This window comes from Perna viridis, chromosome 7 (assembly GCF_037379345.1).
Source record: "Perna viridis isolate PV_CMFRI_1.1 ecotype Kerala chromosome 7, ASM3737934v1, whole genome shotgun sequence".
Taxonomy (NCBI): domain Eukaryota; kingdom Metazoa; phylum Mollusca; class Bivalvia; order Mytilida; family Mytilidae; genus Perna; species Perna viridis.
The window spans coordinates 37989409-38112582 of NC_142451.1; the positions used below are offsets into that span (position 1 = coordinate 37989409).

General features: G+C 32.3%; 8 protein-coding genes and 3 long non-coding RNA genes across 17 annotated transcripts in view; 6 read left to right on the forward strand and 5 right to left on the reverse strand.

The window, feature by feature from the left end:
* LOC148612584 (uncharacterized) overlaps window positions 1-518 on the forward strand; it is a 5870-nt gene extending 5352 nt beyond the window's left edge. The window contains exon 6 of the mRNA XM_088594169.1: window positions 1-518. This exon is cut by the window's left edge and continues 106 nt beyond it. Coding sequence (XP_088450295.1) covers window positions 1-29 — 29 coding nt within the window. The 3' untranslated portion in view covers window positions 30-518.
* An 11827-nt stretch (window positions 519-12345) lies between these two features.
* LOC148612585 (uncharacterized) lies at window positions 12346-15955 on the forward strand. Its single transcript, XR_015924428.1, has 5 exons — window positions 12346-12381; window positions 12986-13225; window positions 13762-13844; window positions 15142-15235; window positions 15831-15955. It is a non-coding gene; the product is annotated as an uncharacterized LOC148612585 (long non-coding RNA).
* Window positions 15956-17564: 1609 nt separating this feature from the next.
* LOC148612586 (parafibromin-like) lies at window positions 17565-34537 on the forward strand. The gene is made up of 14 exons (XM_088594150.1): window positions 17565-17723; window positions 18429-18534; window positions 19450-19582; window positions 20305-20360; window positions 22154-22239; window positions 23460-23685; window positions 24764-24865; window positions 26031-26103; window positions 26656-26859; window positions 28540-28627; window positions 29393-29530; window positions 30318-30409; window positions 30676-30817; window positions 32274-34537. The coding sequence occupies exons 1-14, from the start codon at window positions 17593-17595 to the stop codon at window positions 32308-32310; spliced, it is 1614 nt and encodes a 537-aa protein (XP_088450276.1). The 5' UTR covers window positions 17565-17592; the 3' UTR covers window positions 32311-34537.
* Window positions 34538-34895: 358 nt separating this feature from the next.
* LOC148612587 (delta-aminolevulinic acid dehydratase-like) lies at window positions 34896-46019 on the reverse strand. Of its 2 annotated transcripts, none has more exons than XM_088594161.1 (8): window positions 45888-46019; window positions 43573-43720; window positions 43049-43184; window positions 42198-42281; window positions 41608-41752; window positions 40580-40667; window positions 39902-39988; window positions 34896-38957 (listed from the first exon to the last, which is right to left on the reverse strand). In XM_088594161.1, the coding sequence occupies exons 2-8, from the start codon at window positions 43684-43686 to the stop codon at window positions 38763-38765; spliced, it is 849 nt and encodes a 282-aa protein (XP_088450287.1). In that variant the 5' UTR covers window positions 43687-43720; window positions 45888-46019; the 3' UTR covers window positions 34896-38762. The 2 variants fall into 2 exon arrangements, with proteins under 2 accessions (XP_088450287.1, XP_088450286.1); XM_088594160.1 differs by lacking the exon at window positions 45888-46019 and adding an exon at window positions 45583-45758.
* A 15-nt stretch (window positions 46020-46034) lies between these two features.
* On the forward strand, window positions 46035-84382 carry LOC148612588 (ubiquitin carboxyl-terminal hydrolase 20-like). 3 transcript variants are annotated; one of them, XM_088594140.1, is made up of 22 exons: window positions 46035-46150; window positions 49310-49405; window positions 50694-50816; window positions 52471-52571; window positions 52979-53124; window positions 54125-54194; window positions 54578-54691; window positions 55513-55591; window positions 56098-56626; window positions 56898-56989; window positions 57695-57855; window positions 58245-58349; window positions 59341-59386; window positions 59848-59959; window positions 60680-60745; window positions 61688-61814; window positions 63157-63220; window positions 64131-64236; window positions 64402-64483; window positions 77033-77141; window positions 78162-78264; window positions 79654-84382. In XM_088594140.1, the coding sequence occupies exons 2-22, from the start codon at window positions 49325-49327 to the stop codon at window positions 79998-80000; spliced, it is 2763 nt and encodes a 920-aa protein (XP_088450266.1). In that variant the 5' UTR covers window positions 46035-46150; window positions 49310-49324; the 3' UTR covers window positions 80001-84382. The 3 variants fall into 3 exon arrangements, with proteins under 3 accessions (XP_088450266.1, XP_088450267.1, XP_088450265.1); XM_088594139.1 differs by having other exon boundaries at window positions 46041-46119; XM_088594141.1 differs by lacking the exons at window positions 77033-77141; window positions 78162-78264; window positions 79654-84382 and adding an exon at window positions 68294-74997 and having other exon boundaries at window positions 46037-46150.
* Window positions 58343-64137, reverse strand: LOC148612589 (uncharacterized). Its single transcript, XR_015924431.1, has 3 exons — window positions 62892-64137; window positions 62241-62299; window positions 58343-58514 (listed from the first exon to the last, which is right to left on the reverse strand). It is a non-coding gene; the product is annotated as an uncharacterized LOC148612589 (long non-coding RNA).
* On the reverse strand, window positions 72326-74055 carry LOC148612590 (uncharacterized). The gene has a single exon (XM_088594158.1). It carries the CDS (start codon window positions 74043-74045, stop codon window positions 72807-72809), a length of 1239 nt encoding a protein of 412 aa, XP_088450284.1. The 5' UTR covers window positions 74046-74055; the 3' UTR covers window positions 72326-72806.
* A 2317-nt stretch (window positions 84383-86699) lies between the features above and the next one.
* LOC148612591 (uncharacterized) lies at window positions 86700-92853 on the reverse strand. The gene is made up of 2 exons (XR_015924429.1): window positions 92584-92853; window positions 86700-88081 (listed from the first exon to the last, which is right to left on the reverse strand). It is a non-coding gene; the product is annotated as an uncharacterized LOC148612591 (long non-coding RNA).
* Window positions 92854-92855: 2 nt separating this feature from the next.
* Window positions 92856-96433, forward strand: LOC148612592 (uncharacterized). Of its 2 annotated transcripts, none has more exons than XM_088594149.1 (2): window positions 92856-92987; window positions 93749-96433. In XM_088594149.1, exon 2 carries the CDS (start codon window positions 93758-93760, stop codon window positions 95975-95977), a length of 2220 nt encoding a protein of 739 aa, XP_088450275.1. In that variant the 5' UTR covers window positions 92856-92987; window positions 93749-93757; the 3' UTR covers window positions 95978-96433. The 2 variants fall into 2 exon arrangements, with proteins under 2 accessions (XP_088450275.1, XP_088450274.1); XM_088594148.1 differs by having other exon boundaries at window positions 92868-92917.
* Window positions 96434-99950: 3517 nt separating this feature from the next.
* LOC148612593 (uncharacterized) lies at window positions 99951-110213 on the forward strand. Of its 3 annotated transcripts, none has more exons than XM_088594163.1 (10): window positions 99951-100280; window positions 101559-101577; window positions 102951-103029; window positions 104076-104157; window positions 104969-105079; window positions 105683-105774; window positions 106742-106832; window positions 107386-107515; window positions 107946-108097; window positions 108777-110213. In XM_088594163.1, the coding sequence occupies exons 2-10, from the start codon at window positions 101565-101567 to the stop codon at window positions 108891-108893; spliced, it is 867 nt and encodes a 288-aa protein (XP_088450289.1). In that variant the 5' UTR covers window positions 99951-100280; window positions 101559-101564; the 3' UTR covers window positions 108894-110213. The 3 variants fall into 3 exon arrangements, with proteins under 3 accessions (XP_088450289.1, XP_088450290.1, XP_088450291.1); XM_088594164.1 differs by having other exon boundaries at window positions 99957-100280; window positions 101559-101622; XM_088594165.1 differs by lacking the exon at window positions 101559-101577 and having other exon boundaries at window positions 99957-100280.
* A 3458-nt stretch (window positions 110214-113671) lies between these two features.
* LOC148612594 (uncharacterized) lies at window positions 113672-120905 on the reverse strand. Its single transcript, XM_088594162.1, has 10 exons — window positions 120748-120905; window positions 120325-120424; window positions 120039-120120; window positions 119377-119458; window positions 118708-118818; window positions 117521-117612; window positions 116589-116679; window positions 116043-116172; window positions 114631-114782; window positions 113672-113875 (listed from the first exon to the last, which is right to left on the reverse strand). The coding sequence occupies exons 2-10, from the start codon at window positions 120335-120337 to the stop codon at window positions 113762-113764; spliced, it is 867 nt and encodes a 288-aa protein (XP_088450288.1). The 5' UTR covers window positions 120338-120424; window positions 120748-120905; the 3' UTR covers window positions 113672-113761.
* Between the last annotated feature and the right edge of the window lie 2269 nt (window positions 120906-123174).

Consider the following 123174-nt stretch of genomic DNA (forward strand, 5'->3'; position numbering starts at 1 on the left):
CATACGACCCACCTTCATACAAACTATAGGACACTTCTTACAGAACTGCATTGTTTATGCTTCTTGTAGCAATTTATGCCATCGCAACAGCTATTGATACGTTTCTAGAAAAAAAGAACAGTTCTCTGATAAATTAAGTAAAACAAATTGTCCGGGTTGAATAATTTGGTGGGGTCAAAGTATTTTGAAGTTCGCTTGTCAATTTTATTTTGAGATACATGTATATGTCAGCGAAATGTAAAACATTTTAGCAATTACAAAACCGGCTATTTGAAATAATATGCATGTTAATTTTAGTAACCGAACAACAAAATTCCGGCTTGGAAAGCAAATAGAGATATTCGTTGAAGTTTGTTTTGTAGTCGATGACATTGAAAAATATTGGTCTTATAGTCTTCTGTCACTTATTTTAATTGTTTTCTTTTTTGCCATATTCATAGAGCTTCTCTGTAGTGAAGTAATATGAGCTTTTGAGCTTTGCCTCGTTCTCATTTTATGATAATAAATATACACGCTTATTTCATTTCAAAATATGTCATTATCAATCGCTGTAAATATTCTACTCTTAAGATATAATCAGTTGAGAGATCATACAACTGAAATAATTAGAATAATAGACTGAATTTAACGTTCAATTCCACATTATGGTTCGATCAACGGAGATATGGAGGACCCTTACTCAATCAGTTGTCTATACTAACAGCGTTTCGAAACATCCGATGACATGACTATATAGTATTATATATCGTTTTCCTCATGTGTACACATGCTAAATTCTGAGTCTGTGTCAATTAGTTGTCACGTTTTTACCATTGCGTAAATTCAAAGAACCCGCATAAAAAATCCTCCATAAAGAGTGAGCACTGCATATAGACAATTAGACCTCTTTCAACTTTTTTTCTCATACTAATGAGATGGAGTCAAAGGTTGATTTTAATAATAAATTGCGTAAAAATTAAAATCCTGAGTAATTTAAATGATACTTCCGTTCAAAAAGGCGGAGATTTGTTACGTAACTTAAATCAGAAAAATGGGTTAATGCTAAAAAAAAAGAAAATGAGCATCTATCCATAAATACAAAAATCTTAAAAATAACTCAAAACGTTTATGTTTTTAATCAAATTATTGAATCGCAAACAGCGTTGTAACGACATAATTAAAAAAAAAACCGGCGTACATAGGGAAAATGTGCACCATATGTTTGAAAATGATATGAAAATATAGAATATGTGCATATAAAAACACACAAATACATGCTATGTTCACAGCCATACGAACACTATTCTCTTTTCGTAAAAGAAATAAAAATACCAAATCACGTCCATAAATTACTTCGATGGTCCTAAGCATACGGGTTTTGTTCATATGTTTTAATGTTGGTCTAAAACATATAAACAATATTTGAAAATTGTATGATTTTGACATTTGAAAAACATATGTTGCAGTTTTCCCAAAGTATAATAATATAACAAAGAACAGATGCACCATCGTATTACCTTATAAAAGATAGTAAATACTTACAGGGATCTCCAAAGGTTTTTTTCAACAAGTGTAAACATACCTTTAAGTAAGCTAATTCAAAAACTAAGAAAAACATTTTTGGGGGTACTTTTTCTGAAATTCCACTCCATTATTTTATTTTTAGCTATTGGCCTTGCCTCTAGATTGCAACATATAAAAGAAGACGGGAGACTATACACAAGAGATCACTATGTATCATCGAGTTGTAATCATGGGAACCAAGGTTATAGCGGTAATCAAAAGAATGTAATCCAGGGACAAAGACCATACATGGAAAACAGACATACACAACAAAGACCATAAAGTAACTAAAATCACACATACAAAGTAACAAAAGCAAATGAGCAACTCGGACTCCACTAAAAACTGGGACCATGTACCAGGTGCACCGGTAGGGAAAGCGTCCTCTGCTTTTCTAGAAACAACCACCGAGTTGCTCATAGTCCGGGGTAGACAAACGAGGAAAGAGAAACTATAAAAGACATAGTTAAAGAACACCAATTACTTAGTGGCAAACTTGTGTATCATGAATATTTTTTTATAAATAGGAGCACGCCTATAAACCACATCCTACATGCACGGCATCACAAATGTTTTACGTGTGGTTCTTTTCATAAAAAGAGCGTTTGTGTACCGCCCATTATTGTATCTTTACATGGGGTTTAATTAAAAGTTTCTTTCAAATATGCAATTCTATCATATCGGAACATGGTTATGTTGCTACAAGATTAAATTCATCAATACAGAAGTTTTAGGGTCGTCATCAGGAACCCGTAGATCGTTACGGTGTATTCATCTGCACCATGAAAACTGATTTGTTCAATGTGTCATTGTTTTCCTTCCTTCTGTCGTCTACCCCGGGCTTGACTTTTTTATGAGCAACCCGGCGGTGTTTTTAGAAAAGTAGAAGACGCTTACCCTTGCTCCCAGATTTTAGTGGAGTCCGAGTTGCTAATTTACTTTTGTTACTTTGTATGTATTATTTCGGTTACTTTATTTTCTTTGTTGAGTTTGTCTTTTTTCCATGTCTAGTATTTGTCCCTGGATTACATTCTTTCGATTTCTGCTAGAATCTTTGTTCCCTTGATTACCCTTTAAACATTTGCTTACTGTTGAGCACAGTTTAAAATATGAAGTTCATTATTTAGTTGCTATACGATTAAGATGAGAAATTCAACCAAAAAAATGTAAAAGCTTCATAAAGCATAGCCCTATCTTTATTTTCAAATGTTGTTAATTTATGCTCCTATTTGTCACGCTTAAGAAATGTGTTTCCTTAATATAACCATATTAAGATAACCTTAATATAATAGTAGCGTAACTAAATTGGGCTATAAATTTATGAATATAGTAATTGCATGAATAATATTTCACACTTTCCTTCATATAAATGTATAAAAGCGATACGGCTGGCATTTAGTATTATGTATGATAATGATTGCTACTCTATTAAATGCATATTATCATTTTATCTTATTGCTGCATGATTAGACATGGTTAGAAAATTTCCTTTTTTAATTATTTACAAAATAAATTAAAAGGAAACTAACACGACGGAAAAACTTCCAAAAGAAGGATTGTAAACTACTTTGATCATTGACCGAATATATTTTATTCCAGTGCATGCTTTATTTAGAAACAAATAAGTACATAAAAATTGATGCATGAGTACCACAGACTTACCGATCGGACGATATAGAGTCAAAGTTCTCCTGTTTCATAAAAGGTTGAAACTGACCTCTTTAACTCTTCAACTGCTAGTTGCATTTTTTCCAACAGATAATTCATTTTGTGCATTTGAATTATTGAAATTCGTCATTATGAGCATGCATGTTATTTTGTTTAGCTTTCACCTGATTTTGTAAAACAATCAAGAATTCAAACAAATACTAGTTCATAAGGTGTTTGCAAGCTTTATTTAATCAACTAATATATAAAATACATATATATACATTATATATATACATTTTATGTATCTATACATTTTTCAAATCATAATGATTTAAAGATCTTTTTATAGAAATTTTACTGTCTATGTTTATTGCTACTAAAATCATTGATTTTGTTTACAAGTCAACATAAACTTAAACAAATCAATTAGATAATAAACTTATCTCTTTTTAAGTATACAAATGTGGATTTTCGGGAACATCGCTTACATATTTTGTCTCGTGAATTAACTAGAACCATTCAAAATATGTGTGTTTAAAAATAATATCAAGAATCGCTGAGATATCATCGGGTCACATTGGCAGAGACCTTCAAAAATAACAAAATTATCATTTACATTAAAAATTGTTTATATACTTCTATAAAACTGAAAAATAATGGAATAGGGAACATTAAAAACCAAATTTTTTTTATTTTTTTTTTGGGGGGAGGGGGCATTTTTTCAATGTAGGTATATATGGGTAAACAAATTTGTTTCAACTCTTTTAGTATGTTATAGACAATCCCATATTTAAATTTATGTTAGCAGACAAAACGTAAATGATTCTAAACTAACAGTAAAATATAAAAAATATCAATTATAGAAATATTACAAAGGAGAAGGTCTGGTAAGGACCTTCTTTGGCCTAATAATTTGATCATTATTTTTAGATTATTTTCAATCTTATTTTAGCTTTTAGTAGTAAAGTGTTTACAAAAACTAAACATCAGCTATGTCCCATTTCAGCCACGTTTTAGGCGCTTTTAGGATCATATATCTTCAAATTATTACCAAAAACCAGTCGAATCGCCTGAAATATACGTTAAGTAATTTAAGCAACATCATACAATTTTTTTGAGGTACAATTTGATGTTTGGAGAAATTTTTGCCCTAACCGTACCTACACCTTTCGGTATTTCATACATATTTCAAGGACTGATCAATTTCTAAAAGAGGTTTTCCAACTGAATGATTCCTTTGTTGTATATATTTGCTTTTTTAATCAAATAATTTGAAAGATAATTTTGATGTAGCAGATTTCAGTAATATCAATAGTCTTTTTAAAATATAAAGCATTCATTGAAACCAAAATTAAAAAGGTCATGCAGGAGCTTTTTTTTTTCTATATCTCTCAATGATATTTCTTTTATACCTCACTAAATACAGAATTCGAAATAGAAGAATATACCTTTTAATTGAGTCAAGTTTTGAAATCAAATTACTTATAACCAATTTATGGTAAGTGACTGTTCACTGGCATTTAAACTGACCGTTATAAGAATGTCCTAAAAGGAAATAGAATATGCACTTAAGAATCAGACATATGGTAATCGTTAATTGTACTTGTAATCAGCTGTAATCAATAACACTTTTGTATGTAATTAGATGTAATCAGTAAGTATTAGAAACACGATTACTTGTAATTTAATTTAATCAACTAAAGGACCAAAATGGACAGTAATCATGATTATTTTCTGAAAACTTTTGATTACTTTTTTATTACATTTTGAATACTTTTGGGGGGAAATGGATTATTGTAGCACATGATCTAGTATTTCTTTATTTATTCTATCAATCAAAAGGGTGGCATATGGACCTTTTCCTTTTTTAATATAATTTAGTCAAGTCCCGCGATGAAGTCAATTCTAAATATGTTAATTCTTTAATGCAGCTTTTTTTTGGTAATGTTTTCTGGCTGCATATAAAATTGCATGTATAATAAAAATGTCATTTCTGAATCATTTACTTTTTGAAATTTCATACATACACATTCAATCAAGTATAGAAAATTGGAGTGAAATTACACCCTTTCAGTTACATGTACTAAACAAACAAATGCTGGTTAAGATTATATCTTAGACTGGACGATCATTCTCTTGTAGCTTGGTGATCATTTAATCATCTAATTTATTTACGATTCCAAACATGCAAATACAATTATATTATAATGTAAATAAGACAAGTGTGTTGGATTCATTTTATTGACAGAATTACGAAAAAAGTATTTGATCGAAAAAACAATTGTAGGGAGGTACTTTCATTTAATTTATCAATTACATAGTATCATTTTTCTCAACTAGCACTTGTATTAAATTTTATTTTGTCATATCCAATTCCAGTTATAAATATGCTTGAAAATGTAACCTTAAAGAATAAAAAAAATTGCAATAATTTGATGAACATTTCAACTCTATTTCATGTCATTTAATTCATTTTTAACAACACAATATGCAATATACCCTTCCAATATGTTCAGTCTCTGTGCTTTAAAGATAAATCGACAAATGCGTACTCCCTACATTTTGAACACAATCCGATACAACAAAAATCTGTGGTCAATATTTTAAACACTCGTTTTATACAATAAAAAGCCTCCAAATAAAATAAAATTTACTTAGGTTTAACGAAAACTCATTGCAGGAATTAAATCTGTATTTGTTTGTTTGAATTATCATAGTTTTAAAGCGGAATGCTATAAGAATTTAAAAAAAAACTGTTCGTCTGCACATTTTAATAACTTACTTGTGCGCCACCAATCTGTGCATTTGCCTCCTACCACCAGTGCCCACTGTCCAGCTTCCTAGGTAGTGTGTATTATTAAATGTTTTACCTGTTAATAAATTCGAAATTATTCAAGTTGAAAGTGAGTGAGGTCTTATTAAAAAAAGATCTTATCATTTTATTTGTCGTTCTGTCACCACATCACTTAGTTTTCTTTAAATTCCAGTTGGTCTAGTCACAGAAAAATGCAAAATATGCATGTCAGTCAAATCACAAACCGCAAAAACCACATCTAAACATAAATCATTGCAAACATTGTTTTATTGTTCATTTACATATGTTTTGAAAACATGCTGACTTTATTATCTATTTCAAAAGTGCTTATATTTCTATAGAATGTTTCATTTATCATATACCAATCAAGTTCAAATTTGTGAAATTTGTGATAATTTGTTACTATTTTTCCGAAAAAAGTTATAAAGTAATCAAACGTAATCATGATTACGTTGTGAAAGAAATTGTAATTTAATTAATTACATTTCAAAAAATGAGTAATTTAAATAATTTCATTGCAAAAATTGAGTAATGTAATTGTAATTGTAATAAATAAAATGTTAAAGTAATTGTAATTTAACCAATTACGTTTCAATTTAATCAACCACATGTTTGTTAAGAATGTCCCAAGAGGAAATAGATTGTACAATTTAAGGAGGTAGACCTAGGGTAAGGGACACAACTATTACAAATCATTGGAACGTTTGTATACACCATTTTACATCAAATTTCATGTAAGCATCAAAGTAACTCTGACTGATTTCATTCTGTTTCAAAAGAAAGCTTGAAAGGCTTTGGTAAAATCGAATATGATACAAACATATCACTGACTTCAAGAGATATGACCCTTACCCTAGATCTACCTCCTTAAGGAACACTTCACGACATTTGTCATTCGGCTGGTGAATGGTTATAAACAAAATCATCGTTCTTGATTTTGTTGATTTCAAAGTGACATGAGTACATAGTTTTCTTCAAATACAGGTCTCTATACACAAATGACAACTGTCACATAAAAATATAGCGTATGAAAATTAAAAAAAAACAACTTTGTCAACCCTACCATCAAAATTGTCTGAATTTTATATGAATTATTTCTTAAATGTTCGCTATATCAATTGTGTTAACCTTTTTTGGAGTGCTATGCTGCTATAGAATTGTATTTTCTGTTTGAATGATTAAATGCATTTCACGTTAGAAGCTGCACGTACAGGTATATACCTTTTCATTTCAAGAATTTTTAACGTGAAAAAAACAAACATGCGTCATATGGTAATAGTTCAATTCCATTGGCTAAAAATTAGATTCTTTGAAATGTATAAGTCTGATATTTACCTGCAAGTAAAAACCCATTACTATCAAAACATCCATTGGAAAAATGTTGATATTCGTTGTTAACACTTAAACGGGTCATAGTTTTCCTTACCTCGTTTGTCTACCCCGGACTTGACTTTTTATGAGCAACTCAGCGGAGGTTTCTAGAAAAGCAGAGGACGCTTACCTTACCGGTGCACCTGGTCCATGCTCCCATTATTTAGTGGAGGCAGAGTTGCTCATTTGCTTTTGTTACTTTGTATGATTTTAGTTACTTTATGTTCTTCGTTGTGTATGTCTGTTTTCCATGGCTGGTCTTTGTCCCTGGATTACATTCTTTTGATTACCGCTATAACTTTGGTTCCCTTGATTACTCTTATAAATCTGCGAACGACAATTATATATTGACACAAATTTCTTTATAAAATATTAAATTAGATAAAATAATTGCAGCCAAATGGATTGTTAACGTGTATCACACCTAATTAGTCTATACTAATGAAAAAATGCATCGGTCTTATAGATTTTTATCTTATTTTATTTCTTTATCTTTTTTTTATTTTTCTTTATTTTGTCATTATCTTCTTTTTAAAGAAAATTCATATATATGATACTGCAGATGAGAGGTTACCCCTTGAAACACGCGTACAGCATATCGAAATTTGTTATGTACATGACTGTTATTTTTGTATTTAAAAAATACCTTTTTGGTATAGGGTTGTGGTTAAACCATGGATGACAGGGGATTTAAATTTGATTTAAATCAAATATCAACTGTTTTAATATCAGAAAATATTTTTAATATTAGAAATTCATTTTGTAATATTACATATTCCTGATTTAGTAATATAATAAAATATTACACATTTAGTAATGTTACAAATTTATTTTGTATTATTAAAAAATGAATTTGTAATATTAAAAAATCGCTTTGCAATATTGCAAAATCAATTACATTTTTTAATGTTACAAAATGATTTTCTAATATTAAAAAAATCGTAATTGAATACAACAAATCCATTTTCTGATATTAGAAAATCAATTTCTAATATTAAAAAATCATTTTTTATTTTTTTTGAAATTCATATAAAAAAACGATTTTTTAATATTAAAAAAGGGTTTTGTGATATTAGAAATCAAACTTGTAATATTAAAAAATGTATTTGTAATATTTAATAATTAAATAATTTGGCTTGCCATACAATCAGATTATAGTTCATTAAATGTTGTTCGTTTTAATGTATCCTTCTTAACGTACACTCCGCGATTTTTTCAATCGAACATTGTCATATCGACAATCAATCGGAACTACTTATCCGCTACACAAGGGTAAATACCTCCATATACCGTCATTACTTTATTAATGCAAGACTTTAAGATGACTACCTTTTTTTCATAAAATTTCATTATGTGTTTGTTTATAGAATTTTCATGATATGATTTTTTTTAATCTGTATGTCATTAGCAGAAAAATGGGGGACAATAGCCTAACCCATCAGCTGCTTATTTTGTTTAAAACAACAGTGTTACTACGAATTTGTTTAAATATTTTGTTAGGAAAATGAAAGTAACTAAAAAATATCGGATTAGAGCTTGACAGTTGTTTAAATTTGATTTTTTAACTAGAATTAAGTTTAATGAATTTTTTGTGAAAATTGAAAGTTGTGAATAGTCATTTATATCTGTATAATGAACTCCCTCAAATCGTGTATCCCCGAAAAAAATAACGCATTGTGTTATACTGCATGCAAGACAACAACAACAAATTAGTTGTTCTAGAATAAATACCCTCTCCGAAATAACAACGTATTTAAACTGCATGGTGATTTCATAATCTGAACATGTCATTACTATAAACGATTACACTAAAATGTATTTAATGTAAAACCTGTAACTAAGATTTTGTAAGGGTTTTTGAACAAACTTAGTCTGTTTTTACTAGTAAATGTGTAGGTGTTGTTAAAAATATTCATAACATTCATCATAATATTTCAATAGCAAACTTTAGCAATATCGTGTTAAATGTTTAAATGGTATCAGATATTTATTTCATTAGACCTTTTCAAATTAAATGGAGGCTAAATGAAATCTAGTGGAAGAAAAAAAGGGCAGGATTGATGTTACCTCATTTTGGAGATTTGAAATTCAAACCCACGCTCTTTTTTGGGGGGTGGGGCGGAATAACCGAGTTTTCGGTGAATGTTTTATGCAAATTAATATCATAAACAAATCATAAATGTGCGTCATAAAATCTAAAAATGTTAACAAACCATTTTCATATCATCGTCCTCATAAATATGCATAAATGCTTGAAAATGGAACGCCTAAACTGTCTGATGAGATACACATTTGTTTACGTGTTGTCAATTTTATATTACTTGCTGTGGTTTTATAATTATATGTGGTCATTTTGTATTTACGTTATATAGGAACATCTTTACATTATGTCGTTTCATCTTTACGTTCTGCCATTTCGTCTTTACGTTCTGTCGTTTTATGATTACGTTATGTCAACATATATTTACGTTATGTGGATTTATCTTTACGTGCAGTGGTTTTCTTATAACGTGAGGTCGTTTCATCTTTACTTTATGTCGATCTCTAAATACTTTATGTGCGTTTTCTTTTCTTTACGTGCAGTGATTTCTTCTTTACGTGATGTAGTTTCTTCTTTACGTGATGTGGACAAAAATTTCATGATGACGTGTGACTCCGGAACTTTTCGATCCGGTGTAAACTTCAAATCAGTCCGTAAAAGGCAAAATAGACGTCACAACGCCGACTAGAAAAATGCTGAACGAAATATACCTGGGTAGTCTATCCAGTCACCCAAGAGTGTTTATTCTATAGTAAAAATAGCTTATTTATTATTTACGTTCAATATTGTTACAATTGATACACGTCGGACTCTGTTGATGACTTGTGGCGATTTTAAGAATATATTTTTTGAATTCCAAAAACATGGGAATTTCGACCCCCGCGATAATTTGCATAAATTCGAATCTACAAGTTATTGCGTGACTAAATTTATTTTTTACATTAATAAACCACCAAAACTAATTTTCAAGAAAAAAAATTTTCCAAATTTTTTTTTTTTAAATATTACCCCTACCCCTAGAAAACTGGTCTCATTATCAAACATAATTTTCATTCACAGCATACCGATACTGTGGAACTCATATTTTAGGCATTCATAATTAAGATAATGATTTACTCAACATATCTGATCAATTCAGGCGTTTGAATTTCTTTATGAATTTTCCCTTTTTATGAAAAAAAAAACACACATTGTCGCCTACGTTCTTGAAATTAGCAAATATGTTGGATGCATCAATAATGAAAGCAATCGCCCGCAACATGCCCAGTATACGCCGTTTCTATGTTAAAAATTAACATTTTGATTTATGTTGAGGCTTTTTCCATGGGTAGGGGTGGTAATTTTTGCACCAACTTTACTTATTTTATTAATTACCTGGCCGATTTGAAAACTTAGACACTATACAAATCTACTATATCACACAAAAGCTTGTTTAAACTACGGTATTCTGAAAAAAGATAATAACGGGCGATATAGAAGAAATTCTGAAATTCTGTAAATTATACTTTTTGCGATTTTATAGTAATTGTAACCCTATAAAAAAAAAATCACACGCCTGAATTGTTCAGATATTTTGGGCAAATAATTATCTTTTAAATTATGAATGCCTAAAATATGAGTTTCACAGCGTCGGTATGCTGTGAATGAGAATTATGCTTGATACTGGGACCAGTTGTCTAGGGGTAGGGGTAATATTTTTTGAAAATCCTTTCTTGAAAATTAGTTTTGGTGGTTTATTAATGTAGAAAATTAAATTCAATCACGCAATAACTTGTAAGAGTCGAATTTATGCAAATTCTCGCGGGAGTCGAAATTCCCATGAGTCCCAGGTGTAACAATTTTGATAATATTAAACGTAAATAACAAATAAGCTATTTTTACGATAGAATAAACACTCTAGGGTGACTTGGTAGACTACCCTAGTGTATTTCGTTCAACACTGTTACATGACCACATGTAATTATAAAACCACAGCGAGTAATATAAAATTGACAACACGTAAACAAATGTGTATCTCATCAGACAGTTTAGGCGTTCCATACTTGAACATGATCTGTGTCCACAAAATTAGTCGTTTCGAGCCTGTGTCCGTTCGCTACGATTATCGTTTGCTTTCTCTAATTCATGCATAGATGAGATTAATGTAATCATCAACTGAATTCCGCATCAAAAAATGCAATTAACAAAATATTCTGGTCCATGTTGTTGGAGGTTTGTGTGCATCACTTTGTTATTGTCAATGGTCGATCTATATGGACTTAAGTTTTTCACGAGTTCAACATCGAACTCGCCATTTTAGTGTGTCAGAAAACAGTATCTTCTCATATTTCTTCTAAAGCTAAGGTAACTTATGGTTAGCCAGTAAACAAATTTTGCGTGATTTGTTGCAAATCAACTAACCACAAATTGACAGCTATTTTAAATTTTAACTCCTTGCTATAGCTCGTAATGAAATTGTAATCAAATTTTACACTGAAAAAGAAGAAAAATGACGCTGTTCTTAATGGCGTCAAAATACATTTGCATTTGCTTATGACGTCGCTTCATTCCGTCTTTTGTTGTTGTTGTTGTTTTTACTTCATTGTTTTCTACTGTCGTATATTTTCTGAAGCATGGATAGTTCGCAGGTCGTATACGTTCTGGACGTTCAGAGGCTGCGGTCAACTTTCTTCAAGGATTTGTAAGTTTTGTTACTGTGTCAAGTTGAAACCACATGATTTTCAAATGCATTTCAAGCAAACGCATCTCTTCGTGTAGTCTCTATACCCGTTCGAAAAATGTCCGAATTTGTAAACATGTTCGGATTTCGGAAATGCTGGGAAAGAAGAAAGGTTTTAAAATAAATTGATAAATTTATTTCTTGTAGGTTTGACAGACAGACTTATAACGAGTTTGCTTCGAGAGCACTAGAGATAATTCAGAAAATCAGAAACTTATTAGCAAGATCCACAAACAACAAGATGTAGGTTTTATCATCATTTTTATTTAAATGTATCTATAGTGAAATAAGTAGTTAGATGGACATAAAACTGAGACATCTGCATTCGATAATCTGGTACTTACTTACGTACTGTTTATACTTCCGGTTTATCCGAATGAACCTTAAATTCATGATGAAAAAAATCTGTTTTAAATTTTATTTTTTTTTATTATTATTATTTACATGGACATGGGTTTCTTGTGATATTTTATGTTTCAGTTTTTGATGAAAGTAATTTTATCTAATTGTTGAAATGTTCATATGGAATGGCAAAATGTGTATGAAGTGTGCACATTAAGATTTCAGTGATTTTATTGCATTATCCAAGTATTTATATACTTCAAGACCTTCAGAAATGACAAAAGTGTTTGTAAAGTTTATCTTTTTATGATATTGATAAGGTTGCACGATACAAATGGAATTGAGGTGCACTGTTCCGTATACAAAACTGACCCGTTTTTTGTTTTAATTTGTACTGTTTTGTTTCTGTTCTTGTTTTTTTTTTTTGTGTGTTTTTTTAAATAAATAAAACCAAAATATTTTTTGGGTATTTTTTATTTTTTTTAATATATGGATTTTCTTTCAGCTTTATTCCCGAGCAGACAACGCGTTGAATGCGTCAAAATTTCGCTTAAACTTGGCAAAAAGTGACTTCGATCATCTACAAGATATAAGCATAATAAAGAGTCAGGCAGATGATTTGTTGACAAAGATTAGCAATAAACAAAAGAAGGTTGCTAAAAACTCGCATATGTCAGCGAAAGAACTCAGCAAAGTCCAGAAACTGATCACACAAGAAATTGTACTAAGGACTGGAATAAAAATGGTATTTTTAAGAATATAAAAATGCGCTGTTGAGGAAAAGCTCATTGAATAACATTAGCCTGGTAAAGCAAATATAACAAAATTGCAACAGATAACCATACTGTCACTGGTGAATTTCTTTAAAGCAACATGTATCTCCCTGGAAATTGATCAAATCCAGTTGGTAGCGTGCGATAATCAAGATATGAATTATGATGTTAATTGATCTATCCCATACAATTTATCAAAATCCGACCACTTATCTGAACTACAATTGCAAATGACGGGCGGATGCACGGACAGAAGCAGACCATAACTAAGCCCCTAAGTCGCTTTACGCCGAGGGGCGAACAGTTGAATGCAAAGATAGGCATTCTCTCTATCACTGATAACAGAAGTAAATCAGTGTTAAGTATTGCTCTAACCTTAAAATTTCACTATTCGAAAATATTCTTGTAAATACGAAAAGTGCCCCTTTCCATGGAAAAGGTCTGTGTTGGCAAATATAGATGTATTCAATGATTATATGTACTCGGGTAATATATGTTGAAATTCCAGATTGAGCATGACCTGATGATAGACATTCAACGTCACTTCCTCCAGAGAAGAGCGGCCGGGGTCTCCACGGCTGATTTTGAAAGGTTCGTGTTAAAAAAGTGGCAACAAGAGCCTAAAAGCCACTGGAGCAGGCACAGACATGGCACATATGTAATAGAATAACCGTCACTGTGTTTTGAAAATTGACACAATTTGTTTAGATATTCATTCGACCCATACAGACATGACTAGTTAAGTACCAGTCCACATAAAATTCAGACTCTACCAATGGTAAAGTGATTCATTGTCAAGAAAAACCCACCAAACAAACGATGCCTTTTAAGTCTACATATGCTATACTTTCACATAACAACAACCTTTTCTGCATTCATATTTGCACTTTTTAGAAAATCATACATTTATCTCCCACTAAAAGCAACCAAATGAAACCAAATCAAGAACGATAACTCTTGCAAAGTGCAAATCTCATGCACAATCTATGTAATTTTTATCGCAACAGCGCAACAACCAAATGAAAAACAAAGACTGGTTACGTAATCAGTTACTGTTTATGGACAAGAAATAAAACTGAATTTGGTGGGTTTGTGACATGCATGAATCACCTTCGTCTGATTTTTTAGAAAGACTGATACTTAACTGCTACTACAGCCAAGAATCAGGCAAAATTTCATTCACGGTTGGAAAGCCTACATATTTTTGTTTGATATTTTGTTTAAAATGTTATACTAAACAGAAATTAACATGTGGTATTTCTTAAAAACCCTGTTCAAAGAAGATATAAATTGTAAATAATGTACGAGCAGACAAATTGGAATGAATGGTAACATATTCATCATATTGACCCACAAAACAACTTAATAACAAAAATAAAAATGTGTAGCCTTTTTTGGTGTATCATATATTACAGAATTTGCATGATTCTTACAAAGACTGATATTTAAAGGTTTAATTGACCACGATTCCATTTGAACGTTGGAAAACACTACACATATAAGTACCTCTGTCATGGTGTATGAAAATATGAAAGACAGCATTCTGTTGAATTTCTACGTTTCTATTTTTTCAAACAATCAATTGCTTAAAATTTTTCCAGCATTATCTAAGCCTAGTCTTCACACACGATGAATACTTTTGCACGTCTATTGAATATGATACTTCTATCGTTAATACTATTTGCAGATCATACAAACCCAGGCTTTCAAAAAATTGCGTTGCACTCCACTCCCACTCTCATTCAAATAAAAAGATCCAAAGCAAGTTTCACCAGTTATTTGTTAAGGCGATTTAAAAGCAGTTAGGTTGGATTTTTTTTCCGTTAAAATGAAATGAATATTTTTAGATATTGAAACTAATAGTATGATTGTTTTACAATATTTCAAGGTTTCAAACTGAACATCACAATCAGAATGAAGGGTTATCTTTTGATGAAATCATTGAAAAAGTGTGTAATAAGATAGAACTACGCGTACCCAAGGTAAGAATTGTTTAAATTATTTTGCGTTGGTGTGTATCGTTTACTTTCATTGTTGTGTTGTGTTGAAGGTACTATGTTCTGCTATAAAACTTTTACAGCGAATGTAACATAAATCACATTCAAAACATTCAGGTAAAGTAATAAAGATCAATTTTCAATCAGGTTGGCGTTAAAGCAAATTAGGTCCCCTACTTTCCCGTTAAAATGCATATACATGTACCCAAAAACATTTTAAAATCGAAAGCTAGAAGAATTAAATGTCATAACAGCAAGTTATATATTCTCCCTAAAACTATTTAAAAAAATCAAATTAAAGCTTCGTTGAATTAGTATTACGCATAGAACATATGTAAGATGACTGTCGATGCTTATGATTTATTTTTAGTAGCTAATCTTTTTTTCTATGATATGATAATCAGATGCTTAGTCGATCTTGATTTGATTTTTATGTAATCTATAAAACATAGACCGCATGGTTCATTTAAGCGCAACTCATATCTTCTAGATTATATAACTAATATTAAAATATTTCTCTTGCTAGCAACAAGTCTAAATGCAATATTAGGAAAATTATACAAATGAAACTTTTTTTCAGATGATGGAAGGCTTGACGACAGACTGAAATTGCATACACTGTAGTTCAACAAGAAAAGTGGCAGGTGTTATGGAGACGCTTATTCTAATTTCACATACTTAAAATGAAATAAAAATTTACAAATCGGTTTTTTTTTTTTTTTTCGTTTTGTTTTGTTTTCTTTTGTTTTTGTTTTTGTTTTTGTTTTTTTGTTTTGTTTTTGTTTTGTTTGTTTGTTTGTTTGTTTTGTCATTCTTCTAACGATCATTTATTTCCTTCCAATTTTCAAAACCAGGAAAGAATATCATTTGATTTTTAAACGACAACTATTAAAGTATCAACCATTTGATTTTCTAAAGGCTATGAATTTTTTTCTGAGACAATCTTTTTTTTTTGGCTTTTGCGAAAAAAAATGTTTTCGTGACAAGCTGGAAAGCATTTTTTTTTCTTCATGTGTATATTTAAAGGTAGCAAACGCTCAGAGTAAAACAAACAATTTTAATTTCAGATTGCTGAAGATGTTTTTTTTTCAAATTTTGAAACACTTTTTTTATCATAGCTTCTCCAGTAAATTACATGGTTGCTTCGCGACTTGTTACATCTGTCTCATTTGGAGCGCAGGTCAGAAAAATATGGAATACAAATAATGTAGTACTAGTAAGCATTGAGAAAAAATAAATGGCAGAAGACATACGGAGGCAGACAGACAACGAGTCATCATATACAAATATATATAGACTAACAACTATACACGAAGTCTGTTCTCAATTTAACTAGTAAAATGGGTTATTTATCATATATAGTGATGGTGTGTGGATGTAATTCTTATACAAGTATCCTTTAAAGAATGAAAACTTCGTAACTGCTCTGACAATAGCTGGTGCTCTGCTAGATAACTGAAATACTAACTCCTCAATCACGGGTAAAGCGTGACTTAATGGGACATTTTACAACTTTTCCACGTGAAAAGCGGAAGACACTATGTATAATAGTACAATATTAATCAAGGGAACCAAGATTCTAGCGGAAATCAAACGAACGTAATCTAGGGACAAAAACCAGACATGGAAAACAGACAAACACAACAAAGAACATAAAGTAACTAAAATAATACATACAAAGTAACAAAAGTAAATGAGCAACTCGGACTCCACTAAAAACTGAGAGCATGGACCAGGAGCACCGGTAGGGTAAGCGTTCTCCGCTTTTCTAGAAACACCCACCAAGTTGCTCATAAAAAGCCAAGTCCGGGGTAGACGAAAGAGGAAAGGAAAACTATGACCCGTTGAACAAATCAGTTTTCATGGTGCAGATGGATACACCGTAACGATCCACGAGTTCATGATGACGACCAGGATTGTAGTGATGACGCCAATCTTGTAGCAATATAATCCTATTCCAATCAAGGCGTCAGTTGAATATATATAATTCCTTGGTACGATGTACCTCTGTCAAGCACTGACATCGTCTCAATTAACAGCAACAACAGCTCAATAAATTATATAACGACAATATTATTTGCAGCGCAATGTGCTAAAAGATCCGAGTTTAATCAAATTTCGGGGCGATATGGTGCGTTTTTAAAAAAGTTAGATTTGGTTATTACTTAAATCTAGTCTCTAAAAATCTTCCCCCAAAGTGTATTTATAAGCATGAAAATACAGATTTTTTTCAAAATAAATTTACTGAATATAAATGTTTTATTCAACGAAATCATTTATAAATTGATATAAAGCTGTACATCGGTGTTTCGGTTTGAGATTATTTCATTTCTGAAGGTGCAATGGCGGATGTTTTGAGCATTTTGCGTCAGTACAACATCAACAAGAAGGAGATTGTAGAGAATGACGATCAAGTTATCTTTAATGATTTAGCATGGCCGAAGAGTGTTAAAACCAACTATGTCATTTGGGGGTTAGTAACTGGTTACATAATCAAATGGGTAGCTTAAATGCGGTGTTGGTTTTCGCACTGCACATTCTATTTCGCTTTAAGTCTTCCAATATCTCGACATTTTTCATTGATTTAACACCGAAAACTTACCAGACGATGGGTTGAAAGAAGAAAACAGTTTACTGTTCAAGTTTTAGTTAAAGAAAGAGTTTTTGTCACAAAGGAACAATAGTTCAGGTGGACTACATAATTTATCGTTGGGAGGCTGATTTTTATTTTACTCAGTTGTCTCCCTGTGTTTATAAGGTATGAACATTAAACTTACAAAATTCCCAGCAATTTTTCTTGAAAATTAACACACCCACACATGGAGGCATACTAAAACCTTGTCATGATAGTTTGTCATCTATTCTAAGTTGAAATTGGGTAGTTGGGATGTCATAACATATGTCTTCCATGTTAAGGAAATGCATTATAAAAACAACAGGAACTCAATCTTTATATTGTATCTACATGTATAAATTTTTTGTCACATAATTGTTTTTTTTCCAATAATGTCTTCTTTTTGTGTATGGCAGAGTGATGTTCCGAATTTGAAAACGTGACATTTTGACTGGGCAAATTCTGGGAGTGAAAAAAAAGTTATATAAACTGTTGAAAATTTTTGCATTGGTTACTGTTTTTTAATTCACTGTATATGAATGAAATGTTTTGTTCATTTTTCAGTACTGGTAAAGATGGCATTTCAAAAGAATACTACACATTAGATTGTATTTTATTCCTATTGAGGAATGTCCAACTTCAGCATCCACTTTATGTCAGAGAGGCTGCAGTAAGTTTGGAAAACTACACTTCCATTAGAAATAAAATTAATTTCTCCTGGGTATTTGCATCATTGGTGTAGGGGTAGTCTTTACTGTTTACCCATTCTTATATTTTCCAGCTCAAAATATTTTAGGTTTTTGGCGGCCTTTCGTTTAAATTCATTCGGCATGATGACGTTCTGTTGGTCTGTTCAGTTAAATTTTATGTGTTTTTTTACTGTATGTGGCTAAGTGTTTAATTTGGAATATACTATGTATTATGTGTTATAATAAATTACACATCACAGTGGCATTGTCATTCAGCTATCTCTAGCAGCGGCCTTGTCTTGCAGCTATCCACTTTTTTCATGACTTCACATTTATTCCCTTTACAGATGGTGGGTTAATCAGTGTTTAGTTTAAAGCATTATTTTGTGTCCATTGTTTGTGTAATACACAAAGGTGAGGGTTTGATACCAGGAGAATTTTATTTCTTGTATGTTTGCAAAAAAACAAAACTAATGACATATTTTCAAATGGGGGCTCAAATTTACACCTACAGCTTAGAAATTAAATTTTGTTTTGATGGAATTGTATATTGTTTGTATTTTTCTTATTTCTCTCCTAGTGTACATGTGCTAACAGTTAATTCTTTGAAATTTTAATCAATGATTGACTATCTTAAACCTGTTTCAAGAATTATGATCCATTTCTTTGTACAAAACTTCATGTCAGCAGTAATAACAACTTTAAATCAACCCATTAAAAGTCTTTCTGCTTAATTTATATTTGCTATTATTTTAGACATATAAATTATAGAGTAAAACATGTAAATAGATATTTTATATAAAACCATATTTTTTCCAATCACATAGTTATAGTAAGCAACCATCTGCAACAGAGGAGACTTATTGATTTGATCTGATTTCTTTTTAATTTCACAGGCAGCTGATGTGCCTGTGGTACGTCGTCCTGACAGAAAAGATTTGTTGGCCTACCTGAATGGAGAGACAGCCAGTTCGGCTAACATTGATAAAAGTGCACCTTTAGAGATTCCACTTCAGAGACCGGCTCAAGGTTGCTATGGGTTATTTTTATTGTGAAGAAGAATATTTGTTCTTATTACATAGTATAATAAAAACATGCTAATAAATTCACCAAGGAAATATAAATATACTCACTTGAATACATGTCAGTGTTAGAATCAGGCTCCAGCGCCACAAAAGTGAAAAAAATACTTAAGTCTGAGGATATTTTTATCTTCCATGGTAACTTCAATCAACCTATAATACAAACCAATGATGTCAAAAACAGTTCGAGAGTTTTCTCAGAGTTAAGTATTTTTTCAAGTTTAGTAGCACTATTCAGTGCATCTCAGAAACAACCCCTCCTCACATTATAGCAAAGGTCGATGGTAAAGACATTTAAATATTTAACAACTAGTCTCAGTTCAGTGCAAAGTTTTCCTGTCATTTCCATTTCTTAAGTAACCAGTTTAAACTTTTCCTCTTCACCACATAACCTGCAGGGGACATTAAATTACAATTATTTTTTTATCAATTAAAATATGACTTCTTTTAGGGCAAATGAATGTTTTGAGAATAATTTTTTTGCATATGTTTGTGGTCACTGTGGTAATTACATGTACATATGATAAATGAGTCAACAGTTTTATATATAGTTTTATGTATTTCTTTTAATCATTTGTAGATGATAAGAAACAAAATATTGTTTCCTTAGTATTTGTAACTTAAGTTTTCCCATTTTAATTCTACAACATTACATTTTATTCTTAACAGTTAAAAGAGGAGCAGAGGATGCAGGAGAGGCAGAGAAAAAGAAACCAAGACTTGAGGTTTGTTCCTATGAGATAATAGGTTATTATACCCCCACTCACGGGGGTGTATATAGGGAAATAACTGTACCTCCTTCCTTCTGTTACTCAGAGGCATATCCATCTCTTAATTTTACTCCTACTACACCACTGAATTGAATTTAATGACACTTTCACAGAATCTTTGTTACATATTCCCATTGTGAGCCTTTAATTTTAGAATTTGATCCAAGTCAATTTAGAGGTCAACAGTTCCATGCTTTCAAATGGGGAAGTGGGGTATCATGTTTGTGAGCATTGCTCACGGTTTCTCTAGTCTTTATGACCACTCTTGATTCTTTTTGGGGGGTTTCAGGATATCGATTAAGTTTTGCTACCAGTAATTTTTTCTACTTACATTCTATTTAGCCTGTTTCCGAAAGTATTGAAGATGAATGTTTGCATCATTTTTTAGCTCACCTGGCTGAAGGCCATGTGAGCTACTGCCATCACTTGGTGTCCGTCATTGTCGTCATCTTTAACTATTTTTCAAAACTCTTCTCTTCTAATACTACTTGACCAATTGGAACCAAACATGGTATGAATGTTCCTAGGGGTATCCTGCATAGAATTGATGTGGGGATTTTTGAACTGTTGAAAAACATGGCTGTCATTACTATAGATAGAACATAGTGTCAGACAGTAGTTTTTCGCATATATCTCCAAAACTGTTAGGTTTAGCCAAATTCTTTTAATAGTGGATATGATCCTTATTATTAGGACTACAAAAGTCAAAAGTCTTAAGGCATAAAAGTTGTCAGACGACTCCTTGTAAGAGTTATTGCCCTTGAAAGGGGAAAAATGACAGGTTTTTTTAACAGTTTTCGGCCAATATCTTGAAAACTATGATAGATAGAAAGAAACTTTCAATTGCTGAAATGATCCTTATGATAGGTCCTACCAAAGTCTTTCTTGAGTCAAAATTGTTGGACAAGTTCTTGTTAAATTTATTGCCCTTGAAAGACAAAATTAAACCAGGTGAGCAATTCAGGCTTCTGGGGTTTCTTGTTTGCGAAATAAGTAAAATAAAATATCTCTTAATGATAAATTGTCTTATACCCATGTAGCATTTTTGGAGTTTAACCTACAGCATGTTTTGTAGATTGTAACCTAAATTTTCTGATTCCTTAGAACTTAACAATATTTCTTTTCATTGGATAGTGCTGGGTATAATTTCACAACCTGAAAACTTTCCTTTCCTAGTTTGTCTACCCCAGACTTGACTTTTTATGAGCAACTCGGCGGGTGTTTCTAGAAAAGCAGAGGATGCTTACCCTACCGGTGCACCTGGTCCATGTTCCTAATTTTTAGTGGAGTCCCTGAGTTGCTCATTTGCTTTTGTTACTTTGTATATATGATTTTAGTTACTTTATGTTCCTTTTTGTGTATGTCTGTGTCTGGTCTTTGTCACTGGATTACATTCTTTTTATTACCGCTATAACCTTGGTTCCCTTGATTATTTTTTGTACAGGGATAAAAATTAGCAGTCGCCCAGTAGCCCATTGCTACTAGATTTTGAGCTGGGTAAAATTTAGTTGAACATATAGAAAATATTAAATAAAAATGTGGTCTGGACTAGCAGCGTGTATTTCCTACTTCTAACCCCTGTTGTATTTTTATTTTTTGTGAAGCACGCCATCAGCTAATGATGACTAGTATCTTAACAGTCTTTGTGCATGTATATAATATGAAAATGTTAAAAGCAAGTTTAACAGGACTAGTCGATGAAATTTTCCAAAATGTTTCATTCATAATGCGCTGTTGACTAATTGCAGGAAGAAAAGGTTCAACAGGATAAATTGAACTGGGCCAGAAGAATGGATGCTCCAAGAGATACAGCAGTCAAACCATCACAGTTAGCGTAAGTAGTTTTACAGAAAATCAAAGTCATGTTTAATGTTTATGGACTAAATAGTTTCCTCTGGCTCGTAAATATAAGGAGAGCTAGTGTGGTTTGTTGTCCCCTGCTTCAACGCAGAAGTGGACATAGAAATACCGTTATCCGTTCATCATACTATGTGGATGCAATTTTTCCGAAATTGCATGATCGTTTCCACTTGGTGGGATTGTTAGTCACAATTTATATTTGATCATATTGTGCACCTTTTTGATTCAGCAAAGTTTACAGGAGTTTACATACTACACTATAGGAACACTTCGTGGATGTGATTCCTCAGAAACCACGCATCAGATTTTGTTCAAATTTAGTATGATTGTTAGTGACCATATGTAGTTAATCACATTGTGTAGCCATTTTGATTTGACAAAGTTTACAGGAGTTATGGGACTTCGTTGAATTTGTACATACTGCACTATAGGAACACTTCGTGGATGTGAGTTTCAGAAACCATGCATCAGATTTTGTTCAAATTTAGTATGATTGTTAGTGACCATATGTAGTTAATCACATTGTGTAGCCATTTTGATTTGACAAAGTTTACAGTAGTTATGGGACTTCGTTGAATTTGTACATACTACACTATAGAGACACTTTGTGGATGCAACTCCTTGGAAACTGCTCAAGGGATTTTGTAGGATTGTTAGTCACCAGTTTGTACTTTTACAGGTGTTATTGGGCTTTTGCATTTCAAATTTTTTTTCAGAATTAGAAATTTCATCCATCTCTTTCAGATCTTCCTCACTACCAGAAGCCATGCCATTAGAAAGATTTGCTGCCATCACAGTAGATCGAAATGTAGAAATTTGATCTATCTCTTTCAGATCCTCCTCGCTACCAGAAGCCATGCCATTAGAAAGAATTGCTGACATGGCAGTAGATAGAAATGTAGAAATTTGATCTATCTCTTTCAGATCTTTCTAGCTACCAGAAGCCATGCCATTAGAAAGAATTGCTGCCATCACAGTAGATAGAAATGTAGAAATTTGATCTATTTCTTTCAGATCCTCCTCGCTACCAGAAGCCATGCCATTAGAAAGAATTGCTGACATGGCAGTAGATAGAAATGTAGAAATTTGATCTATCTCTTTCAGATCTTTCTCGCTACCAGAAGCCATGCCATTAGAAAGAATTGCTGCCATCACAGTAGATAGAAATGTAGAAATTTGATCTATTTCTTTCAGATCCTCCTCGCTACCAGAAGCCATGCCATTAGAAAGAATTGCTGCCATCAAAGCCAAGAGATGGGCCAAAAAAAGATCTATGATAAAGGTTGATGATGCTGATATACAGCCTGGTCCTTTAGAACACAGTAGCTTTGTTGATGCTGAAGTGGATGTCACAAGAGATATCGTCAGTCGAGAAAGACTTTGGCGTACTCGTACAACTATATTACAGAGCAATGCCAAAGTTTGTATTTATATATGCTGTTGAGTTTATATTGTCTATCAAATTTATTGATAATTTGAATTGGGTCATTCTTTTCAGACCTTAAAAATCATGTAAACAGAACCCTTTACTTTGTTTGACTATATAATACATTAAAAAAACATGTTAATTAAGATTTTGAAACAGAGTTCTACCAGCTCCAAGCAGTGGCTAAAGTTGGTTTTCTCTTTTACACACTGCTGCTGACAGGCTTTTATAAATTCTCAGACATAATTTAAATCATACATCTTTATACATTCAGAAAACTTTACATTAAATCATTCACTTTTGCCTGACTTGACACGATCCTTTTATTTGATTTTCTTTGAATCACTAATGCATGCGGAAACAGCTCATTTGATTTTCTTTGAATCACTAATGCATGCGGAAACAGCTCATTTGATTTTCTTTGAATCACTAATGCATGCGGAAACAGCACAATATTGCATTTTATTATTTTTATTTTTTCATTAAATTTTTGCAATTGACAAGTCATATGTTGGTAAGAAATTGAAAAAAATTAAATGTTAATTTAAAATTACACAATTAAAAAGTATATCTATATTTGAATTATTGAAGAAAATTCCACTACACACTTATTGAGAAACCTCATCTTTGAGGTCAATCTCCAGAATCCTGATTTTATCATCAAAAATATGCATGAAGCCGCACCCCTGTTCATTCTATATATATGTGTGACCTTGCTTTAGAATCGTGTATGTGTAGGTCAGAACAGTGGGATGTAGTTGAGAATTGCAGGAAATTTTAACATCAACATTTGTACCATCAACATGTTTATTTAAGACATTGTCAATATTGTAACATTACATTTGAGATACGAATAGAATGTCAAACTACAAAGATGTAATTTCTTTAGGTTAATAATATACCCCTTAACACTATGCAAAGTACACAGGTCAAACTTTTACAGATGTAGTTAGTTACTGTTTGTAGAGAAATCCTGATTGTTTTAATCATTTTCATGGAACAATGTCATTTGACCTTAACCATGTCTGCCTTTCACCATTGTTAATTTGAAGCAAATTTTGTTTTCTTACAGAGCTTTGCAAAGAACATATTTGGTATTCTACAGTCAATAAAAGCTAGAGAGGAAGGATCTCAGAAACACAAACCTAGTCATCATTCACATACACCATCAGTGGTAAGTCAAGATTTCTAATGAGGATCCATGTGTGTTAATGCTATGAAACGATACAGTTACTTCAAGATACGATACATATCATTTAACTTCCAAGGGATACTATTTAGTATTACTTTCCATGCGATACATTTTTACATTTTGTGATTTTAACTATACTTATAGATTTTCATTGTATTTTTTAATCCTCTGTAATCAATTTGAATCCATAGTACTTTCAAAGGTGTAATGGGAAGGTAGCGGGGTATCTTTTATTTTTATTTGATCAGAATTGATCAACCCCGGCTAGATCCTGCCATCCGAGGTTGCTATTTTGTTCATGAACTTAGTTCTAACCTCCGCGTTGAAGATTTTTCATGGAGAAAAAAAATGACTCCCAGTTTCTAGCATGCACTGAATCAGAGATGCATCAAGTTATGCCGTGTACTGAAAATGGGGGGGGGGAGTTTTTCGGTACCTCAGAGTATCTTTTCACCCCTTGATTCTGTAATTAAGATTTTTTTTTAATGTCAGGATATATACAACATGTGTAACAGTACAGTCATGAACTCAATAGAGCTTTTTGCTGACATAGCAACTTATTATCATTTTCAAGAACAATGAGTAGTAAGTTGTACTGGCCATTCACACAAATGTAGTCCCATCCGAAGTCTTGTAAAATTCCTTGGTGTGCCTGAATGTGTGGAGTTTATCCCTTAACTAAGCATAAAGGAAACTTTAAAATTGGTGATCATTGCCAAGCACACAGTGTATGGAAAGTGAAAGACAACTGGCTCAAGGGCCAGAATAATGTGTTAGAATGTGATGATATGTGGGTTAGCTCAATAAAAATCCAGCTGAATGTGTTTGACAAATACAAAACAAAGTCTGGTTTATAGATCAAACATTCTCATCCTGAACTACATGAAATATCTGCCATCAGATGTTATTTAAAGGCTGTCAGCTGTGACTCCTAATTCTCTATTTAACTAAAACTGTAGTGTTGTAACTATTCTATAGTATATACTAAATCTAGTATAAAATCTTTTAAATCCTTTCCTGTTCCCAAAAGAGCACCTAATCTCTTATTATACTTGAAATACCTAATCAATCAATTGTTCGTTTATGAGGACCAGGTCCAGACCCAATATTTTTTATTCCTACTCCTTGATTCTGTACATATTTTCAGTCACAACCTAGACCAGTTCCACAGGTTGCTGCCTACAGCAGATATGACCAGGAAAGATTTAAAGGGAAAGAAGGTTAGTATTATTGTCGTATGATGAAAGGAATTACTTTGTTTTCTTTATTTTTACTTTTTACGACTTCACAGTAAGGTGAGGACTGTTTATCACAGGTTTTAGAAATGTCAAGATGGGTTGCTTGAAAAGAACTTCTGTAATGATGGAATGCCCTCAAAATATGTTGAAATTTTTAAATTTGTAGCCATGCTACTCTGCCAAGCCCACAATGTTTCAAGGGTACCTGCAGGCTTTACTTTCTTTAAGCTAGCACGATAGATTTTGCTCAGCATGTTGGACTAATACAAAACATGGTCCATTTGATTGGTCAATCCTTCTCATCCCGAAGTGCATTTGATATCTGCTATAGGATATTAAAACATAATCAATCAATCAGTCAATTAAAATATATTCATTACTACACCTTCACAAATTTCCTAGGGAAACACTAGTTACAGACAATTAAGTTTTATTTTTTTCTTAATATCCATGTTATATCTATTTCAGGAAACTAAATTGAATTTTTATGAGCCATAAGCAAAAAAAACCCAAGAATTTATTGATTTCTTTCAGAAACTGAGGGTTTCAAAATCAACACCATGCAGACCTTTCACGGTATGGCATTAAAGCATGTGACAGAAGAATCTGCCAAGGTTCCAGAGAAAGTTGAAAAACCCAAAGAAGCTACTTTACCATCTCAGACACCTCCCTCACAAACACCACAACCATCATCCAGACCGATATCCCAGGCTAGACCTCCACCAAGTCAGAAAAAAGGTATTGTCCCTAAATTAGCCTTGTAACCTACATATATAAATAAAGAATCAGGAAGAAAACAAAAACAGGGTCGATGACAATATTAAGAAAAGTAAGCACAAATGAATTTTCATCGGTCAGCTTTATCATGGTACTTGTACAGTGATTTTTCTAGCGCTCGTCATTTTCGTCAATGACGAAAGACTTTTCAGAATGACGAAAATAATTGAGTCTCATTTCGTCACCTGAAATCTTTGAAAGTACAAAATACATTAAGAGCTGTAAGCCCAACATTGGTTCAAGTGGCGAAAGAGACAATTTAATTACCCCAACCTAATTACAACTCTCAACAGGTATAAAAAATTTGCGTAAGCAATCTCAACAGGTATAAAAAATTTGTGTAAACAATCACCTAAGTTGCCAATTACACTAATCAGACACCACACATGGAGTAAATGTCGATCTCTGACCACACAAGTGTGAAAGTTCAAATGTGGGTAACAATTGCTGCTTTGAAAATTCCTTTACTTCTCATTAACTTTGTCTCAAAATGACATAAAAAGTAATTTATCATTTATTTTTGTAAATCAAACTTGAGTGTAAACCAAATGTGGGTAATTTTGCCACTACCCCGGTGTCACTACAATTTGTAGTTGAATGTCAGCAATATTAACAATGAATTCCTCAGGGACCAATACTAAATATAACTGAAAAATAATGACATAAATTTGTCATTAACTCAGTCTGGTTCCCAAAGGCACAGTTGAAAATTGTGCTAAAAATAGAATCTCATGAGGCAACAATAAGGAAATACCTATTTGAAAATATTTATATCTGTCCAATGTAGCACTGGTGCATGTTAAGGCAGTTCTATATCTACACTGTGCTAGATGTATTTTTGTGTTTCTACAAAGGGTGGCAATGCAGAAAACAGCATTTTTTATATGAAATACATGTACATTTAAAACTATGCCAGGGATGTACACTTGTATTTCCCTGATTAATTTATAAGAATGTAAAGGGATTTCTATTTTTGATGACTCTTAAATGCTGGGGAGTTTCTTTTTTAATTAAATCTCAGGCATGCTTTTTGGATTCCCTGGAAAACATGCTTGCATGACTGTGGAAAAAAACTGTGTGCTTTATTCATATGCAATGTACATGTACATTTAAGTTTTATTTAATGTCTTTACAAAGTGCTGTAAATAACAGATGATTCTGAAATATCTTTTGTCAGATACAAATATTACCATACTTTAAAAAAAATATACCATTAAAAAGGTCCTCATTTTCTCACACGAAAGTGGCTAAAGCTTTCAAAATCCTGGAAAAAACCCTGCTTGTACTAGGGATTTTCTTTTCCTTAGAGATAAATTTATGAAGCATCCTCACATAGTTATCATTAATGGGTTTCTGGTCAGTGTTGTCTCCCTTTCTGGGGTATTGATTTTTTTTTTCACAAAATGTATAACAGTATTGTCATAAATGTTAGGATTTACACATATATTATGATGTTTGAAAAAAAAAGGGAGTGATTGACATCACACACATAAAGTGTTATCCATGTATAAACAACTAAGTATGTTGTATTTTTCTATAGAACAAAAAAGTCTGAATAGTTTGAATTTATTAAGACAGAAAGTTGGGTAGATATGTGTACATGTATATTTCACTATGGATGTAATTTGATTTTATTTTCAGGGTCTCGGACACCTATTATCATTATTCCAGCAGCACTTACATCATTAATCACCATGTACAATGCGAAAGATATTTTACAAGAATTTAGGTAAATATAAAATTTAGTTATACAGCTGTGAAGTATTGGTTGATAGAAACATTCATCTGACACATGATATAACTTTACTCACATTCAATTGTTGGATTGATCTACCATTAATCTGAAACATATAAAAGAAAAAGTTTGAAAAATTATTTTTTTTAAACTAATGTTCAGTTTACAAAATAAAAACTTTAAATCTCACAAGGCATGTTTGATTTATTTTTGAAAAGACAGATAGACGGGCAGAAAGAATGATGGACAGCAATTTATCATTATATTTCAAACAAATGATGAGCCATTGCTTAATATGCTACTTTATTGACTAATGTTCAAATATTGACCTAAATATGATAGAAACTGCCAATACAATACAAAATACAAAAGTGTGACAATGCAGGATATAGCCTTCCAATACAGGATTTAGCTGTCCAATACGGGCTTTACCCATCCAGTAAGTCATATTGGACTGGTTAAAATCCATATTGACATAGGGTATCGGACTAGTTAGTCCATTAAGGTATATTTGCGTATGGTTTTCCATATTGGCTGAGTTATTGGTCCTCAGCTAGAAATATTGGAATTCAGCTACGCCTCGCTCCAATATGGCTAGCCTGGGATCAATAACTAAGACAATATAGAAAACCTTCCACAATAATACAATAGTTTGGACAACTGCACCTTGGTAAAATGCTAGAGTATTCTTATTTACATCTTATTCACAATTTGTGATGGCAACATTATAATCCTTGAATATGTTCGTTTTTCATTCAGATTTGTCTCAACGGATGATAAAAAAGCACAAGGTGCCAAACGAGATAATGAGGTTTTGATACAAAGGCGGAAAACTGGAGGATTGACTGTGCCGTACAGAATTATAGATAGTGCTGCGAAACTTACCACAGATGACTGGTGAGAGAGCATGATGTCTTAACTGTGCAATAGAAGTTTTTATTCAGAGATATCTTTTGTACTATTGGTCCATCCGGATCATCTGTTTTAGGTGCATCTTGCAATATTCTGTCTGGCCTCATTGATTTAAACTGAAGACAATAAATAAAATTAAGCTCAGAGATATACTTAATAACTTTATATACAGTCAGATAGCGTTTAAACATTCAATCAGAATAGTCATGTTGAATAAAGTGATTGTATTTGAAATTTATGTATTAAGTATGGCATATTGTGTATGTGCTGTTAAAAAATCTGAAAGAGAAAGTGTCTCATACTTTCTCATTGATAAGTAAAGAGCAAAGAATTTCTAAATGAAGTCATGTTGGACAGTGTTTTTTTGTAGATTCAGTGCACTTTAAACTTGAAAATTTAACTAATTCCTGGCCATAATGTGGTGAATAATCTTAAATTTTCCTCTGAAAATCCTCCATCAATTTATATTTCATCCAATGAAATCACTTTTAATGAAAGTTTAAGGAAGATTTTCAGGTTTCTTATGGAACTGAGGCTTGGTTATCAAAAAGTTCTGTGCTTATTTATAAAATTACTGAGAAGTTGTGTTATTGTTGTACACAAATTTGGTAGAGAGATGACCTGACCAATTCTAAAATTTTAACCATTTCCCAACTAAATATATTTGAAACATGTTTGGAAGGTCCTATGAAATTCCTATTTACCATAATGTCATTATGAGCTGTATATTTACTGTAATATCCTTATCCTTTTTTGTATTTAATTACTTTAGGGACAGAGTTGTAGCTGTGTATGTACAGGGTCCTGCCTGGCAGTTTAAAGGATGGCCATGGAATGGTAATCCTGTTGAAATTTTTTCTAAAAGTAAGTACTCTTTTCTTTTTGAGAGCCCAGTATGTGGTTGTTCAATAGTTTTCACCTTGTCTTTCAATTTTTCTGTCAACAAATTCTGACGAAAATCTGCATACATGATTTTAATACTTTAATACATATATTACTTAGATATGCAAATTATTTGGAATTTCTTAATTCATGGAGCAAGTTGAAGCTGTCACTGTCAGTGTAGAACTTTGATGATTTGAATTTGTTCTTCAGTCATTTGGTTATAAATGATGCTTTCTGTTTTTCAGTAAAGGCTTTTCACATAAAATGGTCAGATTTACCCTTAGATAACAACATTAAGAAGTGGAATGTTACAGTTTTAAATTTGGACAGAAATAAGAGACATTTAGACAGAGCACACATACAGACATTTTGGGAAGTATTAGACAAGTAAGTACTCTGCAAATCTGGTGTTCACCATATTTTGGTGTGTATAGTGCGCATTTATGTATTGTGTGCAGTGCAATTTTGAAGGTCTAAATGTGTGAAAAAAAGTTCTTTGGACTAAGGTTGCAGTAAAATTTGTAAGACTAAAAAAATCGATATTTTGCACTTGATCGGTCAATTTATTTACCTTGATGCAGTATTTCCTGTGAAAATGTGGAGGAAAGAAATTCTATGCAGACTAAAACATCATGTAAACATCAGTAGCTACATAAATTTGATAATTTTAATTTTGAAGCATGATAAAATTGACACAGGATATACAAAATGGCTTATAAAACAAAATTGAAAGTCAGGAAAATCTGACATTTGGCTGTAACTCAAATGTCACAGTTTTTCATTTAAAAACATACTTTTAAGAAAGAGAAGTGTAAGAAACAATCAAAATAAATATCAGAATAATCATTTTCAGCTGTGAAACATTTGATAAGGAGGGTTTTACAAAAAAAGGAATTAGTTACTTTTTGGTTTTTAGTTGTTTCATATTAATTTCTAACCATGCTTTATAAGAAGGAAATATTGTACAACCTTTGTTTGAAACATGTTAATAAGTCATTTGAACATGATTTGAAGAAAATATCACTAAACATTTTTAAATATTAAAGATGTATTTGATGATTAGATAAAATTTCTTTCAGTAACATTTTACTTCCATGTGTTTGTTTACATTACGCAATGTCTTTTCACATAACATAATCTTTAATTTCGAGGCCAATTCTTATGTATTGATGAATAATACGCACCCCATGTTCTGGAAATAATTTCTATTTAAAAATGTGCGCATAATACACACCAAAATATGGTACCTCAATAAATGAAATTTAAGATAAGAAAGAAAAATACAGTACAATAGATATGTTCTTAGAATTAAAATAAAATATGCTTTGTTGTTTTTTTGGTTTATTCATATATTTTCAGTGTATGTTGGTAGTTTTTGATTCCCAACTTTTTGTTTTTGAGAAGTTATCTGTTATCTACATTGTCAGTTTATTTCTCATGGATGCATTCAAAATTTGTCCTTTTTTTTTGTGTCAAGTGACTGTGTGATAACCAAATTTAAATATTCATTTTATATAGTTGTGATAAAAATGGTGTAAGTGACTTTTTTTTCACACAAACGCAAATAATAACTGAGAAAACATGAGAAACAGGTACTATAATAGTTGTTGGACTATTTCTTGCTAGTCAGTTTGATTTTCACCTGTAATTCTGTTGTGTTTATACATGTAATTTGGCTGTTAATCTCACAAGGAGGAAATACTTTTGGTGTGAACTGGTCAAATTTTGTATCCCCTAAGTTTTCGGAAACTGCAAAAATTCTTTGTTACAGGCTTTTTGACAAAAATAAATACTTCGGTGATTGCACATAAAAGACCAACCATTGCTATTTTTCACATTTCAGGTTTATGGCAAAGGCTAAACCACATTTAAGATACTGAAACTGGATGAGATACAGATGTGTTGGAAAACAGTTCTGCTGTTAGGTGCAAAGGTCTCCATTATAACTTTGCTTATAACTGCTTGTATGTCAGATATTAAAACTTATCCCAAGACAGGCCAGATGGAGAAACAGATACTCTGCTGAAAACAGAGATTATGTTCAAAATCTTCCAAGTTTGCACAATTGGATAAACATGTATATTTGATAATATACACTAGTTGACTGCAGTTGACCATTTTAGTTGTAGATGTGTTTATTTACAATTTTGAGTTTAAAACTCAACATTTAAAATGTACTTATAAGGATATTTACAAATCATGCCAATACCCAAGAATAAAATGAGGCATTTTTTTTTACTTAATAAGTAAGAATTTAGGAGGTGTATTAGAGTGCACTTCTTTTTTTTCTCTTAAAAAGCTAAAAGAAATTTAAAACATCATTAACAACAAGATATACATGTATACTGTAAGCCCCAACCACCTGCCTGTGTACAGACCTGAGACAATGTTTTATCTTAGGCCCTTCTGCATTCCTGGGTTTGAACCTGAAGTAACGTTTTTAAATTGTATACACACATAAGTTCATGAATGTGTCAGATTTGGTGCAGATTTTTCACTTCAATTTTACTTCATGACTTACCTTGACTTAAAAGAAGTTGGTTCAGTAAGGACAAAATCGGGCCTCTAAAACAGTCTGCATGAAGAAAATTTCATGATGTTTTGCCAGCTCTTAAATGTGTTTTATAGTTGATTTGATTGGTTTATGATAATAGTTTGAACATGTACAGTCATATATGCCCTTCAAACTTGGCTGAAATTGGAAAAATCTGTTAAAAATGCTGGAAAACACCAGATTTTGTGCAGTTTTTCACTCTTTTAACAGTGGCCACGTGCATGTTTATTCTCATGCTTCACAGATTTTGTGTATAATTGTCAATTACAACTCTTGTAAAAATAACTTGAGTGAACAGATATGAAGCCACTTCCATTCCACACAAAACTGTCTTAAAAATTGCAGAAATGTTTTTGTAAAAGTTACATAAATGCATACTGTTATTTCTAGACTAACATCATAAATCTGATCAAAAACATCTTGTTTTCAGTGTTTGCAACTGTTTTACTATACTACTTCTACCTAGAAATCAGCTTTAATCCAATTTTCAAAAATGCCGAAATTAAGGGGCCAAAAGGGGTCCTTACTGAACTCTCCCCTTTAAATATGGTTAATATGTTGATTGAACCTAAGTCTGAGTCTTGTTTATATTGAAGTGTGAATGTATTTAATTCCAAAGAAGGAAGGCATTATTTTTATAAATCTTGTTCAAAGTCTCCATCACTGTTTTTATAACTTTTCTCTGAATAAAAATATAAATTCAGTTCGAATTCATGAAATTACAGTTCAGTATCAGGGTTCATTATGTTTTCTTAGCATTGTCCTTTTTTTTATTGTTCACTTTTGAAACTGCAAACAGTGCTACTTTTTCATTGATTTGTACATAACATTGTGTTGAGGAAGTTTGACATGTGAGGTGAAATTAATTTCTTTAGAGTATTGTTTAAGTGTAATTTGATGAAATGTTCCTTTTACATGCTTATCTGGTTATTCACATAAATAATTGCTGAAAAGCAAATGCTGACTGCCAGTATGTGTACAAGGGAAGATTTTCTTTATTACTTCAGATTTTGTCCCTTCACTTATTCAGTTGTTCTATGCGAGTCTTCCGTTATACTTCCCTGTAATTTTTGTCAAAGCTTGATTTTTACTTTTCACTTGCAATTTATTGAAAACAGAAGACATGCATTAAAGTACACATATTGAAAGATTTAGACATAATTTTTTTGTTTAATTCCAGTTAATTTTGAAATGAAATGATGTTGCAGATGGAGAACTGAGAAAATAAGTTGAATCAATTGATGTTTTATATACCTTGCAATCAGATATTAAAGTGCTCATGACATTTCATTATTTAAGATCACAAATATTGTTCATGTAATGTTTCCTTCATTTTAAGAAGGGTTTATCATCAATCATCCAGTCTCTTTTAGTACATGTTCATGTATGTGTGTATAAAATTGACAGTATGAATGAAAATATATTGAGTGAATAAGGATGTAAGATTGGAGAGATGTTACGTTCATCTAAGGTGAGGAAATAGCATTGCTGTATAAAGTAAGATATCAATTTTATCTTGTGATTGAACAAGAATAAAAAGATGTAAAAGATTACTATTTTGACTTTTGTTTGTATGAATTGATACTTGTTTCCATGGTAATTCTGAACGAATTTGCTTTAAACTATAACTTATCTTGCTAAGATCTGATTGGCCTTATAGTACCTTAGCATGCTTAGGCCACATCAAGTTAATTTGTAGATTCCTATACCCCATCAATTTTTCTCCTAGGCACTTCATATATTTCTCAATTTTTTCTCGTCTCATGAATCTATCATGATACAACTTAAAATGACCATTGTCTTTTGTGTGAATGCAAGTTTCCAGATGTGATATAGATAGCTGTGCTCATACTTAACTGTATGTAATAATTTTTTCTTAAATTCATCATCCACAAAAATGCAAAACAAAAAAACTGTTGAGATTTATTTCAGAAGTGATTGTTTTTAATGACAGACAGTACAGAATTTTACATTAAATATCCTATATGTGTTCCTCTTGCACTTCTGGAGCACCCTGTCCATCCATCTGTCTGTCTATATGTACAACTCCTTCTAAACTGCTCAAAAGATTTAGATGAAATTTCACGAGTATAATTTTTGTCCAATGCCTCCAAAGGGAGATAATCTAACTTCACTCTGCTAGAAAGTTACTACAATGAGAAAACTGCTCAACCTTCTAAAGCATCTGCATCTCTCAGTTTTTAGTTGAGTTTATACTTTCGGTTTTTCTGTGTGTATTTTTTATATGCCACAAAAAAATTGAGGTCGTATAATGGTACTCTGAGGTCCTTGTCTGTGTATTTACCTGTAGACACATGGTTTGCAAGCAATAATTTGGATATTAGTTTGTGCATCTTGATATATTTTACAAGGTTCCTGACCATGAAAGGATTTGGTATTAATTGTGTTTTTCTAATATGACGTTTTCATATCGTCAAACAGTATATGTAGGTACAACCCCACCTTTAGCACCTGCACACTGTCTCATCTTTCGCTGTCGCTTCGAGACAAAACACTCATTTAAAAACGTTTACGCGATGATTTAACCACCGAGAGGTTATCTAATACTATGCTGATACTGATATTTATTCAATCGATGGTTTACTTAGATATGTGGTTTATTTCTGAATTAATCCAACTTCCATACAGGGGACATTAAACGGAACAGCCATTATTTTGGCTACACCTAAGGAAATTTTTGTCACAAAAATTACTATATTTGTCATATTAGAAAAGAAATAATTCCTTCCGGGGGTAGATTTGTACTAATTTTAACTTGGGTACGGCATTTATATTCAATTATTTAACACCGAATGACAGTGAGGTGTTAAATGAGAATATAAATGCCAAACCCTTGTTAAAATGAGTACAAATCTACCCCCTCCATGAATTATTTTTTAAGTGTTAGTCCTGGAATTAGGGCCCAAAAGCATTAAGCTACATATGGATCTCTAGTAAGAGTATATAGTAAAAAAAATGTTCTATACCACAACAATTAGACTAAGAATGATCTCAGGGGTTATGACCTACACTGTTTAGGAGTTTGAAGCTGATACGGGCCAAATACTAGAGTAATTTGATTCCAAACAACAGCATTAGTTAAAGTAAATGGATCTTACCACAAAAGGTTTAGATTGATTTTGTAGGTATAAATAACCCCCTCCACTGATTAGAAATTGTGGTAAAAAGGCACCAAAAGCAAGTATATTGTATTTAATATTTGACTACATGAATATGACTTCGGTATAAGTATGGGTCTCTGCAATTGTACCACAAAATCAAGCTGGGATTGATTTTGTTAGTGTTTACCATATTCATAAAGTAATTTGGGATAAAAAAATCAACACATTTCTGAGCAGTAACTTGACTTAAAGTGTATGGATTTCTTCATGAAACTGAACTATTACTAAATAGGTTTCATACTTCAGGAAGAAGAGTTCTTTCACTACTATAATCCTATTCAGTCGAGTCAAAATTCACATGATGAATTGTGAGCTGTACCAAACTTGAATGATGTGTCCATAGTTGTCCTTACTTTTCATGGTTGGACCTCTGTGATTGTATAAAGCTGCACCCTGCAAAGCATTTTATTAGTTCCTATGAATTGAAGGACTCATTATTTATGTGTTATCCTCTTGGTATTCCCAGTATTATTTGTACAAATATTTTAACTTTGACATTGTTATTTCTCCATTGATTGCCTTCGTGTTATTATACCATAAAATTTTCATCCATCTTATAACAACAGAACTTTGAAGTAACATGAAATAACATGTACAAAATATTTTGTAACAACACAACTTTGGAGTTACATGTACAAAACATGTTGTAACAACACGACTTTGGAGTTACATGTACAAAACATGTAACAACACGACTTTGGAGTTACATGTACAAAACATGTTGTAATAACACGACTTGGAGTTACATGTACAAAACATTTGTAACAATACAACTTTGGAGTTACATGTACAAAACATTTGGAACAACACAACTTTGGGGTTACATGTACAAAACATGTTGTAACAACACGACTTTGGAGTTACATGTACAAAACATGTTGTAACAACACAACTTTGGAGTTACATGTACAACACAACACGACTGGAGTTAAATGTACAAGATATTTGTAACAATACAACTTTGGAGTTACATGTACAAAACATTTTGTGACAACATGACTTTGGAGTTACATGTACAATACATTTTGTGACTACACGACTTTGGATTTACATGTACAAAATATTTTGTAACAACACAACTTTGAAGTAACAAGTATTTAAATTTTTGTAAAATGAAAAAAAAAAACAATAAGTTCTTAATTTTCCATTCATTCATAATCACAAACACTTTTCTTGTAATAAAAACCAACAACACAATAAAATGTAATGTATATATTAATATAAAAATTACTCTTATATAAAGTGCAATCTTCTTCCACAATGCAGGTATAAGAAAAAAATGATTGAGCACCAGATTCTTTAATGTTCTGTGATGAATTTATTACATATGTACAACAATTTCAAATCATACATATTTATATACATTGCATTCTTTTTAATTGAATGAGAATTAATCAAAATATAGTTACACCATTTTATGATCATAACATCCTAGCAAAAAACTACTACCCTTAAAACTGATAGGGGTCATATTTGTAGCTCAAGCTACCATCAGCATATAAAGTTTCATTCCAATAAATCAAGGCAAACTAAATATACCAATGATAGTTTAAAAGATGAAAAGCAAAGTTCTATAGCTCTTTTTATTGAATAACATATTGTTGTAAGGGGGTAAAAAGTAACCTTATCACTTTCAAGTGGCACATTCAAGTAAACGAACTTAACTATTAACAAATGCCACCTTGTTTCATTGATTTTCAACAACAATAGATTGAGAACCTTTCAATGATCTATTACATGTTAATGTCTTTTATGTTAGGAATGATAAACAAGAGATTTACTTATAATGGCAAAATACAATTTCTTACATGTTGGAATGATTTAAATAGCACTGATACAATTTCTTACATGTAGGGATGATTTAAAAAGCACTGATTTAAGAATTATGAATGTACTACACTACACATGTAGTGGATCTGATTATATAGCAGATCAACTAATAAAAAACCAAGATTAACAAACAATAAGCAAACCAAAGCCATTTAGCCATATCAGAATCACAAATACAGTTATTAACTTTTCCCATAATTGCAAGAGAAAATTATAAAGAGGAACCTGTCTTAACCTAACCCTGAATAGACCAGAAACCTGTCTAATATGACAATTTTGAAGTCCCTTTGTTTCAGTTCAAATAAAACTGATTTATTCAACAGGTCATAGTTTTCCTTTCCTCGTTTGTCTACCGCGGACATTACTTTTTATGTGCAACTCGACAGGTGTTTCTAGAAAAGCAGAGGACGCTTATCCTACCGGTGCACCTGGTCCATGCTCTCAGTTTTTAGTGGAGTCCGAGTTGCTCATATGCTTTTGTTACTTTGTATGATTTTAGTTATTGATGTTCTTTGTTGTGTATGTCTGTTTTCCATGTCTGGTCTTTGTCCCTCGATTAAATTCTTTTGATTACCACTATAACCTTGATTCCCTTGATTACTCTTTGAACCTGTGTAACCTGACAAATTTTTAGTCCAAATGGGGTTCTGTTCAGACAGGTTTCACTGTAACAAGATATATTTAAAAAACAAATTTCTGTATAAAGGTATGAAAATATTTAATGAATTTCCACATTACTCCAACTTCATTTTGGATCATACATTAATTATAAGCCCTCGTTAATCCAATCCAACAGTGTTGGAGTAAAGTATGTTATGATAATATCAGCCCCAGCTCGTCTCATACTGGTCAGTACTTCTGTCAACATTGGTTTAAGACTAAATGCTCCCGCTGCAGCACCATGATGTATCATAGCATACTCCCCTGATACCTGGTATATGGCCAGGGGGTGTGTAGGGTACTGTTAAAAAAAAAAAAAAAATTTGATAAAATATTTTACAAAATAGGTATCTTTATTACCTAGGTTGCTGCGTTACAAAGAAGATTATTTCCCTTGTTATGAAAAAAAGGTGCATGATATTTACCATATTTTTCAATTCAATAAAAAAGCAGCACTGTAGAACTGGACTTAAATTTACTTGCCAAAATCCAAAGTATCATTTTAGTTGTCATTTGAACTTAACTGCAAAATCAAAGAAAATTTACTGGTCCACAAATACCAGTACATGTATTTTCATTTACGCAGACAAGTGCTAAAGTTGGTACCTGATTATCAAGCTCATTGTCACACTGATTTAAATATACAAAACTGTTTCTGTGGTAAAATTACTGATCATTTGAATCCATCTCGTTCTTCCAACTTGCTAATATGTTTAAAAAAGGAAACCAGACACAAATTTCATCAAAACACACTTCATTTCTCCATATTTTAATGTAAGTTCTAAATATAGCAAGGTGATCCGAAGATACCCATCTACTGCAAAATCCAATATCAAATAATAATAAATTTCTATATTATTGTTATCCATGCTGTGATCTTTGATCTATTGAATTCAAACCTTATTAAAAGAATTTTCCATCAAGATACCATACCTTAGTTTTAACCATTCTGACAACATCAAGATACCATACCTTAGTTTTAACCATTCTGAAAACGTCAAGATACCATACCTTAGTTTTAACCATTCTGAAAACGTCAAGATACCATACCTTAGTTTTAACCATCCTGACAACATCAAGATAACATACCTTAGTTTTCACCATTCTGAAAACGTCAAGATACCATACCTTAGTTTTAACCATCCTGACAACGTCAAGATACCATACCTTAGTTTTGACCATTCTGAAAACGTCAAGATACCATACCTTAGTTTTAACCATTCTGACAACGTCAAGATACCATACCTTAGTTTTAACCATTCTGACAACATCAAGATAAGCCAACCCCGGTTTGACCATTAATATATCTGCCCCTTCCTTAACATCTCTATCCTAAAACAATAAGAATATCTCATCTTACAACCTTAATGTACTGCTGTCCATAATTATTACAGAAAAAGAAATATCCAAACTAACATTATGTCATGTACCAGTTTTCCTGACTACTGCTTACTGTCAAAATACTGTCAAACAAAAGATTGCAGTTAGAAATGTATTTATTTTAATGGAGACACCAACTATGCATAAACTGGATACCTGTTTGGTTAACTATGTGTGATTTGCTAGAATAGAACTATTATACATAAAGGATAACAATGTAAAAACAGCAATTTTTTTCTCAAATTTGTATGTTAGTTGTCCATTCAAATACATAAATTTGTTAAGGCATTTATAAGGAATGTTTTGAATTGTTGTAATAAATACTTCTGATGAATGTTAGTACAATCCTTGAGGCAGACCAAGTTTAAGGGGCATAACCCTTACAAACTATTTTACATAAATTCAAATTACCATGGATTAATTTCATTCTGTTTCAAATGCATGCTTAATAGCCTTTGGTGAAATTGAATAAGATACAATCATATCACTGATTTCAAGAGTTATGTCCGTTAGCCTAGGTCTACTTCCTTTAGTTTTACTTACCACAGCTCTCTCTGCTAGCCCAACAGAACCTGGAGGAAGCTGATAACACTTTCTGTCACCAAATGCTGGTGCAGATTTAGCTGCATCTCTGAAATACATGTATTAAAAAAGGAGTAACTAAAAAGAATTTGATAATTGTAAATGTATCAATTTTCACAGTGTACCAATTTTCTCTATTTTTGTGATGGTCTAACGAGAGCAAAAATATAGTACCGTAAAATTGATTTTTCTTTAAAACTGTAAAAATTGATACCCACAAATATGTTCACTTGACAGAATCTGCAAAATTGATATGTTTACAATAATCAAGATGTTGCAATGAATTTACACAGCTTCGGAAAAAAAAATTATTTTCATCATCGCCTAAAAAACAGACAAACAAACATAGAAAAATTTTAAAAAGCAGTTCTAATCAATAGTCTTCAAAGACTCATTGACTTGTACACATAATATAAAACATGATATTTTAAACATTTCTATTCTACATTTAATTCAGTTCTGAATTGGAAATTGCAACCAAGAAAATATGTCTATACCAAAATTGAAACTACTCATTTCAAAATCTTTTCACTAAATTTTTTACACATGAATACCGTTAATACTTCTACCAGTAGAGTTGGGAGACCATTTTACCACATAACACAGTATTTTTGTACATTAATTGTATTCTCCTTTGTAATGTTAATGAGTGGTTAGATTTAACTACTAAATAAGAATAATCAATAATAAGATTATGTAAAGATAAAAGATGTTTAAGAACATAATTTTGTCTCTTTTTTGTTAGGGGAATCCATTTTCATGCTGGATACCAAATATCAAGGCTGCGATTAGCAGCTGATGAGAAAAAAATTTACAAAAAATAATTTCCTCTCCTACCTGACTGGCATTCACCATACCATAACCTGATTTTCACATGTGAAATTCTGCCAAAAATGAGGGTGGTGAAAAAGGAAACCTGGAACAAACGGTCTCTGACTCTACTGCATTTCCATTGTAGGTATTTCCTTCACCACTAATAATAAATATACCTAAACGGTCCATAAAATGAGGACGCAAACTTCGCACTATAGCTCATCACAGTGACTGTATTTCCATATCCATTATCTGCTAAAATCTCTTTTATAGCCCCCACTCTACCATCCATCATATCAGAAGGGGCAACAATTTGACAACCTGGAAAACAAATGGATATAATAACTGCATAATCTCTATAAAAAAAAGTTCAATATTGACAAAATTGGAAAAGGAAAATAATTATTATTTAGAATCAAACATATTCACCAATAGGGAAAATGAGCTGAAGTAATGCAAATGTACTCCAAAAAATGTTTCTTGACATCTGTGACTTTTCCAAACCATAAAATAACACACAAAAAAATTGCAAAACACAACTAAGCCTAAAATGAAGTTCATAAAATTAGACGAGTCATTAAAGTCTTTTTTATCTATCCTTTGATAAAAAAAAAAAAAGATGTTGCAGTGTTAGTATATTTCATATCAACCTTATCATGTCCCTGGATTGTAGGTCATTTTGTGTGAGTATGTTGCCCTTAAAAAGAGCACGCCTGTGGTGGTTTAATATTGTTTTTAACCAACTTGAGAAGTATGGAGCTCATACCTGCTTTTGCATAAGCCAAAGAAATCTCTGCAAGTCTTTTTATACTAGCACTCATATCAATGGCACCATTTTCTCTCAAAATTCCTGAAAAAACATGAATTCATAAAATAATAAATCATATAGAGCATATTAATATTGTATCTTATGGAATAATCCTCACTGATACAGTACTTGCATTATTTTCCAAAGCCATTACTGTAAACATAAAATAGTGTACCCGGTATGTTAAGACAGTTTCAGAAGGTGTGTTTTTGCAAAATCAAGGGTTTTATCTTCATAGCAGTTTGTAAATATATTTATTTCATTGTCAATATCATTTCAAATCCATCATACAGAACATAAATTAAATAATCATTGAAATGAAATTCAAAGAAGAAAGTTTAAAAATTTTAATACTATTTCATAATTAAAAAATTCAGGGCCTTACTTTGCAAATTCAAAAACACAACTGTTATGCACGATAATATTCTGATTTTATATGTATCAATATATTATATCATAGTAATAATACGATTTTAGGCTTTGTCTATGAAGGACAGAGGCTGATGTATCAACCAAAATGAAAATGCAAGACTTCCTATAACAGATGCTGTGCATCTGCATTAAAACTTCAAACAAGCAATTCTTAACTGCATTCATCATTTCAAATATACATCACGTCTGATAGAATGATTTTGCACCACTCAAGTTTCAAAGATATATGGGACGCTATATCTATGTACATATATATTCATCTGTAATTTTGAATTGTGAATGAGGCATGCATACCAAAAATGATGAATGAAGGGCCATATTCATGTACAATTATAAGGCCAATTTCTTAAAGAAGGGCTATGACAGACAAACCTTACCACAGTGTCCATGGCTTGTGTATGGACATAAACAAACATCACATGCGACTAGTAGATTTGGAAACCATTCTCGTAACTTCTGTATAGCTACTAAAGCTGGTGTGTATGGACAGTCGGCACCTGAACCTCTATCATCCTGTAGCAATAAGGTAAACAATCAAAGTTGAAAAAAAAATGTCTAAAATGAAAATGATATCCCAATTATTTCAGAATATAAAAAACATGTTACTTATCTACTTTCAGTAACCCTTAAATCATTTTTTTTTTTCAATTACTATACATGAGCTGATAAGTTCTCATCAACTTCTTGTAATTGAAAGGTTGTTACCAGTTTTAAGGTACTACATATATGACATGCCTGATACAAATCAGATGGAATTTCTTAAAGGCCAAAGCCCTCTAAATCTCCACATAAGCCAATGTAAAGAATTTTTTATGTAGTATATGCTACAAAGAAAGGAAAAAAAGCCAGTCAAATTACAGTCAAGGCTAACTATACTAAATGGTCCATTCATTTATGTTACCTTTTCAATTTTCCCAGGCACACCAAATATCAACACAGTTTTAAGGCCTTTGGATACTAATGGTTTTAGTGCTGCCTGTAGTTTGTTGATGCCATATCTTGATTGACCTGGCATTGCAGTAATTTCTTCCACTGCATCATCATTGTCTCTGAAAAAAAATAAAATAAAGTTGAATTGTTATGTCGTACAACTGCTACTCTTCTTCTACTTTAAATTTCAGCACACCACACCTAGCTGTTGATGTCATGATAATACATGTGTCAGGCATATTATAATACAAGTGTCAGGCATATTATAATACAAGTGTCAGGCATATTATAATACATGTGTCAGGCATATTATAATACAAGTGTCAGGCATATTATAATACAAGTGTCAGGCATATTATAATACATGTGTCAGGCATATTATAATACATGTGTCAGGCATATTATATTACATGTGTCAGGCATATTATAATACAAGTGTCAGGCATATTATAATACAAGTGTCAGGCATATTATAATACATGTGTCAGGCATATTATAATACAAGTGTCAGGAATATTATAATACAAGTGTCAGGCATATTATAATACATGTGTCAGGCATATTATAATACATGTGTCAGTCATATTATAATACATGTGTCAGGCATATTATATGGCATGAAATGTGAGCAAAATCCAGTATGTCAACATTTGTAACCCCTATAATAGCGAGTGCCGCAAAACGGTGTGAGCTCTATGGTTATTACGTGTACTATTTAATTTTCCCTTAAGGTTCCCCAATATACAAATGAAAAAAAATGTCATGTCCCGAAAGTAACAAAAAGTGACTGTCCTAACGGAGAAAATCATTTCCTTCAATCAAACAAATAAAAGAAATACAGGTTAAGATTACGCTTCAGTAAAAATAAATTAATCTTTTCTGATAGTTTTCAAGTCTTTTTCTATTTTTTTACTTATTTAAAGAAGTGAATGTGATGTTTTTAAAAACTTCGGGGAACACGTGGATGTATGTACGTGTGTCTCCGCTGTTCCATTGTTGCTATTGTCAAAAACCTAACCTGCCTTGAAAAAAAATATAACTCCGATTGTATTATCCAAATTGAAGCATAGCTTTTCTAAAATAGAAAAGGTAATCACTGTCTTGTTTGCAGCTGTCAGTTGCGTCTGAATTTTGTTTATGTCACATGATATGTGTAAAATATTCCAACCATTCATGGAGAATTGTAATATTTCCAGTATCTGTACAGATAGATCAGACCGGCCAAAACTGAAAAGAATGTTGCTAGAGATGCTCTTATGGGTTAAAAATGTGAAGTATTGCGAAGTGCTATAAAGTTATCAACCATTTTGAAAGCAAGGGGAAAGGGGGGTATGGGGTTGGGATTTTGGAAAAATGTTTTTTTTTCAAGTTACTCATTCATTGAGAAAAAAACTCTCCCAATATATAACAAGGCAGATTTTCAAATAAAAATATTGATTTCACTTGCTGCTTAAATATAAATAAAAATATTGCACTTGCAAAGCAAAATTCTCATTCAACCCCCCCTCCTTTTGGAACTCCTTTATTATTTTTACAAGGCTCGCACAGAAGTCACATGTATGATAAAGCTCACTGATTTAGGCATTGACAATTCCATAATAGGTAATTACATGGTTACACTCATTCCTTTTGGGTTTCAGTGTCCAGAGCTGTTTTCTGATTTGGCCATCCTCTGAGCCCAGCGGGCGGCCAATTCAGAAAACAGCTCCGGACACTAAATCCCAAAAGGGTTTAATGGTTACACTTGTTCACGTTTCATTAAAAGCCTTACATCTAATGCCAGGTTTTGTTAGTCCAAACTTGACTGACCCTGAAACCTTCTCCTCTTTTATTTGGATATTGAACCGGACATATCAATATCCATATGAAAGCAATGAGTGTTGCAGGGTCAGAAGAAATTCCGACAAGAGCTGTGTCAATGTGCCATATTGACTGCACTGAGTCTGAGAAAATGCAACAGAACAGTAGGAAATACACATACGTGATAAAAAGAGGATAAATAAGATTGTCAGCAGTTATTGAAGTGTTTGTCTGCTGCCATGAACGTAAAACTTGATGATGATAGCCACTGTGAATATCTGTATGACATGACATGCTGTCTGCTACAGCTACAGCTAAGGAAACGTCGTATAGTATAGTGTTCCGAAAATGAATAATTTCATTATAGGGAAATTACTGAGTAGTTCCGATGGCCGATAACCATGTATATTAACTTATATTAACTCATCTTCATACAATATTCCTCCTATCGGTGTATTTGATTATTTTTTAAGTATACACATTTACCATTGACACTTCTGTAATTAATTGGTGAAGTTTGAAGTTTTTCTTTATCGAAGAGCCCCAACTGGAGTATATAGATCTGCAAGTTCAATAAAACAATTTTTCGAACGCAACTCATAATACCGTTGTAATTCTGAATTGTCTACCCTTGATATTATTTCGACTTCCGCTAAGGCATGACTTCAAAGTTTGCTGAATCAAATTTCAGTTAAAATCGTTTGCAGCGAGTGTCTTGGTATATTTCTTAGTTTCTGAATGCAAGATATGTACGTTTTTTTTGTATTCTCTTAGTTTACATCACCATTATTTTTATATGGAACGTTGTCTGTTGTAAGTTCGCCATTCTGTTCACGCACCGGCCCACTTGAATTTTCTACATTACCGTATTCTTTTATATTTGAATTATTTCGGATTCTTCTGTCAAAATTCAATATTCTATATCCTACAGCCCTGACTTAAAGGGTGCAACCTTTTGATTTTGAGGGGGTTGGGACTTTGTAGATTCTTCAGATCATTTTTAACTAACAATATTAGTGACTTCTTGCACTCATAATTTCAGTGCTTTCTATTTGCATATGATTTGCATAATTATAGCAAGCGCCGCAAAGCCGTGTGAGCACTACGGTTATTACGTGTACTTTCTAAATTTCCCTTAAGGTTCCCCAATATACTAACGAAAAGAGTCATGTCCCAGAAGTAACAAAAAGTGACTGTCCTTACGGAGAAAATTCATCATTTCCTTTAGTCAAACAAATAAAAAGATATAGGTTAAGATTACCTTTCAGTAAAAATAAATCATCTTTTCTGATAGTTTTTAAGTCTTTTTCTAATTTGTTTTACTTACATGTATTGGAAGAAGTGAATGTTATGTTTTTTAAAATCTTTGGGAAACACGTGGATGTAGGTATGTATGTCCCCGCTGTTCCACTGCTGCTGTTGTCAAGAACCTAAACCTCCTTGGAAAAAAATTTAACTCTGATTATATTATCACATTATGATTATATTATAGCTTTTCTAAGATAGGAAAGGCAATCATTTTCTTGTTTGGAATTTGCAGCTGTAGTCTGAATTTTGTTTTCATCACATGATATGTGTAAAATATTCCCACAATTCGCGGAGAACTGTAATATTTCCGGTATCTGTGCAGATTGGTCAAACAGGCCAAAACTAAATGGATGTTGCTAGAGATGCCCTTAAGGGATAAAAAATGTAAAGTATTGCGAAGTGCTGTAAAGTTATTGACCATTTTGAGAGCGAGGGAAAAGGGGGGTATGGGATTGGAATTTGGGGGGAAAATTGTTCAAGTTATTCATTTATTGAAAAAAAAAAACCATTAATTAACAAGGCTAATTTTCAAATAGAAATATTGATTTTGCCTGCTGCTTAAATATAAATAAAAATATTGCACTTGCAAAGCAAAAATTTTCCTTAGGGTCGACCTCCCTCTCTTTCTAATGCCCTTTATTATCTTTACAAGTCTCGCACAGACAGTACATGTATGGTAAAGCTCACAGTGCTCGCTGATTTAGGCAATGCCCACCACATATTATATTCATACTCCACATAATGCTGCCAATCTGTGCCATGATTACTGCCAAAGCGTCATAGTTCTAGCTTCATACGAGATAAAAATGAACCTTTTAAATATCATACATATGTGTTTTACATGTGTGTTTCTAGCTTGTATGAAAACGGGAAGTTAACATGAAATAGGAGAGTTGGTCAATCTTATTAGTGATGTCATATTCACTAATTTGCATATCATTAAGTGTCAAATTGGTTGGCAAATAAACAACTAAGTAAACAATTGACAATTTCATAATTAGAATCCCAATTTTCAAAACTTTATAACTTTGTTATTATATATCCAATTTTGGTTCTGTAAATTGTTTCATTTAGATAAAATAATTCATATTTTGGTATACCATATACTGGTAAGTGATGACATCATGAAGAACTCTCCTATAATTTGTTAGCAATGAACATTACCCAGTTTCCTATTTAGGCACAGAGGTTCGTTACAAGACTATTTAGGTCATATACATTAGCATGGCCTGGATATCTATGAATATTCATTGCCAGTTGTTTAATCTGGTTCCCAGGACAGTATCATAAGCAACCCAAAGATCACCACCAAGTACCTCTTTTAAAAAATATCATGCACATGTGTGTGGTTTTTTTTGCTTGTATGAGAACAGGAATTTTTCATTAAAAGATGAAATGATTGGCATTGAATTTATGTAATATTACCCAGTTTCAGATTCAAACACAGGGCTCTTTACAATTGACTATTTATGCCATTTTGGATGTTGAAAGTAAGCCAAAATCAGTGACAGAGAATATTACCGACTTTGAAGACATCAGTCTTTGATTTTTTCATGTGTCAATGTTAAATTTTTTATGTTATAATCATATACATTGTACTGGTCAGAGAGTTGATCTCACTGTTTTCAGGACAGAATATTCTTCAATCAAAATTATTGTATGATAGCCCATATTTGGGAGCAAAATGCCAGTAATCTGTTAGACAATTTTTCTTACCTGGTAACTTGTTTCACAGGAGAGGACTAAAAATCAGTCTGCAAGAATTACTCTTGACCAGAACATCAAATCAAATGATATTTTTTTGTATACAAATGAAAGTACTTTATTAGCCCAAACTCTTTATTACAACAGGGTTATGACCAATTATGATAATAGAATAAAACATTTGTGGTTCAAAGGAATCACAAGATTGATACAATCTATAATATAATCACTTTGAACCTACACATGAAATATATATTATGAGAATATATCATGATATCTCAATGTTATTTCAATAGGTTATTTCTGCTTTTGTAACAGCTGAGTACAAATGTGGAAGACACTCTTAAAAATAAGTTCAGAGTTACTATTATGAATATAATTCTAATTTTAGATTTATTACCAATACTTATAAATCCTGGAGTACCATTGTGAATCATTTTGAATAATATTTGTTATTCTACGTCATAGTACATAAAAGTGTTATGTTTGGACCTGATTATTTTTAGTATTATTATAACTACAAGTTAGATGTACATATATCAAACTTTACATATGGCACTGTAATTTAGGAAAAAAAACTGTCCTTCCTATATTGTAGAAGAAGATGATTGAATTTCCAAATTAAACGACCCAAATATGAGGCATAGTTGACAGTACAAACAATCATTATTCATACAAAATACACAAATTTATGCAACTCACAAAATGCAAGTCCCTAAAATTTGAAATGATGACAGAAACAGATTTGTTATAAAAACCAATATACATACTGGTATAGTTAACATGTAATACATAGTGTGCATGTTTTCAAAATGTGTATATTGTGCATGAATGATTTATTCAAATTCACCTTTTTCTAAATTTTTCAATTATTTTTGTTTTGTTAAACATTCCAGGTAAAATACGTTGAGATGTCAGTAAAAATGTCTAAATGTCCACATGTTGGCACAATTGATAGTGTTACCTGGGATGAACTAAGAAAAAAAAATAAGGTCAGTATCAAGGACTATTGTTACAAAATTGTTTGGACTATTTCTGTTATAGCCCCAAATAGAACTTTTTTTTGTACATATGAAAAACGCTTTAGAAAATAGAAGAATATTACAAAATTTACAGAAAAGGATGGAAGTTTAACATTTTGATGTAGTACCCGAAGCAAAAGGGCATTGAGTAAAAATTTATTGAAGTTTGGAGATCAAATTTTCCACATACAAACAGTATTTTTGAACATTGACAGAATACACCTTCTTGGGAAATATTATTTTTGCAGGTTTATTGAAGTTAACTAATATATAAACATAATTCAATACTTGGATTTTTCATATATAATAGATATTAAGAAATACATAAACGGAAGCATATTAGGGTTTCTACTTAACTAGGGAACCCATTTTTGCCACTTTTTATTTTAACAAAATGCTCTATTTTGACAGTAAATCAATGAAAAATACATTTCAAATGAATCTCACAAAAGCAATTCCTTCACACAACCAAAAAATTCAAAGAACAAGAAATATTTCAAGGGTATAAACTGATCTTAAATCACAAGACAAGCTCATTATTTTTCATAAATTGAACTGCGAAATCTATTATGAAAATCTTTCAATAGCAGTGATATTGTTTTATTTTGAGAAATCATGAACAAAACCACATCAGTTAATACTGTTGTACAGTTCAGCGCTTTTTTTGAAGAAAAAAAAAAGAATGAGAACCTGGCAAACATGGTTTCCGACTCCAGTCCTTTTTGTAATGCATGTACTAGAAAGGCCATGGACAAACAATTTTTTCAAGCAACCCAATGCTTCAAAGCTTATTAATTTGACTTGCTTACATGGTAATACATATATAGAGAAAGTAGAATTCAATGAACTGCAGAAATGTCAACTTAAGTTATTTTCGAAGGACTATTTTAGAAATATCAAAATTTGTGACTTAGAAGCTCTTGAATAAATGACAGATTAGATTGAGTTATAATTACTCTAAACTGAAAACAAAGTAGAACTTGAATTGTAAGAATTTTTTATTCTGAAATACATGTAGGACCCTCCAAATTCATAACCGATCATTTCTGGAATAGTAGCAAGTAGAACTTAATTGGATGTGTACTTATATAAAGCTTTTTAGAAAGAGAAGAAAACAACCATATTGACTAGAAATGGTAGATGCTCAACCTTTTACTTCGTTGAAATATATTTTCTTTTAAATTATGCTAAATTCAGAGTGTTTATTGTTTTTCAGTTTATTGTAATGGTATAATACTTTCACAATACTGTATTTTAGACTGATTTAGAATGTCACACATGTGGTATAAAGGTGACCAACCTGTGGCTTTGTTTAGTAGGAACTTGTCAGTATGTTGGATGTGGGGAGTCTGCCAAAGATCACAGTTGTGCCCATGCTGAGGTTTGTTTCAATTAAGGAGGTAGTCTTAGGGTAAGGGATGCAACTCTTACAAATTATTGGAACGTTTGTATTCAGGATTTTACATCAATGTCATGTAAGCATCAAATTAACTTGGATTGATTTCATTCTATGTCAAATGAAAACTTAAGCTTTGATGAAATTGAATATGATACAAACATATTCCTGATTTCAAGAGTTACGTCCCTTACCCCAGGTCTACCTCCTTAAAGAAGATATTTGTTCATCAGGTCCAAGATGAAATACTGAAAATGATAGAAAATATATGACAAATGGTGAGCTTTTTAAAACAGAGTATTTCCAACCAGAAAAAAATTTTGTATAATGTACAGTACATGAATTCACACATGTCATTTTGCTCCGAATGCCCCCAGATTTGTCTTTGAATAACCTTTTGATGTCAATGAAACAATGCAATTTTAAATTGTGATGTCATTGATCTTTCAATTGAAGAAGAATTAAGTACTGTAGTCACTCCACAAGGTAATAAATCTAAGAGAATCACCCGCACTTACAGGATCTTGTCAACCATTTTGTCAGCTTGGATAAAAAAGGTGTGGAAAAATGAAATCCTAATATTAGGGAAATCTGAAAGTGAATAAAAGTGTCCAAAAACTATTAAAATTTCATAGAAAGTGAGGGATTTCTAATGAAAAATATGAACTCTGACCAGTAATCAAAAAAAAATCCAGAAATCTTCAAACTTCAATTTTTGAACTACTGATAACTCAGAACACATTTGAGCAGGCCCTTGTAGATCGATCTACTGAGGTGTGAATGTATATTGAAGTGCCAATGAAAATTTAATGTATCAGAAAAGATACATTCATGGGCAAAAACACATTCCATAACATATAAATTGACAAGGACTAACAACAGTTAAGACAACAAATCAAAACACATACAGACACAAGCAGCATGAACACCACCATAAAAAACTATCCTATGAAGGTCATGTCCAGTAAAGGTCATTAGTAATGCTTGAATAGATAGACCATGTTGCGGAACAAGGTCATGGTAGAGACTTTAAGAACTTCCACAATGATTGCTTCAGAAATGTGGCAGTGTTGTATTATATGTAAATAAATATGTAGTTTCATATTGGCCCTGTTATAGGTTTGAGGTCTGTCATATTGGTCGAGGCAGCCGTATTGGACCCGAGGCATGGCCGAGGGCCAATACAGATGTCGAGGCCAATATGATTGACCGAAACCTATAACAGGGCCCATATGAAATTAAGTATTTATTGACAATTTTATTAACCAACTCAACTAGATGATTTGTAGAACAGTTGTTTTTGTTTTTTACCAAGAACATGTAGGTTTTTTTTTTTTGCATTAATCAGTCTTAAATATCCTTGTTGTATAAAATGGAAGATTTTTTTTGTGTTTTTGCAGCTTTTAGTCCTGGTGATCAAAGTTTATGAAATTCAATTCAAATTCAGATTCAAACGACCGGAAGTTATTATGCCATATTGGCCCTCGTTTTTTATATTGGCCCGTATAGATGCCTCGTTTGAATTCATATCAATTGGTCAGTTTTTGACATTTTTTTAACGTATTTTGGGTAATTGGTTAATAATGTCATATACATATATCAAAGCAGGACTTGTTATGACTTGTCTATTTCTTTTCAGGACAAAAATCACAGCTTAACAATGAATATGAGTTCCTTGAGAGTGTGGTGTTACACCTGTGAAACTGAAGTCTTACCTGGCAGGAATACACCAGATTTTGTGTATGTATTTGATTCTTGTTCGTTGTAGTATGTTTTTTTTAAACATTACAGTTCTTTATTTTACTGCAATTTACATGTTCTTCAGTATGTGAATTTCCATTTTCCTGATATTGCATGCAAAATAACCTTGACTTAAAGATGTCTTCATAGGCAAAACATTTTTAAGTTCTTTTGATATTTTTGACAGATATTTTACCATCTTAGGCACATGATCCATATTGAAAGGCATGTGCCATTCTGACTCAACTTATGTCGTTTTGGTCATCAATAAATAACATCTTTTTACTTTGACTTTGAGAAATTGAGAAAACTCCTGATCAACAGAAAAAAAAGGTTACCTTGTAATTATATACTGAGATCCTGTAATTAGTGCAGTTCATAGGTATCTTGATTTGACATTTGTATAGAATTCCTGAAAATGCTGCTATGCTGGATGTGAAGAAGAAAAAAGTTGGACTGGATTGTAGCTCAAACAACAGTTCCCCACAGCGGAACTTTTCAGGGGGAGATGACTCTGACTCTGAGGAAGAAGGCGAGAATATAAAGCCTAGAGGTAATAGACATACATAACAATTTACTGCAAAGATGGTTTGCTGCAAAGAAATCTTTTCATGACAGAAAGTGTTAGACAGGAAGTAAAATAGCTGCAAAATTGGGTTGACACACTAAATTCTTAAAAAAATAGTGTATAGTAATCCTTTTTGATAGTCAATGGATTCATGAAATAGTGGTATAATTGAGTATAAGTAGAAGCCTAACAAATAATTTATCACGACTGAATTGTTGTCACCTCTAAATTCTAAATGTTATTTTCTTAGTACATTTATTAAAAAATTAAACACATTTCACATTTGAGGTCTCAGTCTTATCTTTTGTAGTCTGATTTTATGATATGTCATTTATTATTACACACCCATCTTTTGACAAGTTAATCTGTCCTCACATCATATTATACATTTAAAAAAAACATTGATTGACTTTGATGATTATTTGGTACAACATTGTAAATTATTTAGTAGCAGGCTTTGTAAGAATCATGCAAAATCTGAAAAATGTGATACATTCCAAAAAAGACTACATATTTTTATTTTTGTAATTAAATTGTATTATGGGTCTATACTATGAAATGTGTAATTATTCATTCATATCTCCTTGCTCTTAGGAGATAATCAACATTGAAAATCCAATAGATTCTATAGCATTTGAGCGTCATTTACACAGTCATCAATCAGAGATTTTGAAATCTACATTGCATTCTATATAATTTTTATCTCCTAAGAACACAGGTTATATGAAAAATTAAATGTTAATTTCTGTTAACTATGACAATTCAAATAAAATATCAAAAATAAAAATGTGAATCACATTTTGCATGATTCTTAGCTGGATTGCTACTTAAGGAAGTTCCCTGTGTTTTTTTTTTGTTTTTTTTTTTTTATAGTTTTCAGACTTTTTGATTTTGAGTAGTTGGAAATCACAAGAAGGGAGAGTCTAGCATATCATGTGCTTTATAGTTCAGTTTTTAAGTATACAATTTCTCTTTTATTTTTCAGGTCTGACAGGATTGAAAAATTTGGGCAATACATGTTACCTCAATGCTGCCGTTCAAGCTTTGTCTAATTGGTAAGAAAATTTAGTTTAATTTTAGTTGCATTCATGGAGCATGAATTTATATGTTAAGTATTGAGATAAATTTTTTATCTGCAGTAAAATAAAAACAGGAAACAGCAAAAGTTAAAGGGTTTTTTGTATGTTTATTTTGTGGACTTGATGTCTTTCAAGTGCTTTCTGAATGAAATGTAAAATTTATTAATGAGTAAAAATAAAGTCACCTTTATAAATGAGTGGATCAAATTATTTCTCCACCCAAGATGGCTGAAATATATATTTTCATCTTTCAGGCATGTTGAAATCTAAATGTTACTATAGAGAGTGGAGAATTCCTTTTAAACAAAAACATGTACATGTATGAAATTTCAATGTTGGTTAATTATCTTTCATTTCAGTCCACCTTTAACGAGGTTTTTCCTAGATTGCCAAGGATTCATCAAACCGGAGAAGACTCCAATGCTGTCCAAGCAGTACCTCAAACTTGTGGCAGAACTCTGGAGTAAGAGAAGGTAACTAATTCTGATGATTTTTCAGTTTTAAAAACATTACAGAATTATGTGGTATGATTTATTTGCTGATCAGTTGGAGGTTCAGGGTTTTTGATTCATTGTTGAGATCACACAAAAGATTTAAAAAATAGGTTTTCTCATTCTTCAAGTGCAAGACAAGTAGGTTATTGCCGCTTCTCAGCTTGCATACAATTTGTTTAAAGATAGGGATAAATAGCCATACAAATAGTCTATAATCTGTTGAAGTATACTTTAACTTACTAGACCTATGATAATTGTTCAAGTTGTATTACTCTTACTTAGATATAAATAAAATGTGAAAATACTGATGATACTCCTATGCCAAAATGGGACTTATAAATAACATAATGCATAATGGCATTGAGATATTGCATTGAAATACTAGTCCATATAAAATTCAGACACTGTTTATTGTAGGGGTGATTCTTGGTGCAGAAAAAACACCAAACAAATAATGCTTTTTGGCTCTATATATGGTATATTTTTACCTGATAGTCATCTCTCTTTAGATCAGTTATCTTACAAAAACAACATTACATTCATATCCCACTAAAGCCAACAAAATCAATCCAAATCACTCATGCAAAGTGCCAATTTCTTACAGATCTATAAAATTTAATCTCGATAGTGCAACAACCAAATGTTAAACTGTTTATATGGTCTGTTATTGTTTCTGAATAAGAAATAAAGTTAAATTTGGTGGGTTTTTGACATGCATGAACTACCTCCTGTCTGCTTTTAATGAAGACTACTACTTAAGGAGTTAAAACCCTATAATTTGATCATGATTTTATTTTCAGACCAAGCTACACCATACCCAGTGGTGTTGTAAATGGTATAAAGATAGTACATCCCATGTTCAGGGGATATTCTCAACAGGTATTTTGTTAGTATATAAGCAGATTCTGGAAACCTGCCATAGTCATAACTTTTGTTTGCAGATATTCATTTTATTTTAATTTTTATGTATAAATGGATTTATTAGCTCATTCCGACTAGGCCTTTGTGCCACAAAACATGAAAAGGTCTGAGAATGTTCTTAAGTGCTTGTGATGTCCTCTGTCCAAAGACTTGAATTGGAATTAAAAACATTCTAAGACTTATTTATTTTTCAAAATATTTAAAAGTTTTAAAACTCATATACTTACAACTGGCATCTATTTTCTGGTAATAACTTACAATAACAAAAATCAAGATTGACCATATCTTTTAAAATTCTGTTTTTGGTTTTACATAATATTTCATATTAATGGGGGAAAACTATTAAGACATGTATAATGCATTTTAAATCAATTATTATATTTTTTACCTGTTGAGTTTTTGTGTTTTCTGTAGAAGAAATAATAAAAAAAAATGATTTCAAAATTTGTTCTTTTATTTATAAGGATGCACAAGAATTCCTGAGATGTTTTATGGATGAAATCCATGAAGAGTTAAAACAGCCATTTCCAATAACAGAATCAGACACAGAAGAGCAAAGTGATAAAGAAATGTCAAGTGACCAGGAGGAGAGGTTCCCTCCAAGACCTTCCTTCCCTAAACATGACAGACAGCTGTCAATTGATTCCACAACAAGCAGCCAATCAGATGAATGCTATGAAACATGTGACTCAGGTAACACTACAGCATCCAATGAAACAGCTTCAAATGGGTCAAATGACAGTGGTGATTTGAACAGTAGTGGAACTAGGGTAAGGACCAGTCCTAGGGTGGGAACCAGGAGTCAAGAATTGACTACAGAAAATAATACTCAAAAAACGGAAAAAGAAAAGAAAGATTCTACAAATGAGTTGATTGCAATGGCAAGAAATGAAGAGCCTGAGAACAGCGTTGTTACAACAGAGACTAAGAAACCAAGAGGCCAGAGAATGAGTGAGAATGAAGCCCCCAAGATGACATCAGTCCCTAAAAGAGGTACATTTTAATACAATGAAACTTGAATAAACCAATAGTGATACTGGATATTCCAGGCAATACGAGTAATGGAGAAATAGTCAATTAAAAACATGTTAAAGTTCACAGTCTTTCAATAGTTACAATCATATATCACTTTTTCTAATTTCTGTTTACTAAATTGGGTAACAATTGATATTTCTGGAAGATGAAATCTCTGTGTTAATGTTTTAATAACACTATATCTTTAAATTATTTAATGTTATGTTGGTACACTCTTTTTTCCTTGCAGTGAAAAGAAAAAATGTGCAATACCAAAGTGTGATATCAGACATATTTGATGGAAAGCTACTGAGTTCTGTGCAATGTCTAACTTGTGAAAGGGTAAGTAAATATACATATAGAACTCATAAAAAATTGCATGTCATTCTTTTATCTTTTATGAGAGAGAATTAAGACCTGATCATGTAATTGAGAGTAGTATTGAAATTGTAGAAGTAGATAGTTGTGGGTGTCCTTGCCCTATGTGCCTCTGTCTGCAACAAAGACTTATGTAGGTACTTGAGAGTGTCCATAGCATTAGCAAGCAGTGAATGGGATTAGAGGGGGTCATACACTTTATATCATATTCCTGCTGAAACTGGCCCATTGAAATTCCTAAGATCATCAACATTGGCACACACTGAGCAAGATTCAATTTTTCTGAAATACATACTTATTTAAGAATAAGCTTAATTTGGTAATTTTTAAACCTTCCTTGGATCAGTTTAACATTTCACAGCCATTATTCTATGCAGTTTTAAATAGCTTTTATTGTCACTGCACTGAGACTTGTCAAGCTCTGCTGTCTTAAAGCAAACAATTTTAGTTCTGAAGTTATGGAGAATTTGTTTTGTGATGGCAGTTGTTCAGTTTTCAAAGATCCCGTATACATGTAAAAAAAGAAAAAAAACAGGATAAAAGATATGAATGTAATAGCTGTTCACAAATCTTAAAAAAAAAAAGATGTTTGATCAATTATTAAGAGACAAACTATTTGTCAGTTTTGTGAAAGTTTTACTTCATTACTTGTTTTTAACTTTTTTTTAGATTTCCACAACAAAAGAAACATTTCAAGACCTTTCTCTGCCAATACCAAGTAAAGACCATATTCATGTTTTACACTCAAACTCCCAAGGGAGCCCCAATAAAGGAGCTTGTGGTGAGGCCAACCAGGGGTGGATGACATGGTTCTACACATGGTTTAAAAGGTAATGTATAGATTATAATCCCAGGAGGTTTCAACTGAAGGAGCAGAGCTTTTGATGAATCCAACTATAGTTGAGTTACATGTGTCCAAATGTTGTGTGCATACAGTACATTAAATTACACTGTAGCCCTGGAGAAATGTTCTGCTTTGAGTTTGAGGTAAAATAACAAAAGGGAAAAAAAGACATAATTGTTCCATGGTTTAAAATTTTATATATTTATATTTCGTTTGAAAATTGTTTTTACAATACAAAGTAATTACAATAGTATGGTTGAAATAATAGACTACATTTATTAATCACATAGATCAGTCATTCATAGCTGTTTTGCAAAAAAGAGCATGTGACAGTTCATTATGATTTTGTATTGCAAACTGTATTCTGTTTTTCAGTTGGTTTGTAGGACCAGCTATTACACTGCAGGACTGTTTAGCTGCTTTCTTCTCTGCTGATGAATTAAAGGGAGATAATATGTACAGCTGTGAAAAATGTAAAAAGTAAGGGGCCATTTTACAGTGTTAGCTTTGTACAACATACATTTGACAATAATTAGACTTTGTTTATTTAATATTTCTCACTTAAGAGGCAAGAAAATTCCTGTTTTTAGCTGTGCAATATTTCCTTATCTCACCCATAGGTTGAGACAGAACATGTGCTCTTTCCTGTAAAAACAAATTGGCATATTTGAGCATAGATTTAATGAATGATTATATCTTACCAATATCAAATATGTATTTTAAAATTCTTTTTAAATAATAATTTTATGGGAATAACCAGTGATTTATTATTTCTTGCTATTCGTTTTCACCTGGTCATTACATGACATTTGCCTGTTAAATGGAGGTCATTTCAATTCAAAACATTTTTATTTGGAAATGAATTCAGAGTGAGAAAAAGAATCAAACACCTGCTTTTCTCATGCAAGATTGGGAAATCTCATACACCTTTGAGTAAGATATAATAGCCTTGTTATAGGATGATTACATCTTACCCTCGGTTGTCTTAGATTTCCCCATCTTGCACTTGTATAGGCGTTGGATTCTTTATGTCTCCAATGTACCAGTTAAGGATATACAGTGATCTCAGTCTGACTATAACACATTCTGTTTCTTAATGAATATTAAAGAACACCATCAGTCAAATCTTTACAAATAACCATCTAATTTAAGTCACGTAATGATTATCATGGTTGATTATGGCATTTCTTGTATTTACTTAACATTTACCATTTTGTATGGGTTATGCCTTTTTCCATTTTGAAATTTGGGAATGCAGGAAGTATTTTTGATGCCACATAAACATAATGTGCCTAATCAAGAAAGAATTAGGATAAATATTCAAACTTTTGTTGAATTAAAAAAATATCACACATTTACTAGTTAGAGAATAAACAATGAACAATGTTAATTATTGTTTCCATGTAAATGTGCACAATATGTGATATTTATGGAGTTACCTATAGATAGTTGTTTAAATGTATTTTTTTAGATTGAGAAATGGAATCAAGTTCTCCAGAGTAATGGTTCTACCTGAGGTAATAAAATAGAACTAATTAAAATGACCAGAATTTTAACTAGTGATATATGACATTTGCATTATTACGTGTAAGGGGATGTAGAAATAACAGTGCCCACCCATCCTTCACACTTGTGGATGCAACTTCTTGGAAACCGTTAGATGGATTTTGTTCAAATTTTGTAGGATTGTAAGTTACCATTTGTAGTTCATCATAATGTGCCACCATTTTGATTCAACAAATTTCTCAAGAGTTATGAGACTTCACCTTTTTATTCAGCAGCGGGGGACATACTGCTACGAGTTGCTTGTTTGTTTTGATTGGGATTTCTTTTTTAAATTTTTTTAAAAGGACTCAATTTTTTTAGTAATTCTGGATAGATTTTTTAGATTGTATTTTAAAATTCATGTTTTCACAATATTGGGTCTATCTGTTTTGGGAGTTAAGTAATAAGTGGTGTTATCACATGTACTTTGCAGATTTTAACAGTTCATTTGAAGAGATTTCGACATGAGTTTTACTCAACAAAGATATCTACATACGTAGCATTTCCATTGGACAGTCTGGATTTAAAACCCTTTTTGCATAAAGGTTTGTATCATTTAGAAAAAGTGAGGGGTAGAGAGGAGCTTAAAAGTTCTTCTGCAACATACTTGTTAACCTCCCACATAAGGGGGAAGACTCCCACAAAATCAATTATAAATTTTGAATTTTCCCATATCAAAATATAAGGTTTAAGACCTGAACTGTGAATATTCTGATGGAAGGGACGAAATTTGTCAACACAGAAGTAGATGATTGTGCAGATGTGCTTTTTTGTCTTTTAATATACATTTTTATATTTATTTGTTTAAATACATGTTTAAACTGTTAATTCACAGCAAACAATAAGAAAACTATAATAGTTACAGTCAGAAAGGCAACCCAAGTATAATGTGTACAGTTTAAAGGTAGTTTGAGGGCACACATTGAGCTCAGTCCATCGTAGGCATAGCCTGAAGTCATATTAGTTACAATTACACAACAAAACAATACAGCTTCAAAGAGTGTTTGTTAGGTCTAAATTATCAAAAAGTAATCAAGGGAACCAAGGTTCTAGTGGTAATCAAAAGAATGTAATCTAGGGACAAAGACCAGACTTGGAAAACAGACAAACACAACAAAGAACATAAAGTAACTAAAATGATACATACAAAGTAACACATTCGTGTTTGGATTGTGTATTATTTATAATATAATATACCCCATAGTTCTCAAACTGTGTAAATTTTTTTCTTTTCTTTTTTTTTATGATTATCTTGTTTTTTTCAGATTGTACATCAGAAGTGACAATGTATGATTTAACAGGAGTAATCTGTCATCATGGTTCTGATGGGTGTAAGTTATTGGACTTTATAAGTAATTACTAATAGGATAATTAATTGGATAAAGTGAATAATCAAAATATTACCACAAGTACTGAAGAACGCCTAAATTTAACGAGTGTGCGGAACTTGTTCCGCTCACAAGTTAAATCCTCAAGCATTCTTGGCACGAGTGATAATAATTTGATTATTCATGATAACAAATTGATTATCCTATTTATTATGTAGATTTTCTTCATAATTTATAGATATTTTCAAATTGAATTTTAAATTCTGTGTTTGGCGGATTGATATAAAAAATGTGACGTTTTGGTGGGAGAAAGTCCGAGAGTGAAATTACCGAATTTATTTCACAGTGTGAATAATCAAACTTTATTACACTGGGAACATTTGATAAAATACTGCTGTCTATTAATAAATGTAAATATACTCTTTTCTAATTCCCATCTATCATTCCCTTAAAGACTATAAAAGGTGTAAGAGAGCTTGTGGCTTTACTTTCATGAAATGTTTTAAGAAAATATGGAAGCATGTCTATATAACCCTCAAAATTTATTCCATAATTTTTATTTTTTAATTTTTTATATTTGTTCTATAACTTCATATCTAAAATTAATTCAATTTAATAGAATTGCTCATCTTAAGTGTGAGAGGTTGTGTGTGTGATCCCTAGCCAAGTCGTACCAAATAATTTTAAAATGTAAGTCACTACTTCTCTACCAAGCAAGTCTTGGAGTGGTGAGAATAATGCCACTACCTGCATACAATACATTTTGTGAGACACAGCTGCTTTAGGACATTAAACTACATTCATTCAATCAATCAATCAACATGCTTGCCACCACTCAAATATAGCAAATTGTTTCCTCCAACCTTTTGTGTTTACATTATTGTGATATTCAAATCAAAACATCAGATTTGTTTTGCATAATAATTGATTATTTGATTATTTTAGCTGGCCACTACACAGCTTATTGTTTGAATTACTTGAACGAGCAGTGGTATGAATTTGATGATACATATGTTACTGAAGTAGATATTAATCAGGTTATGAACTGTGAGGCTTATGTGCTGTTTTACAGGTATGATTATACATGTGCCCCTTTTGCTAGAGGTATGTAGTGTCCTTATCTGCAACTACTTATCACAACTTATTTTGACAAACTTTATATGGGTATACTTTAGATTCTCCTTCAGATGTGACTTCGGTATATTATTCCTCCACTCAAAATATTAAGAATCTAACACTGCTGAGAGTGCAAACGGAAATCTCAGGCACCCATGGGTAAATTCTAAATTCTCTGACCAGGCTCCAAATAAGAGACAATGAAGTCTTACCCAAGGGTGCCTGAGATTTCCTTGGCTTGCATTTTCAGTAACAGTACTATTTGGTAAATGTGGAACAAGGGCAGAGCATGGCTGACTAGAGTTAGTGAAGACTAGTGCTGAAAGCTGTTTTAATGAGTACTACAGGATGAGGTTAACATAAAAAGTCACACTAGGCTTACATTTTATTAAAATACAGAAACTGCTATCACTAGGGGTTAATCTCAATCTGTTGTATGTCCTGTTGAATAGAAAACACACATGTTACTGTGAAAGTTATTTAATTCGTGGATACCAGTTTTCATGGATTAGGAAAGATACACAAGTTCGTGAATTCTTGAATTCATGGTTTTGAAGTTTTTAGTATACACAATAATAGAAATCTCCTTTTCATTGGGAACCAAATTTCTTGATCTGGCTCACCCACGAAAACCACGAAAATTGGTACCCCACAAATAATAATACTCTCACAGCATATGTTAACTTTATTCTTATTGAATGGTTTAGTTTACATGCCCTGCCTACACAGGAATATTATAAAACCAAAGGCCATATTATCAAATGAACCAGTCAGCAGACATGTTATAATATTGTGGTTGGGAATCGTTTTTTTTTAACCCAAGGGAATCTTAGGTTAGACTAGTCTTTGAAGAGTAAACACAAGAAAACAGTAAATAAACGCATACATGTGGTATCTCACAATGCTAGTGAGTAGAATTTTGATCACAAATTTTATTATTTTTGTTCAATCTTGTCCCTATGTAATCTGATTATAGCTAGCTAATTTGGTCCTTTACATGATGGTCTTTATAATCCAAACGAATCGTACTTACTTAGTCCTCTTCACGCCTTGTGGAGCATAAGGCTACTACAGTTGCTCTCCATCTCACTCTGTTTTGGGCCGTTCTTTTCGCTTCACCCCAGCTCTTGCCAATCATCTCCAGTTCCTTCAGCCTTGTTCTTTTCCAGCTGTGAAGAGGCCTTCCTTGCTTCCTTTGTCCTTGAGGATTCCGGTCTAGTGTTCTCATAGCATTAGAATTTTTTTTGGAGGTTGAAGTTTTTTAAACGTTGTATTAAACAGTTGGTATTATATTGCAGAAAGAGAAATGACTGCATGGTATCATTCAGACAAAAGGCTCTACAACTGATAGAGGCTCAGGAGGTAAATCTCTTGTTTTCTTATGCACTTGATTTCACAAAAAGTATTTTAAAAATTGTATTGACAATTCTATATCCTACTACACTTTATGTATAAATGTTGCATTATGTCCCCCTTTTCCACTTTGGTGGGGAACCATATTATTTTTGCCCTGTCCATTTGTCTGTCTGTCTGCCACACTTTGGAAACTTTTCATTGCTTGTTAGAATATGATATGAACAGAAATTTCTGATTCACTGGAGTTTTTCCTTTTTGAACTTTGGAAGGAGGGAGACATACATTTTTGTAGGCAAAAAACAAACTTAAGTTTGGAGTTGCACTTCTGTATTCACAAAATGATTTTTCCTTAAAACTTAAATCATTAAAATAAATTGACATTGTAATCCAATAGCAGATTACCAAGATGATCAAATAGTCCGTGTTTCTGTTACCTATGCACCCTTGGTTATAATTGTGATCTGACTTAAAACCATCTTTCCTGTCAAACCTTGAGATATAGATTCTTTAGCAAGCTATATTTGAAACCAGAATGGAAGAATTCTGTTGGATTTTCTTATAAGGTATCTTGAAATTTTCTTCAATTAAACAAGTTGTTCATCAATATATAAATAGCAAGGACAACTCTAATTTTATAACTTAAGTATAAAACTGTTTTAAATCAACTACAAGATAAAATTGATATGGAACTTTAATTAAACAGGTCGTTGGTTCACATATAACAAATAGCGGAAATTAGTACAGTGTGAAAATTAGTACGTTTACAGTAGACTTTTTGAGCTGACATTTTTCATCCCGGTTGGGTTGTTGTCTTTGACGTATTCACCATATCCATTCTCATTATATTTTAGTGTACAAGAATCTGTGAGTTTTAAACCCTTAAAAGTATTATATATTTTTTTTCTTTCTATTTCAGCCAAGTTTAATGCAGTTTTTCATATCTAAACAGTGGATTAACAGATTTAATACATTTGCTGAACCAGGACCAATTAGTAATCATGATTTTTTGTGTAGACATGGAGGTAAGATATACAATGCATAATTTTGTGAACAAAATGGTTTATCATGAATTATTTATATATCTCCATTAAAAACCAAAGCAAGTTTTTCAGAGTATAAACCCACCTGTTTATCTCTGTCAGTACCCGTACCACTATGCTGATTTATTTGATATGCTCCTGTTTCAGGTGTGCCACCTCACAAAGTAGAGTCTGTACAAGAATTGGCCATTCCATTCAACCAAGCATTATGGGAGTTTCTCTACAGCAAGTAGGTGCATTTTGTAACACTGTGAAAATACTACTTTTAATTCTAACTGCACTTATTGCATATATATTGCAAATAGTCTTTGCAATTAATTATATGGTATGTAAGTCTGGTCACGTGACTCCATGGTCCTCGTCTACCATTCAAATGAGTGGAGATTTGTCATTAACATAGTATTGAGTTCAATATAAAAAGCAAAATATTTTCCTGTGTAAAAATGCTGATAAAAAATGACAAATATCTAGTTCTTCAGGATAAAAATGTTAAGAAAAGTATAAAAATATAAGATTTTGTATTGTGATGCAGCGCTTCGATTTCCCAGAAGTAAACATTAAAGGGGTTTCAATATGTTCTACGTAGGAAATTGAAACTGAAACTAGAACGAGACTTTGCAGAAATTATTGCATGCATTCATTATTGCAATTTTTTTATTTTAGTAAAAAATGAAATTTTTAATTTTTGCAGTTTTGAGTGAAATTCCACATTATTATGTTAAAAATTGTATAGTACAAAATTTAATTACTGCAATTTTAAGTATTTAGCATTTTTCACAATAATTTGTGAATTTACAATAATTATGCAGTCTGTAGGTAATAAATGAAATGACTTCTAACTCCTTTCAGTTAAGTATGGGTCTGTCAATAAACCTTTCACAGTCATGGGGAAATTCGTCGTACCGTCTGACATGTCCAGTACATTTTTTTTTTTATTAGACACGCCTCAACCGAAACCTCCGGTTTAAAGATTGCATCCTTATCGAGGCAAATTTAAATTGGATCAGAGAAATGATTCCGGCTTTAGTATATAATAGGGATGCCATCCCTGGAAAGCCCTTAAAAAGGAAGCTTACTGATGCAGAGGTTAAAGCTCGTAAACAGGAATATGAGGAAAAACGTATAACAAGGAATGCAAGAATTTTTTTTTTGTCCGGCAGATTTTGTTAGGTTGCCAGATCAAATGTCTGACAGGTCGAAAATGATTTTGCCAAGTCTGCTTTCAGGGGATGAGTCATCATATCTCAAGACAGTCAAAGAAACTGTTCAAATACATTAGTTACATTCTCTCTGTGTTTATTTTCTTGAATCTGCTATGTATTGGGAAATATTTTTTGACTGGTTAGTTTAAAAATTCTGACAGGAAATTTTCCTGTACTTTTCTGTAGTAAATCACAACCAAATTTTAGCTTTTAATATCTCCAGTGACCCACTTTCATGTCACTTATCTTCAAATAAAACCATAATTGATAATAGTAAATGTAATTGCATTTTTTTTTCATTAATTTCATGATTAGTAATTTTTCACGAAAATAAGTACCCGTGAATATGCATATTGAGTGTTAAACATATTTTGACTTATGTATGTGTTATTTTGGTTATTTCATGTTCTTTGTTGGTTTGTCTGTTTTCCATATCTGGTCTTTGTCCCTGGATTACATTATTTTGATTTTTGCTAGAATCTTGGTTCCCTTGATTACTCTTTCAAAATAGCATTATTTGAAAACTTGTATAAATATTTCAAAATCAGCAGTATTACATTTACAGTATATGGATAAATAAGGGATATATAAAGAGGTTTAACGTGGTCGATCTAGGATAAGGGACATAACTCTTGAAATTGTGATATGTTTGTATCATATTCAATTTCACCAAAACCTATCAAGCTTTCATTGGAAACAGAATGAAATCAATTCAAGTTACTTTGATGCTTACAAGAAAAATTTTTTATGTAAAATGCTGAATACAAATTTTCCAATGACTTATAAGAGTTGTGACCTTACCTTAGGTCTACCACCTTTAGTGTGACTAATAGTAGGATAGCAGGCTTTCGATTTTTGAGAATTTAATGCACAGGAATATAATATGGCTAAATTATATATCGATGGAAAGCTTATTTCAAGCCCTATCGAAATATCGATTTTGTATGCATCCATTGTGGTCACGTCTCTAATTAAATTGGGTCAAAAGTCAATCATGATTTTTCAGAAAAATGTTGTACCATTTTTGTATGACTTACTAAAAATTCCAAACTTTTTATATCAGATCAGCTGAAAGTCCATCTCGTACAAGAATTAATAGCTGAATTTAAGACAAACTAGCGTATAGTGCCGTCAGCAGCAGTTTTTGGTAAACATGCCAAAAACTTTTAATGAAATGAAAGGCTGATCTTGTCCTTTGAGATTTCGGAATGTAAAATTAGAAACTAAATATCTAAAAAAACGCTTTCTGAAATTATTTTTTAATATCTAACATTTGCAGTAAAATATTGTATTCTCTATTTAAATATCAGCTTTGAAAGTGTCGTTTCTCCATTAGTTCAAATACAAGTTCCCATTTGGTTGATTTTGTGAATATTTCGTTATTTTCAAAGATAATATAATATTATACAAAACTGTTTAGTACCCCTAAGTTTTATACAACCATCTCATTTATTGACAAAATTTGTGATAACTCAAAAGTACACCACTGAACATGTCTATAATTTCTTGTTGTACTGGCTACAACGAAAACAGTCAGTTAAGTTGAGAAACGAAAAGCATGTATTAGTTATGAAATAAAGACAATACCAATAAATCAATAAATGTAACTCAAAGAAAATAGCAGCAACAACACTTCATTATTTGTCAAAGTTGATTTTATTGCACATGACAAAACAGTGCATTATTGTATCCTAATTGATTTTTTTTTACTCCATATTGCCGATATTAGTCTTAAACACGACAGTGCAAGCCTAAAGAAAGAAGCAAGAAGACATTCATTTTATTGTATAGTTGTACCAGGTTTTTGAAAAGTCATGAAATGAAATGTGAAAAAACTGCATTACCAAGACACTTTTCCTGACCAGTATGTTTATTTGTGTCAGCAACAAGTTTTTTTTATTCGGTTTGAAAAACTTATTAACTTGGAATACTTTCTTGAAAATAAATACAAAACTTTCACTAATATTACCCAGGTGTCGGAAGAATAGGTTTTGAACAGATTTAAGCTATTGTAAATTGAAAAAGAGTAAAAATATTGAAATTTCTAGCAGGTAAACTTGTATCTGTCACACAGACTTGTTATGAAAGTACATTTTGTGTCTGGATACTGAGGTAGCTTTTGTTTTTGAAGCCTGCATGTCAGGTAATGAGAATATCTTCGCGGAAAATAAAGGATATTTCAATTTTATTGCACCTGCCTCTTGGCAGGATACAGTCCTTGAACGGATCCACGCAACAATTTGACAGGTAGATGACTGTTGACTGATTGATCGCTGATGGATTGATGACGTAAGATCTGTTTAAAATAAAAGAAATGTAAAATAAAAGTATAAATTGATGTTTAAATCTGTAACATGTAAATATATGTAAAATTGACGAAGAAAACAACAAAAACCGTAAAATACATTGACCGTTATGTGGTCACATGATACGATCACCAGTTTAAGGAGGTAGACCTAGGGTTAGGGAAACAACTCTTAAAAGTCATTGGAATGTTTCTATGCAGCATTTTACGTCTGTCTTATGTAAGCATCTAATTAACTTGGATTCATTTTATTCTGCTTCAAACGAAAGCTTGAGAGGCTTTGGTAAAATTGAGTATGATGCAAACATATCACTGATTTCATGAGTTATGTCCCTTACCCTAGGTCTACCTCTTTAATGGATCTGTTGATGGATCGACGACTGACTGGAAACTGATCGGTGATCAATGATTGATCACGATTTTTGTTGCACGGAACAGTTCAGGTACTTAAGTATTGGTGATAGCGATTTGTTCTACCCCTTAGTATATCAACCTGACATTTTATATTGGAATAGTTTTTTTTACCTTGCAGGTTGTTTTATTAATAAGTTTTCCACTTCAAACAGACTAAAACAAAGAAAGGGACTTTGGAGAGGCTTGGATGTTTGTGAAGACATCCAAACATAAGTAATATAGATATGAATACTTGTTGCTTAGGTGTGAGTTAACTTGATAAATATGAATATTTAAATGTTGTCAATCTAACTCCTAGTTAGTTTGGCTCTGCGTGTTTATGTTCTCTTTGAGTCTAATGATAAAGCAAAATGGCATTAGCTACATGTAGCGTCAAGTGAAACAACAATATTACGATTTCAGCCTGACATAGGTTTAAAATCATTAGTATGGTTATTGATGGCTGTGTAAAGCGTTCGATCACTGAGGTATATCATGATCGGTTAATGCATGCATAAACAGCAGATAAATTTAACTCCTTGTTTCCTTGTTTATAGATTTAATAATGAGATAAGATTCAGTATTATGGTATATTATACAGTTATACATTCAAATAAAAATGTACAGTATATGATATCATTTTAGTATCATTTTAACCCTGATTTAATATTTATGGAATCCCTGTTCTTCACAGATTACAAACAAATGTATTTTAGCGACAGGGGGTTCCCCAAAGATATGAATAAACAGAAAATCATAAAAATAACATTAATTTCTTCTTAGGCCACCAACATAGTACCATAAAGAAATTACCTTATGGAGTCATATATTCCAAATCAATTGGAGCCCAGCATAAGACTGGACACACTAGTAGTGGTATTAATTCAATGTGCATCCTGAAAAAAATTCGAAAGATCTTTTGGAGACGATCAGTTCAAGTCTATTTTCTGAATATAATAGCATTAAGACCTATGATTTTTCAACACTGTATACTCCTATTCCCCATACTCAGTAAAAATTATGACTTAAAAACATTATATATCATTGTTTTTCAAAAAAGATGGTACACCTAGATACAAATATATGTTCTTGGTAGTGATTTCTCATACTTAGTAAGAAATATTTCCAAATCATCTACCAAATATACAGTGCAAAATGTTTACAAAATGCTGGAATTTTTAATCGACAACATAGTTGTTCAGTGTGGTGGAGTGTTTTTTAATAAACGGTCGGTATTCCAGTGGGAACAAATTGTGCTCCTGTACTTGCTGACCTATTCCTTCACTCTCATGAGGCTGACTTTATAGCTGATCTGATTCAAAAGAAAAAATATTGTTTGGCTAGATCCTTTAATCTCAGTTTCAGCTATATAGATGACTTATTATCTTTAAACAATCCTAATTTCAGGGATTTGGTATATTGCATCTACCCCAAAGAACTTGAGATAAAGGACACTACAGACACTGTGAAGTCAGCCTCATATCTTGACCTTCACTTAAAAATCGATGGTAAAGGAAAACTATTGACCAAACTTTACAACAAACGTGATGACTTCATTCAGATTTGTCAACTTTCCTTTCATCTGTGGCAACATCCCTTCAGCACCTGCTTATGGAGTATTCATATCACAACTCATACGTTATGCCAGAGCTTGCCAAAACTACGCAGACTTTGTATCGTGCTAGAACTATAACACATAGGCTTCTGAAACAGGGTTATATTGCTACAAGATTGAAATCATCACTACATAAGTTTTATGGTCATCATCATGAACTCGTGGATCGTTATGGTGTATCCATCTGCACCATGATAACTGATTTATTCAACGTGTCATGGTTTTCCTTTTCTCGTTTGTCTACCCCGGACTTTTTATGAGCAACTCGGCGGGTGTGTCTAGAAAAGCAGAGGACGCTTACCCTACTAGTGCACCTGGTCCAAGCTCCCAGTTTTTAGTGGAGTCCGAGTTGCTTTTGTTACTTTGTATGTATGATTTTTGTTACTTTTAATTGTTCTTTGTTGTGTATGTCTGTTTACCATGTCTGGTCTTTGTCCTTGGATTACATTCTTTTGATTACCGCTATAACCTTGGATCCCTTGATTACTCTTTATAATTTCTTCCTTAGGTAAACTACTGATCCAATCTTTTTTATATGTCTAAATGATTTATTGACTAAGATTTGTTATAAACCTCCATTAAAATCATCTCTCAAATCTACTAGTCTTAGTACTACATGTCGAAAGTTTGAAAGTCTGTGCACATTGACTATTACAATCTGGAATTAAAACGTATCATACTCAGATTTGGTCCAAATCTTATAAATGTCACTTAAAAAAAAAATAAAAATAAGGGAATATCTAAATAAGGACATAAATACACAATTCTATCAAAGATTTCTTGCAAACTTTACAAAGCCAGGATAATGTATAGTACACAATATATCATTATCAACAATACAAGAGTGTAATTACGCGTACTAGTTATTGACTGGCCACAATATGTAATAGATTATACATGGAGCATGTGAAATTCCATATAAGGTAGCTTGTACTGCCAATATTGACCTTGTTGCTTACTAATTAAATATACTTCTTATCATTACACAAAATTGAGAGTTAATGCATTAGGTACCTGGTTACAAAATACATACATTTAAACCCACTGTGGTTGATAGACATGCAGGAGTTTCATATAATTGATGAAAATTGACTTAGAAATTGGCACAAAAATATGGTCTGCAAATCTACGTTAATATTTTCTACATGATTTCTTTGAAAGACACATATATCTTAAACAAACTTTTTTCATGATTTCATAATCAAAATTGACTTTTTAACAGCCTGCACTTGTGGAGGAAAATAGGGTGCCCTCACAAAATGCAAAATATCACAAATGGTGACCACAATACATTTGTACCACAATTCTAATTTAAAAGTAGAAGGATTTTCCTAAAAAAATGATACAAAAATTGCCATATTATATTTCAGTGCATTAAACTTCGTTTTTTTAAGACTTTTTAAACCTCTGCTGTCCTACTATAATGATGTACAACAACTAGTAACATTTAAATGTGTAAATATTTTAGATTTTAGAAAAAGAGTTAAAATTGATATGAAACTAACCACTACCAGTATTAGTCATGTCTAAATAATTCCATTTTTATATGATTCTTTTTTAAGGCGCTAATATTGCTAGAGACTTCTTGCATTCGTTATTTCAGTTCTTTCTATTCAAATATGATTTGCATAATTATATATTACTACTCCACATTTTGCTGCAGATATTTGCTGTGTTTATTGCTATAGCTATAGTTGTAACTTCATATGAGATAAAAATGTACCTCTTAAATATCATACACTTGTGTTCAGTGTGTGTTTCTTGCTTGTATGAGAATGGAAAGTTTACATGAAATGAATGTCTAGTATTGAACAGGATTTACCCAGTTTTCAATTCAGGCGCAGAGGCTCATTACAAGACTATATAGGTCATATCTATAAATATTAATTGCCAGTTGCTGAATCTGGTTCCGAATTGCTAAAATTTACCTCATTTGAAAAAAATATCATACACATGTCTATGACTTTGTGTGTTTTTGTTTTTATGAGAACGGGAAGTTAAAGATCAGTTAGCATTGAATTTATGTAATATTACCCAGTTTCCGATTCAAACGCAGGGGCTTGTTACAGTTGACTATATAGGTCATATACATTATCAGGGCCCCGATATCAATTTATAGATATTGCCAGTTGTTTAATCTGGTTCCTGGTAACTAGTTGTTTTGATTGAAATCATTCGGGACATCAAAGTTACAAAAGAGTAATCATATCAAGGGAACCAAGATTCCAGCGGAAGTCACCCGATTTTAGAGCATATTGCATTTGTGCCATTTCGGATGTTGAAAGTAAGCCAAAATCAGTGGCAGAGAATATTTGACGATTAGTGTCCTTGAAGACTTCAGTCTTTGATTTACAAAATCACGCACATGGACAGTCTTTCAACAGGATGACTGTGATAATGCTTATAATAAGTTTTGTTGAAGTATAAAAGGAAATAACTTTTACTGAAGAATTTATCTCATTACCAAGAAAAGCACAAATTTCTTCAATCTACCACCAAAAGAAGCTATTTGGAATTTCATTTATGGTTCTGTTATTGAATTATAAACTCAAGAAATGTGGCTTAGACATGATTTACTTTGCCCTTTGATAAAGCCATTTTTTCCTGGAATAGCCCTTATTTCATTTCTAGGACATGAATATTTGCTCCTTTGGAGGCATTTTGGTAAGTGCTACAACCAATCAAAAGTAGTCCTTTAGCATCAGTGTGTAAGCTATATGGCAACTGAATGCCTAGTTGTGAACATTTGACTAAAGAGATCTTTTGTCCTTCATCGTTTATCATGTGAATACTGTGTGTTTCCATTTCTGAGATTAAAATAAGGTTTTCTGGAGATATGATAACATCTTTTGGTTTAAATGTTTTCCCTTTAGGATTTGAACCACTGTATTTCCATTGTATCTGGCCCAAATAATCAAGGCCTACAACTCTTCCTTCCCATGAATTGCTTGTAATATCCACAACACACATGATTTTGTCAGCGCATATTGCTAGTCTTGTTGGATAAGAGAAAATTTTCTATAAATGTCTACTCCATTCAAATGTGTGTTCTATTTGCTTTAACCTGTTTAAGACAACAACTTTCGCTGTGTTCCTCATGCCTGTTTTTTTGTAATCCTACATGTATTTGATCATACCTATTTACGACTAACCCCAGTGTATTTTCATTGGAAAACTTTTTGAAAGGAATCACTTGTCCATCTTGAGTAAGAACATTAAGCTCAGATTTTCCTGTGGAAATTATAACATCACCATTACTTATCATGACCATGTCAATAACTACAATGCTTAATTCCTCTACTTGAGTGAAGCCATTTTCATCAATTTTTGATTTTAGTAACTTTTCATCCCTTGTGGTAGTCAGTACATCATTATTGTCATTGTTGATAATCTTTTTCACCATATTTTTCTCAGTTTCATAAGTCTTTTTCAGAATTAAAGTTGGCATTTTTTTAACTTCACCGAATGTAATATCTTCACAATTTTGGGATTTGATAAATTTTAATTTTGCAAGTTCAAATTCTTCTGTATTGATTTTAATTTCAGGCAGCTTTTGATTAACTGAGTTGTGGGTTTTAAAAATTTGTTCACCTTCATGTGATTGTAGAGCATCATTAAGTCTTTTTTTCTGTTCTGCTACCTCTGCTTTTGTTCGCTGTATATTAAGAAGCTTGTCCTGAATTTTGACCTTTACCAGGTTATTAATACCTTCTATCTCATTTATTAGATTTCTAGCTTTCTGTGATATGGCAGCTTTGAGCTTTTTTTTTTGTTCAAGAATATTTCGTTTTATTTCATCATATTCTTTGGTCGATGCAGTATCTATTATTTTTTTCTTCAGCATTTCTTCCTCTTCATCCAGGAGAGCACCTGTATGTTCAATGTTGTCTTTTAGGTCTTTTAATTCTTGCTGTAGAGTTTTATAAGCTATCAATATATCCTCAACATTATGATTATTGTGGGGTCCTTTCGAACATTTAAAGCATATTACTGCAGCACAGTCTTTGCTATATGTGACAGCTCTGTGGCCATCGTGTATTCCGCATGTCAAATTTACAAGGTTTACTGTTCTATGAAGTTGAGCCTCTTCTTCAGTCCCACATTCCTGAATGTTTATAATTTTATGATTTTTAGAAGATTTTTGCTTTGAGTGAATGTTGTAACTGCACAGTGAGCATAGAAGCAGGTCACAATTTATGCACTTCCACTTAATTCCAGTTGACTGGTTACAGAACTGACAATGAAGAACTGATTGACTGAAATCTAAATCTGCCATTTTCTTAGATAAATATATATTCAAAATTGAAACTCTTTGATTAAGAACACTTCAACTACAGGTAAAAAATCTCCTAAAAGCATCAATGTGATAAATTGAAATAATGTTTTTTTTGTTGTTTTTTTTTTTCACTTGTACTGAATATTTTTGTTTATCCTTGAATATTCTTAGCTGGTCTTACAGAGTGTCCTTAGAATCATAACTACTGCCATTTATCTTGTCTTATGAAATGTCCCATTACAATGACAGCATCATTGAAATGTCCACATGCATTTGCTTTAATTGGTCTGAACTTTTTTTTTTTCTACAAGAGATAAGACATTCATGATACACACTGAATATTACATCACATGCCATATCAACCCATGACTTCTATTATAGAAGTTCTATATTACCCCAAGAGCCACCAGCCTGCACGATATTATATGTCAAGTTTGATACCGTATGTGTTAAAGATTTATCATGGTAACTATAACATATATTTCCACTATACCTCATGTGTGTTCTGTATAGGTATGTGATATACATGTAGGTCTAGGGGTGTGATATAAGTCTAGGGATGTGATATAGGGTATGGGATATATGTCTAGTGCTGTGATATAGATCTAGGGATGTGATATAGGGTATGTGAGATAGGTCTAGGGGTATGATATAGGGTAAGCGATATAGGTTTAGGGATGTGATATAGGGTATGTGAGATAGGTCTAGGGGTATGATATAGGGTAAGCGATATAGGTTTAGGGATGTGATATAGGATATGCAATATAGAGTTAATGATAAAGGGTTTAAACAATCACTTAAATGTATATACCAAAAAAGGTATATTTTAATGTAAACATATGATATATGTTCTGTATATTTCATACTATAGAACAGGATTAGATTATTAATTTGAGTTTCTTGAAAAGGTTCATAAAAGTATCCTGTTGGACTCCATAGTTAAAAAAAGAAATTATTCAAAATTTTAGCCAAAATATTTTTTATTCAACCATGGACCAAAAAAAATATAAACATTTCCTCACTACTTTTCCCCATGACTTAACAATGTAGATTTTCTAATAAATAATGCAACTACCGCTGTTGCTGAATTTAAATAATTATTTTCACTCTTGCATAAAAAAGACAATCAACATAAAATCCCAGGCTCCCTTTGCTTATAAAATTTAAGGTTTTTAGTTCCATTGATATTGATATTTATACAGGGAACATTTGATAAATCACTGCTATCTGTGTAAGAAAGTGTGATATTAACCCAGTAACCTTTCTGAATTTACATATTCATGTCCTAGCACTATTTTCAATCCTTTGCTTGTAGTGTATAGTAGGGGTTGACTTTCTTAGGCAATGAAATATTGATACACATGTACCACTTTAACTTGTTTAAGTTCTTTATAAGTACTAGAAATCTAGAAATACAATGTATAGGCATTTTCTTCTGAATTTCGATAATTCAGGTGAGGTGCTCATACCTGTTTCTATGACTGCCATTTTAAAAGGTTATGTCATATTTAACTTCCTGGTTTGTGCTATTTTTAGATATCTCTCAGTAAATTATTGATTTTTCTTTTCGGTTAATAGGTAGTAATCTCATTGCTTTTAACTGTTAGCTTTCGTATAAAAACAAAGTTCAAATGGTTTGATTGTGAAGCCCAAACATGAAAAATATGTGCTGCAAGACCTGCCCTAAATTGACAGAAGTCAGGGTTTCTTTGATGCATTTTTATATCACTGCAAGAAAAAATGCATTGATACATTTTGCACATTGTCAGTGTACATCATCTGTGGATATAAATTTGATTTACTGGCAATAACTCCCAACTAGAGTAAAAGTACATGGACCTCTTTGTTCCATGTGCCACAAAGGGAAGTCCGAGATATATTTTGGGGAATTTGGAAATGGGCCCAATGCAAGAAATTTGCTGATGTCCAGATAATAGTTTAAGTGGAAGCATATGGATTTATGTCATTGTACAAGTTTCTGTACCACAATAGGAACGCTCCAAAACTAAATTTTCATTTAAAGAAATGGAAATAATTAACTGCAGCACATGCACTGCATTTAAGTCATGTTGATAATGAGAATTAGGGCCAATTAGCGGTAACATTCATTAATAATATTCCAATCATTGCCTACTGTTTCCTGAACTATCAAAATTGTAACGCTGTGGACTAACAGAGATCTTTGCATATAAATTGAATTGGAGTTGCGGAAAGCCTTATTGAATTAATTGCATCTTTCTTGATATTTCATAGCAGATCAATGTTATTTTGATTCACATGTGTTTTTATAGACTGCAAAAAAAAAAATAGCTGTTGTATAATGGTATCATGTTGTCATCGTCTGTAGACACTGTTTCTGAACAATAACTTGAGTATAACTGTATAGATTTTTATGAAATAATTCCATAAGATGCCATACTACAAAAAGAAACCTGGGATTGATTTTAGGTGTTGTGACTTGAAACATTTAGGAATTACTGGCTAGAAATAAGCATTTTCCTGATATCTGGACAATAAATTGACTAAAAGTGTATGGATCTCTTTTAAATTAAACGGCAATGTGCCATACCACAAAAGGAAGGCTAGGGTCTATTTCGGGGATTGTGACTCCTGCTATTCTGAAATTAAGGACAAAAAAGGGGGCTTTTCCTGATGTCTTGACAACAGTTTGATTTAAAGTGTATGGGTCTCTTTGAAATTGATCTACAAAGTTCCATACATTAAAATGAAGGCTTTGATTGATATCAGGGGTATGAGACTAGAACTTTTTAGGAGAGGTTCCTTGTTTTAGAATGATGGAGTGAAAAACATAAAAATATTTTGGTTTACAGGAAATTGGATTTCTACGTTTTACATTTTGTACTGCATGTACCTTAATATTTACATGTACTGTGTATTTGATGGATTTCCTACAATTAAAGACCTTATTTTTTTGTGAGCTTTTCCCTTTTATTATTTATAACTTTTACTTTCTCTTTATTTTGTAGATTTGGTGGAGGGCCAGTGTGTAACCATCTGTATGCCTGTCAATCATGTCAGAGGGAATTAGATCAACTCAAACAAAGACAACAGACAGAGATGGAAACCTTTATTGATGTATGGTTGTATCTGATCCTGTACACTAGTGTTTATTTGTTGTTCCTGTTGATCAAAGCTCATTGTGACAATGAGAAGCCAAAAATGAGCTAGAAACAAGCATTTTCCTGATGTCCCAATAATTGTTTGAGTATATGTGAATGGGTCTTTTTGAAATTGTATCACAAATTATGCCCTGTGAAGTATTTTATTTAATTTAGATAGAAATCACATTTTCCCATATTGGGCTCTGTGTAATACTCCCTGTATCAATTTCCATACTGCTACACACTTCTGGTTGGTGTGTGATTAGTGTATTTGTCACTGGTTGACTTCCTAGATACAGTCCTTACAGTTTTTAGCTGTCTTAGTACTTCTACTACATTTGTTCTGGTTGGTCTTTGTGAAAGATTCTGAAATCCACAAAATCAATGTACATGTATTTACAGTGGAATCAAACCCCCTGCAACTGAAGAATTTGTTCGTTTAAGGCAGGCTTTCAGATTACACAGGGTTGAATGCATATAAGTAGCAGTCTTCTAAGAATCATAAATATTCGGTCATATGTGATACATCCCAAAAAGGCTACATATTTTTATTTTTGTTATGAAGTTGCTATGTAAGTCTGTATGATGAAAGATATAATTATTCATTCAAATCTGTCTGCTCTTATGAGATAATCCACATGGAAAATCCAATGGATTCTATTGTATTTTAGTGTCATTTACAGATTTTTTTCCCTTAATTTTGAATGCTACAGTACATTTTATATAATTTTTATCTCTTATGAATAAGTGTTATATGAAAAGTGACATATTACTTTCTGTTTATTGTGACATAGTAAACAAAACATCAAAAATGAAAATATGTAGGTTTTCCAACCATGAATCACATTTTGCACGATTCTTATGTCAAGTTCCACTTTTAATGGTCTCTGGAAAAGGAAAGATCGGACTTCTTTTTTATTAAGAGTTTCATTTGGTTTGAACAGATTTCATTGTATTTGAAAGCTTTACAATCATGATTATCTATTTTAATTAGTTGAATGAAAGATTCAAAGAAGAAGAAAGTCCCTGTAGCTTGTATGCAATTAGTATGTCATGGTTTAAAGAATGGGAGAACTTTGTCAGAGGAAAAACAGAAGGTAAGTGAATTTTATTTGTTTGAGAAAAAGAATCACCTTTGTAGAATATAAAAAAACTGGGGAAAAATGATAGAATTATGTTCATGAAGATTTATATCTAAGAAGTAATAATTTGAACCATCTTGTTCTATTTTTTGGTTTTTGATCCTTCAGGATCAAAATACCTTGTCACCCGTTTATGTCTGGAACTTCTGTACTATTTCTGAACACTACACAAAAATATAGTCCAAAGGTAACTCTTTTTGTATCATTCAATACTTGTTTTATAACCAGTAACGTTTTTATACATGTATGTTTCAAGCAGTTATTCAGCTCAGTGATATTTCTGCAAATGAAATCAAGATCTACCAGTGTCTTTAAATAAATTGAAGATTTAAGGAACTCCTTTTAGCCTTGAAAGATGTTAAGTAATAAATTGGCATTTAGGGAATTCAGTTCTTGCATAATTGTGTCAAGAAATATTAAATATGTGAAGCATGTTCCATTTAACATCAGGCAAAAACTTAAGCCTATAATAGATGTATTAATAAACAGGAAGTGAAGAACGGTGATTTAAATTAAATAAACTTGGTGGGAAAATTCAAATTGATAAAAAGTGTAGTTTTAAAAAATCTGACTTCATCAACAAATTTTCCTTCTTAAGCTAAAATTAGGTTTATTTGAGTGTAATTATTATTTGGGATAAATACTCGTTTAGAATAGTTTTTGAATGCAAATGCAAAATAACTTTTGGACAGGTTTAAGCATTAGGGGAGAAGGTGAAATGGAACAAAATATGTGTGAAGTTGGATACTAATTAAAATAATTATTTATTATATTTTATACTTCAGAAATAAGTAGAACACCATTTAATCTTATGAAATTTTGTTCATACTACAATTTTCACAATAATCAAAAACTTCCAGTGCTAACAGCACTTTGATTTTTCTTTCAGCGATAATAGAAACAATTATCAGCTCATGGTTTAATGTAAATATATTTCAATATAGATTTTTTTTCAATGTATCACAAATGGTAACTACCATAGACCATCATATCATGCATGAGAGCTTAGGTTGAATGCTGGTATGGGGTTTGATATGAGAAAGCCCATATCATAATTTGTTTATCTTTACTGTTACAGCTGATGAGAGTTTTGAAAGTTTTTTTTTGCAGTTCGATATGAAGGTGCTATAATACCATGATAAATAGAGACATCTTAATATACAGAAGACAAATAATGAAAAATCAGAAATACAGACAACTCAATATAAAGAAACGCCAAATTTTATACTTATAATAGGATAAAAGAGCATTTCAAATTTGGTGTATGGATTTATGGATGGGCATATATTTTAAGCAATTTTGGTTGCTGTCTGATATCTTATGTTGTCATTTTCTCAATTTCAGCACCACCAGGACCAATTGATAACTCAAAGATTACCACCAATAAACAAGGACAGGTCACACTCAAGGTCAATGCTGATCATGGACAATTATCTGACGAAATGTGGCGATTTTTGTTCGAAATTTACGGCGGAGGACCTGAATTTGTGATTAAACAACAAATGTCAACACCAACTAAAACGGGGAGACCAAACTCCCCATCCACTAACTCAGCTTCATCACCAGTTCAAAGGTCATCCTCAATTGAGAGCAAAACTTCCAGGTCAAAGGATTCTGGGATAGATTCTAGTTCACAAAGATCAGAAAGCTCAGTGAAAGAAGATGGCTCAACAGAAAAAATACAGACATGAAAAAGAAAAGAAAAATTGTATATACAGTAAAAATGGCTGTTAATTTCTTGTAAATTTATTTGTTGAAGTTATCTTTATATTATTGTCATTTCCAGATATCTTTATATTATTGTCATTTCCAGATAACTTGCAAGTGAAATTATTTTTGAGATAAAATTTTGTTAATTACCTCCCTTGATGATATTTGACCAATGTTGATACTTTTACATTTAAAACAGTAAGTGACAATAATGACAATTGTAGTTCAGGAATACAAAGGTTTACCTCTCATTTTATAGGTCATCTGTCGAAAAAAAGGATCTCAAGTTTTCCAGTGTAGTTTTTTTCATTAAGTAGTTTTTATCATAATAAACTTGATTCAGTTGCTTGTTAATGGCAATGTATATGATTACCTGTACATATTTTGTCTTATTTATTTCAAAGTTACCTAGTCATGCTCCACTTTGAGAATTTAAGTACCATTCTGTGAAAGAATCCGGCAATGAGTGGCATTTTTCTCAATTTGGTCTTTTTTGCCTCAAACATATTCAAATACATGTAGAAAACAACTGAAAAGCTATTTGAATTTATCCTGAAGCATTGATGACAAAGATATTTTTTGATTGATTATATAAGGAAAAAGTTCAGGAAAATTTTTCTGCCATTTTTCCTTAGTGCATTTCAATTAAATTTGACCTATCTATATCTTAAAAAGGCAAACTTTACAACCACTTTGACAGTTACTTCTTGAGGTTATGAGGTATAAATACTTGGATAATGCAATAAAATCTCTGGGTATTTTTTCTTTGTGTGCCTCACCTTATACACATTTTTGCCCGATTATTAGATTGAGAAGTACTTAAGTCATAGATAATATGTTAGCTTGTGTAGAAGTAGTCATCTCAATGCTCTGTCAACAAGATTTTGATCATTTTAGGGGTAGAGATTAACATACTTATTTTGCTACAACATAGATTACCAAGAAGTTATGATTTGTTACTATTATAAAGTTTAGGTCTATCAAAAACAGAATGACTTCTTATTTAGTTCCTGATACAGATATAATAAACAACATGTTTTCATCTGCTGATAGTCTCTTTATGCCAAGCCACACAGTGGACGGGTGCAGGGGCTTGCTCCCACTTTCAAATATGCAGCCCAACTAGTTTAAAAGCACATTTTTATACTTTGGGTTGCACATTTGATAGTGAGAACAAGCCCCTGTGGACAGGACACATATTTTATTTAATAGAAGTTTATAAGATTTGCGTATGGTATGTTGTGTTTGTATGTAATTTTTGTATTTATTAACATGTTTTCTTGTCAATGTTATTGAAATCCACTTAAGAAATGATATTTGTATAGTTGAAATGCTGATATCACAGTTCTGTGCCTATTGGCATTTCCTATTTTGCTCATTTCCTCACGATGTATGTTAGGATATATTCCCCAAGAAAAATACCGTAAACTTATTGATTTTAGCGGTTGATAATTTTAGCGGATCCTGTCAAGTGAACATATTCCCTGGTATCAGTTTTCAACAATTCAAAAAATGATAAGCCTTATGTATTGTTAACAATCTATTTTGCGGGTACTATTTTTCAAGGGCAAATAACTCTGTCAAAAACCTCATTTTTCTAACATTCTATTGAAAAAATTCTGAGGAAAGCCAGCGATACTGAGATCAAATAATGGTCTTTTCAAATAGAGAAAGTATCCTTAAGTGATATTACATTGTCAGATCGGTGGGGTTTTGACATGCTTGTTTCTGATTTTTCCCATTTTACCTGATTCTTACAAACACTTGCACTTAATCTTCAAATAATGGTCAAACATTCTCTTCCTAAAATGCTTGAAATATCTGCTGTTGGATATTAAACCACAATCAGATAATTGATGATATAGGGACTATTAATAATCAGTTTAAAAAACTGAAACGAATCTTACATAAACATGTATATAATTACAGTTCATATACATTGTAAAATTGTGTGTATTTCTCTTTTGAAGTTAACCTTTGCAAAATAATCAGGCAGAAATTCTTGATTTTTCTCGTTTATCAATTACGTTATTTTTTTAATTGAATGTTTTAAACTGATCAGTTATTTGCATACAACAAGTTTTATGTGCCATTCCTGAAAAAAATTTAGATACATAAATTTATTGGTTTCTATAGCTTTATAACCACCATATACATTCATCATAGTCCATGTTTGTACAACAGATAGTAGATTATTTCACAATAAATAACTGAATCCTATACTTTTCAATAGGAGCTATAGGCCCAAAAATATATTTCATAATAAATAACTGAATTCTCTACTTTTCAATAGGAGCTATAGGCCCAAAAATATATTTCATAATAAATAACTGAATTTTATACTTTTCAGTGGGAGAGCTATAGGCCCAAAAATATATTTGTGCTGTATTTAGGGGCTGTTTAAATTATATCTTTAACTCAACAAAGTAAAATCAAAAAAGGTGATAGAATTTTTTTTTAAATATAATAATGGTGGGATACAACTAAGTTTTATCATCCTATGGTGGTTATAGCAAATTAAATAGTTTACTTTAAGATTGAGTTGTTCTTCTTTTAGTTGAATGACCATTACATGGTTAATTCTATTAGGTAGTAAACATAGATGATTGAAATGGAGATGTAGACTTAATTTCAAATACTTAGGGGAAAATATAATGTCAAATATCAATAGAAAAATGGGAAATTTAAATCTCCTTTTCAATTATCCAGTTTTAAACGTAGGAAGTTTTACTAGTGTAAAGAAAACTACCCCTTTCCCCTGACTAAATTATTATACTTGCTGTAGAAGTTGTATGCATATTTGATTACTTGCTGAGAATGGAAATCCTAGGTGTTTCTTTGTGTCAAGAGACCAGGTGTTGATTTCACAAAAAGTCGTAAGTGTAAAGTTGATCGTAAATAATGATGTCACAACCTAAAATAGCATTTTACGATGTTTTTGGAAATCGACAACATAGGTGTTTCTTTGTGTCGAGACCAGAATTGTACATGTACATGTAGTTATTTTCACTTCAGATACATGTATATAACATCTTCATTGTTAATTTATTTGTAAGCTTGTATTTTATTTTGCCATTTAAAAAAATTCTTTGTGCAAACTTGTTGTTTCAAATGCCAATCACTTTAAAGAGTATAAATGTATATTTATAAAATTGATAACTTTCATTCAAGTGACAAAATGCATCTGAAGAATTGATTTTTTTGTTTTTGTTTTTTGTTTTTTTTTGTTTTTTTTTGTTTTTTAGGAAGGCAGGGTTTAATAAGAAGCATTTCAATATAAAGTCTGAATGCAGGAATATACTTTCTGCTTGACCTAAGACTTACTTCATAGAAATTTAACGAAATTATTATACATGTATTATTACCTTAGTTGTTGAAAGGGTTTATGGAATAGTGACAGGAAATAAGAGCCCAAGTCCCAAGTAACAATTATAATCTACTGGGGTGTCTTCTAATCTGTTCAAGTAATGTTTTAACTGTGTGAAAGTACTATTGTTTGTGGGGTACCAATTTTCATGGTTTTCATGGGTAGGCTAAACCACGACATTTTGTTTCCAACATAAAGGAGATTTCCATCAATGTGTATACTAAAAACCTCAAAACCACAAATTCAAGAATCCACAAACTTGTGTTTCTTCCCTAATCCATGAAAATCGGTATCCACGAATCAAAGTACTTTCACAGTATTTTCTTATACAAATCTGTTAATTTCATCAATGTGTCAAATATACATGTCTTCTGTGACATTACACTTAAGAATTGGCTATAATAAAAATTTTGTCTATTGAAAAAATAACATAAATTTTCCATGTGCATATTGTTTATTGCGTGAAATTCACTTTAAAACATATTTTTATCTTTAAAAATGAAAAAATAGCTCTGACTTTAACTGAATAGAGGTGTGTCAATATTTTTTTATCCATTGAGATATAACAAAATTATTTTAATCAATCAGATTACAGAATTTATCTCAAATTAATTTATATAAGGATAACATGATGTAGGAAAACATTATTTTCCTTGAATTCACACATCCTTATTCAAAATTATTGACTTCTCACATAAATATGGTTGGATACTTAACTCCACTGATTGGTCTCATATTATTACCTGATGTAAATGGTGGGTCAAACTAGATTTTATAGCACACTAAACCTCCCCATTCCATTTCAGTTAATTATTTCTAGTATATTACAATATGAACAGGTACATCAAATTGCTACTACTCAAAATTTCATTTCTTTCAGTAGAATATAAGCTGACATTTCTGATGATAACACTGAAACTTGTTATAATTTATTTATGATTGTTTTTTTTACAATATAATACATTGGTTTATTAAATTTGTTTTATAAATTTCAAATTTGTTTTTTTTCTTTCTGTATACAGGCAATGTTTTCCTATCATTGTATACTGATTAAAAGAGGGCATATACATTTAGTACAGTATAGGTCTGTCTGTCTGTCTGTCTGTTGTAAACATAGCGTATCATATCATTATTTAGCTTGTTGACTTCTAATTCAAACTTTAACAGTGCTTTAATATAATGGTGTATATATTCTTTTGTGAAATTTCTATTTTTTATTTCAGAGTTATGGGACTTTGTGCTTTCTATTTAATGACACATTTTATTTTTAGAAGATTTTTGGTAAAATTTTGATTTTTGTTTTGCTGTCATGTGAGCATGTTAAAATTATTGTACACATATTTTTCACAGAGGACCTTATCATGTGCTTTAATGGGGCAAATATTTATTATGAATTACAAGAATCAGATTGAAATGTTCCATAAAATCCAATTAAACAACAAACACTTACAATAAAACCTCACAAAAATACAAAATGTTACTATTTACATGTAAGTAGCAGTCTATAAATATCAAAACAGGAAGTGACTCATGCATTCAAAAAGACACTGGATTCACTAAACACACTAACCACTTAACTGACGACATGATTAGTATTAGTTTATCATTCAGATAAAAACTTAAGATCAATTTTGCATGATACTTACAAAGAGAGGTAATGCCTCTAACTAGTAATTGTACTAGTATGGTTGGGTTTCAATGAAACAAATCATTAGTACCATTTGGTAGATTTAATCAAATAGCCTATTACCTTGAACCATGAAACAGCACAACTTCAACTAATTTAATCTGGTGTAACACATACATTCGGATTATAATATAGCATGTACGTTGTCCTTATTTTACTTGAACCAAAAAAAAAGTATAGAATTCAGGGGCGTATCCAAAAACTTTGAAAAGGAAGGGTGCCAGCTAGGAGTCCTCAGAAAAAGTTTGGTGATAGGAAATTATTTACCATTATTTGTCAATTTTAATGAAAATGACAAATTTACCAATATTTAAGGGGTGCCAAACCCCTTAATCACTCTGGATCTGCCACTGGATAAAAGTTTAAACTACCCAACAAAACTGAAAAAAAACAGCCAATGGCAGTCTGGGCTTTCAATGAACGGTGAGAATTTACTACACCTGGAGTCTGCCTTCAACAGGTCCGAAAATGACAAATGTATTGGTTCAGCAAAATCAGCACTAAATATAAAAAAGCAAACTTCAAAGTTATATAAGATTAACAGAAGCAAGAGGTTTCTGACTCGGAACAGTCCCAAAAGCTGTTGCAAATTTAAACTATTTTTAAAGGCGCCAACTCCCAACCCTCCTCAAGTGTAAGGTCCTTCGAAAAGACAGTGTTTTTGTATCTCTTTATTGCCAATTAAGTGTAAGGTCCTTCAAAAAGACGGGTGTTTTTGAATCTCTTTATTGCCAATTAAGTGTAAGATCCTTAGAAAAGACAGTGTTTTTGTAACTCTTTATTGCCAATTAAGTGTAAGGTCCTTCGAAAGATGAAAGACGGTGTTTTTGTATGTTCACATATTGTGGTTGTATAAGAGTAAGGGATTGTAATAGTCCTGGCGTTCAAGTGATCCAAATCATGACCTAAAGAGATTAAAGCAAAAAAAATGAATTCTTGATTCTTTGATATGTACACTTAGTATTTTAATTTTTTCATGTTCTTAAGATTCTTCTAAATGCTAAATCTAACCATGAGTTAATGTTAAATTTTAAGTTGTATGAATACACCTATGTTGTGTCAGAAACCTATGCTGTTTCATAATTTTTAATCACAATCAAAGTTCAGACTTGTGTGCAGCTTAAGTAAAGTGTACTGATACTCTACCATTGCCGGTCCCAAGTCTGGATGAGAAATGAGGAGGGTTGGGCGTGGGGTCAGCTATCCCACCATCTAAAAAAGAGGCAGCTACAGAAACACCAAACAAGAAATTTACCAGTATGCTGGAGATGGATAGGTCACACACTGCAGAAACCAACAACCAGTTTAACAAGGCAAGCCCTGACCTGGAATCCCCAAGGAAAACGAAAAAGGGGTAGACCCAGAACACCTGGAAAAGGGACTTAGAGGCAGATATGAAAGAGATGGGGAAGAATTGAACAGAAATAGAAAGAGCAGCCCAGGACAGAGATGGCTGGAAAAGACTTGTTGGTGGCCTATGCACCAGTAGGGGTAACGGGCAAAAAAAAGTAAGTACTGACACTTGCCCTAACTGCTCAGAGATGATACCTAAAATCATAACAAGCTGCCACTTATACAGCATTTTATTTACCCAAGAGGAGCATTAATTCAAAAGAAAACACAAACTATCTTTAAAAATGATTTTAATGATTAAAAGTTTAATAAATTGGCATGTTTTAAAAATGAATATACATACTATATGAAACATAATTTGACAAAGGGGGTTTAACCAAAATGACTTGAAATATTCAAATGTAATAAATTTTAATAAATACAATTACAATTTTTGTTTTACATTTCATTTTTTATATTAGTTTTCATGATCAAATGGTACATGTACATTGTATAAAAGGCAATATTTACTCAGAAAATAGAAGTAAATACCAGTATAAACATATTCATGAATATCTATAAGAAAGTACAAACATTATTGAAAAACTTCTCAGCAATGCATTCAATGTTACTATTAGTTTGAATTTTATTAAGTACCATTCTGTGTAAGAATCAGGCAATGGGTGGCACATCATACTGTGAAAGAACTTTAATTTGTGGATACCAATGTTCTTGGATAAGGGAAGAAACACAAGTATGTGGATTCTTGAATTCAGGGTTTTGAGGTTTTCTGTATACACATAAATGGAAAACTCCTTTTCGTTTATGAACCAAATTTCGTGGTTTGGTTTACCAACGAAACCACATAAATTGGTACCCCACTAACTATAGTACTTTTACAGTAATTCTCAATTTGGTCTTTTTTGCCTCAGATATATTTAATATCTATAAACAACTGAAAAGCTTTTAAAATTTATCCTGAAGCATCTGTAATGTAGATATTTTTTACTGACTATATAAGGACAAAATGGGAAAATTTTCCTGCCATTTTCCATTGTGACACATCTGACGCATCAATATCTTAAAAAGGCAAATTACAAACACTTTGATGGTTATTTCTGGATGTTTTCAGGTATAAATACATGTACATGTACTTGGTTAATGCAATAAAATATCTGCATTTTTACCTTCATGTGCCACACCGTATACAAATTTTGCCTGATTCTTAGACAGAGAAGTACTTAAAAACCATGATTGGCTAGCATTTGAGCATGTAACTTTATGTACTGAAAAATACAATGTAACAAAATGTTTCTCTTCTGAAATCACTGGTTTCCATTTTGTAATTGTCTCCTCTCAATAGTTGCATTGGTTTTCACATCAAACTGTCTTCATTTGTCAAGAACTAAAACATTAGAGCCAAAGTCTGATGCATTACATTTCTATGTCCTCATTGATATCTTTTGCAAGTTCATGTAGCTGTCTCATGACTTCAACTGGATAACGACAACCTGTCATTTTGACATTTAGGTAACAGTTTGACAGACAAATCAGTCTATTTTCATCAAACTTATCGTGATGAGCCTCTAGGAACTTTTTCCGTTCTCTCCATTCTGTGTTACTTTCATATTCTGTTCTGTACTTTTCAACATCAACAGGTGTATCAACTTCCATTTCTGAAATGAGTATTCAGTTTAAGAAAGAGTGCAATTGTCCATGAAAAATGATAATTATGAAATGATACATCGAAAGATCCACATTGAATTTATATGACAGAGATACTTATGTGGTTTAGTGCAACCAATAATACTTTACTTTATACAGTTTAATATAAAAGCAGGGATTGGCCACTTTTGGACCCCAAGACTTCAAGTCACAACCCCCAAAAATAAATAAATAAATCATAGCATTCCTTTAGTGGTATGAGACTATCACACCACTTGTTACAATATCACAGATATCCATTCACTTTTACTCAATTTTCTACAGATGAAAACTATTCCTAGGATAGCATTATACAATTGTAGCTTTGTGCAAATGCAAAGTTTTATGTTACAGAAATAGGACTGTATTTAGAGTGTAAAGCCTAGGGTGCAACCATTTGATTCTGAGGCAGGCTGGTAATTTTCTGACCCTGAAAATGTTGAAAACAAACATTCTGGCCTAAACCTTCGAGAAAATAAATAGAGGTAAATTTTCTGACCCTAACTTGTTCAAATTAAATCCCTTTTGGGATTTGGCACCAGAGATATATAACAACAGTTGTGGTCAAAACAAACATAAATCTCCAGTGCTGAATCCAAAAAGGGACTAGTCCAGACACCCCATACAGTGAATTGGAAATAAATACATGTAACAAATAATATTGCTCCTATGTGGTTGAAAAAAATTCTGACCTGCAAAATTTCAGAATTAAATATTCTAACACATAAAATTTGTCACCCCATCCATACAAACACACTCAGAATCTAAAGGTTTATTCTACATGCATATCATGATATGCAGGTACTCCTACAATGTAAGAGGTTGGAATTCCGTTCTTCCATAGTATAGCACCAGGTCAGAAAATAGCTTGCCAGACAAACTCTGGTACTGCTGGATAGTGTTAAATCTAGGATTAGAAAAGGGCATGGTAATTTTTTTTCAAAAGGGCACTGTTTGATTTTTAGGGCACATTAATTGGTTTAAAAATTGTTATACAATTCACAAAATCAAAGACACATCTGAATTAAAACACTTTTTTATGTTAACTAAAACTTATTTTGAGAAAGTCACATACCTGCGAACTTTTGGAAATCCCCATGGGGGTTTTTCTGAGGGACAACGTATGAATCGACATTTTCGGGACATATTACATTTGTATGCAAAGTGTGTGGATTTTACTGTAGTAATGTATGAATGGGGCAATCACTACAGCATTAAAGGGCCTCTTACAGTTTAACAACATATGCATACACTATTATAGATTGAAGTTTGTAATCCTCCTATTTTGTGTTGGATTCCTTCAAACTTATTTACAATTCTTAAGTTTTTTTTCAAATTAAAAAAAAAATAAATGAGAAAATTTATTTACAATCAAATTCATTTCTACTATAAGTACAAATAACTATCGTAGGGAAAGAGAGGAGTACTGGATACGCAGACTAGGTACTGCAAAACCTTACGGATGCAATGTCAACATCAAAAGTATAGGAAACCTTTCAAGCCAATATAACAATAACATAAATGTGATGAATTTATTTGACAAAAATCCAAGACGGGAAAGGAGTCATGGCCATCGCCACTATACGTCACCTAAGTTACATGATGTCTACATAGATGGTCTCCTTGCTTTCATACAAAAACCTCTTGGACTTCATCACATTAGAACCAAACTTTATTCTATACCTCTCACTCTACTACACTCCCTTTACAAAACAAGTCTTGACTCTCCTGTTTCTGACCCAACATCATCATTATACAGACTTGTTGCTATCACTTTGGATATTGGTTTCCACAGACTCTTTAAATCAGTTTGTGTGAAAAGTCAAGATGAAGAAAAACAATCATTTCTTCCACTACCGTTTGTCAACAAAGGTATAGATGCAATTAATTTGGCTAACATCCTCCATCACAAAATTGTTACCAACAAAATTACCCCATATTTCAAAGACAAATCCATACCAATTATTTCATATTCCTATACTTCAACCATCGCATCCAAAATTTTCAATTATAAAAGGCTATTGCAGAACCTCGAGATTGAGGACTTCAAGGCTAACCCACCTGACTGTCCTTGCAAAACCTCTCCATTCAAATATGGTCCTTCTGGTCATGTCGTTACAGGAGATTTAACCATTATCGAAAACGAATCTCTGCGTAATGTCCTTTCTAAAGGTCCCAAGTACAGTGAACCACGCTCCATAAATTGGAATTATAACTTTAAAGTTCTTATGGATGCCGTCGAGGACTATGCAAGAAAATGGATAAAACAAGAACAAGAAGACATTGATTCTCTGTCAGTGTGGTTAAAGGCTGTGAGGTCTTTAATTTTGAAACAAATGGAAGTTTTAAGTAGGTCAATGAGTGCAAAGGCTACATCAGTTTTCAAAGACCCCGATGTAGCAAAAACATTGTCTACTATACATGACAAGTATGTTGTCATACCAGCAACCAAAGCCCAAAACAACATTGTTTTTGTCTGCAAAAGGTTTTATATCCAATGTTTATTATCAGAGGTAGACGTAGAAAATAATAGCAGTGATACGACCTACACTGCTACCACTCTCTCCAAAGAAGAGATTGTGGAAAACCATAAATCTGTGCTATCCTCTTTTGGTCTCTCTACCAAGGACGATGATTGTGATTTACCTTCTATGTACTGGATTCCTAAACTTCACAAGAATCCATACAAATGTTTCATAGCTGGATCTGCAAAATGTACCACCAAACCTCTTTCAAAACTTATAACTTCTATACTCACAACTGTCAAAGAGGGTCTACAGTCCTTCCACAACACTTGTTACTCCCGTAGTGGTATTAATTCAATGTGGATCCTGAAAAATTCAAAAGATCTTTCGGATACAATCAGTTCAAGACTATTATCTGAATACAATATCATTAAAACCTATGATTTTTCAACACTGTATACTTCTATTCCCCATACTCAGTTAAAATCCAGACTTAAAAACATTATACATCGTTGTTTTTCCAAAAAAGATGGTACACCAAGATACAAATATATAGTTCTTGGTAGAGCTTCCTCATACTTTGTAAGAAATAATTCCAAATCATCTTCCAAATATACAGAGGAAGATGTTTACAAAATGCTGGAATTTTTAATCGACAACATATTTGTCCATTGTGGTACACGTGTTTTTCAACAAACGGTCGGCATTCCAATGGGAACAAATTGTGCTCCTTTACTTGCTGACCTATTCCTTCACTCTTATGAGGCTGATGTTATAGCTGATCTGATCAGAAAGAAAGAATATCATTTGGCTAGATCCTTCAATCTCAGTTTCTGCTATATAGATGACACATTATCTTTAAACAATCCTAATTTCAGGGATTTGATACATCGCATCTACCCAAAAGAACTTGAGATAAAGGATACTACAGACACTGTGAAGTCAGCCTCATATCTTGACCTACACTTAGAAATCGATGGTAAAGGAAAACTATTGACCAAACTTTACGCCAAACGTGATGACTTATCATTCAGAATTGTTAACTTTCCTTTCATCTGTGGCAACATCCCTTCGGCTCCTGCGTATGGAGTGTTCATATCACAACTTATACGTTATGCCAGAGCTTGCTGAAACTACGCAGACTTTTTGTATCACGCTAGAACTCTAACAAATAGGCCTCTGGAACAGGGTTATGTTGCTACAAGATTGAAGTCATCACTACAGAAGTTTTATGGTTGTCATCATGAACTCGTGGATCGTTATGGTGTATCCATCAGCACCATGAAAACTGATGTATTCAACGGGTCATAGTTTTCCTTTCCTCGTTTGTCTACCCCGGACTTGACTTTTTATGAGCAACTCGGCGGGTGTTTCTAGAAAAGCAGAGGACGCTTACCCCCTACCGGTGCACCTGGTCCGTGCTCCCAGTTTTTAGTGGAGTCAGAGTAGCTCATTCACTTTAGTTACTTTGTATGTATGATATTAGTTACTTTATGTTCTTTGTTGTGTATGTCTGTTTTCCATGTCTGGTCTTTGTCCATGGATTACATTCTTTTGATTACCGCTATAACCTTGGTTCCCTTGATTACTCTTTGAAAATTAATACATTGAACACTTGTTTCCTTTTTTCCATTACTGTCAGTTGAAGGTGAGTTTGTATTCATCATGTTCATGCTGTGAACTTGAATTCAACAATTCAGCAAGTATTTTGGGGCTAATAAAGTCTTTAGTGGAAAGTATGACAGCATGATGCAGCTCTCAGTCTGCATATCCACTTCCGCCTGGAGTATAGCTGCTAAATCGTTGCTCTTGATCTTTTCTCTTTTTTTATTTTGCGATCTAACGTTAAAAATCTACAAAAAAATAGAACTTTGAGCTACGTTTCGCAGCTACCTGGAGTAGATATGCACACAGAGCAGCACATGTATATACCACAGTGTTGATTTAAACATTTATACAGATTATCGAAGGTAATATCAATAAGTTTTATCTTGACACTAAGATTTTACCTCAATCTAATTTCTTATCTGGTCTGTTAGTATACGCATTGAATAATAAAGCAATGCAGTGGAAATGCAAGACAGGAAATAGTAAAATATCAACAAAATTGTACAACAACGGGCACAACTAAACTTCCGGGTTCTATTCCTGCTTCTTAAAAAAATACATGTTATAAGCTTTATTATCACCATAAAACAAAACGTAGAATATTTTCAAATGGTTTAAAATAAAAGAATATTATAAAATTGTCAAGCATATATTATATTCACCGAACTCGACTCCCAAATTAGAACTCTTTTAACATATCCGGTTTCTGTTTTGCTGCGAATATAGAAAATGAAAGTGTGTTCCTGAGAGTTTAACTCTTAATGTGATTGTTAAAATCAATATTCAGACAACAAATTTTCGTGTAGTAAGTTCGAGAAGCACCGTAATCTTTGTTTACAGATAATCATGCCTTACTCCACATGCATTATAGTCTCATTTTCATCCATACTGCAGTAAATGTATACACTTTGTATGCATGTGTGTCTTATCATGGATATTCTTTGTTACCGAGACAAATAGTCCAAAAACAGGGTTTATAAGTCTTGTCATGTGACTCTGTGGTTTCGAGAGAATGGGTCCTCGTCTACCATTCAAATAGCCCAAATTTCCTTAATCCCTTTTGAAATCAGAAAATAGCTCCGGAAACTGAATCCCAAAAGGTATTACGAATTTCCTCTAACCTCGCAACCCTCCTCTTGTTTGGATATTGATATGTCGGGTTGTTGGTCAGAATGATGTGCCATGCAACCGCTTCTAACGACTTCTAAGTTGAAATTGTGCATGTTACATCGACCTACATGTAGTACAATGCCAGAATCATTTTCCTGTATACTGATACCATATTTGCTACAAAAATTACATTTTGTAAAGTTTTGATCATTTTCCATGAGGAACTCTGTTGTCATTTTGAATCTGAAATTTGGTCACCTCCTGCAGATGGTCTGGATCCACCACTGACATGACGACTAGGTACTTTTATCTTTTAATTTATATTTAAGTAGCATGGGTTTACTGAGGAAGAACACAATTTTTTTTGTGCACTGTATTGAAAACAACCTTAGAATTAAAATCACACCCAACATGTCTGAAATTTTATATTCATGATTAAAATACTTTTTTTTGTAGATTGTCATCATGTCTTCTTGGATGAGAGAAGGAGAGATAGAATATATGAGGACTCCTCATGAAAGTAACACAGAATGGAAGATACGAAGAAAATTCTTAGACAAATACTATGGCAAGATGGACCAAGACAGACTTATCCCTTTGTCACAATGTTATGTCAATGTTGAAACGTGGGGCTGCATGTACCCACCAGAAGTGATGAGAGAATTGAGTTATCTGACAAGGGACTTTGAAAGAAAAGACACATCTGATCCAACAAATCTTCCTTCAAGACTAAAAGGAAGAGAAACTGTAAAATTTGTAAGAGGAGACAGTGAGGTTGAGGGTAATCATAACTCCGAACAACATCACACATCAGGTGAGAAGAACAGTCGTATGAACAGTCCACCACCTTCTAAAAAACCTGCTTTGGATCAAGATTCAATAAACAGTTCTAGATCCACACCTCCACGTACCATGATAGTAAAGAAAGTTGTACCTGTCACTGGTATGAAATTTGTTAAAGCAAGTGGTGAATTCAAAAGTACAGACTTTTCAAATTTTTATCCTGAATCTATATCTCAAGAAACAGCGTGCAAAGTCTCTGTTCAGAGTGGGCGAAGTAAAGGTATGGGCCTTGGTTACAGTACATCTTCAAAATATGATATTGCTTGTGTTAATGATGTGGATCAGAGATTCAGAACATTGTCTACTGCAGTCAAAGACTTGAAGAAAAAATTTGGTGAAGGGAAAAATGGCATAGAAATAATGCAAATGGCAGTAGACAAAATAAAAATGGGCATGGAAACTAAATTTCGGGACGTTGTTGGTTTGCAATTCGCTCACACCTTTGTTTGTACAGTAACAGTAGATGGCCTTGAGGTCGTAGAAGCAACGGCAACTAATAAGAAATCTGCAAAACATTCAGCATTTGATATCATAGTGAATAAGTTGATGTGCACCCATGTTTATGTTGATCAATCAAACCCTGATAAGCCTGAGTTAATTGGTACAAATGAAAAACCAAATACTGTAAAACTAGAACAGGAAAAGGAAGATAATTCAATAACTAGTACAACAAAAAATGCTTCTAATTCTGCTTTAGTGCCAAGTGAAGTAGTTACATCACAAAATACATCAAATGCTACACAAAGTGCTTCAAATACAACTACATGTACAAGTTCAGTAACAAGTGAACATTCATCATCAGTGTATGAATCTTCTCCAAAAAATACATATTCAAGCCCTTGTCGAATCACATTCAACATTCCAGCATTTTCAACATCTGATGATTCTGGTTGTACAACAGATATTGTTGATGAGTCAGGAACACCCTATGATCTTTATGACAATGTTGGATATGATAATTCTTATGTTTGGGACAATGCATTGTATGAATCCAATTCAAAGGTTATATATGGAAGTCAGAAAAACTATTCTGGAAATTCTATAAATGGAGACATATCAATGTTTATAATTTTTGAACGCATTGGGGATGAAAACCAAGCTCTCAATGTTCTTAGTTCCAGTTGTGCTATAAACAAAGCTCTTTTAGAATTTTATTTTGTGCCTGACTCAAGTGGCGTGAATATGCGTTGCAGGATAGACTTAGAAGGCCAGACAATTGTAGAAGCAACCGGAGTTGGAAAAGTCAACGCAAAAAATCTGGCTGCACTTAGAGCAGTAGAAGAATTACGGAAAATTTGTTGGACGATAAAGATAAAGCAAAATGTTGATTGTCCTGTGGATAGCTGTGTTTCAAAAGATGAAGTAATGGGTGATATTGAAAAACAAGTGCAGTCGATTGCCAATGACAATATTGGTAATAAATTACTTAGGAAAATGGGATGGAATGGTGGTGGTGTTGGTGCAGAAGGCAACAAAGGGCGAGAAGAGCCTGTGGCTTGTTCACTGCAGCAAATTGTTAAACGTGAAGGTCTTGGCCTTAATTCAGACAATGGAGTTAAAGATTTCCGTAAAAATATCAGAGAAGTTGTGGAAAATTATGCTAAATCAGAGTCACAACAAGATCTAACATTCACATCAGACTTTACCAAAGATGAAAGGGCATATATTCATACAATTGGTCAGAAACTTGGGCTGAAAACACAAAGCCGTGGAAAAGGTGAAAACAGATATTTGACACTTAGTAGGAAGAGAACAAAAAACCAGCTGTTTGATCACCTGATGAGAGAGGGTGGTTCTACACACAAATATGAATTAATTCCCCCTGAAAATGGGGAATATTAAATTGTATTAAAGTATGATTTGGGAAAACTAATTTACAATACATATTTGATGTATAATGAATCTTGAAATTTCAAACACCAATACTTTATGTCATAAAAGCATGTAGCAAATGCTACATTTCCATCCTGCTGTTCATAAATTTACTTAAAAATATCCTTATGCAATCATGACCATTCCAGTGCACATATAAGCTGGCTGGTATTGGATACGTGCTAGAAAACTCAGGTGCCTCTGTAAGCCTACAACTATATGTATGTATGTATGTATGTATGTATATATATGTGTGTGTGTGTGTGTGTGTGTGTATAGTTGCTGTCTTCAGTTGGACTGGTACTTGGTAATTAATTGCATACAATTGCATGACAAAACAAAAGCTTTGATTTATTTATTTTTTAAGTATATTTATCAATATGTATTATACAACATAAATCAGGCAAATACATCAGATAAGCATGATAGAGTACTAATTAGTTTATCATGAATAATAATACCTTTTATTTATTAAAACATCAATCATTTACCTATTAATTGATAAGGGCGAAACCACTTACCAATCAGGGCGAACATGTTACTAGGGCGAAACCACTGATACCATCACTGGGCCTTTGCATGCATATTGAGCATACACCCAACTTAGTTCACAAATAAGGACATACACAACCATGCATGCCCGATTTGCGTTAATTTGACCCGTATATGTGTATAATGTAAAATAATAAGAAAAAATAATATCGTGGTAAGAATATACATGGAAAAGCCAATCAAGAAACTTGTACAAATGGCTTGGTATTACATTAAATGTTACTCAAGCATTTTTGCACTTTCTAGTGTTAAAATTTGATTCCAAATAATCCGCAAAGAAAGTAAGAACTTCGATATTTTTAGTGGTTAAAGTCAAGATAAAAAAAAACATTTCAAGCTTACGATGCATAAACTTAATACAGGGGATTCTTATTATTTGCATAGCCTATTTATCAGGAAAAAATTGCAACTAACAGAAATTATTATTTAAAATAATCTAAACTATTATCGGAATACTAGCATATGATTTTAAAGTCTTTATACTGCGTACTCGGCTGAAAAGTATTTACTGAAAAAAGACGAACACCTAGACACAAATACATTATTGTTGGTAGGGAGTCTCCATACCTTGTAAAAACGATTGTTGATGTCCTTGACCTACATGTAGTTGTGTTCACCGGCAACCCAGACCAGTAGTCGGACTTGAATTATATCAGAATTCACTGCTAGATCCAGAGAATCACCTTAGGGGGATCCTTGATACACGAATTTACATACAAAAGGACGATATTTTCCATTGACGGATCCACCCCCTTGGATCCGCCAATGGATCGTTATATTTATCAAAATTCGCAGTATATTACAAATTTCAAAATGCACTTTATCTAAAACAACGAGGCTTCAGTCCTCAAATTGCTCATAATAGAAATTCTCGGTGATGGATTTGGCTTTCTATTTCGATAATTTTTGTTTTGAGTACTTCGTGTATACATTTAACTTTGGATTTAAATCCTCCTATATATTTGATTATAATGCTGCTGATGAGAGGTCACTCCTTTAAACGCGTGTACAGCATATCGAAATTAACAACACATATGATTTGTATATATTTTGTATATAAATATACCGAAGATGTCAAAATGTTGGAATATTTCATCGACAAGATATTTGTACATGTGGTGGACATGTTCAACAGACGATCGACATTCCGATGGGAACAAATTGTGTTCCCACTACTTGTTGATCTAATGAAGCTGACTTTATACATCGCATCTACATCAAACGTGATGACTTCTTATTCCTAATCGTCAACTTTCATGTCTTCTGTGACACCATCCTTTCAGCGCTTGCATATGGAGTTTTTATGTCACAACTCGTATATGTTTTGCCAGAGCTGTCCGAAACTACGCGGACTTTCTGTACCCTGCTAGACATCTTACAATTAAGCTCCTGGAACAGGGTTGTTGTTATATCTTCACTTTGATATGAATGAGGAAATCAACCTGAAAGCTTGTTATTCATTATGTTTGTTATTTTCTCATTATAAGTAACATTGCATTTTAGAAGAAATTGTTTCTCGTTTTCTATATCATTTGAGTTACGTATGGGGGCAGTATCTTTTATTTCTAGGTATATTTAAATGTCTTCCTCGTTCATTCATCGGTACCGTCCGTGCGTGACTTAAGAGTAGTCAATGACGTTAAAACTCCTCTTAGTAGTAATATTCATCAGTACATGAGCACTAATTCGCAGTTTACACAACGCAGCTCGATCGTCTCTATTTTTTTTTAAATCAGCACATGGGGTCTCGGACCCATTTTGTAGGTAAAGATTAAATTGTCATTTGCGACACGTCTTTTAATATACTTTTATATGATGATGATATTGTATTGTTATCTCGAAGTGAAGAGGGGCTTCAAAAATCTCTTTATCTACTACACGAGTTTTGTTCAATTTGGAAACTTGAGGTATAATACACTAACAAATAAAAAATTATGGTATTTAATCTTAATGGCAAACTTTTCTGAAATCAATTTTCATATAATAATTTAAACCTTGCATGAGACGGTAACCAATTATTGCTATTTAGGTATGGTATTGAATTTAATGGTGTAGACTTCTGGAAAAGTTATTTGGTGCATTAGTGACTCCCATTCTTTTATATGGAAGTGAAGTTGCGGTGTGGACGCTGCATTTAAAGATTCAGATCCATACGAAAACTACACATAAAAATTTATATAAGAAATACTTTCCCTGTAAAGCATCATCTAACGATAGATATTGTGGTGAACTAAATAGAATCCTATTTAAAAGTTAAATATTAGGTTGACATACTAATACTCACTGTCAAAACATATAGAGTGTTTATGCTTAAGTAAACAATGAATTTTTTGGGGGCATCTCTGTTTAGTAATTATACAGTAAATGGGATCATTTGAAGCCTGGGTCTTGACATAGTCAGAAATTTGTTTAAAAAGGGATTTTTTAATTTTCCTTTAAAAAAAAATGCACAAGTTAATGTATATTGCACGACGAAAACGTCTCAAACTTGATATCATTAGATAATTCTTTACTGTTCAATCTACATCGGTCGATATTCGCAGTTAAGCGACCACCTTGACTTACCGCATTATAATTATTCACCTACTTATTTTTTTTCACTTTCCGTATTGAATATATCTGTTAACTAAAACATCATTCCAATTGAAAATGATGAGTTGCATGACAATGGAAATGTAGACGAAACCAACCAATGCGGAGTAGTATACATATACGCGAAACGACCCGCGGCGAACAGGTTTCGTGGCGAAACTGCCCGAATTCCCCGAGATAGTGTAATATATCTATTTGATTATTCCGTGGTATTAGCTCTACTAATGAAAAAAAAAGACTCATTAGTTTTTTATTCTAAATTCAGTTAAAACACATCCTTAGATTATGAAAAAAATATCAAACCAGGGGCGGATCCAGGATTTTAGATTTAGGGGGGGGGGCGCACACTAAAAATTTTTATAGATTAAATTTTGAAATATATTCTTAGAGTGGGTGCAATGTAGATATCCTTTGTGGTAAAATTAGCGAGAAATTAAAGTTTCAACCTAAAACCGCCTAAATATACACCTGAAAACCCATGCTTTGCAAATTTTAGGGGAGAGCGCACGCCCGCCACGCCCCCGCCTGAATCCGCCCCTGCAAACACACCACTAATTCCACTTCCCATAGGCTTCTGTGCAAATTTCACAATATTCAATGGCTTCTCTGGACTTTACCTTAACTTTAACCTGCAGAAGACTATATATCAGCATGATTCTACATATGTCAGCTCACAATCCTTAGAATGGCATGTGGGGTTAGCAGATTTGCAGTGCAGTACTGGTCACCGGAAGTGAAGTGTCTATAAATAGCATGGGAAATCCCAGTGTTTGCACAAGATAGGGGTATATTTAGAAATCATTATGGAGATTAGGCTTCACATCACAAGAAGCAAAATGCACCTATAAAATGTACAGAAATGTTTTTCCTTTCAGAAACTGTTTAATTTTTTTAAATAAGATGAGAACTTTTTTTCACAGCACTATGAGGAACAGGGGTAATTTCTGCGTAGGACTTTTTTTGCGTACGTTCAAAATGCTCATTGGTTGAATTGGTGGTCTGTAACCTAAATTCAGTACAATACATTTCCGGAAATTAATAATTGTTTGGAAGCAGGTTTCGCCACTTACTCACGCCTTGGACCAAAAGAAGCAAGTATTTTACAAAGCCAAAAGGACACAAAATATAGGTAATTAGAGGTTGACAGTTGTTTACAACCCTTGTAATTTGTTGTTTAACATCAGCATCACCGAAATGCACCCAAATGTTTCAAAACAATCCATCGTTTTATTGAATATTTCGCCCCGTGTAGGTCCGGGTGTTAAAAGAATAGGCCTGCAGCAGCGCTAAGCTTGTCGTATAAGGCGACTAAATAGTGCTCAGAAACCTAGCCGGGGGCTAGGCGCTCTGCCCACAGAGCAACTGGGATGTGTGCTCCAGGTGGTGGAATGGGGTACCCCTGGCGTGTTACATGCTGGGGTTGTCAGGCTATAATACGGAAAACCTGACCGCTAATCATAGTGGTGCACCGTGTTGGGAAAGATGCCACGTTCCTCGCACGTTAAAGAACCCTGCTGTGGTATTCGATAGGAGTAGGAACCTTTGGGCTCCGCCACAGGAGGCTAAATTGCCCGACCTTACCCATCCCCCTTTTTCCAGTGGCAATCAAAATTTGTCGACCCTATTATCCTTGTGACCCATCCTTTTTTTTTCATTTCATGTTCATTTTATCATCCATTTCATGTTCATTGTCTGAATATAGCTGAAATATTGCTGCTCGGACGTTAAACCCCAACAAACAAACAAACAAACAATATTGAATATTTCTTGAATTTGTTCTGTATCCTCAAGTCCCATTTTGGATTCGGTGCTGAAGATATTTGTTTTGACACCGAATCCCTTAAAATGTCCTATATGTAGTTAGACCCTTTTCGGATTCGATGTTAGGTGGTATTTTTTGTTTTGATCACCTTGTCTTGTTGAAGGTTATGTAACATTATCCCAAATTTCCCAGTTTAAAAATACATGTATTGATCTTATTTTCCCAATTATAAGAGGATGGGGTAGGTTGAAAAAAGCCAAAAATATCAAACTGGCACAAGCTTGGCTTATATAACTCAGTAGAAGAACTTTGATTGGTTGGTTATGACCCTTAAAACACATTAACATACACAATTATTAGCACCTTCAAGTTGACCTTATTATCTGACACAGAACTTTGGGATGAAAGATTAATTATTGAATAAAAAGAATAAAAAATGAAAATGTTCATTTAAGTTGAACAGACAAAAACACCAGTTGACCTGTTCAAGTTACCTTGATAACAGATAACACAGGTTTTACTGTACTTGAAAGTTATTACTATCAGTTGGTGGGGAGTCTAACCTGGTGTCAGTTAGGTACAAGTGAACTATACTGATAAATAATTTTAAGTGTTAACATTTTTTTTTTTTCATTTTCTTTTCAGTTAGCAATGACATCAGCAGGTAAATCTTAGAATTGTCAAGTAGCTCTGGATTTTAGAATGACATGTATGCATATTTATTAAAAAAAAAAAAAAAAAAAGATGCATAAAACTAGTACGACATGGTTATGGAAATAAATGAAGTACATGACGGGCCCTTCTAATTTTAGGCTCTTTAGTCTGAAAATTTGATACATTGGATAAGACCTTTTTAAATAAAGCTGAGACACTACCTGCATTTATTTTGAAATTCTGTCTATGTATATGTATAGTGGCTTGTAAAAGAAATCTTAAATTGAGTCAAAATACCCAGTGGATTGATGACAGACTTTAGTTCCTGGAAATTTAAGAATTGAAAACTCTTGTGTATTTTACTCTCCTTTTTCTTTAACATCACAATCATCACAAACACAGTTGACTCTTTCCTTTTTTGAGTTTTTGATCCTTTAGGATCAAAATACCTCATGTCACCGGTCTATCACCGGAAATTCCCTATTTTTTCTGAACACTGCACAAAAATATAGTTCAAATGTAATTCCTTTTATATCATTCAATACCTCTTTTATGACAAGTAAATATATTTCTTGCAATTTATCTGCTCAATAATATTCTGTTATTTATGCAAATAAAATTATGATCTAGTCTTCATACCAGCTCATGATTTGAGCAACTCCTTTTTGGCCTTGAAATATATTAAGTAATAAATTTACATTTTGGGAATTTATTTCTCACAGTAATGTGTCTGGAAGGATAAAATGTGTTTAATATTTTCATTTTAACACACTTAAAAGTAAAATTATCCATCCTATCATTAATATTTTACCATTCATAAACAGGAAGTGAAGAGCAGTGATTTAAACCAAGTAAAATTGGCTTAAAAATTCAAATTGATTAAAGTGTCTATATGTTGAAAATCTTGTGTTAAGGAAATTATTGTCTTAAGCTGATATTGGTTTTGTTTAGGTATAATTGTTATGTAGGATAAATACTCTGTTAATATAGCATTTTGAATGTAAATGCACATTAACATTAAAAAGGTGAAATGGAGTGAGTTGGATCAGTAGTATAGATTGACTTTCAGTTTATACATATTAAAAAAGGACAGTTCTTAATAGTGTTTTAAATGCAATGTATGATTTATTTATATTTAACATCATATAATCTTTGAAACTTGTTCATGCTACAATTTTCACAAGAATCAAAAACCACCATTGCTATCAGCACTTTGATTGGAAAATGCTCTTTAACAAGGAAAAATCATATGTTTGAATTCAACATTTAAAATTTAATTAAAACCACCTGATATTGCAAACTACAATTAGCCAATTTTATACTGTCGAGTATTTATTTACTCCTTTACTGCTGTTACCACTTGTGTTTGTCTTAATTATACAGAGTACCAGTATGGTGCTGACTTCAAACCAACAGATAAGATGAAGGAGGACTTTGATGAATATGGTTATGTTATGGTCAGGTACACTACTGTCAACACAAATTTTAATTTCTCCACTCTCCACAGTGGAGAAATTAAAAATTCCCCACTTTCCACATTTTAGTCACCATTGCAAAAATTGTCTGTAATTAACTTCTCCTGTCTTTATACCAAGGTATATTTTATGGTTCTTGCAGTTTAATAATATTTCAGTAAAGAACAGAAATAAAGAATTGAAAACTATTGAAATGGAGCAATTTTATCCCAGTTTATTATTTTGGTGGATTCACAGTGGAGGACATGAGTGACTCCACTGTGAAGAGTGGAGAAATTTAAATTTTTGTTGACGGTAGTGTAAGTGTTATTATAGATTAAATACAATGGAAGTACATATTAAACTATTCCATCAAGTATTCAACTTCACATTAAACTATTCCATCAGATATTCAACTTCACATTAAACTATTCCATCAAGTATTCAACTTCCGAAGTTGATTCCCTATATTTTATCATGTGAGCATTATGGATTGACTTATCAAGTAGAAGCCCATACTGGTTAGTATTTGGGACAGTTAATGTGGTTGGTTCTTCCCCATTGATCCTGTTTCATGTGGAAGATGTTTACTTAAACACAAATTCTTCAGTATTTTTCTCAGATCATGTAGTAATTTAAACCAAAGGCTTCCCACAAATCTTAATTTTAATGTTGGAGATTCTAAAAATTTTTCTTGATTTTGTGGGAGTCTCTTCCTTAATAAGGGAGGGTCAACAGATATGGGTTGCTGTGTTCCTATAAAGGAGATCTGACAGAATCCTGTATAATAAGGAGTGACCGCTGACAAAAGGTATAGATTGCACATACACAACGCCATGCACTTACTTTCAGGTGAATCGCTGGTAATTAATCAACATTATCAAAGATACCATATTTGACAAAAAATCTTAAAGTAATTGCCAATCCACCAAAAAACTGTAAAAAAAAATCCACATTAGTGTATGAAATGATTTTATTTATATATTGTAAATTTTGTAGAGCTTGGTATGTCTTCCAGACAAAGAATATTTTTGATGTATTATTTATTTTGTAGAGGTCTCCTAGACAAAGAAGAATTACAAAAAGTGAAGGAAGCCTTAGAGGACAATGATGCTATAAGAAATCATGCATTTGGGGTAAGAAATCTTTCTGTTGGAGATAGATAATTTCCAATACATGCATATTAAAAAAAAACACAAGGTTGAGAAGCATAAACATATAAGTCTAGGTGAAAGGAGAATGGATATGGTGAATATGTCAAAGAGACAACAGCCCAACGGAATGAAAAAATTTACCTCAAGGCCACCCATGGGACTTTGATAATAAGACGAGAAACCCTCACACCACAGGGTAGCTGGCTCCAAAACAACAGTATACACTGGTACAGAGAAATAGTTGCCTCTATATACTCCAGCAACATAAAAGTAAACTGAAAGTGATAACAAAACAAGACATATGGAGGCCAGAAATTCCTGACTTTGGACAGGCACAAAAAATGTGGCAAGGTTAAGGTACTTTGGCATGATCACAATCCTCCCCCTTTTTTAAATCCAGGCCTTTTTTTTTGGTGCCTGTTGTTTGGTCTAATCTTCATTCGTCTAATTTTTTGTGAGCTACCTTCAAGTAAGGACTGATTTTTGGTTTGGATTTCATTTTATAATCATTAATTTTCAAATAACTTGGAATAAATTAATTTAATTTGTAACATGCTTTCTGATTGGATGGTTCTCTTTGAGCATACCAAGTTATCTTGTATAAGATACGATGAAAACATTAAATTCAATTGGTCTGCAATCCATTTTCAGAATAATTTCAAACAAAATAATATTTTGATATCAAATAGATTCTTCATATTTGGATTTAAACACATCAAAAATTGAATTATAAGGAATCTTACAAAATATTAACTTCTGCTGCCAAAATTCACACTGATAACTATATTTGAAGGTTGCTGATGGTAAAGGGAAAGAAAGTATGCTGTCACTATGGAATCATCCTGGCAATGATGTTACTGGGATGGTTGCTAGGTGTGAGAAGGTTGTCAATACATGTGAAAAGGTTTGTTCTTGCCTTGTTAAGGGTTTTTTAGTTAAAAAGTAATAAAGGCCATTTTTTGTATATAAAAAGCTATCATGAAAGGAAGATATTGTTGTTTGCTGTTGTTTTGTTGTTTTTTTTTTGTTTATTTTTTTTTTTTTCGATTTGTTTTTGTTTTTGTTTTTTTTTTTTATTAAAACCATGCAAACACAGTTAGGGTTTGTTTTTTATTCATTAAAAAATGAGTAATAAAGGGAACCATAATTCTAGTGTAAATCAAAAGAATGCAATCCAGGGCTAAAGAATACACAGGGAAAACAGACACACACATCAATGAATATGAAATTACCAAAATAACATGTACTAAGAAACATAAGTAAATGAGCAACTCAGACTCCACTAAAAATTGGTAGCATAGACCAGGTGCATCAGTAGTGTGAGTGTCCTCAGCTTTTCTAGATAATGATTTTGTTGGACTTCTGCAAAGGGAGATAATTCAGCTTAAAGATTGTACATGTTAAATCACTATTTTGTGAATAAAGAACATTCAGTTATCATTTCAGTGCATAATCTTAACTTCAAATATATTTTATGAATTTATTTTGTTTACCTGACAAATGACAGTTACTTGAGGGAGAAGTTTACCACTACCATACTAAACTAATGATGAAGGAACCATTTACAGGTGGCAGTCACTTGTGGCACCAAGATTATGGGTAGGCAACAAATATGAATGAAGTCTGAACCAAATAAACTAAACACCTAAACTAGACATCTTCTGAAATTAGTTCAGGGCTGGTTTCGTAAAAATATCTCAAATTTAGGTTTCCTTTCATCTTTCCACAACTCTGATATCGACCAATCAAATAACTTGAAATTGAAGATTTGAGTGCAAAATCAAGGATTTGAGGAAAATCTCATATTGAGATTTTTTATGAAACAAGGCATAGGTAAGTTTCATTCCATTTCAAACATCTGTAAACTGAACACTTGTCTAAACTGAGCAAACCTGTCAAGTCAGTACTGTAATCATAACTGATTTATTGAGATATAACAAGGATAATAGACTTGTCATTACTTTGTTACTTAAATAGAACAAATGAAAAAATTTACAGTGAAACCTGTATAAACTAAACCCTTTTAATAATTGTTTGGATAAACAATATGTTATGTTTCCAATGTAAGTGATTCTAATGGACTTCAGAAATCTCTAGTTAATACTGATTTCTGGTTTATTAATGGTTCGGTTTGGGCATATAACACATGTATTTTCTAAAGCATTTAACAGTGAAAGTTGTTGTTTAGCTCAAAATATCTTTTTTTCTAGAGTCTTGTTTAGTAGAAATAATTTGCCTAACCTTAGTTACACTCCAGACAAATTGAAACCAAAGTATCCCTTTGTGATCCACATTTACAGTATTTCTGTGTAATTGCCCAGTGCCAATTTTATTCTGCCCTGTTGGAGTTACATTTAACCATAATAGAAGCAGAAAGTTAAGCCCACCATTTACTTCAGAAATGCCTTACCAAGTAAAGACCATTTTCGTTTTTTTTTTTCCAACTTTTGGGTTTTTACCTTGCTATTGCCATTTGTTATACAGACTTTCCTATTTGACTTTTTTCTTTTGACTATTGCCAAGAGTTTATCCCTTTGGTAATTTTGTTATTATCATTTATTTATAGATACTGGTACAAGAATGGCTGTCTATATCCTGATATGATGACTGTATTCATAGCTATTGACAGATGTAACAAAGAAAATGGCTGCCTTCAGGTATAAATTTATATTCAGCCATGGTAAGATGATGTTCTCAATATGATTACAAGCATTTTGTGTACCAACATTTCCATGTGGTTAAATGAATAACATCATCAACAGTCTGAAATTTGACTTCACTGAATTTAATAAGTCTTCCTGTATTTCACAGATGGCTTAATTGTACAAAAACACTTTATAGTCACTGTCATGAATAAATTTTTAACATTAAACATTAGACTCCAAATGATTTTTAGACCACATTTTTCTTGAAATTGGGTAATTTCTAAGAATATTAAACTTCTATATCTTGCAACATTATTATGAATTTTATATGTTTATAAACTATATTTTAGTTTAAAAATTTGCGAAGGGGAGATAACTCATGTTTTAAATTTTGATGATCATCTTTTCTTTCTTTTCTTTATGCTTCCTAATTTTTATAAACTGAACACACAGGAATTAACAGTATTTTTAGGTTTTTTTTGCATTATACAGCCTGCATTCTGCTAGAAATATGTTAATAAAATCTTACCAAGTCATTGTGTAATTCCTTATCTTGTTTTTCAAGATATTACGAGGGACCCAGAAATGTGGACGAATTGAGCATCTTATGGTAGCAGGGCAGACAGGGGCAGACATTGAAAGGGTTGACCATCTAAAAAATGTCTGTAAACTGGAGTTTGTAGAAATGGAACCAGGTATGTAAGTTGATGGACATTATTATTTCATAATGGTGATTCAATAAATGCTGATTCAGTTAATATCATTACTGTTTTTATTGTATTTACCCACAAAGTATTTCTTACCATAATTGCACACTTTTTCAGGCTAACAAGCAACAACTGCGCACTTTATCAGGCTAACAAGCAACAACTGCACACTTTATCAAGCTAACAAGCAACATAAAAAGAAGTTGGTTGTAGTAGGTTTAAAATTCCCTTTTTGGAAAAAGATAAAATTTGTCGAGTAATAAATTTGTTAGTGACTTTGGGCAAACATGTAACTTAAACAACTAGTATACAATGAAAGTGATATGGCAGGAACTTTTTAAAATGCTAAGTTCACTGAACTTATTATGTATCACATTCTACCTAGCCCAGTATTTTATGACACTATGTCCTTTTTCAGGTGATGCCTTATTTTTCCATAGTAACTTGCTACACAAAAGTAATGCCAATGATAGCAAGTATAGACGCTGGGCCTTTCTAGTGGCTTACAACAAGAAAAGTAATGATCCTGTCAAGAAACACCATCACCCTAACTACACACCATTAGAAAAGGTTAGTACTAAATATTCTAGTCTTGTGACAGATGTTATTATGTTTACTCATATCTGTTCACCCTGCCAACTTTAGAGGGTAAACTCCAACAAAAGCAATGAAAAAAATAGAATCATCAACAGAAAAATATGATATCAATGGAGGGTTTTTGGTTATTATAATTACTATTTTTTCTGTGAATTTTTACATGAAAAAGTTCCTTGTAAAAGTTGCAAATCTTCCACATGAGACAGTGTCAATGGAGGAGAATCTCCCACATGAACTGTTCCAAAGGTTAACAGATATGCATATATGGAAAGTTTTGCAAGGTTCTTATTTTTGTTATTTTATAAGATATAATGGAAGACCTGACCAGTAACAAATTTATGTCTAAATGCTGTGCTGTGAAGTCTCCTTCACAAAATAATATAATAATTTAAGACTTTTAAAATTAATAACAGTACCTTAAATTTGAATATAAGTCTATAAAACTGCCACCTGCCAACTCTACCTCTTATACAATCTGGAAGATCACTGTATGTCCAAAACATTTTATGTACTCCTAAACCATGGAAATTTTGAAGTTTAATCTTTTATCTACTGTTCTGATGCTCATGTTGAAACAATATTTCAATTAACATACATATTTAACCTTTGAAATTAAAAATATTTATTATTTTGGTAACCTGACTTTTTACAGGTCAGTAACAATGCAATCAAAGAGTGTACAAATTTCACTGACCTTGATGGCAAAGATTTTATGGATCCAACTAAAGATGAGACTATTAAAGTCAAACAAGGAGAGGATAAAAAGTAGGGGACTGAAATGAAGAAGAAATAATTATCTACTTGCTGTGGCAAGGGCTTTTGCTTTTGTTTGGAAAATGAGGGTTAAATATGAATGAGTAATTTATGAAGAATGACATTTTACTTCTAGGAATTGTGCAATAAAAAAATTTCAGAAGACACATGTGTTTCTTCCCAATAGTATAATGGATATATCTTTGAGCTGAATCATTCTGTCTATAATATCCTTGGTCAGTATTGAAAATCTTCATTTGATTTTACATTCAAAGAAAGATAACTCTGTAAAAGTTATTTTAGATACATGTACAGTATCTGTTGAATTATAAATGGTTATTATTGTCACATGTAAACTATCATACAGTGTTCAGTTTATTTACAGATATATTTTTGGGCTTGCTTTTATTAACTTTTGCTTAGAGTTAATGTGTGTGTGTTTGTTATTATTTTGCCATAACAATAAGCATTACACACAAGAGTCAATTTTGTCTTAGCATGCAAAAATAAGAACAAGTGGTTAAATTATAACAAAGAATTAAATACTGTAAATGTATTATTTTTTTTACAGTGTTCTAATTTCCGCTATTTTATACATAAAATAAAAATAATACTTGCAAATTGATTCAGGGTGCGGGCAGTTTGTACCTCCCTTTTTATTGAACAAATTGTCATTTTCATATGTAAAATTTAAAAAAAAAACGGCAAATAAAACCCTAGCGCCCCTTTTTACTGAGAGACCTCAGCTGGCACCTCTCCTTTTCAAAGTGTCTGGATCTGGCCCTGTACGTTTACGGTATCTTGTAACAAAATATGCAACAGGCCATATTATTTTTAAAAGGAAATAATCAAAGTTGATTAAGTGTTACATTTTCTTATAGATTTTCTATGCAATCATACAAACTTGTTTGTAATTGTGATATATTTTTGTAAAATTTTGTTTTTATGACAAGTACACTATTTCGTAAATTATAAATCAAATATTTTGTTAATTGTTTTATGTTGTTATGTGAAATGAAATAATTATGCCGCCAAAATATGATTATATGTGTGTTTCGTATTATACCTTTGAAAAATTGGGTAGGTAGGTAGGTAGGTTTCTTTTTTTATTTTACTACTTTTTATTACTTTGAGTCTATGTGAGAAAATTCTGACTTGTAGCAGTATTAAAAAATGATTAAAGAAGACTTTAAAGTCCACTATTTTTAGCTGAAAAAAAAAAGGACATGTAGGGTAATAAGAAATGAACATCTTTTTTTATTTGGCCTCAGTATTTATATGTACCGGTACTAAATGTAACAATATTATAAGTTTATTAAATTTTTATCTATACAGATTGATGTTATGTTTTGTTTCCTATTTAAGTTTAATGATGTGGAAGTTTGAAGTGAATCCTTAATGAAGATGAGATATGTTTGTTAAAACAACTTTGATATTACTCAAACCACATACTTAATACCAGTAATTACAGTTAAAAATATTGCAATATCCATTGATTTTTAACTCATGACATAGATCTTTTTAATTAAAAGTGCATAACAAAATGTTACTTGAAAATTTTAGTGGGAGCTGAGATTTTTGCAGTGGTGGATCCAGACGGGGTTGGCACCCACCTTTTTATTGGAAAATTTGTCATTTTCAAGTGTAATATCGACAAAAATGGCAAATGATGTCCTAGCACCCTCCTTTTATCTGAGGAAACCTGGCTGGCTGGCTTCCTTTTCAAAGTCTAGATCCGCCCATGTTTTTATCACGAAAATTTGGATGGAATGACGGACGGACAAGGTTATTCCAATATACAATACCGTCATTGCGTGTGGGTACAATCAGGGACATAAATATGAATATATGTCCCTGGTACAATGAACAACCTAGCTGAAAGGTATGATATGTCCTGTTATTACCTAACCATGATGTAACAAGCTTCTTCAAACTCGGTGGTTTTTTTCGTCTTCAGACACAAACCCAGTTTCCAACATATATGCTCTGAAATTATTTAATTAGTTACACGGCTAGTAAAATATTATACAGTCGCCCTATAATGATCAGTCTGTCTGTCCGTAACAAATTCGTGTCCACTCTATATCTAGAGGTCCGTTATGATTTCATACTTTACACTCAACATGTATATTAACCAACACCAGAGGGTGTATCTTAATGTATGTACAACTTCCTAGGTCAAAGGTCAAGGTCAATAACTGGATTCAGTTGACAACCCCATGTCCTGTGGTAAAGATCGTGTCCGCTCTCTATCTTGAGAACCATTATGATTTCAAAGTTTATATTTGACGTATATTAACAAACACCAGAGGATATGTCATAATGTTTGTACAAAATCTTAGGTTAAAGGTCCGTCTGTCAGTCGTACTGTCCATTCTTAACAATTGTGTCCGCTCTATTTCTTGAGAACCGTTATTATTTCATAGTAACGTCGATGTTATCACTTCAAATAATGCTTTACATCAGCTTATTTACCACGTTATTGACAGCGGGGCCCTCAGAGATGGCTCCCACCTCAATGATATCTAGTTATAGTTACTTAATGTTCTTTGTTGTGTATGTCTGTTTTCCATGTCTGGTCTTTGTTCCTGGATTACATTATTTTGATTTCTGCTATAAGCTTGGTTCCCTTGATTACTCTCTAGAACACAATACGGTTGCCATATTCTGCTTTAATAATAGAAGTTAATGGAGCTTCCATATTCAATATTCATTTTTAGTCTGGTTTGCTGCATATATTGTAAAAAAATGGTTTAATGAAACATTTAACTTTCTACTCAATTTATTTTAATGAAATTTTACATATTATTTTACATATTTTATATTTATACATGTATATCTTGTACTTGTAATTTATTATTATTATTATTGTGTATACATAAGCCTATGTTAATATTATATACAGAGTGTATGTGTTATGGTGTGTATATTTGTGTGTTTTTTTGTGCATGTGTGTGTTGCATGTTGTGTGATAGCGGTTAGTGGGTAAACGCGTGGATGTGTTCGTGATTGGGTAATGTTAAGTGCTTAGTGTAATATTTAATTGTGTTAGATAAGCACTATATTAAAACTTTGTAATAATAATAATAATAATATTCTTATAACATGATGTCATTTTTTCTGTTTTAGTCATAAATTCAAGCTGCCAAACTCCGTCTTTCAGGGACATATAATAAGAACTACTATTATATGAGCCTGCCTTTTTATTTCAGGTAATTTATAGTGATCGGCCGTAAATTCCTACATTGCCGTGATTGTTTGTCAACACATTGGTCTAACTGTCATTCCATTATGCACTTGGCACATGTTTTAGTTCAATGTAGCTCAAGAAATAATATTTTTTTATTCCGGTGGCTTTATTTTTCTCTGAACTATCTTTTCTGTGTCCCCCCAATTTTATTGAAATCGAAAAAAAGTTCCATAATATGAAATTCCGAATCAAAAGCATTATACACCGTTGTAACTCTGAAAAATAAGGATTAACTAGAATCTGATACAAATACGTAGTACTTGGTAGAGATTCTCCGTACTTTGTAAATAAAAAAAATGAAAAAAAAACAATCACCTTCTACATGCTGGATATTTTTTTTATGGACATCATATTTGTCCAGTGTGCTTGAGGTGTTTTTCAACAGTCGATGGGCATTCCAATGGGAACAAATTATTTTCACCATGGGCTGGTGTGTTCCTTCTCTTTTGTAAGTAGCTGACTATATAACTGGTCTGATCAAAAAGAAGGAACATCGTTTATCAAGATCTTTTGATCTCGGTTTCCGCTATATAGATGACGCATTGTCTTTAAACAATCCTAGTTTCGGGATTTTATACATTGCATCTACCCCAAAACAAACGCGAGATAAAGGACACTATAGACACGATGAAGTCAGCATCGTATATTGACCTACACTAAGAGATCGTTGGAAAAGGAAGACTCAAGACCAAACTAAACGAATATGATGATTTCTCTTTCTGTATTGCAATATTTCCGTTCGTCTGTGGCATACGTTACGCTCGAGTTTGGCAAAACTAATAGTACCGTGCTAGACTTCTTAAAACTATGCTTTTGGTACAGGGTTATGTTATTACAAGATTTAATTCATCACTGCAAAAATGGTCGTCATCAACTGGTAGATTGTTATTGTTCACCGTTTCATAGTTTTCTTTTCCTTTTTCGTCTACATGGGCGTGACATTTTATGAGCAACTCGGCGGGTGTTTCTAGAAAAGCTGGCTGGGCCGGATGCAACTGGTCCATGCTCCTAGTTTTTAGTGGAGTCCGGGTTATTCTTTTTACCTTTGTTTCTTTGTGCCTATTTTTTTGGTTATTTCATGTTCTTGTTGTGCATCTTTTTTCCTGTCTAGTTTCCATCCTTGGATTATATTCTTTTTATTTCCACTCTAGTTCGAGTTTCTTTTCCAAAAAGGAATCTTATCACATCAGATATTGTCTACCTGCTCGATGTACTTACTATGCACATTTGATTTACAATTGTACTGAAAATTATGAATATTTATATGTACCAGTACTACATGTATTCTGAGATTTATTGATTTTTTATCTATGCAGATTGGAATTAATGTTTTAAATTTTCTATCAGTATAAGTAATATTGAAATATCAGAACAAAATCACATAGGATATCCTAGCAAAGGTTTTATTTCTCGCGTGACTCGTTGTTATTTAAAGGGAAATCATGAGTCATATTTGCGAAGGTAACTTTGATTGCGCTCAAACAATATGAATTACATTTTTTTAAAATGATAATTAAGAAAAACAAAACAAAATAAGTGCAATATCTTAGGGATATTAAGCTTATATCTTTAATAATAGTAGTGGCAAATTCATAATAAGAAGTCACTATCTTGAAAATTGGAAGATAATAGTCTTATTTTCCTTTTTCTTCCATACTGGGTTTGATATTTTTATCCTGCATTGGGTCCATGAATTCTTTCTGTCCCATGTCCAGGTTTGTGCAGCTTTTGATGGCACCGTCTGGTACCTGTTTAAATAATGTGATTTTTTTTTCAAACACTATTTTATTTCATTTAAGCTTTTTTACTCTTCTCTGTCCACTAAATAAAAAAACTAAGTAATCTGTTTGTTATGAACGAAATCTCATCCTGCACAGCACAACTAAAAATAATAAACTGTCCGGCTAAAGTGCATGATTTGCCCTTCCCACACTTTTAGTTTCCATAATTCTGAATGGCAAAATTGGACATTGTACCAAATTTATTAAAATCAATCGAGGTATTTTTTTATTTTTAATGTAATTTGTAATGGTGGGTAATTGTTGGCAATTAAGTGACCCACAACAGTATGCTTAAAAGTCCATTTTGAAAATGCACACTTGTCATGTATGTGATTCAATTTGCTTATCAATTATATTAAAAATATTCCCCACCTTATTCATCCCTGAATTAATTAGTAGTCAGTATTTAATTAGTATTAGAGTGACATTGAAGCAGCCAGGAACTACAGCAACTAGTCTTAAACCCCTAGTCAAAGGCTTAGAACAAGTCAATAAAATATTGCCTGCCACCAAATGGAAATTATGTTTGACAATTTGGCAAATAGCGTATGTCTTTTAAAAAGAATATAACGAACATAGCATTGTAAATTCAGGAATTACAGAACGCATTTACCATTTTGTGGTTTCTATATTAAATGCAATTTTAGAATTAATACCTAGTCATATTTTATTCAATGTGTTCTAAATTTACAGCACTTGAACCGACAACCCTTTTGTTTTACCTTTTCTAAGGGTGTATAACTAGGAAGACAGTGGGGTATGACTGTATCGTTTGATGCCCTGCAGTAACATGTAAGGAATGCCCATCTTCGTAGGGCACTGTTGTTTGCATTACTGGCATGCAATAGGTTGGAGTGGAAGAATAAGGCATCTCCTGTGAAGATAATTTGGAGTAATTGTTTGAAATGAACTCGCAGTAATGCGTGATGTATTTAATTAAATCAACACAATTACTAGTCTTTAACTGAAAATGCCGGAACATATTAATTCAGTGTGATGGACGTATTTTTAACTGACGGCCTGCATTCCAATGGGAAAGAAATATGCTCGGTTACTCACTGACCTCCCCTAGCACACTAATGAGGCCGACTTTATAGCCGATCCAAAAGAAGAACAATATTTTAGCCAGTTCCATTGATTTCTACGCAGACTTTTTGTATAGCGCTAGACTTTTAACAACTAGGCTTCTGGAACAGGGTTATGTTGCTACAAGATTGAAGTCATCATTACAGAAATGTTATGGTCGTCATCATTTGTTTGTATTATTTTAGTTACTTTATGTCATTTGTTATGTATGTTTGTTTTCCATGTCTGGTCTTTGTCCCTGGATTACATTCTTTTGAATGAATACCGCTAGAACCTTAGTTTCCTTGATTTCTCTTTCAGTTTCCGCTATATAGATGACGTGTTGTCTTTTACAAATTCTTATTTCGTGGATTTTATACATTGCATCCACACCAATGAATTTGAGAAAAAAGACCCTACTTACAGTGTAAAGTCAGGTTCATATCTTGACTTACATATTAGAGATCGATGGGAAAGGAAAAATATCGTCCAAACTATACGACAAACGCGATGTCTTTGAAATCCGTTTTGTCAACTTTCCTTTCATCTGCGGCACATTCATTCAGCACCTGCATATGAATTTTTCATATCACAACTCATACATTATGCCAGATCTTGTCGAAACTATGTAGACTTCTGTATCCGTCTAGAATTCTAACAATTAGGCTTGTGGAACAGGTTTATGATACTATAATATTAAAGTTATCAAATCAAATGTTTTATGGTCGTCATCAACTCTTCTGTCGTATCATATCGGTGTACCGCTCCACCCAGTTTTAGTGGAGCTGATTTTTGTATGTGTTAGTTTGGTTTTTTTCATGTTCTTTGTTGCGTGTGTCTATTTTCCCTGTCTGGTTTTATCCTGAGATTATATATTCTTTTGATTATCGCTCGAATCATGGTTACATTGATTACTTTTCGTGTTCAGTGTTGTATGTTTCAGTATTCCTTGTCTAATCTTAATCCTTAGAAAATATTCTTTACATTACCGCTCGAATCATGGTTCTCATGATTACTCTTTCAAATTAAACCTGAGTTGACAGGTTAAAAAGTGTATTGTAAAACAAACCTGGTTCCATTTCTACATATTCCAGTGGAAGCTTTTGTTTTACATGATTTACCCTCTCGATGTCAGCTCCTGTCTGCCCTCCAATTTTTACGTGGTCAATCCTCCCACACTTATGGGATCCTTTTATGATCTAAGAGAGAAAAGTTGAGATGCTAACAACTATGTAAAAAAATCAACATTTTTTTCTGGCACATTTTGTTGAGAAAATCGCCAAAGCAGCCATACTAGTATCAAAATAAATGAAGGCAAATTTTGACTAGTTTACACTTAGTTGAATTGAAGACCATTTGATCATCTCTGAGAATATTACTATTTTGTATTTAAGTTATAGCACGTTTATTTGTTACGTTTCACCATATCTGTCCTTTTTTTTCATTATGTACAGTTCCTTTTTATTCTGTTTGATACCATGTCTTAATTATGAGTGCGTTCATACATTCATTCTCAAACATGGTTTTCCTCTTGTATTTCCCCTCTTTTGTTACCATCTTTTTCATTGTAACTTTTTATTTCTTATTTGTAAGGTTCTTAGTTCCTTACACCTACCTGTAAGCAACCATTTTCTTTACATGCTTTATCTATTGCTATGAACACTGTCATCATATCAGGGGTCAGAAAACCATTGTGATACCAATATCTGATAAAATTAATGTTGGAAATGTGTATTCCAATCACTGCTACCTATAATTTTGATAGTAAGGTACCCAGCACAGTCAAACATAACTGTGTCAAACAAATTATGTCCACTTAAAAAAACATTTTGTTTTACTCCGCCATATATTGACCATACCAGCACTTAAAATGCTCATTAAAAACACAATTTATATAACTCAACACATATATGCGTTGTTGTAAACAGTTTTTAATATCAAAGCAAATCTAGTTACTAATCAAAAAGTGTTGACATAGCCAAAATTGTCTAACTAAACATATCATTTTGTTTTAGATCGACAAAAATGGCTGAGCAACACCTTTTACCGTTGTGGTAAACAAAATGTAGATAGATAAGCATCAGGCAGATGAATCGTTGAATGAGACATTTTGTGTCTGTATCAGTCATAAAACGACTTTGATTGGTCATATCAGTCATTATATTTTCTAGTAATGAATTTAAGTTATGTTTTTTTTTCTCAAATAAGAATATCTCTATATCTCAGCCTATCACGTGTTTCATGCTGTATTTTTTTCAACCATGGTCACACATATCAACAAAGACAAATGTTCATTTTGAATTTAATTTACTTTTTTTACTTGTGGTTTTAACTCTACGGAGAATCAATAGATACAAAACCTCGTCCAAGTAAACTATAGGACGTTTTTTTTTTATTTTTATTTTCTGTGAAGCATTTGAGGTCAATATACGTAGACTCCATATAACTTTTTCTTTGGATAGTTTCTTCTTTTGATACTGCTCTTATCTTGTTTTCCACAATTAACTATAGTTTTACATTTACTAATATACAAAATCATAACATTACCCATAATCTTGATGCCATATATGACTTCCTCCAGTGAATGGTTCTTTCATCATCAGCTTGGTATGGTAATGGTAAACTTCGCCACCTAAAAGCTAGAATCCATCCACTTAAATCATGAACTCGTGGATCGTTATGATGTATCCTTCAGCACCATGAAAACTGATTTATTCAACGAGTCATAGTTTACCTTTCCTCGTTTGTCTACCCCGGACTTGACTTTTTATGAGCAACTCGGCGGGTGTTTCTAGAAAAGCAGAGGACACGTACCCTACCGGTGCACCTGGCCCATGCTCCCACTTTTTAGTGGAGTCCGAGTTGTTCATTTACTTTTGTTACTTTGTATGTATGATTTTAGTTACTTTTATGTTCTTTGTTGTGTATGTCTGTTTTCCATGTCTGGTCTTTGTCCCTGGATTACATTCTTTTGATTACCGCTATAACCTTGGTTCCCTTGATTACTTTTAAACCACTTCCTTCTTTTACATTTGATCAGATGTAAAGAACAGCAAAGCTTAATATTTTGAACATCAAAGAACAGTTAGTCAAATTACGGTATTTCATCTGACTACTGTGTCTAGTATCTGGAGATAGAATTCCAGACCAAATGCTTCAAACTCTTAACTTCTAACTTTGTTCAATTACTGTTACAAATATGTCATGCCTCTCCTCATTTTCAAATATCATATAAATGAAACTAGTTGTAACAACTTAACATCTCTTCATTTTTTTATATTGATAATTGAGACTTTTTAGTATGGATCTTTCAAAAAACCAGGCAGGGGTTCAATCAGAAACAGTCAACGAAACTGTTCAAATACATTTGTTACGTACCGAAACAGCCCTTCTTGTGTCCATTTCCTTGGATCTACTATTTATTGTGAAATAGTTTTGACTGCTTATAGTGTAAAAATTCCGAAGGAAACTTTTTTAGTAGAATGTGGCAGAATATCTCCAGTGGGCAACCATCATTTTTACTTTTATTTTTTAATATAGTTTCTATGAGACCTACTGAAGGATTTCCAATAAAAAATATTTGAGATTAAAGAATCACTGGTCATAAGCTTCTATCTGGTTTTAAGGCAGAGCTGCACTTAACATGTATCTGTTTTAGATACATTTACGCAATTTTAGAATCTATTTGCACCTTTCAACATGGTGTAACAACTATCACATTTAACTTTTTCTACCTTTTCACATGTTGTAACAACTTTTTCACAGCGTCCAAGCATCCCGGTCACATCATTTCCTGGGTGTTTCCAAATCACAAGCTTACTGGCTTTACCTTCTTCGTCTTCAACCTGCAGTATTCAAACCTTATCGTCTTCTAAGTATTCAAATAAATCTTAAGATAACTAAAAGCAAAGGGACTTATGTATTTGGGGGATTACTGAAGTTGTTGTTGGTTGTTACTTATGTAACAGATAGCTATGTGAATATGTTCACTAAAATAAATGTCTGTTAAAATCTAGCCTCTACGTGAAAGTCTCTGAATTAAAGGCTATGATGAAACAGTGTAGTCGTTTGGGATTTTATTGGAATATAGCCCTAACAGGCCTATCAAATCAAGTAAATTTCCAAGCAAATCATTTAAGCAGGAGTCTTAAACAAACAAACCGCCGAAAAATCTTTGATCTTATGGTTTTTCCATCAGATATTTCCTAAATCCGTAAGTCCCAGAGAATCATAAGGGCCAGATATTACTGTGCTAAGATTATCATATCATTTCCAATGGTTTTTATGTTGTCCTGGTGCATATGGAGACTGTCCATCTAATTTATGCAAGACATTTTATTATCTCTCCCTTTCTTTACAACATTGCAACAGATCAAACCCACTACATTGTCTATTTTACCTACTCCAAAGGCATGTTTCAGTAACTCATTACTACTTTCTAACGATGTCTTTATCTTTTCTAATTCTTCTGAATCCAAAAGACGCCTAAACAGACCAAAAGCAATGGATAAATGCAAAACACTTGGTGGATAATTTGGAGTAGTTCATTAGTAGTCATAGTAATGTGTTCGATGTAGTGTCATGTTACTTGATTTTGTAGGAAGGTCTATAGAATACAGGTATCTAAATGTTATTGTTTCCGCGCAGTTTCGGTGTAGTGTTATGTTGTGTTTGTTGTTATTTTGTCTTAAGGGTTTTCTTTTTTATATGTTTGTTTTGTTTTCAAGTTCGCACAGACTGTGAATTCATATTCATGTGCCCCCTTCATAAAAATATTGATACGTACCTGAAATTATTTTTTCATCCATGTTTCTTTTCACAAGCATTTTTCAGAAAAGTAATCCATACCAAAATTACCTGCTTCGTTTTATTAGGTGATGAAACGTATGATTAGATGGAGGAACTTGTTCCAAACAATTTATGCAGCAATTTACTAAATGATCATAAGGTAGGGGCGAGTCTCTATGGGCAGGTTCGAAAAATTCAGAGAACAAGAATCCTTTTTTTAACTAGAAATTGAAAAATTTAAACATAATACTAAAATATGTGTATATATATGTATTACCTAACCATGATGTAACCAGCTTCTTCAAAATCTGTCTTCATTTTGTCTTCAAACACAAACCCACCGTCCCGGCATATGTACTCTGAAATTATTTCGCTAATATTATAAAAAAAAGTTTGTAAATTTTCCTATACTGGTTGATACATAGTCAGCAACTATGGAATTATATATCGCCAAAAAATATATGATTATCCCATTTTTTAAAGTCTATAATGGATGTTTTTATTTTTACTAATGATAATTTTGTTCATTTTCTCTTTTGCCCCTTATATCACTGCGAACCTACCACAAGATGGCATTGTTACTACACTGGTTTCTGTTAAAGGTGGCTATTAAACCAGGCTATCGAACTCCGTTTTGCCCTATGTGGTCCAATGATTCAAAATCTGCAAAAGTTACAAAAAATAGTTGTTACGTGAATTTTATGTAACAAGGTCGTAGACAGTGCACTCGATGTTTTTGTGTCAATCAAATGATTACAAACTTATACAGACTTTGGACCAAACGCTTTTGTTAGGCTGTGGATTCCTCAAATCTTCGAGTTTATCGTCTCGTCAATTTTAATCAATCTGCGTTTGTCATTACCAAATTTTATGTCGAGTTGAAGTAGAATGTGAGGAATAAGTCCACCATCAATTTGTGATTATTAAAGTATGTACAAACAATTTTATCTTAAATTAATTCATATATATGCAAGCGTATCGTTTACCTTTCTGTGTTTCCAGTATTATTTCACAATGTTAATTCACTTCCTCCGTGTGATTGTCACTTAACTTGTTGGAGTGTTTATTTGAAAACATCCAAATAAATATAAAGTTTAAAAATAGAAGAGATACCTATGCTTAAATATGCGTATCAGCAATGAAAGATAACGCTCAACCTTACAAAATGCGACCTAAAAGGAAAATGATTATTATGAAGCATGTTATCCAGTGTGGTCTGAATTTCAGCAAAATTCCATTTGAACATATTAAGTTCGAGATACGAAGACTATATACTATATTATACACATGTTGTGAAAATAAAAGGAAATTGATTGTGAAACTCTTGAAACTCGAGTGATTTTTCGATGTTTTCATTGTCATCATTCGCAAAATTTATTGACATAAAATCCAAACACTAGGATTACAACCAGTTACAATACAGGACAAGTACAAAGCATATAATTTAATGTTAAAAACAAACAAACAGAAAAAAAAGAAAAAAAAACTTGTTACTACAGAGGAGAATCATAATAATCATTCATAACATTACACAATTGCACATTATCGAATACCTTTTCCAGGTTAAGTGTACATTTCATAAACACCTGTTATATATATGCAACATACATCATAATCATTAGCGAAAAAAAAATCAAATTTTTCATTATCATCCATACCCGAAGTAAGAAACAACTTCAGTTAATCTACTAAAAAGTCATTCCTAGGGACAGTTAAAGGTTTGCAAATGAAGATAAAATGAAATTAGTTTTCAACTTTAACATTACATAATGGACAAACTCTTTGATGCAGGAGCAAATTTGTATACATTGTCCCCTTTCAATATAAAGATAACTGTTCAATATCCGTACTCCAGTAAATGCAGAGACTTGGCTTTGGTCAACAAGGTTTGTTAAAAATAAATTTTTCCATCTCGTGGCATTTTGAAATGTTCTATACAATTTGTTCTTGCTAGAAGATATGTGCATAATGATGTTTTTGTGCCATCACAGCCTGTCCTGTGGTAGGAGGGTTTCCTCGTCGTTCATCGAAGACCAAGGGATGGTCTTGGGCTGACATTTTCATCCCGGTGGGGTTGTTGTCTCTGTGACATAAACACCATACATATCCTGGTTATAAACACAACATAAAATTCACTGGATAATACATCCAATTCCCTCTATGAGATATCTTAACGTTCACCATAGAGACAACACGAGATATCCAGTTTTAGAATGCTCGCACTTAATGCTTGGTTTGTGTTGAAAATGCTGTTGTGTATGACTATTTTTAGTATGTTGACAATGTTGTTATGACTATTTGATTTGTTGTAGATTCTGTTGTGACTATTTCGTCAGTTCAAGATTTTGTTGTGACTATTTTTGGTTGAGACGTTTTGGTTTGTTGATGATTCTGTTATGATTATTTGGTTTATTGATAATTCTGTTGTGATTATTTGCTGTGTTAAATATTCTGTTGTGACTATTGGAATGGTTGAAGATACTGTTGTGACTATTTGGTTTGTTGTTGATTCTGTTGTGGCTATTTGGTTTGTTGATTCTGTTGGGACACAGTGGTTTTGCTGACTGTTAGAAGTAAAATTTTGTTTAGGCTTTACAGTAGTAGTTGGTATTTGGTGTTTACTATCTCTAGCTGTTGTTTTACAAGTGTACTACTGAACCATTATAAAAGTTTGTAGGTTTATACCATTTTCTGTTAAAATGTGTTTGACAACTGACATTTAGATTGGGCAATGTGTGTCTGTAAGAAATGTAGTCTCAGTTTCAGATTTCAGCATCTTGTATCGTGAAATCTACAGACTTCACCTTTATTTCAGGTTTCAAAGAGTTGTTGAGTGGTCTTTAATTATTATTAAGAGATAAAATATGTGATGGACAGACAACTATTTATACCCCTGACCACAAGCATGGGTAGACAGATTTGAGTGTCATTGAACAAGGATTGAATTTTTGACCTTGGACCTTTCAAATTACATTAACCTAGATCCGGGACATTCAACTGTTTTCACTGATACTTTACTGTGGACTGTTTGACTTACTAATCTGATACTTGTAAAAGTCTAGAACCAATTATTGAAAGTAATTTTGGACTCCCTGTTGAATCATGCATATTTTTTTATAATCTTGGCCGAATCAATATTAATTGCAATGAACATCTTGCTGGTGTACCAAAGGTCCGCCAAGGGTTCATCAACCCAGAAGCAGACTTGTCTGACCTGAACTATGTCATATATTATATATATCAAAAATTGCAGTGTTCCCCAAAAACACTGAGGCTTCTTATGGTAGAGCATCTTAGTGACTGATTTGGGTTCCTATTTCGGTAGTTCTGATTTTGAGTACTACATGAATACAGTTAATTTTTGGAGTGGGATATTCCCATGTACTTGATTCTATTGCTTGCAGGTGACAGGT

What these genes read in the sequence shown, in the direction of transcription:
- LOC148612586 (XM_088594150.1), top strand. Translation starts at nt 17,593, where the DNA reads ATGGCGGATGTTTTGAGCATTTTGCGTCAGTACAACATCAACAAGAAG. An exon ending in ACTTCAGAGACCGGCTCAAG is followed by an intron (nt 19,583 to 20,304) that starts GTTGCTATGGGT and finishes TATTCTTAACAG; the next exon opens with TTAAAAGAGGAGCAGAGGAT. An exon ending in TCCACCAAGTCAGAAAAAAG is followed by an intron (nt 26,860 to 28,539) that starts GTATTGTCCCTA and finishes TTTTATTTTCAG; the next exon opens with GGTCTCGGACACCTATTATC.
- LOC148612587 (XM_088594160.1), bottom strand. Translation starts at nt 45,695, where the DNA reads ATGTCATGTCATACAGATATTCACAGTGGCTATCATCATCAAGTTTTA. An exon ending in TGCCTGGGAAAATTGAAAAG is followed by an intron (nt 43,185 to 43,572) that starts GTAACATAAATG and finishes TTATTGCTACAG; the next exon opens with GATGATAGAGGTTCAGGTGC. An exon ending in GGCTAGCAGAGAGAGCTGTG is followed by an intron (nt 39,989 to 40,579) that starts GTAAGTAAAACT and finishes TTATTGTTTTAG; the next exon opens with GATAGAGATGTTAAGGAAGG.
- LOC148612588 (XM_088594140.1), top strand. Translation starts at nt 49,325, where the DNA reads ATGTCAGTAAAAATGTCTAAATGTCCACATGTTGGCACAATTGATAGT. An exon ending in TCAGGGGATATTCTCAACAG is followed by an intron (nt 55,592 to 56,097) that starts GTATTTTGTTAG and finishes TTTATTTATAAG; the next exon opens with GATGCACAAGAATTCCTGAG. An exon ending in TGTCAGAGGAAAAACAGAAG is followed by an intron (nt 78,265 to 79,653) that starts GTAAGTGAATTT and finishes TCTCAATTTCAG; the next exon opens with CACCACCAGGACCAATTGAT.
- LOC148612590 (XM_088594158.1), bottom strand. Translation starts at nt 74,045, where the DNA reads ATGGCAGATTTAGATTTCAGTCAATCAGTTCTTCATTGTCAGTTCTGT.
- LOC148612593 (XM_088594163.1), top strand. An exon ending in TAAGAAATCATGCATTTGGG is followed by an intron (nt 104,158 to 104,968) that starts GTAAGAAATCTT and finishes CTATATTTGAAG; the next exon opens with GTTGCTGATGGTAAAGGGAA. An exon ending in AAGAAAATGGCTGCCTTCAG is followed by an intron (nt 106,833 to 107,385) that starts GTATAAATTTAT and finishes TTGTTTTTCAAG; the next exon opens with ATATTACGAGGGACCCAGAA.
- LOC148612594 (XM_088594162.1), bottom strand. An exon ending in ATATGGCATCAAGATTATGG is followed by an intron (nt 116,680 to 117,520) that starts GTAATGTTATGA and finishes TAATTTTATCAG; the next exon opens with ATATTGGTATCACAATGGTT. An exon ending in GTTATACACCCTTAGAAAAG is followed by an intron (nt 113,876 to 114,630) that starts GTAAAACAAAAG and finishes TTATTTAAACAG; the next exon opens with GTACCAGACGGTGCCATCAA.